This window comes from Melospiza melodia, chromosome 13, assembly GCF_035770615.1.
Source record: "Melospiza melodia melodia isolate bMelMel2 chromosome 13, bMelMel2.pri, whole genome shotgun sequence".
Lineage (NCBI taxonomy): Eukaryota > Metazoa > Chordata > Aves > Passeriformes > Passerellidae > Melospiza > Melospiza melodia.
Window position 1 is genome coordinate 6780799 of NC_086206.1, and position 109948 is coordinate 6890746.

Here is a 109948-nt window from a genome sequence, read left to right on the forward strand (position 1 = left end):
ATGAAATGCTGGAGACAGATGAATGTTTCACTGCATGTGGTTTTATGGTAACATAATCCATATCCCATATTTCCTTTATTTTTCAGCAAATCCTATTCAAAAGCATCAAGAAAATAAATTAACATTATGATTTCTATTGTAATTGAAGTGCAGCCTCACAGAGTCACTGAGATGCCACTGTGTTCAGGGCTGTGTGCACAGGTCAGGAGGGGCTCAGAGTCTTGAGTGTGCCACAAGAAACTGAGGAAAAGATCATGTTCATAGGGAGCTCATGGTGATTAGGAGAAAAAGTGCTGCTGGTGGCTCACTGTCTGTGTGGACAGTGCAGGACATCTCCAAGGCAGCTCTGTGCAGGTGAGATTTGAAGGAACAGTACTGAGGAACTTTATCCTGACACTGCTTTGAAAGCAAAAATGAGGCATGTTCAGTGCTGAGTCCTAACCAAGACAGGGACTGTCCCAAGAGAAGGGAAATCCATGTGGATCACTCACCTGCCAGTTACGGGGGACTGAGAAGTGAGGATCTGGGAAAGCAGTAAACCTCCTTCTTGCTGAAAAAGTCCTGAAATGAGGAGATGCAGCTTCCAGGAGATGCTTTAAATTCCTCCCCAGGCACTACTGTATGAACATCAGCCAAATCAAGCTGACCTCCCTGCCTGCTTCCTGCTCACTGGGCACCCCCACTGTGGGTATTCTTCCTCCCCTGCTCTTCAGGACAAACCCAGGTCCAGGCTGGGCTGCAATGTGTGCTTTGATGCACATCACACTCTGGAGCCCTTCCCCTTCCCACGAGCACAGTCTGTGGCAGAGGGGCAGGGGGACCAAGCTGATCCTCAGCCCTGTAAGGGTTATTGACAGCATCTGCCTGGCAGTGCCATGGGGAAGCCACGGCCCCTGCTGGAGCACAGGGAATCAGAAACACACTCTGGCCTTCCAGCAGCCAGCACACACCAGGCAGGGCTGAGGGAAGGGGAGCAAACATCTGCCAGCTGGGCTGAGCTACAGACAAAATCTGAATTCCTCAATTCACAATATGTAGTAACATCAAATGCAGTACTCCTTATGTTCCCTGAAGAAAAACATCTATTATAGGGCCTATGCTTCAAGCTACTAAATATTTTATGTACTTTCCATTCAATAAAAAGAATTATTCAGTCATGAACAGAACCTGTTTTATAATTTCTGGATTCTGCCAATGGAGGCAGGAACCTTCAGCTAAGTTCTAACTTCCAGGCTTACTTTGTAAGCATTAAATCAAGCTATACATGTCAGCCTCAACACTGCTGTGTGCCTACTGCAAAAAAATGACAGATCTTTAACATCCCTTGGGCTGCCAAACATTAATTATGTTCTGTTGTGATAATGTTCACTAATCCTTTCATAATAACATAGCAAAGCTGACCAAAAAAAAAAAAAAAAAGCCCATTAAAGAGGACTATAAATGGATTTTTATGGGAAATATTTACTACTGAAGCTCTTACCTGGGGAGATCAAAGAGACTTTGGAGGAAAGCACATACAAGAATTTTGTTTTTTGGGACCTTCTCAAGTCATGATATCTGAATTTTGTCTGTCTGATAGCACAAACTGCACAAACTGAAGGGATTCTCCCCAAAGCAGGAATGACCTACCAACACTCTGCTTCCATGGAAATAATGGTCCTCTACTGAGGACCATCTATGTCACTCTACTGTCTCTGTTTAGATTAGTTGAAAAGAGTCAGGATATCTATTAAAGGAATTTTCACTTTCAAAGACCTTAACTGTACAGCTCTCTCCATTGATATTTTAAGTGGATCAGAACATTTCACTCTTAGAGAATCTGCCTGTCAGCAGAAAGCTCATCAGCTCAGGTTTTGTAAAAATAAACTGCAGATGCCAAGTTGCCCAGAACTTCCATGAGCCTGGGCTTTGCTGGTGTATGAGGAAAAATCAACCAACACAGACAGTAACAAGATGTAAACACAGCTCTCTCCCATTAAATATAGGATATACTTTATCAAACTGTATCCTTTCCCACAACTTGGAAGGGTTTGGTGTCCACTTCCAAACTACTAGTTGCAAACCCAAAATTGTGTATAAACAAACTGGAACATCTCATTTGAAAAGCATCCAGCTATTGACTGAGGCTGTCAGGGGATGTAAGTGACCATGTAACACAAACCTGAGCTGGCCTCTTGTTCTGTGGCCACTTAACATCTAATGCTGACTTTTTATTTTGTTGTTTCTCAGTTGCAATGGGACTTTTAATGAAAATCATGAACCTGGTATAAGGTTATTGCTCAGGTAAAATCAAGTGTCAGGATTAGCCTGCTGATCTCCATGTCCAGCAGAGCTGTGTGACATTTGGCACAGGGACTGGGGAGCAGAGCAGGGCAGCTCCCACAGGCTGGTACAAGCTCTGAGCTCTCTAAGACATGCTGTACATCTGTCCCACTCATCAGCTGCTCCATTTGTTCCTTAGCACAGTGACTGTACCCTAGAATTTGCACATTGTTGAGAATCCTGCCCAGCTTCAACAGCCTTGCTACTAAAGAGTAAGGTAATAATAAGGTAGTGGTATGAACAGTGAGGCTAAAGCACCTGTGCCTTCATGCTTCAGTTCTAACTTCCAGGCTTACTTTGTAAGCATTAAATCAAGCTATACATGTCAGCCTCAACACTGCTGTGTGCCTACTGCAAAAAAATGGCAGATCTTTAGCATCCCTTGGGCTGCCAAACATTAATTATGTTCTGTTGTGATAATGTTCACTAATCCTTTCATAATAACATAGCAAAGCTGACCAAAAAAAAAAAAAAAAAGCCCATTAAAGAGGACTATAAATGGATTTTTATGGGAAATATTTACTACTGAAGCTCTTACTGAAGCAGGTTGGGTGACAGTACCAGGGAAAAATCTCCATCAGAGGATACTGAAGTTCACAGAACTGCTATCCATGCCCTTGGTCAGTGGGCAGTCATCTCCCCAAGTCCTGTCACCCCAGGCCCTTGCCCAAAGTCTCCTTCCAGCTCTCTTGGAGCCCTTCAGGTACTGGAAAACCTCAATAGGGTCATCCCAGAGAGATTCTGGGTATTGGTGCACGTGTTTTAACCTCTTCTAGAATCTCCTGTGAATTGGAATCTTTGACCTGCTGCATTGACTCTCCTGCAGGGTGGTAGATGGTGTTTTTGCAAGTTCTTCACTTGTGCTGAGGAAGGGAAAGGAGTACTGGAACAGAAGAGTGGATCCTATTTAAATTCATTCTTTTTATTCTACACCTGTGACATAGCAGCCTGCTGTGGACAGCGACTGGACTTACTAAAACCAGTGATCTCCTTCATCATTCAACCACCTCTCTCTAGATCACAGTATCCAGTATCCCCTTTGGTTAAATGGTTCATTTTATTTAGGGCAGGAACAACTCACACCTCATGTGTGTATAAGGGCCAGTGCTGTGGGTCCTGGTGTTAATGTGTGATCATCCTGCTGGCAGCCCTGATCTGCTGAGAGATCGTGACTTAGAGGGAGACTAAAACTCTTCTTTTAGTTCAGAGATTCCTCTAATCAGGCCAGTTTTAGAAACTGCTATTCAAATTCATCCACATACATATATATACAAGATATAACACAAGATATATTACAGACTGCTTATCTAGATCTTGTTTTATGTAAGGAACAAAATTAAGGTGGAAAAAACACCCAAACTCTTCTTTATGTGCTATGTCTTCTTATCAGGAAACAGCCAGACTGAAGTAATTCCCCAGCTTCCTAGATTGCACAATCCCACTTTGCACAACAAGAGAGTGTTGCAAGAACCGGGTTGTTCTTGGTGCTGGCTTTTGTAGACGCTCTTCCCTGAACTTCTCATTAACCTTCTGAACCTCATGCCTACTGGATGGACCCCAGCCAGCATCCTCCACTATCAAAGGACTCTCTGAAAGGAGAGTTTACACCTCAGGTTCCAAACTGATTTACTGAGGCACACTAACAACACAGAAGAGGAAGGCAAACAGTGGATTTGCCTTTTCAAAAACAGCAGTTGATTAAAAAAATAAAGTACCAATAATGTGAGAATCATACTGTCCTGAAACCTTCAGACATTTTGGCACATAACTCTGTCTCTCTCGCACAATTGCATTCCCTTTTTCACTGCTTCCCTCCTCCTGTTCCAGAGCTCCCCCCTGAAGCCATTGGGGGGTGAGAGCAGAGTGGGTTGTGAAGTGTCCTGAGATAATCCACTTTGACAGGGAACTGCACTGATTAAAAGTTATTGCTTCGGAACAGCAAAGCTCCCACTGCTGTCCACGCAAAAGTTGCTGCTTTCTATTTAAACCTTAACCGTCAGATCTAATCAAGAGAAAATAAGGACCTTTTTATGAATTCCATGAGAAAAATTCCCCTCAGGTGTAGGTTGCACGGTTTGATCAGCACCAGTATCATGTTTTAGTGTTTCATATTAATCCAGCCGACTCCGAGCCAAGAATTTAACTTTCAAACTTGCCTGACAGCCAGGCAAAAACATTTTGGCAATTTGTTATTATTTCAGCTAAATTTGAAATATGCAAATTAAGATTTATGGCGAATGAGGGCTTAAAACTATGCATTTATCTCCACGTGGAAAAGGTATTGTGCAGCTGCAAGGTGCCAAAAAATACCAGAGCTGGGCAGAGAACAAGCGAATTACAACTCCCAGAAGGCACTGGAGAGTTGTACATCAGCATTTGGTGTCCTGATGACAGGAAACAAACTATTTCACAGTCTGAGATTTTCTGGAAGATATGGAGTTGACCCAGCCCTCAGACTAAGTATCTCATGTCACCGTTTCCAACTGAAAACTCTTAAAGTGTCAGGTAAATCTGGGGTTTTCAACAAGGCTGAACTAAAAGAAGAATTATTGTTTCATGGAATGTAAGTATCCTGTTAAAAACTCAGTGATGGGAACAAACTGATTAAGTACAGATAACATTTTTATTCCTTTCTTTTCTCCCATCCTCTCCCTCATTTCTCCATGCATAAGCAATTAAGAACATTCCCATGTGCCAATTCAGCTCTGCTGCAATCCCAGTAAGGCAAAGAGACAAAGACACTGCCAATTCCCTGCCTCCTCTTCCTAGGCTAGTCCAGAGGAGCACAAACCATGCAAGTCAGATCCAGAGGTGCTCTGGAGAGATGCATTTGTTGCTGTGTGGTCTAATTCCCTGCTCCATATTCTGTGGAACTGAAGACAATAGGATGACACATGGACTGGAGATAGATCCATGCATATTTTCCTTCACAAGTCAGGGTTTCCAATGAAAAGCATTGGAAAACTGAAATGCATTCCCAAAGTTCAGCTCAGCCTGAGCCTTGGGGTCCAATTTTCATCTTAATCAGAAATATTTCCCTTAGGTTAAAAGATTCATAACCACACAGCATCAGCACACACAGGCCAGACTTAAGCCACATCTGGCAACAAGGGCTTGAACATCAAGAATGTTCAGTGACCAGCACAGATCTTTTCTCAGTCTGTCCTCATACATGCAAACCAGAATTTCCAGATTCTGGAAGCTGATTTTCCTCACTGCCCTAGTTTACTGGAAGAAAAAAGCAGCCTTCATTATGCACCTTATTCCCTATTTTTACCTAACTCCTAGAAATACCTCATAGAATTCGAAAAATTGTGAGGAACTCATTCAAGCAAGGCTTGAACTTGGTTGACATAAATACATAATTCTTCCTTGGAGAACAAAAGTGGTTTAATCCAAGGGATCTGGTGCCCAGGGCGTGTGGGGCTGGGTCTCCCGAGCCCTGCCCTGGCAGTGGCAGCCGGTGCCTGCTGTGGCTGGGGAGAGGGAGCTCTCCAGTGCCCCAGAGGGAAATGCAGCGAGAACAGGGCAGGGCCCAGCCCATGTGTGTTCTTAGACAGCCACCTAGTGAGTTTAGCGAGAAATGAACAGCTCCAAGGAAATGCTGTGCATTCTAACAGAGGCTGGAATTACTCTACAAATACAGTGCTAAAACACTGCCAAAACTTTGCCATGAGTGCAGAGGGGCTTTGCCTCAGTCAGGGCGGTAGCAGAGCAGAAAGGTGCTCCAGTTACTGAGCAGTGAGACAAGATTTATCATCTCTCTGTGATTCTTGAAGGTAATGTTGGGGGGAGTATTGAAATAGAAGGGCACCCCCACCACGGGAATGATGAAGCATCTGACTCCAAGGCTGATGGAATGCTGAACACTCACTTTATAAGAACTATACTTTGTTACAATAATACTATATTACATTAAAGAGAAATACTCTACTCTACTCTACTCTACTCTACTCTACTCATCATACTTGCTTACTAACTTCTAACTAACTGAAGAACTCGTGATCATCTGCAAACCAGACAGGTGACACAGCTTGGACCTGACAGGCTAATTAACATAAACAATGTCCACCAGAATCCAATTCAGTACTGGCTTCAGGTAAACAACCTTCCCAACACATTCCACTGGTGCAAAACACCAGGAGCAAGCAGAGATAAAAATGGTTTTCCCTTCTGTGCTTCTCCAGGAAAAAATCCTGAGAGAGAGAATTATGTCTCTCTCTGTTCAGAAAACGTGAATGCCACAGGGGAGAGTTCAAGCACTGAAAAACATGCCTAATATTTAAGTGAATTTCAGAATTTTGTTCAGAACAAGTATATGTGTGTGGTTTTATTTATAGGCATGTGTGTGTGTATGTGTATATATATATATATATACACACACCTCACCTTTTTCTTATATACTCATTGCTAAATCAAAACATTTCTATTGACTGAAAACAGGACATGATGGACATCATGCAATTTTTTAAAAAGGGCAAAGTCTGGAGGGATAGAGAGATTCATAGAATCGTTAATGTTGGAAAAGACCTCTAAGAACACCAAATCCTTCTGTCAGCTCAGCACACCACCATGTTCACCATTAAACCATGTCATCAAGTGCTGGATCCACAAGCTTTTTAACCCTTCCAGGGATGGTGACATCAGCAGTGTCCCTGGGGATTGGCACAGAGAGCCTGCTTCATTGCTAGTGTGTGTTGGGCCACTTCTGCTAAGCCAAATTTGTCTGTTGGTGTGAAATTAGCAGGAAGTCTTTCAAGAAAGAAAAGAGAACCTGTGAACCCAGTTCACCTCAAAACGAGCGCTTGTATTTGTTCGCTCTGTGTGCTGAATTGCAGCTCCATGAAAAAAAAAAGTGTTGGGGGGGAGCCATCAGTCATAAGGATCTACAGAAAAAACAGTCAGGTATGATTTTTGGAGTTTGCTTTTGGAAATTACCCCAGGGAGTTGTCTGATAAAGCTACACACTTACTGTCTCATGCTCTGGGCATTCACAGAGCCACAACATGCAAATTTATCCCTGTGCTAGAAGGACACAGAATGGGTGGAATTATAATGAAGCAGCCAGAGCCAGCACCTCATCAGTCCAGTGGTTACCTATTAACCACTGCTCGCTAAATTGCCTCTTGCTATGAAGTTCCCAGATGGTCTCTAGTTATAAATGGGATCACTGAAAGGAAACTTTAAAAAAAATAATCTGAAACAAAAAATTTAGATACTAGTGGAAAACCTTGTCAAAATTGTGGTTCTCCAAAGTTCCATCCAGTTTCAGGATGCCATAGATTGGGCGCAAGGGGGTGAGTAGGTGACAGAAAAGACAAACCCTGATGATGATACTCTGTTTGGGAGGCTGTAGAATTTCTACTTAGATATTTATTGCCTCCCAAAACTCTACCAAAACAGAGAACTGCCTGGGCTGCAGATCATGTCAGTCCTGGTCCACTGCTGCAGACTTGGCCATACAGTTTCTTTGTTCTTATGGACTTGAAGTGTTTGTAATCCCCCAAGCCTAACAATGTAATAACATATTAAAAATAGCTATGAATGTGTTTTGAATTCCTCTTAGAAACATCAGCTCTACATGCCTAATTAAATATCCTTGACACACACAAAAAATAATTGCAAGGAAAAGAAACCTCTCTCATGAGGGCCAGATGATTTTAATTAGGTCTCGCTCAAAACCTTCCTCAGCTCACATGGCTCAGCTCTCAGAAAACACTCAGTCACACTGAGGTGCCATGCTGTGCTCCCCTCCTTTCCCTTTCACACTGCTTGCTGCTCCTGTGTCCCACTTTCTCCCTCTTCCGTAAGAATTTGCTGTCCTGCAGCCCTCAGAGCTCTGGTTCTGAGTACCCCAGGCATGTGGGGCTGTGATTTACTGATTTCTTACTTTCCATACCCCAGAGAGCTGCTCTGCACATATGGTGTGATTCTGTAGGAGCTGCACATATGCACAGATGTTCCACACCAAATCTGTGGAGGAGCAGAAACAGTACTTATTTATTCATTCCAGAGGAGAGTTACAGCCCCTTTATCATAACACCCACAGCCAGCAACAGGTCTGCTCTTAGCCCAGCAAGTGGGATGTGAACTCAGATCTCTCTGCCTTCCTTGGAGGGCAAGAGGGGCTAAATCCTGGTGGCAGCTCAGCAGAGCCCGAGGGCATTCCCAGACGAAAGGTGCCTCCACCCCAGCTGCAGAGATCCTGACAAATTCAGGCTGCTGCCTCCTCAAACCTCCTTCTTCCTCTCCTCTGTACCCAGGGAAGGATTTGCTGCCATGGTGTTCTGTGACAGTGCCCAGACAAGAGACAGGCACTTTGCAGTGTCTCACTTACAGCTCAGATATTTAAGGTGCTGGCACCAAAGAATTGGGGCATCTCTAAAGCACAGTCCTCCACTACCCCAGTTCCTAGCCATAGATATTAATAGTTTACAGTAAATTACTCCTTGAGAATTTAAATTATGTGGACATGCAGTTTGCTCTAAGGAGTTATTTACAAATACTAGAATTATTTAATCCACTTCAGCACAACAGATATTGGTTGTCATAGTTAGCAAAGTCCTGCAGTTCTTTCTTGTGGGATTTCTCCTTTCTTGACCCTGAGCATTTTTAAGCCTGGGCTCTTGATTTGATATTTTTTATGTGTGTGCTATGGATTTAAACATCATTAAGTGTCACAAGCCTCAATCTGGCCCTGAATGGCTTGAGTTCACTGCAATGTTTTATGTGACATCTCAAGGGGTCATTCTAGATCTTGCGAAGACTTTTGAATGATTTTTTGTTTGTTGGTTGGTTTCTAAATGCCAGATCAGGGAGTCTGGAAAATTGTAACTTACAATATTAAGTTCCAGCTGTTGGACAGACTTACAGCCCATAAACCTTCTGAAAGGTCTCCTTCTGAAAGTGTCATCCTTCTGCACCTGAGGTCACCCACAAGTGTCCCCCAAATGGTCACTGTTTCCCAGCACTTCCTTGCTGCTGGAATTCAGCACTTGCAGGTGCTGCCTGTGACATTTGGGCCTGAACTTCTGCCAGTCACTTCCACAGCCTCTGAGGTTTCCAGCTCGGTGCTGGGTGTTCTCTTCCCCTACTCTGGGTTTTTTTGCTTATTTTTTATCTTGTTTCTGATACTGCAAGGAATTTTATCCAGCAATATGCATCCACCTATTGTTAAAATACACACAAGGTTCTTTAAATGGACAGTCTCCACAGCCTTCATGATTCCTCCTGCTCAGTACGCATATTCACACAGAACTTATTAGCAAAATTCACAAGACTTTCTCTTTCTTTATGAGAAAAGCAATGACATTAGATTAAGAGTGGTATTAAATTTGTCCAAAGAGGCAGAGTTGCTCAGTGCTGCTGTATTAAGGCAGTGTCATACAAGTGATCACAGCTATCAAAGTTCTCAGACCTGCAGCAGTTCCTCTGGCTCTGAAGCCATGGCTGCACTGAAATTCCTGTCTGCACAGATCATTCTTGCTGTTATTCACCTGAAGCACGAGTAAAATTCATGCCAGTCAGACCATGAAGAAGATATTGCTTCTTAGGAATGTATAAAATATATTTCCAATATATTTCCTCTGTGTTAAATGTGCAAATACGTTTTTCTCTCAGGTATGTATGACACTAATTTCTACACTGTGTATTTAAAATCTTTTCAGTAATGATCCCTAGAAAAGTCTTCTCGAGTACCTAACCCCTGGAGTAGTGTGTCTGTGTGCTCCCAATATGTATCTAGAGGTCTCTGAGAGTGTGGGAGCCCTGTTCCTGACAGACCCCTGCCCTGGTGGAACATCTCTCTGTGAAGCCTGATTCAGAGCTTGTTGTTTTTCTTCCTCCATGATCTTCTGTTCTCACACAACTTTGTCACCACAATCACCTCATGGAATGCCCCTTAATGGCCATAACACATTACAGAATTACAAGAATGTAAGACAATTTGTAAGATTTTGCAAAATCAAAGCTTGTGGAAACAACGGTGATAGGTTCAGGCATAGCTGCAGTTTTGTTCTAGGTCTTCTGTTAATTTGACAATTTGTTCAATACCATTGCTCCTCTGTATGAAGTGAAAGATCTTGTCAGGGAGGGAAAGGATCCAAGGAACTGAAAGCCAATCAGCTTTGTGTACCCTTGGAAAAATAGCAGACTTCTCATATGAACAACCATTAAGCTGTATCCATTTTTCTGTGGTTTGAAAATAAGGCAGGACTTGATTGAATATCTTTGTGATTATGGGTTTAACCTTTAATGATTCAGAGCAAACATATCTCTCCAGGGTCCTCTAATTTATAAAGAGATGTTCCATCATCTCCTGTGAACAACCCCTGTAGAGTGAAATTTGGTATCCCCCAAAGCCTCTAGAAAATACCCTGAGCAGACTGGCAAAACTACAGCCATGAACTCTCCTGAATAGGACAGTTTGGTGGACTTTGTTGCTTCCCAGATTTTAACTACAGAACATTCCTTTATAAGTCTTCATTGACCTTTCATAACCCCGAGTTTGGATTATATTATTGTTTCTATCCCTGATGAACTAACTGCAGGTTTATTCTTTAATTTTAAGGGCAGGCAAGAACATGGGAATACAACTGAAGCTGCTGGGAACTTGAAGCATGGAAATACTAGAAATTCACCTCTGATGTCAGAATGAAGGCATTTTACAGGAATCACATTGCACATTGACAGAACACTCTAAGCCAAGCCTAAAAAATTAAACATTTACTGGCAAGTCTTTTACTATGCTTTAATTTTTTCAAATCTGACATACTGACAGCCTGTGGCAGAGTAACCAATGGTAGCAGGAAAGCATATGGCTTTTTTTGTTTGTGTTGTCCTGTGAACACGAGATACACAAGAACACAAATAAAATTAAGATTTGCCTGAGTTTTTTGACAAATTCACTCGAGCTGGACCAACCACACCAATGCAGCATGTGCTGGGAAGAGGTGATCTGCAAGCAGGACATGCCTGAGGGGCAAAGCCATATCAAAAACACAAGAAACAAACCCTTACATTTGCTGGATGACTTGCTAGAAAAAAACCTGATTTGTTCCATTTTCATGAAAATAACCTCTGAGACATGAAGCTGTCACAGTTTTCATAAACAGGAGGAAGGATGACCCACCTGAGAAGCTCAGATAGAGCTGCTTTTTCCTCCCACTGCCTGCAGGAGTGGTGTGCTTGCACTGATAAAATGCAGTGCTCAGAGGACAGAGCCAATGAACCCCATTACTGAGCCTGCAGATGGCATTTCTCTCTGAAAGCACTAGAGATGTACACACAGCAGCTGCATTGCTATGAGAAGCAGGATCCTTGTCTCCTTCCATGAGCAAAGTCTCCATAAACACAGTTCAAATGCTTCCTGCAGGTGATAAAACTCAACAAGGAACCCCTTAACTCCTTCATATTATAGTGTAGTTGTGAGCTGCTTTCACCAGCAGCATCTTCTCTGAGTTAATAAAACCTGAAGCAAGTTTATAAGTGTTATCACCTCCAAAAGGTGTTTAATGAAAGTGCTTTTTCTAGCCTGTGACCAATCCCAGTAATCCCACTGCTTCCCTGGACCAGGCACTGCACAATGCATAAATGAGCAAGTGCATTTATAATGTTTGCCTCAAGGTTTTCAGCATGTGTGGATCTACTCATGTGCTTAAGAAAAAATACTCCAACAAGGAAAAGAATGAATGCATATTTAAAATTACCCTTCTGGAATTAGCTCAGCCTATTTGTAAGAATTCTTGCAACTTAGCACATGCTTCATCTTCAGCTCAGAGTGTTAGCCAAATAATAATCAGCACTCAGCAAGAATTAGAAAGCCAGTTTGTCACAGTGAGGTCATGGGGAAGATTATTCCTGCTTTATGACTCCATTTTTAATAAATATTCCATAGCCTGTCATGGAAAGGATGTAGAACATATTTATACTTCCAACCTCCCTTTTCACATAAAATTTATCAACTTTACTGTCTGGTAAATTCAATAGAAGCCTATTCCCTTTTGTTCCTTTTTACATGCCTCTTGCTCAGGAGAATCAATAATCTACATCAGAGTGCAACAAAGATCTTGTCTGCCTTTGAAAGTTAATGTGGCACAAATCTAGATTAGGAAAGGTATTTAGATATTTCCTTTTCAGGTAGAATATAACTGCATAAATCTTCTTCTCAGAGTAAAGTCAAACATCTGATGCACTCACCTCATATTTAGGCTGCTTATTACCATCAGTTTAGGTATAAAGATTCAATTTCACAACATCATCTTACTCCTGTCCAAGTATTTACTGCCAGATAAGCGTGGGCTTTGGAAATCAGCCTACATGGCAGTGTAATGCCTTTGTCCTCCTCCTTCAGAAACACTTGAAGGAAAATCCAGTGCATTTCTCAGAACAGAAACATTCTCTTCTCCAAAAAAGGCAACAGGAAACGTGAGCTGTGTCTCACTACGTGACAATGAGACATTTGAGTCTTCACAGCAAGCAACCAGTGTAACCCTGGCTCCAACAGGACCATCCCACACCCAGATGGTCAGAGTGCAGCAGAATTTAGACAAAATTTCTCTATGTCCTCAGATTCCCTAAGGAAATCTGTCAAAGTAGCTGGTTGTGGTATTTTTACACAGACCAGGGGCTCCTCACACCAGGCATACCCTGGAGAATATTTGGAGAACAGTACGTGCCAATGCCAGTCTTCTGCCTGGTGTTGCCAGTTTTGGAAGACAGGTTGGAAAAAAGCTCGAGGTTCCTGTCTTTTTTACTCTGTACATATTAGCAGACTGTGGTGATGACACAGTTTAAAAAATAAAATAACAAAATAGATCAGACTAAGGAATGTGTTATAATTCAAGACCCAGACCAATGAAATGTTATAAAAAGGAAGAAAACATATCAGCTAAGATTTCAACAGAATGGTGTCTTAGATAGGCTTAGAGCATGGAATTGACCAGAAAACAGGAAAAGCATTTATTTACAAGGCATGAAGACACACGTCATACCTGTGTCCTCTAAATATATAATGAATATTTAAATGCACGTTGTTGAAACAAATTGAGTACGGACAGTTATTTCTTTTAACAAAACATACGGAAACGATCATGAAGGAGTTACTCATTTCAGAAAAAGCTTCAAGGGACTTCCCATGGTACTACAACAAAATAATTGCTTAGAGAGGAAAAAGAAAGGAGAAAAAACTCAAACACAGCAATTTTTTTTCTAGTAAGAAAGTTTCTAAACCTATTTTTTTGCTCCCATAATTCTTATGCAAACATCTTCACTGAAGTCTGTAAAGTCTTCTTGCATGAAGAAGCTTTCTTAAGTTAGTGAAAAATGATAATAAAAAAGCTAGTAACATAATTTAAGCTTCACAAAGAATTTTTTTTTTTTTGAGATGGTAAATGAGAGGCTTGAGAAACAGACCTGAGAGAAATAACTTGCATATGAATTTTTTTCCACACCAGCACAGCAGTTGCTGCAAGGGTTGTGTGGCATATCACAAGTGAGCTGATTCAATGTCTGCCCAACATGTACATAGATATAACAATGTTTCATAAAGCCTTTTTATTTGTTCAATTAATATCCACTCTGCTACTTTTATCCAAGAAGGATAAAAATATTTAATGATATTGACTGTCACTGTTCTAGGCCATATTAATAAAAACAAATGAGTAGAGGGATGGTTCACTACACAGAATTCATTATAACTGCTGTACAGAGGGAGAGAACCATCCAGAAACTGTGATAAGGTTGTCCAGCAGCACCAGGTGTATGTAACTCCAGGCAATCCAACTCCAGCACATTGTGAGGACACAAAAAAGTCAAATAACTTATTTAAAGTAGCTGCAGAGATTGCAAGCCCAAAACTTCCCCTTCACAGAAATGTTGTAAACCCTTTCATGGTCCCTGTCCTAAGAGACCAGATGACACAGATATGCCCAAGTAAAAATGCTTGAACTGACACCTGGTGCTGTTTGAGCAATGTACAGATTGCTAAAAACAACTGTAAATGACAGAAATAAAACAAATAAGAGCCACAGATAAGACCTAATCATATTTATTATCAAGAGAGAGGCTTCAGACACCAATCACGCAAACTGGATTCCTTCCAAACAGTGCCTGAGAAAGCTTAAAAAAACCCCAAACAACCAAAACCTAAATGACCAAACTAAGACATAAAGGATCATTCTGTCTCATTTGTGTAGCCTGCAGTTCACAAGAACAACAAGTAAAGATCATGTTTCAAACCTTAGGTCATTTTCAATGGCACACAACTCGCAGGGGTCCATCCAATTGCTTAGAAAAAAAAATAATCCTAGTTAGATAAAAACCTCACGTCTTGTTATACATGTCAACAGCCATGAGTCCACTTTGGTCAACAGTAAATGTGGACCAACAAAGAATTAACACAGTTAGGGTCACTGAATGAATGTAAAAATCCATCTTGCCCAGTGAGAACTGCACAAAAAAGTTACATTTTTTCATCAGTTCTGGGTACTATGCTGTGGTTCATGTGATGACTTTTGTCAACACTAGACAAAATATTAATTTGTGTAGATATGTCTAATTAAGCAAGTTCACATTTCAAGAATTTTTTGATTGCAAGAGGAACGGTAAACTAAAATCTGCATCAATTAAAATGTGTTTTATACTGAGCTTAATCTTCTTGCACTCTCTTTTTCCTGCATGATGTTCTCCATCTCTTGAAGTGGCTATTACAGAACTTACCTGTCTCTGAGAAAGTGTTAGATGCCAAACTAAGCAGCATGTCTGGAACACAGCAATCATTTTATCCAGCCTCCTCAAGTGCTTTGCCATCCTTAGAGCCATTCTTCCAGCTTTCCACAGCTTTGCTTCAGTCTGCAGTTCTGCTAAGGACTGTCCTCACCATTATGCCAAATTCCAGTTCTCTGCACAATATTATCACAAACACAATATTAGCACTTAAAACTCAATTGCAAGAAATAGATAAATCCCACACTAGAGATGGATAAATACTATATGGGCTTCAGTGAGCTCCTAGGATCATAACTTTATGAATAAACAGCTCTTTTCAGTAACTGCACAGCCTGTTTCTGTCCATCCCTTAAATCAAATGAACATTAGAATGGTTTCTCTATTCCTTAAGAATATGGATTTATTTGTTTCCATTAAAAAAAAATATTCCCAACTTCAAGTTGGTCACAGTGCCAACAATCACCTGAATGCAAACAGCTGAGCCTCAGGCCAGATCTGGGAAATGTGTCTCAAATAATCAGTTTATAAGTGTTTTCAGACAACAAGGATTGTTGAAATACTTTTGATAATTTTAGATAGGCATTAAAATAGTGTTACTATAACAAAAAACCTGCTTATTTTTCTGAAATTAAACACCAAGGACTGAGAAAACCACCTCAAAACATGAGTAAGACAGTTTTCAGAGAGTTTTTAAGAGAACAGTTGTGACATTTCCATTCAAAGCAAAAATCAACTTCAAACAAAAAAAAATTATAACTTTTATTTCAGTCTGCATTTTTAAAGAAATTTTCAACCTTTACCCTGAAACACAAAGAATTCCCATTGAACAGGTCTCCTTTCTAAAAATTTAGAGTTAAGCACTTACTGTAGCGGTTATTCCACTCTATTAAAATGAGTAGTGACAGGTGAAGTTGGTAATCATGTTTGCACTTCAAACCACAGAACAAACTTCATGTTTTTGTTTAATTCAAGCAGTTACTCTTAGTGCACTCATGAGCAGACACCAAACTTGTAAATGTTTGATTCTGTGAAGCAAATAACAGCAAAATAAGCCTGACCACAAATTTAATTAGGATGGTGAAATGGCTCCAAAGGAAGAAAAGTGGTCTGCTGTGACAAACCACAGACCAGGGGAATCCACAGGAGAATTTAACTCAGTGCAAATCACCCAGCTGAAAAGGGCAAAGCTGAGGATGTCTTCAAGGAATGCACAGCTAACAGCTACAGAAAGTTGTTGCTTCATTTTTCAAGTGAATATGAGTTTGTTTAACTGCTGCATAAAGAAAAAAAATATATGATCCAGCTGCAGTTTTATGGTTCTTCTCCAGGGCAGGATGGTACATTTGTAGAATCCAATGAAAATGGTAGTTTTCCTTTGCCTACAGAAAGAACGTGGTTGGTTTGCTTGTCTGATGTTTGGTGGTTTCTGTAATTTTCTTTTTCCTTCCTCCCCTATTCCCTTTCTTTTAAGTGGAGAGATCAAATTTAGCTGGATGTTTTATTGGAACTCATAGGGCTTGGCTCAAACGCCAGCCGCTGGCTCTCGCTCATTACTGAAATGGCTCATTATTCACTCAGTCTGATTCTATTCAAATCCTGGCAAGTTAATGTTCCACTTTACAGTTTATCACCTGCTATCAGAGCGCTGGTGCCTCCTTAAAGCTCCAGGGTCTCCTTCAGTCCCAGGGGACAGTGCAGCACCTCCTCTCTCACTTCCTCTGTGCTGCCTTTAATTCTCCATACACAGAAACACAACCCACCTCTGCAATTACAGCTTTCAACTTCAACTTGTTTTTAGTTTTCTTTTACATGCTTTGGAACCTTTTTTTTTACTCATATCACAAGGTATTTGGAGTGGTAAGTCCTGTGATTCCACTCACCACGATTTGTTGTATACCTGTGTGCTTCATCCCTCCTGTTTATGATGAGGTGAGCAACATAAAATTTTATCTTATAAAACAAATCCAGTCAAAGAGTCAGGTCTGTCAAGAAGGGGCTTTACTGACTTGCAGAGACCTGGCAATACATGCTGAGTGTAAAATATTTCACAGGAAACGGCTAAAAGTTCTTTTGCATGGTAGTTGTCCTTGTTCTGGGTTTTCTGACATGTAACTAAATTTCATCTTACCAGCATTATTTTAATAATCTGTGCTGTTGTTCTTTTGCACAATATATTTCTTAAATTCCCTCTGCATTATCTGCAGGAAGGTGAACACACACAATGTTCCTACAAAAACCTTTGCTGAGATCTCTACTGTCCCCAAAGCTTTAGTGCCACCAATGTTACTCTGGTAAGTAAGTGTGCACTTGTTTCCTTGGAACACCATTCCCAACCTCATCCCAGGATAGCACAGCATAACCCTCTCCACCAAGGAAAAGCTAGGGCCCCTGCCAGGGAGCTTTGCTTTAGGGCACTGAAGCATATTTTCTCCATCAAACCTGTCAAATTGTGTTCTTTATACTCCAGCTTGGTTTTTTTCATTTCCTGGGCTTTAAAAACACCCAAGTAGATTTCCAAGCTGCTCTGCAATTGTTTCAGATCTAAATGGGGTGAAAAAGCAATCCATGCTCCTATGGAACAGTGCTAATACAGTATTGGAAAATCCCTCCCAGCCCATGGAGTCCCAGCTGTGCCCGATGCCCACCTTGTCCCCAGCCCAGAGCCCTGAGTGCCACCTCCAGCCCTTCCCGGGACACCTGCAGGGCTGGGCACTGCAAAGCTCCCTGGGCAGCCCCTACCAAGGCCTGAGCAGCCTTTCCATGGGCAAATTCCTGCTGCTGCCCACCCTGAGCCCAGCCTGAGGCCGTTCCCTCTGCTCCTGTCCCTGTTCCTGGGAGCACAGCCCGGCCCCCCGGCTGTCCCCTCCTGGCAGGGAGTTGTGCAGAGCCACAAGGGCCCCCTGAGCCTCCTTTGCTCCAGGCTCAGCCCCTGCCCAGCTCCCTCAGGCCCTGATGGGGCTCCAGCCAGGATGGCATCCTAGTGCTATACAAAGAGCAGGGTATAGACCTGCCAAAGGTGCCTTTATCACCACATTTTAAACTTCCATAAATACAGAAGGACTCTGCAGGAGGCACTAAAGCCAAGTCAGCAGCCAAAGTGCCAATGCCCTGCGCCCAGCAGCGCGGCCCGGCCCGGCCCCAGGCTCGGTGCCGCGGTTGCCCGGTAACCGCGCCCGGGCCCTCAGCGTCTGTGACGGCGCCGCGGCCTCAGCGCCCGCAGCCGCCCCGATGCTCATTCGCACTTGGCTTTTCGCCACGCGAACTGTTCGCAGAGATTGGTCTCTACGAGTACTATGATTTCGTGGAGAATTGGTCTCTGTGAGCGACTCCGAAACTTACAAAACATTCGTCTTTGTGAGGGACTCCTAAATTCGCAGAACATTGATTTCTGTGAGGGAGTCCTGAACTGCCAAAGCATTGGTCTTTGTGAGGGACTCCTAAATTCACAGAACATTGGTTTCTGTGAGGGAGTCCTGAACTGCCAAAGCATTGGTCTTTAGTTTTCTTTGAAGGTAAAGACTGACTCAAGTTGTACTTTCTGGTTTTGTCACATCTGTGCTCTGAAAGAGAATGCCAAAGGGAAATACAGGATGGGATAATGCCAGTCTTCAGTGCGGTGGCATGTACAGCTGAGGGGATGAACAATACATGGTCTGCTGATGGTGCTTTTTTCTCACCAAAGAAATGCAACATTTCCTAAATATACTAGTCTATACATTTTTTTCCTATAGTATGTATTTAAACTACTTATAGGTGAATGAGTTCTGTTCAAGTTTCAGTGAGTTGTTATGATCTGGTTAATAAAATTATTAAGGAGATGCCCCTGGATTAAGGTGCAAAACGAGACCATGTGCCAAAGTCAATAGTTTGGACTTTATGGAACAGTAAATGTGAGGAAGAGAGAGGGAGAAAGAAATAGAAAAAGAAGGGGGGAGGGAGGGGGCTGGGAAGGAGGGAATAAAGAGTGACAGAGACAGATTTAGTAGAAAATATCACCATTCCATGGATCCCATCCCATCCCATTCAGTCCTTTTCTGGTCTCTGTGGTGAGGTCTCACAAAATGTGAGACTCCAATGGATTAATGCAGATTTGGGCAAGGTGGGACTGCCCAGGTACCTCCCTGGGGTGGGGCAACTTTGGGTCTGTCTCTTACTACTCTCAAATAATATAAAATCTTTAGCACCAGTATGTCCTTTGAGTCTGCCATGAATTGGGTTGTGGATTTTCAGCTCTGTTGTGTTTCTCTGCATGCCATGCAGTCATCTGGTGCAAGGCCTCAGGAATGGCTCTGGGGGCACTCTGGAGGTCTTTGCTGGGTTATGACACCCCCTCAGCTGCCCCTCATGGGAATGTCCCCTGGATGTGGCCTTCTGGGGCTGGGGGGTTTTAGAGCTGAGCCAGTTTGTCTGAGGGAGGATGGGTGTCCACTGCCCCTTACCAGAGGTTGTGCCTCACCCCCAAAATGTCCTCCTTCCCCCTCTGTTGATGGGAAGTTTGTGTGCCAACCTGGCCTCAGCAGACGAGTCTGTGGCTATGACTTCCCCAGCCTGAAGGCAGAGAGAGCTGATTTTCAGGACAGCTGCTGGATTTGACTTTAGTGGGGATATATTTTTCTCCCTCAGCCTTGTTCACTTCTCTCCAGACCTGAGCTAACAGGACAATAGTGTCAGCTTTATTTTGTCTCAAGTTCCCTTAGGCAGCTTAACTCCCAGTGCCAAGTTCCAGTCAGGAGGCATTTTCAGGGGAGGGTGCATTTGGGGGGTCTCAGCTTCTTTATTCAACTTTGTCACAATGGGCAAAAAGTCCTTTACTTAAGCCATTACCCATAACATTCTAGTCTCTCACAAGTCCTGTGAGGAGCAGCTGAGAGAGCAGAGGTCATTTAGCCTAAAGACGAGAAAGTCCATTCAAGCTGTTTTTAAATAATATTTAAGCTACAGTTTTGTTTCTTCTAAGCATTATTTAATGTTCAGCATTTTAGCTCCAGGTTTCAGTACAATCAATCTTTAAACTGCCAAGGTACCCATATAGTTGCAATAAAGTCCAACTTGAGGCCTAACAACACTAGCTACTTCTGCCTAATGAGCATTTAGCTGCTTTCAAATCATATAAAACCTTTAGCACCAGTACATCCCTTGAGTCTGCCATGAATTGGGTTCTGGATTTTCAGAGTACCCTTGTTGTTCCTTCCAGTTCTGTTGAGGCATCGTCGATAATCTGTGACATCATCCTTTCAAAATGGCGTATGGATTCCGGGGAAGGATACCAAAGCCTCCTTTTATATTCAGGGACAAAATGAACCCCGATATTGTGAGTAGGCACTGGGGCTGTGTTAAGGCTGGAAACTGCCCTGCTCTCCCTGCTCTCCCTGCCCCTGCTGTCCAGCAGTGCTCTGAAGCTGCAGAGCCCCTCCCCAGCCCTTTGTGCCGTGCTCCTGTTGCTGGGGCTGTCCTGGTGCAGTAGGGAACATTTTGGGATGTGTCAGGGACAGCCCAGCGCCCTGCCTGGCTGTGCCAGCAGAGCCAAGGGAAACCAATGTACAGCTGAAGCCCTCAGCATGGGCTTCTTTCCTTCCCCTTTGCCACAGCCATTCCTTCTGTCAGGCTGGGCACTCACCTGTGCTGCTCTGACCATCCTGCCCTTGGGCACCCGGGCACGTGAGGGGGAAAGCTCAGACTCTGCCCAAAGCCTTGAGAGCCACGGCTGGTCCCAGCTGGAAGAGCTCCCAAGGCAGCTGTTCCCTCCCAGCTCCTGGGTGGGCACAGATGCAGCCCTGCAGGCAGCACTGGATGGAGCCAGGGCCACAAAGGTCCCTTGCTGTCTGCAGCTCACTTGGCTGAAGATGCCCCACTGCTGAGGCTCTGCCAAGGAGATCCCTCTGTTTTCTTCTGTCCAGGGCTCTGTCAGCCCACACAGAGGAAACCAATGCTAATTGACAGAGAGAGCTAAAACTTGGACACATTCCTGTGCACCTCACTCTTGGTACAGCTTTTCTTGCTTGCTTCCCTTGGACTCAGCCAGCAGTGTTATCTGCTGGCTGTGAGTTTTGAGTGTTGTGCAGGGATGGAGTTTGGGCAGTTCTGAGAGCTCCTCCCCACTCTCTGAAAGGTCACTGCCTCAATCCAGGGAAAAGTAAGAGGAAACAAATGCCCAAAGAGCAGAAATCCCTAACCATGTCCCATCAAATCACAGAGAGACTCATGGGACAGAGCCATGTGGCTGGAGTATGTGTATTGCACTCTGTATTATTAATTTATTGGTGCTAAGTATTTCAGCAGGAAACTTCCAGGGCTTGCAGAACTGTGCTAGTGGCTGTAATCACAAATTATTCATCAGTGCCACTTGTTCAAGGAAAGCCTTTCTGAACAAGTACATCTCTGACGTTCTTGCTGGGTTTTGTTGGGGTTTTTTTTTTGGTTTTTTTTTTTTTTTTTTTTTTTGCCTTTCAGCCACATCGCTCAAATTACGAGAGGGATCAGATAATAAAGATGAGGAAGGACTTCGGCATTACCTGGCGTTATCTGCCTGGTCTTATGAAACTTCTGGAAAAGGATGATGCTATTCCAAAGGTAGCCTTTTCCTGCTCTTTTCCTTTAACATGAAGTTTGAAGAGGGTTTCACATGAAGTTTGAAGAGGGTGTGTACTTGTGACAGGCTCGCCTCCACCAAAATACCTCAGTGTCCAGGTCCTGTTGTCATTGCAAACTGCTGGCAGTGGTGGACTGGGAGTCCTGATCTGCACTAAGCCAACACAACTGACCTCTGCTGAAGCTGCTGGGTTGTGCTGGAGTGTAGCTGCCATTGCTAAAACCATGGGGGGAAGGCTGGGGACACAAAGACACAAAATTGCCATTGGCCATTCTGCTGAAGGAGCCACCTCTTGCTTTGGTGTGGTCACCATCAAATGCTTGGGGGTCACAGGATTCTCTCCACAGTGGCAGCGTTGGCCTTTGAAGGGCAAGGATCTGCAGGAATCACTTCAAATTTAGCAAAACAATTTTCATTACTGCTTTGGGTTGGAACAATGTGTTGGACCCTGATGAGGTGTTAGATTTTTCAGGCTGCCAGATGTACAGGGGACTCACCTCCCCTTCCCTCTTATCCTCCTTCCTTTTTGGTCAGGTAAGGTTGTCAACCCCATCCCTGTCCCAACTCACAGCAACACCCAACAAACCAACCTGAACAAATCCAAACTACAAACAACACATAGAACCAACAAATTCCATTCTTTCACTTAAAAACCTTTTGGCTTCAGTCAAATATCACCTCATCTCTCACACCTCCTCTAGTACTGTTCTTACTGATTCCTAAGTTCTAGATCAAAACAGGTATTTGCAGTTGTGTGGGCCTCGGTTTCTCTGTCTCAGAGTAAAGGATACCCCAAAATTGAATCTGATGTAAATTAGTGGGTTTTACTTACTCCATGAGTGCTCAGTCAGTGCTCCAGTGGGCACAGGGCTGTGCTTAAGGAAAGTGCTGCCTGGCATTCTGGAGAAGGAAAGTTGGAGAAATAAAAAGAGCAACTTAGCTTGAGCCTGCCCTAAGCAGATCAAGCAGTTCTTGATCAGCTCAGAGCAGAGGTGGGCGAGCCACTGTTTGCCCAGTGTGTCCTGGGCAGACATGCTCCCCAAGAGTCTTCACTGGGGATCAGTGTAAGGGATCCTTCATGAACCTTCCTCCCAGCAGCTGAACCTCGCCCTGCTCTCTCTCGCCTCTGCAGCCACCTCCCCCAAAACGGAACGTGTTGGCGGTTTCCCCACGAGAGCTGGTATTTCACAACTTCGTCGCTCATGGGGTCTTTGAAATGGTGCTGTCTCTCATTAATCAGGACAAGGTAAGTGCTGGCACCTGGAGCTTTAACACTGTGCTGGAAGAGGAGAGTGCTGTCCTTCCCCGAGTGTGCAGCAAAGCAAGTTATCTGCTGCAGCACCTCCAGAAGAAAATGTCTCAGCACCTTTGCTCTGCAAGATTGTGGAAATTTTCCTGTGCTGGGAGCTGTCCCCTGATTTTGGCCATGCAATGATGGCATCTATCCCAAAAGAGTTTCCTGCCCTTGAAAGCTGGATTGATAGGAATGTTGAGGCCTCTACAGTTCCTACCTGCTCTCGAGCTTTGCCTTGAGTCTATACCACATCCTGTATCTCCTTGGTTAATCTTGGCTCCTGGTAGGAATCTCTGCCTCTCTCAGACTGTTTGGCTCCCTTTGTGCAGCTCACAGTCAACTCAGGGGCTGAGTCTTCTCCACTTTATGCTGGAATCCCTTCTCATTAATGGCACTGGCACTGCAGCAAACGTGTTCTGAAAGAGCCCTGCGATCAGACGGATGGAGCAGAAGCAGTGGGAGCCTTTAGGTGCCACTTCAGGCTCCTGCTAATTTTCATTCAGCTCTGCTCAGCTTTTCCAAAAGCAACACGGTGCTCTGCTTTCCCTTTGGAGAACCACAGCACATCCAACGCTCCTGGACATTTCCACCTTCAGTTGTGATTGTTTTGCAGTTTCCCAAGAGAGTTGAGAGGGAAAAAGTTGAAAAATGTCTCCAGTTGTGTTCCAGTGTAAAGGGGAAAATGAAGACCATTGGGATTTCAGTCAGGGAAACATTTCTCAAATGAGCCTTGTGCCAAGAGTGGGCTGGTGGGAAAAGACAAAAATCATCTGGTTTAGACTTTTTGAGAGCATTTTGGTGTTCAGGTGTTGATGATACCTGTGTGCTAGAAAATGCATATTTGCTGTGTCTGTGAATCCCAGAGGGCAGAACCTGGCCTGCTGGCTGCAGGCAGGAATGCCCAGCAGCCCAGCTTGCCTGCACAGGCAGCAGGAAGCCCTGGAGAGCCAAGATTGGCTTTTCATACTGGACCCACACTGTCAGTCAGTGCTGGTCATGTTTCTCCAGGCAGAAAATGCCTTTGAAGCCCACAGTCAATAGGCACAGCCTGTGTGTGTTTCCATCACTTTTGGCAAGCTGATTGCTCTCCTGGTTTTATGATTCTTTCTTGCTGCTTTACTGCTCATTTAAATTCTCTTTGCCATCTCCTTGTTTTAGGGATTGTCTTGTTGTGTTCCTTCTTTTGCTTTTCAGGTTTACTTTTATTCCCAGGAAGGCCACAATGGTTTGGTCTCCTCTCTTGCTGCTCTGCCTGCAAGACTCTATCCCCAGAATGTCCCTACCCAAACCAGATCTGCTAGAAGGGAATTTTTTCCTTCCCCCAGGACAATTTGATGTTTTGCTTTCAGGTAGCACATTCCCCCCGGAACACAACTGCATGGCTGTGTGCAGGCAGAAGCCAGCAGGTTTTCTGGCCTTGTGGAATATGCAGATGACTTGGTTCAGGTGCTCTGTCTCCATCCTGCTGGTGCTGACCTGCTTGGCCCTTCCTTCCCACCAGGCACTGCCCAACTGCCCCAGGCCACAATGCTGGAGGCAGACAGGAGGGATTCAGGCTCACCCTTGTGAATGATGTGCCTGTGCCTGCACAGCTGAAAGTGCTTTGGGAAAGGGGCCAAGGAGGAATGTCACCAGGGCACGGACAGGGCTCCTCTCGTCCTGTTTCCACAAGTGGCAAAGTCATCATTTCCTGTCTTTGCTGCAGATTGCTCGGATGGTGAAGGTCTCCATGGAGAGCAGCCTTTATTTCCAGCTGGCATGCCCCAGTGATGTGTACCACATCGTGCCACCGGGCGCCTCTGCCCCTGTGCGCATCCGCTTCACCCCCGACGAGAACAAGGTGAGGCTGGAGGGGCCAAAGCACACAATGATCTCCACAGCCATTGTTTTCCCTGCACTCTGGCTCCAGCCCATTGCATGCTGTGAGCTGGGCTCCAGGCCTGGGCAGGCAGCCTGCAGCAGCCAGTCACACCTTGGCACTGCTGGCAGGCTCTGCTTCCCCTCCCTGCACATGCCTGAGCATTGCCAAGGGAAGCTGCACAGGGAACAGGATGAAAATGACAGAGAGGTGTTGACAGATGTTCGGCCATCTCTAGGTACAGTGGAAGGGGTTTCATTATTATGGAAAACACTTGAGGGACAAAGAGGTCAGAGAGCTTTCTTCCTTCCTGACTGCCAACAGCCTCCCTGCCTCGCCCTGGGCTGGAGCAAAGATGGTGCTTTTTCACCCCTCTGTTCTCCAGCCTTGCAGCTGTGCTGTCCCAGAGCACAAGTGAGCCTGGCACAGCTGCAGGGCCAGGGCAGAGGACGTGCTGTGCCCGTGAGCCCGGCCTGGCACAGGCACACTGGGCTCTGGGTGCCCTTGGTCAGCAGCAGGTTGCTGAGCTGCAGGGGACTTGGACACCTGCCTGAAGGAGCTGGTGTAGGGCAGGTACAACACCTGCAGGCAGAGCTGTGGGCCCAGAGCCCGTGGCAGTGACTCTGTCTTCATGCCTGGCACTGTGCTTGCTCTGTCAGCGGGCACCCATTCCGTGCCAAAGGTGCTTCTGCATGGAGGTTTGAACAGCAGTGCTGAAGCCCTGGCAAGTCTGATCTCAGTGCTGGCATCTGGAGGCTTGTTCATACAGAAGGGTTTAGGACATGGCATGGAAGGGAGGAAGCCTTGCAGGCAAACAAAGAGAGGCTCTTTCCAACAGCATCCTGCAAGCTCTTAGCACTGTTCTTCTCCTGACCTGGCTGGAGAGGCAAAGTTAGAGGGGAGTTCTGAGCCAACTGATGTTTCTGCACCAGGCCAGAGGTGCAGGATCTCTTTGAGTGCAGCAGTTTTCTCATCTTCCTTTTGCTGCTTAGAGTCAGTTTAACACTTTGTCCTATTCTCAGACAGTGGGAATATAGAAACTTGAAGAGGAATGTCCTGTGTTCCCTAGTTCCATGTTCCTTAGAAGGAACTTAGGAATTACTTAACATCATTAAAATTTGTCAATGAAAATTATGGTGGCCTAGGGCAGTTCTCCGTATGACCCAAGTGACACAAGAGCTTAATGCCACTGGGATAGGTTTTGCAAAGTGCACTGGTGCCTTTAAAACGTGACTTAGTAGTAGAACTCAGTGTTCATTTTAGGGTGGAATAGGTAAATTGATGCCATAGATGAGTTACAGGAAATGGTTTTTCTTCTGTCATGGGGATGGCACAAAATGCCCTGTGCTGAGTCAGTTTCTTTTCCTGCAGAATTATTCCCATGAGATCACCTGCATCACTGCAAAGGAGAAGATAGTTGTGCCAATTCGGGCCGTTTTTGCCCGAGCTATCTTGGACTTCCCTGCCCAGGTGGAGTTCTCAGAGTGTCCGGTCAAGTACACAACCCAGAAGATTCTGCTGGTTCGCAATGTCGGTAACCGGACAGCTCATTACCAGCTCAGCACCCAGAGGTGAGGCAGCTCATCTGTCCTTGTGCAAAGGATATCTGTCACCTTTGGGTGATGGCAGAGTTGGGAAAGAGCAGCAAAAGGAACCAGAGCATCAGAGCTGCAGCCCTGGCTGGAAGTGAGCAGGCAAGCCCTGAAGTCACCCCCACGAGTGTTATTCCCATCCTGCCATCAGAGGGCAGGAATATGTAACATGGGGCAGCAGTGGGAATGGAATGGAATGGAATGTAGTGCTGAAATGTGGCCATGGATTCCCTTAACTGACAGCTTCTCTGTTCTGGTGGAATTTCTGGCAAAAGAATAAGAAAATCCTGTGCCTTGTCCCCAGCAGGCACTGATCCCCCGAGCCCTAGCAGGGACCTGCAGCAGTGCTGGCATCAGCCCCGGGGCAGATGCAGGAGCACGTGCACCAATCTGGCTCTGGGGCTGCTGGGGCCTTGTCTTTCCTCCCCTCCCTCCAAAGTCTCACGTCCAGCACATGAACATTGCTGGCCCAAGGCTTCTCCATCAGCCAGTGATGTTCTCACCAGGGGCAATGGGAACAGCTCAGCCCATCATTGCAGCAAGAGGTCCTTCATGAGCTGAACCTGAAGCAAGTGACATGAAAAAAGCTCAGCTTGCCAGATGTTCTCTTTATTTTTGTGTGTGATGCATTCATCACCAAACTGCCCAGAACACACTTTTAAGTGACAGATTGACCACCAGCAAAGCACCAAGGCCAGCAAAGCACCAAGGCCAGGAACTTTTGTTTCCTCAGCGGGGCTGTAGAAGAGCACAAAGCCCAGCAGCTGCTGGGCAGGAGCACATTTCCCCTGAGCTGTCCCTGAGCATCAAAGCACGGAGTCTTGTGCTTGTCAGGCAAGAGCTCTTTACCTGGTGACCAATCCTGATTGCTCCTGTTAAATCCAAAGTGCACCAACACATTTGCATTAACATTTCCAACACGTTGAACAGAGTTTCTCTGCTGGGCCAAGCAAACATTACCAGCCTGCATGACAAGCCACAGCCCCAGACTGCATTGCTGGTAAACACACAGAAACCCCCTGTTCTGCTTCCCTGATGTGCTCTGGGCGCTTCATTTAGCTGGGATGGGATCCTTCAGACTGTAAATGGCATCGTCCTTTTGGCTTTCCATGTCACTCTATTGCTCTAATCTGCATTTGCACTCTTTCAGAGCTTTGACTGCTCCTTTTCTTAGAGCAGCTTTGATTGAAATGCTGATAAAATGTGCCCATTTTAGGCTAAATCAGGATGTTTTCAAGGCAAAATAAACCAAAGAACCACACTGCAAATTCAACTGTAACTATTCCTTGGTCTTGAAGGAAAAGTTCCTTCTCCCTGTCTGATTCCTAGGCTGTAATATCCCAGGACAGGTAGTGCCCTAACATTTGCATCTCCTGAGAGGAGGTTTATAGGCAGCAGGAAAAGAGAAATTCCTGAGGCAGTCAGTGCATGCAGATAGCTCTGAACCCTCTCTGTGCTCTTCACAAACCATTCTCTGATGGGATTGCTGGCAGTGGGACCCTTGAGCCTCATTGCAGAGAGCTGGATGCAGAGTATGGGGGAGATGAGGCCATTTTACCCCCAGGATCTTGTGAGGTCTGGATCTCCTCAGCAGTGGCTCAGTGGCTGTTTCTGACCCTGTCTGTTCTGCCTTCTGCTGCCTGTGCATGGTTTGCTCCTGCTTGCCCAAGGGAGCTGCAGTGCAGAAGGAATCTCATGGCCAGGTGTGCCCCCAGCCCTGACCCCTCTCTTTGTCTCGCAGACCTTTCTCTGTGGTGCCGACCTCGGGAATTCTGGGTGCCGGTGACACCATGCGGGTGACAGTGAGATTTCACGCGCTGACCAACGGGGACCATTTTGGGTCCCTGGCAGTGTGCTCCAACCCAGGTGAGTGCTGGGCCCTGCATGGGCACAGGACAGTTCTCCACCATGGCTCCCTGTTGTCCCTCCCCTGCATTCCCTCTAGAGGTGCCTCCCCTGTTCAGCTTTACCCCAAAGAAAACTGAAAACTCCTTGGTGTTCAGGGGCTTGAGAAAGTGGATTTCCTCTAACGGGCAAAGATTTTTGACTCCTGTTTTGCTGGGAGTTGCTGAGTGGAGGAAGGAGGATGCCTGATGCTCCACTACCATGTGGCTATGCCTGGTGAAGTTTTATTTTATTCCTGGGCAGTGCTGTATGTGATGTCTCCATCAGACTCTCTCCAATGCAATGGATTTCTTGCACACCTCTATCCCATATGCTGCTTCTCCACTGGCTTGTCACACATCCTTTTTCTATGGGGCCCTTACACATATATGTAGTTTCTGTCTAGTAACACTTTCAGACCCTCAAGTTCCTGTTTGGTGACAAATCAAGACAAATTTTTCCCTGTGCCTATTTCCCAGGCTGTTCATGTTGTTACAAACCTCTCACATCTATCTCCCATTTGATTTCTAGACTGAGGAATCCCGTTTCAGTCTTGATGTAGAAGCTGCTCTGTACTTACTATTCTTTCCTTTGTCCCTTTTTTATTTGATTTACAATGGTTCAGCTTGGTTTTTGAGATCAGAACAATGTAAAATATTTCAAGACTGATGTGGCTGTGGGTTTGGACAGGGAGATGATATGATTTTCATGGTGTTCATTTTAGAGTGGTTTGTCATATTGCAGAGCCAGGCTGGTTGTGTTTCCTGACCTGTGTCCCCTCCTGCTGTGGGCTGTCACTTCACTTGTTCCTCTGGGCCTCCTTTTGCTGCCCACCTGCCTCCAGGCATATTTGCTGGTCAGCAACAAGGGATCCAAGGGATCAGGAGAGACAGGAGTCTCGTGGGATGCCCGGGGAGACCCTGGGCAAGGCAGGACTGAACAGGGCTCCTCAGCCCTGTCACCTGAAGGACTTGGATGCAGAAATCCCAGTGATCTGGGTGGGTCACCAGAGCACACTGACCAATCTCACTGTCCATACTGTCACCTTGGGGCCAAATCTCTACAAACACACTCAGAAATAAGGGCTTTAAGGAGCTGCCCAGGACATCCTCACACTCTACACACAGAGCTGTCAGGATGTGACAAATGGACTGATCCAAAGAACTGCTCATTCAGATAAAAACTGGGACACCTTTTTCTGTGTCCTGTGGTTTGTTCTGTTCCTTGTGCTTCCATCAGCCAGTGAGCTGAGAAAAGACTCCTCTTTGCTTTGTTCCAGATGAAGAAAGTATCCAGGTAAAGCTCCATGCAGATGCTGTAGAACTCGATATTGTGTTGAGCACAAATTCCGTGGATGCTGGCAAGACTTTCATCACCAAGTCATATCAGACAACCGTGGTCATCAAAAACAAGAGTAACATCACAGCACACTTCCAGTGGAAGGCTCTTCCTTCTGATGAAGATGACAACGAAGAGAAGAGGAGGTTGGTTTGGAAGATACATTTCAGTGAGATATATGGCCCAAGACTGAAACTAACATGTGGCCTCAGGGGGGTGTTGATGCTTTTGAATGGTTTGGGCCAAGTAAACCATCCCTGGCACTAGGGTGTGTGTCCCTGGGCTTCAGGAGCTCAGCACTCAGCATTCCAGTTCCATTTATACTCCAACCAGAAATGGCATTTTGGGAAGGAAAGGTTGATTGCAATGAATGATTTCCTCAGGTTCTAATTGGGCTCTTGTCTCTCTAATCTTCTTCCTACATGACCTGGCGACATTCCTAAATATTTCCTGAGTTGCCAGCCCCTCTTTCCAAAGGTGATACACCCTCTTTTTTTCCTTTAGTTCCTTCAAAAGCTCCTTTCCCATCCAGGCTGGTTGTCTTCACCCTCAGCTTGCCCTGTCAGTGTGTCATTCAGCACACAGGAACAGTCTGTTCCTGTGCCTTCAAGACTTCTTTCTTGAAGTATGTCCATGCTTCCTTTGTTTTAAGATCTGTTTCCCAAGGTATTCTCCAAATCAGTCTCTTGAACAGGCTGAATCTGCCCTCCAGAAGTCCAGAGTGGAAGTTTTGTTGATGCCTGTCCTTGTTTCACCAAATATTGAGGACTCTATTATTTCACAGTCATTGTACCCCAGACAGTGGTGAGCAGATGAAGTTCATTTAGTTATTAGGGAATCTCCTGGGCATATCCAGTACCTGAACCTCAGGGAGCCAGCAGACTGGCTGGATCCAGAAGACACCCAGGGCCATCAGTTCCCCTTAGAAGGGAGTCACCTACTACCACTACCCTTCTTTTTTTTTCTTTTCTTCCTAATACTCGAGGCTGTGATCTGCTGACAGACAAAGTGCAACTGAGAGACTCTCCGGACAGAATTTTTTTCTTTAGTGTCATCTGTCAGACCTTCTGGATCCAGGGCCTCATACCTATTCTGTGAGGACACCTGGGTAGGTGGTGGGGGTCAGGAAGGAATTTTATTACCTCCCCAGGAGAGATTAATTTCTATTCCCCACTGTCTTTTAGGTCTCTTCCTTTTGCCTCATCACAGGAAAGGCAGGGCTCCTCTGACTCCTGCTGAGTTTTTCTCAGGGTTAGAAGAGTGTAGCTCCACCAGTTTATTTCTGTTTTGCTCTCCCAAATTCTCCTCAGCTTTTCATTTCTTTCTTCAGCTCTGCCACCGGACAGAGCAGATCATTCACCTGCTGACACCACACACAGATGTCTTTTGCACTAACCTCTGATATTAACCCAGGTTCAGACCCTCCCTGCAGCCAGGGGCCTGGACAGCTGCATCCTTCCTGGGTGTTTGAGTTAGTACACTCTTGCTGGCAGCAGCAGCAGCAATGGCTTTTCATCGTTTGTAAAACATTGCTGGGAAAAAAAAAAAGGCAGAAAGAAGAAATGAAAAAAAAAAGGCAAGCACCTCACAACCAGCCAAAAGACACAAGGAGGATGGCTGGCTGCACCCTTTTTGCTCAGCCTGATTGTGCCAACTGCCATGCAAAAACTGAAAAACTGTGCAAACTGCCGTGCCCAAATTGCCGTGGCAAGCCCGTTTACTGCGGGCCAGGTCGCTCACACTCCCCAGAGCCATTTTGCATCACCTACAAAGGACCAAGAGATCGAACCTTGCCCACTTGAATGGCTGGTGAGATGGTCATTTAGTGCCCTGGGCTTCTTGATTTTCCTCTGTTCTCTCTCTACTTCACAGTGTTTGACTTCCATATAAGCTCTGTGTGTATAGAGAAAAACCCTTTACCTTCTCCAGCTACCTCCCTGGACTATTTATTTCCATTTTTTCCCACTTGCCTGCTTCAGCCTGAACTCCACGTGATCCATTTTTCCCTCAGAAGCAACTAAGTTTTCCCAGAGTAAACTTACACCTGGTTTTGGTTTTGTGGATTTTTGTCCAATTACATCTGTTTTCATGCTCGTTTGTGTCCTAGACTGTCACCAGGACGTTTTGTTCTTCTTACTTCCAGTCTTCAGGATGGTTTTAGCTCCAATGCCACTGTCCTGCTGTCAGAGAAGCTTTTGAGATCTCAGAGCAGAGAGGACGTTTTTAGAAGAGGAGATAGTGTAGGATCCTTTCCCTCTCAGGATATTTGCTACCATGCACTGGGATGGGACCCAAAAAGCTTTGGATCATGAAACTCCAGGAGTTTGCTGTCTCCCTCCTGCAAAACAAAGTCCCTTCCCCTCTCAGAGCCTCTGTTTTCATGCATATAAAACCTGCAATGTCACTGAAGGGATGCAGTGCCTGAATTCATCAATTTCCTTGGGAAGTGCTCTGGGATGCTCTTGGGAAAGGCAGAGTAGGGAACAGGGCAGGTTCAAAATGGAAGAAACAAAGAGTGATGCTGGTAACACGTAGCTGCAACCCAGCTTCATCTCCCCTTCCCAGGGAAGTGCTGCAGTGGGTGCTCTGTGACCTTTATCTGCATCCCCCGAGCAGCTCAGTGGGAGGAAAAGCCAGCTGAGGTGGTCGGTGGATTCTGCCTCAGTTTTGGCAGAGGCTTTGAGCCAGGAGGTTTCTCTGGAGGGATGCTGGCTTTGGAAACCTCTCCTGAGCTTGCAAGTGTGGGCTGAAACTCCCTGCTGTGCCAATGAACAGCAAGTTATCCTCTGATCCATGTGGGACCCTCGTGGCTTGGGCTCAGCCTTTGCTGGGGAGCTGCTGCTGCTCGTCCCCAAGTGCTTTGCTCTCCTGCACTCCCACTTCTCTCTGCAAATATGTGGCTCATGAAACCATCTGCTGGCCTTGTCTCTCCCTGTGGCTGCAGGCAGAGTCTTTTCCTGCACCCCTCAGATGAGGACTGGCTGGAAAACTTCATGGAGGAGAAAGAAGTAGAGAAGGAGCAGGGCTTTTGTGAAGATCACACTACCCTCCTGAGAAGCAGGATCCAGGAGATCAAGGCACAGGCGCAAAAAGACCCCCTGCTCTTCTCCAATGACTTTTTTTTCATTGAGCCAATGGTAAGTGACAGCTGAGAACCTCATTTTCTTCCTCCTCCTCTTCCTCTTCCTCCTCCCAAGCGCCCTTTCCCCGGCTGCAGTCACTGGGCAGATCCTCAGCTGGCCCCATGTGCTGGCAGGGAGCACATGGAGTTTCTGGAGCGGCCGCAGAGCTCCCTGCTGAAAGCATTTCTGCCCTGCAGGCTCCGGGCAGGGCTGGGAGCCTGACAAAGCCCAGCTCTGCTGCCAGGCTGGAGCTCAAGGCCCTGCCTGCGTGTCCTTGCAGTGTCACAGGGAGCAGTTCCTGTAGGCAGGGGCTCCCCCCACACGTGGGGCTCAGCAGAGGCTGTTGGAGCACTGCCAGCTCACACACTGACCTGAAGCTTGCAAAGGTTCCCTGGCAAAAGGAGGCCAAATTCAGCCCAAGGTTAATGACAGAAATGCCAATCCCCTCCTGTAACCATGCCTTGCACTATTTCTGAGTGTCCCTTTCAGTGTCATCTGTGAGCCTGGACACAAGGGTGGAAGGCTGAAATGGGCCTTTGGACTTCTCCTGCACACAGGGACAGAAAACCTTTTCCTTTTCTGGTGATGCAAGCAAACTGCCACGTGCTCCCATCAACCAGAGCCCTGATTCTGAGTACTGGCATTGGGAGAGATGATGAATGCCTGGTGCCTGCACAGAGCAAAATCCCTTCTCATCTTGGGGTGAAGCCCAGAATAATCCCAACCTCTGCTTTCTTTCAAAACAGCTTAACTAATATCTGTATTTCAAGGAAGGGAATCATGTTCTCTTCTTGGTTACTCCTATGGCCCATCTAAGGCCAAGAGCCACCAGTGCACAGTGGAAGTTACATCCCATGGAGCTGACAGCAGCATTGTGTCAGAGCAGCAGGAATATTGTGGAGAGTGGGAGCTGATCAGCTGAGCATTGAGAGCTTCCAGCACTGTGTTGAGCTGGGTTGGGAGGCTTTCCTTGGCTCCTTGTGTTGTTCACTCATCACTGATGCTCTCAATCAAGGCTTGCAGGCCTGTGGTTGGAAACAAGAAATGTGAAGTTTGAAGAGCAATGTTTTGCTGTCTCTTTCTGTTGTAGGAGGGAAAAATTGGGCCCCATTGTTCGGCAAAAATCAAGGTGACCTTCGAACCCATGGAAGCATTGGAGTATGGAAGTGTGGCTTACTGCAGCATCTCAGGTGCAGCTCCTCTGCCCTGCTTCTCTCCCTCTCAGTGAAGCCATGGTGCCAGCCTGAGCCCACTGGGCTCCCATGGAACTGCTGGGAAGAGTCCCTGGTCAGCAGGGCAGTGCTGGCACATCCCCACTGGCCCTGCAGCTTCCATGGAGTCTCCTGTGCAAGGCCAGGGCTCAGAATGCTGTGTCTGCCTGACTGATCCCAGAACAGCCCAGGCAGTGCAGGGAGAGGTTTCATGCCATGGCTTTGCCAGCATTTCCTCAAAGGCCAGAGAACTCCAGAGCAGAACAGCTTTAGTGAACAAGCACTCAGCCCCTGCAGGCCCCTGGCCTCCAGGATGGGTCCATTTGCCATGGATCCATCATCAGGTGGTAGGAGCTGAGTTAGAAACGGGCTCCCTGAGCCTGGACCACCTCCCAGTGCCCAGACAGCAGCAGAGCAGAGGTGGCTGAGCCCCACTGAGCCCAGGCTGTTTGTAGAAGGAGCACCCTTGGCCAGCCCCTGCTTCTCTCCCTGTGTGGGAGTTGTCACCTTGCAGCTCTCACTCTGTGGAAACAGAACACAGTGCTGAGTGGCAGAAGGGGAGCACTGGGGCAACAAAGGCCTGTGCTCCTGGGCCAGGTGGTTTGGTAATTGCCAAACTCTTCATGAGCTTTGTGCCTTCACTGAAGGGATTTCAGAGCTCCTCTAGGTGTATGGGAAGGAAACCACAGAATCACAGTATGTTAAGGGTGGAGTGGACCTTAAAGATCATCTAGTCCCAAGGCCCCTGCCATGGGCAGGGACACCTCCCCCTGGACCAGGTAGCTCAAAGCATGACTGCATCCAGCTCAGAGTCAGGGACAAGCACTGAGGCAGCCTGGAAAATCCAGTGGAACAGAGGGAATGATTGTACTGAACTGGACATCTCTCCCCAGGCCGTGAGATGAGGCTGCCCCTGCTCCTCAGAGGGGAAGGCCAAGGACCCTTGGTTGAACTCAGCTCTCCTACGCTGAACCTTGGCAAGATTTTTATCCACACCTGCTATGCCCATGAGGTGAGCAGCAGGGCTTGGGATGGATCCTGACAGCTCCTGAGGCAGCAGCAAGCCTGGTGCAGCTGTGGAATTCCTGCCAACCTGGGCAGTTGTGAGCAGGGAATATTTGTTGTACTGCTCAAATCTGAGGGGTCACAAAGGTGTGTCTGTTGTTCCTGAAGCCCCAGTCCCTGCTTTTGGGCAGCCTTCCTTAGGGATCAGCTGGGAGGTTTCCTGCAAAACAACCCCTTGGCACATGAACCAACACTGCCTCAAAAAGCTGCATGTTCAGAGGCTTTTGTGGCAGTGCCAGACACAAGGCCCCTTTGGACTGGGCTCTGCAGAAGCAGCTGCAACAAACTGGCTGCCTTGGGCTTCAGCCCACTGCAAACAGCTTCCAGTCAAGTGTCCCTGCCTATTCCTGGAAGTCACAGGAAAGCCATCCAGCCTCCTGGCTCAGTGCTGCCCCTTGCAAAGAGTTTGGGAGTTCTTTCCCTTGCTGACCAGTCCCTCACCACACTTCAGCCTTGGTGCATCTCTGGCTCTAGAAGGAGAAAAGTGTTCCTGGGAATAAAGCAAAGAATTTTTCTATCTATTTTCCTTGCCCCCAGTAGTGTCAAGTTTGCAAAAAAATCATGAGAGCAACTGAAAGAGGTAGAAAAGGAGGCCCTGCGTCATGCCAGACACTTTCAAAAGTGTGGCTGGGGAAGGGAAAGACATGCTGAGTTTTCTTACCAAAAGATGGTGCTGTCTGTACATTTTGATGCTGATGCCTCATTCTCAATGTATTGTTTTCATGGTCTGGGAAAAGGTGAATGAGTAGATGGTGCTGTTGGAGCTGTGCTCACTGGGGCAGCAGCAGCTCTGGGCTGATTCACTATGCAGCTGCAATGACCCCACTCAGGGCTCTCAGGGCCAGCTCTCAATGAGCTTGGTGCTGCTGAGCAGAGGGGCACTGCTCTGTGTCCATGGGATAAGCCAGGGTGACTGCAGTTCTGTGGAGTTGCCACTGCTCTGTATGAAAACCCAAAGGCAGAACTTGTCCTGTTGTATATTTTGACTTCTGCCATTCAACACCACAAAGCATCTTCTGCCTTTTCTGGGTGTTCATTGCATCATTAGACAATAACTCACAAGAAGGGAAGATTCCACATGTATTTCCATTTTGCTTTCTTGCTTCTGCAGGTGGAACTGATTAACCAAGGAGCTCTTGATGCTCCTTTCACCTATATCCCTTCAACCACAGAGGTGGACTTCCATTTCAAGATTAAGCCCGAGCGGGGCATCATTCCAGCAGGTGGGACCCAGACTGTTCGGGTCTCCTTCCATACCAACGTGTTGGGGTGGTTTGAGGAAGAATTTCAATTCAGTATCACTGAATCTCCTACACCTGTGATCCTGACCATCAGGTAAGGACCCTGGGAGCTGGGTGGGCACATCTGTAGCTGTCTCTGGGACATCCCCCACCTACCTCATTCTGGGGTCGAGCAGAGAAAAAAAGTGTTGCCTGAGGTGTGAATCTCTGCTGTGATCCTGGCATTGCCTTAGTGTGAGGCTGCCTGCTGCCCTGTGTGGTGCCCAGGAGCTGCAATGACTCCTCCCTGCGGGGATCTCCCTTTGCCTTGGGCCATGGCAGGCAGTGGGATGGATCAGCTTTGGGCAGCAGCTGCTCTGGGATGTCCCACCTGAACACCCAGCAAGGCCCCCAGGGTTTTGGAGATGGGCCAGCCTGGGTCATTCTGCAGCAGCAGCAGTGTTTGTAAAAACTCCTGTGAATAATCCCTGCCAGATGGGCAGCAGCAGCCTCAGCTCCCCTCTCCCAGCCATGCTGTGGGGACAAGCTGTGCTCCCAGCTCCTGTGCACAGAGGGCTCTGGTGCCTCCTTTGCACAGCCAGCAAAGGGCTGATGTGGGAGTCAGGAACTGTGCAGCAGGAACTGTGCCAAGGACTGGGGCACCATCCCGTGGGCTGGTGCCATGGCAAGAGACAATCCTGGCCCAGCCACAGGGAGAAGGGCTGATCATAGGGGAGGCAGAGCTCAGTGCTCAGCACCACAGCAGCACGAGGGCTTGTCCCTGCCAGCCTGAGCCATGTGCTGCTGGGATAATGGAGTGGAAGCAGGAGAGCTGATGCTGGCTGCTCTGCAGCTTTGGAGCTGGGCTGCTGCTCTTGGGAGGCACTGGCTCAAGGCAGTCAAGAAATGAAAACAACCTGAATTTGATTATACCAGTAAGATAAGGGAGATGGACAAAAAGGAACAAGGAAGTTACTACTTAGCAAGAGAAGTGGTGAGTACGTCTGCCCATAGTGGAGAAACAATGATGCTGGCTTTGTTTTTGGAGGAAAAGTGCTGCTTTTTTAGTTTGGAAATCAAGAGGGAACCTTTCACCATCAAATAATTGATTTTCCTCTGTCCCTCCCCCAAACTGGTCATGGGATGTTTCTGCATAAGCAGCTTTCTCCTTGAGCAAGGGCAGGTGTCTCTTGTTGAGATGTGCAGAGCAGAGCCAGGGGCAGTCCTGTGAGTACAACACAAGGCACAGTTCACTGGTTCTTGATTTTGAACCAAAAGGCAGAGTGGGCATTGATTGGCATCAATACATGAAATCAACTGGTGAATGTTGTGCAGCTTCAAGTGCTGATTTCAGAGGGTGTTGGTGGCTTTTGGAGTGTGTCTGCTGAGTTCAAGGACAGGTGAGGTGGTGTGCTAGATTCAGGCCAGCCTTGTTTGGTTGTTGCAGCTAGTGCTCTTGGCTGTGCCAGCTGTGCACTGCTGACAAGCTGGTCCTTTCCTCTAGGATTCATCTGTGCCCTGGGTAGAACTGTTGCTGCTCTTTTCAGAGGATGTTTGGGGCTCCCCTGCATTCATGTCTCAGAACTCTGTCTGTAATGATTGTGTGGGTCAAACTCTCCTGGGAAAGCTTCTCTATGGGAACAGCAGTTCCAGCTAAGAAGTAGCAAAGCAGGGAACCTGTGGCTGGAAAGGCTGCTTAAAGAAGTTTGTGGGGACACCTTGATGTCCATCCCATTGCAGCTGGGGAAACTGAGGCACAGAGCCAAGTTGGGGTGTGTGTTCAGGGTCCTTCATGGGACCACCAGCATCCAGGGGGCTTCTCCTGCCTGCCCATCAGGGGCTGTTGGCTGCTGCCACTTGGCTTGAGCTGCCTCCTGTGCCCAGGGCCCTGTGCTGAGCACACGGGGCTGTGTTGGTTGGGAACCCAGGGTGCCCTGAGCCCAGGTTTTGTGTCCCCAAGCCACGACAGCCGGACCTTTGCAATGCCTTTAACCGAGCCATTTCCTGCTCTGTCCTCGCCATCCAGGGGCACCGTCACTGGACCGGATTTATACTTCGATGTCCCTGACCTCGACTTCGGGGACGTCTCCTTTGGTGAGTGTTCCCTGGGCTGGGACACAGTGTCAGGGATCTGTGCCTTCCAACATAAAAGCACCCCTCATTCATGATCTGCCACAGCAGCCCTTCAGGCTGTGAACTGCAGGGCTGCTGCTGCCTCAGGGGGCATTTTGCCATTGTGAGATCGAATACAATCACAGAATAGAAAGTCAGTATTTTCTGGTGTGTCTGTCCTGCTTTAAAAGACAGATGTCTGTCAAGAAAGGTGGGAATCTTCTTAAATGGAAAGATGACGCCCCTCCCTCCAAATTATTATACCCTTGAAATTACAGGGCTCCCAGGCAAAGCTATGGGAAAAGGAGTAACAGTTCTTTCCTAGACTATATCAGGACAGCACAGACAAGAAGGCAAGAACAGACGTTTCCCAGCCGCCAAGTCCCGTTTTCCCCCTTTGGTGTAGTTGTGATCACGGCAAGAGGAGCTGTGGGCTCTGGCAGGGCAGGGAAAGAAGGAGGGAGGGAAGGACGGAAATGCTCCTTTTGCAAACTCCCAAAGGGCAGGGGGATGTGGGCAGTGCCGAGCAGCAGCAGCAGCAGCAGCAGCGGGGCAGGCAGGCAGGGTCGATGCCCGCGCTGAGCTGCAGCCAGGGCAGTCCCGGGGCCAAGCACAAACCTCCCGCAGCAGCACCGGCCGAGCTGCGACCCCCGAGCGGGAGGAAGGGAAGCTCCGCTCCCTGCCCAACCTCAGCTCCGACTGCACAGCCTCAACTCCCAAAATAACCCGAACGAAAAGCCCAGCCCAGGGCCAAAACCCCCCAAAACCCCTATCCCCCTTCCCAGACCAAGGGCAACATTCACTACCAAGCCTAAACCCAGAACAATGAAATTCATGATCTTTTGAAGGAAACTCATTGCCTTTCCTGAGCTCCTTCTTCCCCAGCCTGCATCACCAACAAGGCGCTTGTCAAGTTGCCTTTTGAAGAAATGAAACAAGAAAGGCAACAGATAGAAATATGGTTCTGAAACACGAGATTCATCCTGCTGAATCCAATTTCATTCCTAAGGTCTCTTCAGTTGAAGGCAGCTGTTGTATCTTTGCTTCTTTTCAGCTATTGACTGTTGTCTGCATGTGCTGACCTCAGTCTCATTTGAGGTTTTGACATCTGGGTTTGTCCTTTTTGTGCCTCTCTTGCCTCCCTGCTGGAGTCCCTGCTGGAGCTGGCAGAGATTACTGTTGATGGGCACAGAGAAGCTCTGGGCTGCACCTGCAGTTGTTTTTACTCCCCATCTGTGTTCCAGTGACTCTTGGTGAGCAGGCCTGGGGAGAATTCTCCTCCCCACAGAGGTGGCCAGCCCGGCCAGATGTGCACTGCAGATCAGGCTGTGGCTGCTCTCCGGGCTCTGCAGGACATCCCCACCATGAGTGGCTGTATCTCTGCAAATCTCAGAGCTAAAGTGGGGATCCCCTTGCAGGCACAATCACAGTGAGCAGCATGGCTGTGATGTCCCTGTTTCTGGGTGAGGTGGGACCTGGTTCCTAATTGCTGATCTCAAAGCAAGGCTGGGGTTTGCCCCCACTTGAGTGGGCTCTGAGCTGTCACGTGCTCAGTCTGTTTGGCCCAAACCAAGAGATGCTTTAAGGGTCCTGCAGAGAGAAACTGCATTAAGTGCATCACGTTCTAGTTCCTGATTCCATCCTCACTTTCTTTTGCTGTAGCTTCTTCTCAATGACAACTCACTGTTTATGTATCTTGAAAATGGTGAGAGTGTTGGCAGACTTACCAGGGAATTTTACAGCTTGAATTCTCAGAGTAAATGCTTGGTCTGGGTGCACACTCATCACTGAGAGAACTGGTGCTGGTTTGGGGCAGGTGAGGGAGCTCCTCCCCATCACAAAGAGAGAAGCTTGCAGTGTTCAGCAGGGTTAGGAGTGGGTATTTTCAAGGCTGCAGTCTGCAGTCAGTGTCAAAGGGAACTAAGTGACAGTTAATTCCTCATGCAGCTTCTTGGTGAGCTGTAGTTCAGATAATAAAGAGCTCAACTCCAATCACACTTTCATCCTGCCAGGATATTCCCACCAGGAGTCATGCCATGATGAGTGCCTAAATGGATATTTGTGTCCTTTCCTAGGCTTTCCCTGCACCAAGAGCATTTGCCTCACTAACAACTCCGTGGTGCCCGTGACGTTCAAGCTCCGCATGTCGGAGGATGGCATGCAGCCGGCTGTGAGCAGCTTTGATCAAATACACAAAGAAGGTGACCCATCCTGGGACAAGGGAATTAAATTCTGTATGGAGCCAAGGGAGTTCACAATGAATCCCAGCCAAGGGACCATCATCCCCCAGGGACACCAGCATATTAAGGTATGGGAAGAATCCAGCCACAGACGCTTCAGCACCAGGGCTGAAGCTTCACTGCAGTGTGGGAGGGCTTTAGCTCTGGTGCCAGCTTTGAGCATCCTGGGAGTGAGAGATCTGCACTGCTGGGAGGCCTCTGCTAGCTGGGTTACCTGGGATGTTCCTCAGGGAGCACTGTTTTGTTTCCAAAATCATACACTGAGATCAATACCATATAGTCAAGTCCTGAAGCCATTCTTGTGTTTTTGAGAGCAATTTCTTTGATTGCAAGTGGGCAGAGCAAGGATGAGGGCAGAAGGTGTCTATTAGGGAGATGTCATTGTATAAAGCAGTTAGCTTTTCTTCTTGGTCTCATTTCTCCTCTCCTGGGGAACAGAATGATTTGTGTTCACTGCAGGGATCTCCAGTGGAGACAAAACACTCTGCAGCCCTGAACTGCCCAGCACCTGCTGGGCCACTCTTTGCCCTCAGCCTCCTGCTGTAAAGCTGAACTCACTGTGTTCAAGTCAGATTTCCTCTGCATTTATGTCATTGTAGTCAGATGAGAAATTGGCCCCTTAATTTGAATACAGTGGTGTGTAGAGCTTTAGTCTAATGTTTTAATGAAGCTGACCTATGCTGTGATAGCAAGTGTATTTAACAAATCTGGTATTGCCAGAAGGCTTTTGCTACTCTGAGACTGTGCTCTACACATGGACCAGCAGAAGAATTAAGACCAAATCCTCCCTCAAGAATTGGAGGATATCACATGTGAGTAATGAGCTTTTGTAAGGAAGAATTTACTTTTCTTTTTTCCACCAGGTGACCCTCTGTTCCAACACTGTGACGAGATTCAAACGGAGATTGCTGGTGGACCTGAAGGGTATTGCTAAGGAAGTGGCAACGGTGTTCATCATAGCCAGGTACCTTCCCCTTCCCCCAGGCACTGCCTTGCACAGGCTTTGCTGGCTGCAGCTCCCAAGGAGAAGTGCTGGTTAATGCCCTCATGTTGTGCCAGCTGGACATGAGAACAGCAGTGCTTGGACAGCAGCCTGTGGTGAAAAGCACCTCTGCTCACAGCCCAGCATGGTCCTGGGCCCTTTTCTAAAGGGACCAGGAATGATATCATTTATTGGCCTGGGTGTTGGTGCTTGAGGTGGAACAAATTTCCTGAGGGCCCCCTCTCCTTCTTCCTGCAAGAGATGGAGTTGTGCTGGTTGCAGCCACCCTGCATTGGTTTGGGACACACCAGGCGGCCTGCTGAGAGTCAGGCTCTGGTTCTGTTCATGAGGGCACGTGACAGGGGAAAGTGGCTCCCAGCAAGAGTGGTAAGGGCAGGGTCTTACGAGGGGAAAGCAGCCCTTGATGTGGCAGGTCAGCTCCAGTTTTTCTCCTTCCCTGTGCTTCCCATTTTGAGCTTTAGTGTTCTCAGACTTAAACCAAAAGTCGTTCTTGCTGCCGCAGAATTTCACCCTGCTGTGCTGCTGTGGGTGTCAGTTTAATGCCAAGAGGGAGGCAGTTCCCTGGTGCTGTTCCCTCTCCCAGGCAGAGGCAGTCAGTGCCTGGGCTGCCATTTTGTCAAGCAAATGGAGCTGGGGCCAGTCAGTGCCCGGAGCTGTGGAGTGAAGGAGCACGGGAGCTGCAGGGCCTGGGAGGGGGTGGGTGATCAGCCCCTCTGTGGGGCAGCTGGTGTCTCGTGCCCTCCAAGGCTGGGGCCAACAGCTGAGTTCTCAGGCAGGGCAACAGCACCATTGGAGAGAAGAGAGTCATTTTTACTGAGACACTAGAGTTGTGTGTTCCTTGAGCCTTAGTGAGCACTGGTCCTTGTTGGGAAGGCTCCCCCAGAGCTCATGGATCACCGGGACTGTTCCAGGAGTCCTTGCAAGCCTTCTTGGGTAAAGGAGGGGCTGAGGCAGCTGTGGGGCAAAGTGCTCTGCCTGGGGCACTTGGCAGCCTCTGGGTGCTGCCTCTCAGGGTTTGCCCCTCCTTGACAAGACATGTTGGATGGGAAGAGGTAGAAGGCAATTTATCACTGTAGGGCTGTTAAAGGCCCATTTGACAGTGACCAATGTGTTCTGCTCCATTTCACAATCTTTGGGGGTAAATGTTCTTCATTCTCTCAGTATCTCTGATTCCCTTGGGGTCATCTCTTTGCCCAGATGTGTTGTTCCTGAGCTGAATGTGTTCCCTATAATCCTGCCGTACCATGAGTGCCTCCTGAAGGTGCCATATGAGAGGAAGCTCTTTGTTACGAATTCCACCAGCCTTCCTGGCTGCTACGGGCTTATTCCCCAGGTTTGGCATCACATCCACCTGCTCCTGTCAAATATTATTGGGGAGATTATTAGGGGAAAAAAGGGTTTGGATAAGACCTTGCTGGTTTCTATTCAGTCTTAAAGATCTGCTAAGAACAGGATCCTACCTGAATGTAAACTTTAGGATGCAGTTTAACCTCCCAAGGAAACAGTTCATGTTCTAGTCTTCAGGGTGCTTTCTTGTGGGAGATCTTAGAGGGTTGTGAAAAGCTGCTGCATCCACAGACACCAGTGGCTGTGCTGGCAGCCTCCTTGCAGGATCCCCTGGGAGTGCTAAGCCTACAATTCTTGCAGCTTGTTTGTGCCTTTTACCTTTGTCCTGAGGAGTTTTAAACATGTGTGTACGTCGCTGTTGCGGTGGATGTTAAGGAGTCTAAAGTTTCTTCAGAGGTCCCTCTGAAGTTGCATTTCACTCTGTCCCTTCCAGAAACGCGAGGAGGACTCTCCTGTGCTCTACAGCAGCCCCAAGCCCTGTGGGATTGTCCAGCCTTTCAGCACTGCAGAGATCCCAGTTGTAATCGAAGTGCAGACAGTGGGCGAGCATCGCACCAACATTCTCGTCGGCGTGTTCGGGGATGCGAGACACCCACGGGTGAGTGCAAGGGGAGCTGTGAGCCTGTGTGCAGCTGCTCCTGCAATGGTGCACAGGGGACAGGGATTCTGCCAGGGAAAACAGCCACAGGCTGCTGTGGAGAAGGACAGGAGGGATGGGTGGCACAAACAGCCCGTGCCTCATAGGTGGTGATCTCAATGTCTGACACAGAAGGTAGTTCATCTAAGCTGGAATTGAGGGGAGTTTTAGTTAATTAATCTTTAAAATGCTGTTAAATTTGGAAACATCTGTTTTAAAATGTCTTGTCCATCTCTCTGAGCACAAAAGAAGATGTCAGAAGACTTCTGGGAACCTTGAGCTTTCTGTAAAAGAAAGGAAACCTGGCATTTGAAGAGTGGTTGCAAGGATTTAAACTGATATTAAAACATAATGAAATGATGATGCCAACTTCCCTGAATGGCACCAAACATCTGAACCTGGGCCATTGTGGCACTGCATGTAAATCAGTGAACAGGAAGGACAGGCAATGCAGGCTGTGCCAGGGAGCCTGAAGTTTGACAAAACAGTTGCTTTCAACTTTCAGGCTGCTTACCTTAAAGAGGAGGGTTTCTCCCCACCAGAATAACCAGTTGTTTAACTGTCAGCCTGGTCTTAACTAGAGATTTCTTGCAAAGCTTTTACCTTTGGGCCAATAATTTGTAGTTTGAAAGGTTCTCTTACCTTAATCCTTTTAAATTTGGAGGTGAACCTGTATTTTTCTTTTTCTTTTCCCACAAAATCCCAGCATTTCAGCTGGAGTGTGGTAGCTGTCCCTAAAGCAATAACTTGAGCAGGGTTGAGCTGTTTAAGCTTTTTTAGGTTTCCCTGTTGTGGTTTGTTTTGGGTGGTTTTTTAATCTTTCTTGCCTGCTTCCTGGAACAGGGAGTAGAATTACGGAGCACTGGATGGCTGGATGAAATCTACCCAAGTCCAACTCTGTTAGAGTTTGGCAGGATCCCAGCTCTACAACCCGCTTCACAAAGCTTTACCATCTTCAGTGAATGTCTCGTCCCTGTAGCCTTCAGCGTAGACATTGTAAGTATCTGTGGGGCTGTTTTCCAGGGAAATGGACTGGTCAGTAGCAGCCATGACTTGGTTTTTAAATGCAAGATTTCCATATTGCCCTGTGTGAGAGGAGGCAAGATACTCCAATATTCCCTCTGAGCGAGGCAAGAGGAACCTGGCTCTGGAGTGGTTTTAGCTGGGGCACCCCTCAGTGAAGTCAGGTGCAGAGAGGTTGGAGCAGAAATTTATCTGGGTTGACAAGTTCTCCCTTAATTTTATCTTTTGTCTTTAGCTGTGTGTGTCACATTTTGGAGCTCCGAGATCAAGAGAAACCTGTGGTCCTTTGCTCCCCAGAGCATGGGTTTCACTGTGGTTTCCCTGTCCCATCTGCATTTGCTTTGTGCCAAACTGCTGTTAATAGTAGAGAGCAGGGTGTGAGGTCTGTCCTCAGACTGCTGGTGGGGAGGCAATTTTCACACCTGCTGGGGGTCAAGCCATCTGGGCTGTCCACACAAAGACAAGTGTGGGAGTTGTGCACCCCCAGCCTGTGATCTCTGTGCTATTGAAGAGCATCTTTGGGGAGCAGCTGCAGAGAAAGGCTGTTTAATGTGTGGGGGCTGCAGAGGGCAGAAGGAGCTGGGGCTGCTCCCCTGGCAGGGGGAGCAGGGCTGGTGCAGCCAGGAAGGGCTTGTAGGCTGGGCCTGGGGCTGGCTGGGATGTCTGCTGGAGGGGGAGATCTGTGAGGGGCTTGAGGCTTGTTCTTCTTCATGCTGGGTGTGTTGAACTTGTGGAGCTGGATAAAACCTGATGCTATGGACTTGTTTGGTCTGTGGATAAAGCATCAGGCCATGTGGGAGGGGTGTGAATTTTCCTCTTGCTGCTTTCCCAGCTGTTTGGGAGATAAATGTCATTCTGAAGCGAGGGTTTTTTTCCAGGGCAGCTTTTCCTGACTCCACAATGGAGTTCTGCTTTCAGCCTCTGCAGGGAGCAGTGCACCTTGGCTGGGTGCTCATGGTGTGTAAAGGTTGGGTTTCACATGCTCCTGCCAGGGCCAGACCTGCAGAGCTGTGTCTGTACAGCTGTGCTGGTGCAAGGCCTTTCCCCCTCCTTTGGGCACCTTCCAGCTCCCTTGCTCAGTCCATGAAGTCCATGAGAAAGCAGATGACAAGAGTTCTTGGGAAGAGTGGGCCATGCCCACAGAGCACATGTTGTCCAGTTTTCTTTCTGCTTCCTGCTTTCCTGCTCTGCTCTAAGCATTTAGAGGTGACTTTTCCAAAGCAGAGGGCCCTGGGGCACCTCTCTACAGCTGATGATTGGTGGGGAGTGAGGGCTTCAGTCCTTCAGGGGGTGTTGAGAAGCACTGATGGCCCCTTGGGAAAGAATCGTTTGGCATTGGGGTTTTGCGTACCTGGTTTTGCAGAGATATATTCTTCAGGCTCTCAGCAGTGTCCTCCAGCCATGTGGTTTCTGCAGTGGGATTTGAGCAGTCCTGACTTCCTCTGGCCTTGAGCCTTTGTGAGTGGCCAGGAGAAAGAAAGCAGCTTTCCTTGGCCCACACTGCAGAGAAAGACTGGGGAGGGAACACTCTCCCGAGGATAAGCATCCCTTGGGTTGGGCAAGACGGGGTTAATTGGGTGAGTCCCTAAAAGGAGGGGAAAATACAGGTTGTATGAACTCTGCTGTTGCCCAGTACTGTAGCTTAACTTCAGGGAGATTAAGCCTTCAGGATTTGTATCCTCCCCTCTTTAGTCTTTCCTTTTCTTATATCCCACAAGACACCAGGGTGTATGGTTTCCATCCTAAATGCATCTTATGCTTGTCTTACAGCTTTCCAAATCCTACTGCTTTGTTGTTGAACCCAGTGAAGGAGTGATCCCTGCTAGGGGTGAGGTTCCTGTGACTGTCACAGCAACCCTGGATGACACTGTGGGTTTTGAGGACTCTGTCCAGCTGTTCATTAGGAACCGCCTTTGGAACACCGTCTATCTCCAGGCTTTCGGCATTGGCACCACAATTGTCATAGATGAACCATTCGCCCCAGAGCTCAACTTGGGATACCAATTCAGGTAGGAGATCTCTCCACTCCCACCTCTCCTCCTGTCTCAACAAGGAGCAGTTTTTCTGTAGTCCTTCAGGCAAGATCTTCTTCAGTGTTCAAAGCCCTGACTGCTTCCCTAAAGGCAGAGATTCCTTTACAAACATGTGATGGGCAGTTGAGAGTTGTTAGACACCCTCAAAAGCCACTGAAAGGGAAACCAGTTGCTAAATTGCCACAAATTGTCTTTAGTTCCAATACATTGATGTCCTGGCTTGATCAAGTAATGATCTCACAGGCTGCCCAGGACAAAAGGTTCCTGAAATGGTGCCCAGATGAGGCAGTCCCTCCATGTGGCTGAGGGACCAAGGGAAGGAAGATCCTTTCTCCTGTCCTTGCCCTTTCCCAGTGGCACCTCCCAGGCAAGCAGGGGCCCTGGGAGCAAAGAGACAGGAGGGTGACAACCCCCACCAGGAAGGCAGGAGCCCACAGAGCAGTTCCAGAGGCAGAGCTGCCAGCAGAGTTTGCCAAGTTCACTTCCAAACAGTTTCTAATTGCAAAATGAAGTTTCTACAAATGGCTCCCAGTGCAGAGCCAAGGCTGATATGAATGAGAGAGGCTCTGCTCCCCTGGTTTCCTCTCCTGGAGCAGGCAGATGATTTTTGCCAGCTTGCTGGGATCCTCCAGAAACTGCCTCTGAGGCAGCTTTTAGGAATGTCTGCAATCCTGCCCCCACACACAAGGTCCCCAAGGGCAGCATCTCAAAGATTCAGTTTCAGTTTTGGGCACAGATTAACACAAAATACAGCAACAGTATGAATCACCCCAGAACAAACATTTTGGGGGAAAACACCATGTCCTGTTATCCTCACCTGGAAACGTTACAAATTGTTATAAACATATTTCTCTTTGCAATAATGACATCAAAAGGGCAGCTTATCACACACTACTTCTGGTCCACATTAAGAACTGGAGATGAAGATAGTCTCCAAGCAATTAACACCTCAGGTTGCTCACTGGGAGCAATCTGATGACCAGGGAAATAGCTACTCCCATACTATTTTCCATCCTGCCTTCTATTCCAGCCTGGTGCCCTGTATTCGTCAGTTCAAAGTAACAAACAAGGGCCGCCGTTACCATCAGCTCTTCTGGAGTGCAGAATGCTACAGCCCACCTGAGGAGGAGGCCCAGAGTGTCTCAACCCTCAGTAGCCCCGAGGATGATTCCCAGAAGCCCAAACGTACCAAGCCTGCGTTTGGGGTGAAGTCACCAGCGATGGGCCTGGCGCGAGGCCAGTCGGAGGACATGGTGCTGCGGGGCTTCTCCCGCATCCCACAGGTGAGATCCCCTCCTCTGGGCTTGTTCCACCGTCTGTTGTAGTGTGTTTTGTTGGTATGTTCTGTTTCTCCCCTACTTTGTTATGATGGTTCTGCCCTCCCAGTTTTCCCCGCCTCAGTTTCTGTCTATTATATGGTTGCTACGGTTTTCCCTAAGTTATATAATTTCCCCTCCCTCAATTTCCAAATATGTATAGTTTTCTCTCCTCCCTGGGCCCAGTCAATCACTCCCCACCCCTCCCAGTTTTCCAGAATGTTCCCCTTAGTGGGAGACGTGATTGGCTGTGGTCCCGGGGCCCCTCCTATACAATGTATCCATTGGTTCTCTCTTCAAGTCTGTTATGTTCAGTTCATCCCCTAACCTCTCCTGATTGGTCTTCTGTAAACCCCTCCCTTGGTTCCCACCTCCCTTTATAACCTCATGCTCTGTCGCTTTTCCTTGTCACTCCCTGCTGGTTGCCCCGGGCATGAAACCTGTTTGGACCCCAGGAAGTGTCCGGCTCTCATTTGCTTTGTCCTGCTTCGCAGCTCTCCCCCGAGACCTCGTCCCGCAGGCACAGCCCGAGGCCTCCGCCGCCGAGGGGTGCCTGAAGCTGTCAGCCCTGGGGCCCTGCCACTGGGACTGACACCACCCGCTGCAGTGGGGCTGTTGGCCGCCCTCTCTACTAGCCAGGTCAAAAGGTCTCAGGCCGCGGTCCAGAGCTGCAACCATCCCTTGATGTTTGCCTGGGGAGATGAGCAGGGGCCTTCACAAAGCTGATTTAAGGCTACACGTTTCTGTGGCAGCACCAGTTGCTTTCCTTGCTGGCCACCATCAGACCAGCTGAGAATTTATTGTGATCCCACAGCTACCAAAACCCAGTGCTGATCCCAAAGCAGGGGTGGAAGGAAATATTGTTCTTTTGGGGCAAGCAGTGTTGCATGCTGAGACAGCAAAGAAGGGCAGAGAAATAAGTTCCACTTAGACTAGGAGCCCAAAAAGAAAGTGAATTAAACAAGTGTCAAGTGGTTTGTCTGGGGTGAGCACAGAGTAAAACAAAAGCCATGTCAAGGGAGAGGGTTTCTCACAAGTACCTTTTGTGGTTATTGGGGTGCAGTGTCACAGACAATTGAGCACAGGAGAATAGGGGGCAGTGACTGTAACTGTGGCAGGAATAGGGCCCGTGGTGAGTGCAGAGCCAATGCAGGGCATTTGCAGGGAGCCCTGCACCCACTGGTGACAAGTGACTCTTGCTTGCAGGAGGTGCAGGATTATGTGTTCTGTGATACTGTCATTGGGACAGACCCCAAGAAGGAGAGGATAATAGAAACAATCATCACCTGTGAGTTTATTCACCCCTCTATAGAAGTATCAGCCAGAGAATTCTCTTTCTATGTGGAGAAGGTAAGTCTGGATTGCATGCTGGCATTTAACAGCATGGCTGAGGGGGGTGTGCGCTTGTGTTGAAGCCCCTCTTTACCCTTCCTGAGGCACTTTGTAAAGTGAGTGAAGATGCTTTTAGAGATGAGACTGGTGTTTGACTTCCCCAAAGTAAAAGTGCAGTTCCAGCTGCAGTGCCAAGGAGATGGTGGCCACTTCCAGAGAAATGCCAGTTTCTGTGCTCACTGTAAAGGGAGGCTTTTGAGGACCCTCCAAGGCACGGTGATGTCTGTACACTGATGCTGTAGGGAAGCTGGGAAATCTGGAGATTCCTGTGAATTCCTCAGGCTGACAAGGAAAAACCCAACATTTCCTGCGTCTCTTTGCCTTCTCTGCTGTTGGCATGGATGCTTGATGGTACAGCTGTATGGTACAGCTCTGTGCATTTCCCTAAGCCTCCTCTGCTTCAAAGGATCCCCAGGCATCCTGCAACTGCAGTGATGATAACACTGAGGCAGAGCAGGTGCCCTTTAGTCTCTGGATCCCAACTCCAGCATCATCTTTCTGCCTCCTGCCAGTTGTGTGAAAAAGAGAAGACGGTTAATGATTTGGTTTCTGGAGTTTCAGGCCTTTCCTCTGGTTCCCAGGCTTCCAGTGAAGTACAGAATCCCTGGAACAGGCAGTTCAGATGTAATTTAGAAGCTTTTCAGGTCTCTCTGATTCTGCCTGGGTTCTGCTCGATGCCACGCACACAAACTGATTTATTGCATTCTATGGCACAGCACCTGTTTGGTACCAGTACGTGCAGAAGTCGTTTCCCAAAGTCTCTGGTTTCTCTAAACCATGCAGGAAGCCCAGCACAATGCACAGACAGGAAGGAAGAGCCCAGGCTGCTCAGAGCTTTGTGACCACAGACACCTTGTGCCTGTAGCAGGGGCTGCAGGACACGTGGTGCAAAGTGCTTTTGGAGGCTGCTAGAGCCAGGAAGGTTGTGAGAAATGACTGCCAGTGAGTGAAGATTCTCTAGTGCTGTTCTGCCCAGTAGAGAGACAAAACTGGAGACGAATGGCCTGGATTCACTTTCTGCTTTAGATCTTGTTCAAGCAGCCACCTCCTCTCGGGGGCCTATTCCCTCATGTGTACTTGGGAGTGTTTCCCTGTCCTCCAGAGGATGCTGAGGTTTCTAAACATGAAAAGCATCTGCTGTCAGGAAAAACCTCCTGGAAGGGTAGAAACAAATAGAAATTGCAGATAGAAATGAATGCACTCCTGAGGCTGAAAAATGTGAGCTGCAGCAGAAGCAGAAGGAGATCTGTGTCTAGTTGATGCTGTTTTTCCCTGTCTCCTGTTTCTATAGAAACCCAGTGATGTCCTGAGGCTGCAGTACCAGCCTTTGTCTTTAAAAAACACCTGCCTGCTGCCACTGGACCTCATGCTGGACTTGGAGCAGCCGTTCCAGGTCTGTGATGAGGAGCAGCAGCCCCTCCCAGGTGGCCAGGTGAGCAGCCCTGGACTCCTCCAGTGGGGTCTGGAGAGGAGGGATGTGGTGGTACCTTTCTCTTGGGGGCTCCTTGAGTCTAGAAGTTTATTCTGTATCATCAGCAGTGGGCTGGCCTGAGCTGCATCAGCAAAGCTGCTGAAAGAATCAAAATCTTACCTGAATTGAGAAGATCCATCCTGGCTTTAAGGCACAGGGAGAAGGGAGCAGGCAGCTGGGTCTGGGCAAGGCATGCAGTAAAGGTGTCTCCTGGAAAGCATGCCAGCTCTCCAGCAGCCACCCCTTTGGATTGGGGCTGAGCACAGCAACGGGAGCCTGAGGGATCCTGGACTGAACTGTGGTGCCTGCAGTCAGACCCCTGCTGTAGAGAGATTGTCCTGGTTTAGGACAAATTAGGGGAAATCTCCAAAAGGGAGCCCCCAAAAAAAAACAAACCTCCAACCACCCCTCCCCCAATACCGGGTTCAGGAAGGAATTTGTCGGAGGAGCAAAGTGGAAAACAAAACCTATTTATTGACAAGTAACAAAAGAACACTTCCCAACACAAGAAAAGAAAAGAAGCCAGGCAGTGTTGTGGAGGGCACTGAGCTTCTCTCGCAGACTCCGGGGGTCCTGGACGTCTCAGGTCAGGTCCGGAGCCGGTCCAGTATCTTCAGGGGAGGGTAAGAAAGAGGGAACGAAAGAAAAGGAAAAAACAGCGCAGAAAGCAGCAAAAAAGCAGCTCTCAGCTAGGGGCCGAGGCAGGAGCAAGCAAGCAAGCAGCGGCAAGCCAAGCCAAGCAGCCAAAAGCCAAGGTGCCCGGTCACACTCACTCCTCCCTCCCCGCCCCGCCGCGGCAAGACGGCCAGGGGGGGGAGGAAGAGAGAAAAGGCACAGCTGCCAGACACAACACACGATATTGGGATAAAGGCTGTCACCCCACGACACTCCACCCCTTATCCCATATCGTGAACATACAATAAAAACTTTCATTTCACTTACTCACACCTTTGACACTTACACATTCCTCTCATCTTACTTGCTCAGACCTTTGACACTTACAGTTTTCTTCTGTCTTCAACAAAACAATGACATTCATATATGAGTCTCATCCCACAATCAGGTCTCCCTGAGGTGCACACCGTGTTGTTCCATCTTTCTGCGTTATCCACCATGTATAACCTGGTCCTTGAGCAAAGACAATTCCATGGATGGGTTTGTCTGTACTCGAGGCAGGGTTGATCCATACTGTCTTTCCCAACAAACCTCTGACATGGGCCACTGGGGCTTTATCCCCATCTACTATATTAAGGAGCTCAGACTGAGCAGGACCCACTCGGTTGGTGGAACCTCGAGTGTTAACTAACCAGGTAGCCTTTGCCAAATGCTGCTCCCAGTTTTTTAAAGACCCCCCACCCAATGCTTTTAAGGTGGTTTTTAACAATCCATTGTACCTTTCCACTTTCCCTGCAGCTGGTGCATGATAGGGGATATGATATACCCACTCGATGCCATGTTCCCTAGCCCAAGTATTAATAAGATTGTTTTTAAAATGAGTTCCATTATCCAACTCAATTCTCTCGGTAGTACCGTGCCTCCAAAGGACCTGCTTTTCAAGGCCCAAGATAGTGTTACGGGCTGTGGCATGAGACACAGGGTAGGTTTCCAACCATCCCGTGGTGGCTTCTACCATGGTCAGTACATAGCGCTTGCCTTGGCGGGTTTGAGGCAGTGTGATCTGATCTAATCAATCTGCCAGGCCTCCCCGTATTTGTACTTAGATCACCGCCCCCCATACCAGAGGGGCTTCACTCGCTTGGCCTGCTTAATGGCAGCGCACGTCTCACAGTCACGAATAACCTGAGAGATACTGTCCATGGTTAGATCCACCCCTCGGTCTCGTGCCCACTTACAGGTGGCATCTCTACCCTGGTGGCCTGAGGCATCATGGGCCCATCGTGCTAAGAATAACTCTCCCTTATGCTCCCAGTTGAGATCTATCTTTAACTCCCCTATCTTTGCAGCCTGATGTACTTGCTGGTTGTTTTGCTGCTCTTCATTAGCTCTACTTCTGGGGACATGGGCATCTACATGGCGAACCTTCACAGGTAACTTCTCTAATCGAGTAGTGATATATTCCCACTCTTCTGCAGCCCAAATTGGTTTTCCTCTGCACTGCCAGTTCGCCTCTTTCCATCTCTTCAGCCATCCCCATAGAGCGTTGGCTACCATCCAAGAATCGGTATACAAATAGAGCCTTGGCCACTTCTCTCTCTCCGCAATACCTAGGGCCAGTTGAATAGCTTTGATTTCAGCAAATGGGATTCACCCTCTCCTTCAGTAGCTTCTGCAACCCGTCGAGTGGGACTCCATACAGCTGCTTTCCACCTCCGTTTCATCCCTATGACGCGACAAGAACCATCGGTGAATAGAGCGTAACGTGTTTCTTCTACTGGCAACTGATTGTATGGTGGAGCTTCCTCAACCCGGGTCGCTGGCTCTTGTTCCTCATCTGCGACACTAAAGCTTTCACCTTCGGGCCAATTTGTAATTATTTCCAGAATCCCAGGGCGATTTAACTTCCCAATTCGAGCGCGCTGCGTAATGAGGGCAATCCACTTACTCCAAGTAGCACTGGTGCCATGGTGGGTAGAGGGAACGTTTCCTCTGAACATCCATCCCAGCACCGGTAGTCGGGGTGCCAGAAGGAGTTGTGCCTCTGTACCAATCACCTCCGAGGCGGCTTGGACTCCTTCATAGGCGGCCAAGATTTCCTTTTCTGTTGGAGTATAGTTATCTTCAGACCTCCTGTAGCTCCGACTCCAAAATCCCAATGGTCGGCCTCGGGTCTCGCGAGGCAGCTTTTGCCAAAGGCTCCAGGACAGACCATGGCTCCCAGCTGCAGAGTAGAGCACGTTCTTCACATCTGGTTCCGTCCTGACTGGACCAAGGGCTACAGCATGAGCAATCTCCTGCTTGATCTGGACAAAAGCTTGCTGCTGCTCAGGGCCCCAATGGAAGTCATTCTTCTTGCGGGTAGCCAGATAAAGGGGTCTCAATCTGACTATATTCAGGGATGTGCATCCTCCAGAAACCTATAGCACCTAAGAAAGCTTGTGTTTCCTTCTTATCAGTTGGTGGGGACATAGCAGTGATTTTGTTAATAACATCCGCAGGAATCTGACGCCGTCCGTCTTGCCACTTCACCCCCAAAAACTGAATTTCTCGGGCAGGTCCCTTGACTTTGCTCTTCTTAATGGCAAATCCGGCTTTCAGGAGAATATGAATGATCTTCTCTCCTTTCTTGAACACTTCTATTGCCGTGTTCCCCCAAACAATGATATCATCAATATATTGTAAATGTTCTGCAGCCTCACCCTCTTCTAGTGCAGCCTGGATCAGATGGTAGTGCATCCAGACAGATGGTAAGGACTGTGTTTCCACCCCTGGGGCAGTCGGTTCCAGGTATACTGCACTCTCCTCCATGTAAAAGCAAACTGAGGCCTGCATTCTGCTGCCAGAGGGATGGAGAAGAACGCGTTAGCAATATCGATGGTCGCGTACCACTTTGCTGCCTTGGACTCCAGCTTGTACTGCAGTTCCAGTATGTCCGGTACAGCCGCACTCAGTGGTGGAGTCACTTCATTCAAGGCACGATAGTCCACAGTCAGTCTCCATTCTCCGTCAGATTTTCGCACAGGCCAGATAGGGCTGTTGAAGGGTGAGTGGGTTTTACTGACCACCCCTTGGCTCTCCAGCTCTTGGATCATTTTGTGGATGGGGATCATGGCATCTCGATTCGTCCGGTACTGCCTGCGGTGCACTGTTGAGGTGGCAATTGGCACTTGTTGCTCCTCTACCTTCAAGAGTCCTACTGCAGATGGGTTCTCTGATAGTCCAGACAAGGTATTCAATTGTTTAATACCCTCTATCTCCACTGCAGCTATTCCAAAAGCCCACCTGAATCCCTTAGGATCTTTGTAATAGCCATTCCGGAGGAAGTCTATGCCCAAAATACACGGAGCCTCTGGACCAGTCACAATCGGATGTTCCTGCCACTCCTTCCCAGTCAAGCTCACCTCAGCTTCCAACAAAGTCAACTGTTGTGATCCCCCCGTCACTCCAGCAATGGAAACAGGTTCTGTCCCCACGTGTTCCGATGGCATTAAGGTACACTGTGATCCAGTGTCAACCAATGCTTCATAGTCTTGTGACTCTGATGTGCCAGGCCATCTGATCCACACATTCCAAAAAACCCGGTTTTCCCGTGCCTCTTCCTGGCTGGAGGCAGGGCCCCTCTAAGCCAGATTGTCCTTCTTTCCTTGGGCGTATGCCTTAGAAGTTCCTTCAAGGGGATCGGACATGTCATTGTCATCATCATACTTAACATCTCGGCTACGAGCAACCGGAGCTGCTCTCTTTTTGATGATACTTCCTCTTTCCTTCAAATCACGCACCCGTTGTGCCAAAGCAGCGGTGGGTTTTCCATCCCATCTCCTCATGTCTTCTCCAGACTCACGCAGAAAGACCCATAACTCAGCCCGTGGGATGTACCTTCTCTCCCCATCAAAGGAGCGCCAGCGTTGGATACCAGGGCCTCTAATTTGTACAGCCGAGATTTGAATAAGGTCCTCCTTAATCTCTTCCCGGAGTTTCTTATGATTCTCCTCTATTTTGTCCTCTAGTTTCTGCAGTCGGGTTTCCACTGCTGCAATTCTGGCATGAGTTGGGCCATGCACAGCATCTGCATACGCTTGAAGCTTCTTCGCCATATCGAGCACAGTCTCATATGTATCATCCCGCTTCATTATTGCTAGGGCAGAAGCGTATTCTGGTGGCCCAAGTTGCACAAGTTTCCTCCACATTACAGGTGTGCATGGTACCAGGTCCGGATTCCTAGTTGTTGTATCATCTGAGAAAATGAGCTCTGCCACCGCCATCTCTCTCAGGCGTTGGATCGCCTGTTCTATGGTCTTCCACCGTGTCTGCTGTATATAGAGATCATCCGTACAGAGGTATCGTTCTGCTACGCTTCTTAGGACCCGTTCCCAGAGGCTGTGAGGGTTAGCCCCCCTCATCATACCTTGATCGATGACAGGATCATGTGACAGGGATCCCAAATGCCTTGCTTCAGTACCATCCAAAATCGTAACCTCCCCTGCAGCATCCCAAAGGCGGACTAACCAACTAATTATAGATTCGTCAGGTTGTCGTCTGTAATCCTTTCTTAGGCCTCTGAGGTCCTTCAGAGAAAAGGAGTCAATATTAGCTCCAGAATCTGTGCCCCTTGGTGTGGCCTCTGATTTTGGTGAGGGTCCTTCTCCTGCATCATCATCATCATCCTCCACCTTTCGATCCGTCTTGCCTTTACACTTTCCACCTCTCGTATTAGCTGCAACAGCCATGGGTTGAGGCCTATTGTCTGATTCAGCTGCTAGCCTGGAGCCTGGGATGTTAGCTGCAGCCTGGGTCACTGGGATAGTAACTAACTTATCTCCCTGTTCCCTTTCTGCTATCTGCTGCTCCACAGTATCTAGCAGAGTACGGTAAACAAACGCCAAGGCCCAGCTCACTGCAGTAACCCTTTCCTCCTTAGTATTACCATGGCACTTCTCCCTCAAATACTTTGCCACCTCGACTGGGTTCTGAATTTGATCAGATGGAAAGTCCCAGTCTATAGGATCAGAAAATTCCTTTGAAGTCTGGCCCATATCCTCCCATTTCCCACTCCAGTCAAGATTTTTCCTGCTTTGTTTTACTCCTGAATCAGGAGTCTCTCTAACCCCTCTAGAAATCTCAGCTTTCATTTTATATACACTCCAGACAGTATAGAAAAGGCTTAATAAATTAAATGCCAGAAAGATGGTTTCTTTTAAACTCAGGGGAAATTCAATATTTTCTAATAGAGATGTCAACAATTTGGAGGAGAAGAAGGAAGACAAAAGCTGAAAAGCACCTTCCCCTTCTTCTCCTCAAACAAACTGAGTACACAGCCATAACAACAATCCATACATTCCTGAAACAAAGTCCGGCATTTTTATAAACCTGCGACAAATCATCACACATAAGACCAGCCCAATGACTATTCTGGTTAGTGCCCCCAGCTTACAAGAACTACTTATTAGGGACAACACCAGAGCTATTTCTGGATAAGGAAATAACCCAAGGGACCACAAAGGTATTAAAACTTCAAAAACCCCTAGGGACCAGAAATACCAGCAAGCTTCCACCCCAAATGACATTATGAATTACCAATATGCCCACAAAACAACCAAAACCAAAATATTATTGTTATAGGTTTTTTTTCCACTGTCTTTGGCCTCCGTTTCCCGGCCAATGCACCAAAAAATATTCTGTCCTGGTTTAGGACAAATTAGGGGAGATCTCCAAAAGGGAGCCCCCCAAACAAAACAAACCTCCAACCACCCCTCCCGCAACACCGGGTTCGGGAAGGAATTTGTCGGAGGAGCAAAGTGGAAAACAAAACCTATTTATTGACAAGTAACAAAAGAACACTCCCCAACACAAGAAAAGAAAAGAAACCAGGCAGTGTTGTGGAGGGCACTGAGCTTCTCTCGCAGACTCCGGGGGTCCTGGACGTCTCAGGTCAGGTCCGGAGCCGGTCCAGTATCTTCAGGGGAGGGTAAGAAAGAGGGAACGAAAGAAAAGAAAAAAACAGTGCAGAAAGCAGCAAAAAAGCAGCTATCAGCTAGGGGCCGAGGCAGGAGCAAGCAAGCAAGCAAGCAAGCAGCAGCAAGCCAAGCCAAGCAGCCAAAAGCCAAGGTGCCCGGACACACTCACTCCTCCCTCCCCGCCCCGCCACAGCAAGACAGCCGGGCTGGGGGGGAAGAGAGAAAAGGCACAGCTGCCAGACACAACACACGATATTGGGATAAAGGCTGTCACCCCACGACAGAGATGAACCATGAACTGAGGAGCCCATGCTGGGCTCACTTGGAGCATTTACTGTTTGCTGCTGTCAGACCTTGGGACATCATCCCACAGGTGATTAATTACTGCTCATCTCCTTGCAGCCTGTGAGAGTGGATGTAGGGGAGACCTGCCATCTCTACATCATGTTTGATCCAGCTTATGAACTGGATTTTAAGAGCTGGAAAACAGAGAAGGTTCTGAAGATAGACATGGTCAGGGGCCATCCTTTTGTGGAGCGTATCAGCCTTCAGGGAGAAGTGCACTTCCCAAATCTCGAAATGCAGCCCAGCTCCCTGGAGTTTGGCTGCATCAGGATTGGCACTGAAGAAGTGCGTTTCCTGGAGATAACCAACTGCAGCCCACTGCCCGTCCAGTACCACTGGTCATTCCAGTCCGACAGCGAGGTGACCAGGTTTAGGTATGTGCACCTTTGCCCTCTTCTTGAAGCTCTTCTTGCTGGTGTCCTGTTTGTACTTGGCAAAGAACAAAGCTGTTTGCCTGGGGTCTGACAAATGACACTGAGCAGCTGTGCTCAGGCTGGATGCTCAGGGAATAGTTTTCCACCAGTTTGATGCTGCATAGCCCCCAGAGTGGTTTCCCGTGGGAAGGAAAGCTGGGGTGAAAGCTGCTTTCTCAGACCTCTGTGGCCTGAGGCCATGTCCACCTTGATGAAGGCTCCTAGTCCCAGCTTCCACAGTGCTGCTGGAGGCCTTTCTGGCCCCTCTGCTTTGGGATGGGTCCTCTCTGCAGGAGCTGCTCTCTGCTCCTTGCCTTCCTCCCTTGCATTGTGCTGGAGGATGCCCAGAAGGTCCCAAGACCAGAGAAAGAGCCACTTAGCAGCAGGGCTGATGCTGAGCATCTTGTTACCTTCCCTTTCCTTCTTTGCTGAGACAACTCCTTTAGTGCCAGGATGATTTCTTTCCCAGGGGTCGGCTTTCAGTGGACACCTTGGAGTCTTCACTTCCATTTTTTGTGACACTTATTACTCATTTTGACTTTTCCACCCTGCAACATGTCCCTTATGTGTTCTGAATTGCTTGACAGCAGGGCTTGTTCATCACATCATTTCCTATCCCTGCCTTCCAGAGAGTTTCTATTTTAGAGTGAAAAATGTCATTGTCTGGGCGCCATGGTCCTGGGAAGTTGCCTCAAACCATTCATTAAAACTAAAGACAGTGGAGTACATTATTAGGATCTCTTGGGGGTTATGATGAGAGAGCCAGAAATGAAACCCAGCCTTAGGTAACAAGCTACAGAGCTGAAGACAGTGATTCTTTGGGGAGCAGGTCATTACAGGCCCTTGTCTGGGAATGGAGCATCCAGGTGGTGTTTGACTGTGGGGAGCACTTGCAGCTCAGCAGGGTGACAGGCAGGCACGGTTTGACTGTGTCCCTCATGTGGCATTAGAAACACAAGCAGAGTTACCCTGAGCACCTGCTTCAATTAAAAGTGGGGAATATGACCTGAGTCACCTGGGAGGGTTGGAAAATGTCAACCAACCCCCCACCAGTGTCAGGGAAGCATTCCTGATAAATCCCTGGTGGAGCTGCAGAGTTTCTGGCATTGGGCACTGGGAGGGCTGTGCTGGCTCGTCAGTGGCTGGCTCTGCCCCTCAGTGCCTCAGATCTCACCTTTTTGCTTGCCTTCTCTGTCTTTTCCACTCCCACTGTGCTTTTTGCATCCCCAAAAGATGTTAATCCCTGTCTTCTGCAGTTCCTCAATGGAAGCATTTGCAGCTGCTGCAGCACCTCAGTGTCATCCCTGGGCTGCCTTTAGAACAGGCCTGCTCCAGCCTGGATTGGGAAGGGCTGGATCAAACCATTTCTCAGTTCAACATTCCAGCAGCCACCCAGGGGCTGCATCCTGACCGTGAGCTGCTTGTGCAGCTGTTCCTCCCTCCCCTGCAGATCCCTGTTCATAGTTATATTATTTTCCAGAGATGAGCTTTACCCACCTAAATTCAAACCCCAACCACCAAAGGGGAAGGCAACCTATTTGGATCACCCCGTAACTCGATGGAGACACTTCAGGATGAGATGTGTGGAGACAGCCACAATGCTGAGCACAATGCAGGATTTTAACCAGTCTTTAAGAGACAAGGTAGATTTTCTTGTACATCTACTGCTTGTGTTGCCTCCCCAGCCTGCCACCACCAAGTCACGCTCGTGCTGACCTCCCTTTTTGCTGCCCTGCTGTCCTGTGCCCTGACAGTGGGCTGGGCAGCAGGACCAGTGGCTGGACATGGGCTCTGTGGGAGGGAGAAATAGGAGAGTTTTCCTTGGAGAAGCTCACTCAGATCCTACAGACCTGTGTTGTGTGTGGGAATTTTTGCCTTCACAATGTAAGATGAGGCTTTTATCTGCATCATCATGGTAAGGCCTCCAGCTTCCTTGCCAGAGCCAGCTGGGATGATCCTGATCTCCATGGAGCCTCTTCCCAAGGCAGCCAGACTCCTGTTTGCAGGGCTCTGCTTTCACCCAGAGCTGCTATTGCACTGCTGGCCCTGAAGCTGTCTTACAAAGGGAGACTTTGCAAAGTGGCTATCTCTTCCTCCTAGCATAGAAAATGGCTTGTTTTTCAGGTGCAAGCAGAACAAATTCCTGAATACCCTCGCCTCCTAGTGGGGTTTGAGGGAGTCAGTTGCTCCGTGGACACACCGCAGACTTCCCTCGAAGCGGAGGAGGTAAGAGGGAATCTGTCTCACTTGCACACTGTCAGTGTGGCAAGCAGGGCTGCAGCTCCCAGTGCCACTGGGGGCCCTCAGCATTGGCCACAGAGGGGCCTCCCATCCCTGCAGGCCCATCACAAAGTGCTGCTGGAGCAGCTGCTTGTTGGAGAGGCTGTGCAGGACACCTTGTAGGGCTGCCCAAGGACACTTTGCAGCACCTATGGAGGGCACTGCTCTCCCTGGAACTCCTCAGGTGGTCCATAGGAAATTTTTGCAGGAGCTTTTGCTGTAGCACGTTGAGAAAGCAGCATTTAAATCAGAGAGAGGGGAAGGGCCGCAGGAGTCAGATGAGCTGGGCTGGAGTCCTTTGCTCAGCTCCAAGAGCTCTCACTCTGAGTCTCCTCCTTTTCTAAAAGCAGTAAGAAATGCTTCTTAAAGGCAAGTTGTGCATCAGAGAGAATTTCTAGTGGCAGGAGACATCCCAGTTCACTTTCCTGTAATGTACTAATTAATGCATTGATCTGTGAGTATGGGAGAAGATTTTCCCCATGGTCCCTCCACTGGTCAGTGGCATGGATGAAGGATGAGATGAGGGTGATTCTGGCAGTGTTTGGGGAATAGGCCCCTCCAGGTACAGCTGCACTTCGCTCCAAGATGCTCTTCTGCATCCATTGCTATGCTCAACAGCTCAGTCTCTCCTGTCTTCCATGCAGGCTTTCAGTATCCTGCCAGTGTCAGGTGTGCTGCAGCCAGGAGAGAGCCAGCAGGTCTCCTTCACCTTCTGTGGCCACCTCAACACCATCTCCGATGTCACGGCGCTGTGCCACGTGGAGGGAGGCCCCACCTACGAGGTGCTGGTGACTGGGGAGATCTCACATCTCAGCTACCTCGTGAGGCCCCAGGAGATCAACTGTGGCTTACAGGTACCACACACATCCCTGGCACAGCTCCTTGCCTTGGCACCACGGCCAGCAGGTTCCTGCCCACCTCGCTCCAGGGCTCCCTGCCCTTCCCAGCCCCTTTGTTGGCTCTGGGGCTTGGAAGTCCAACCTTTGAGGGACACATCTGGCATCCAAGCTGCTTTAAAATGGCCATCTCCAACCCTCTCCACAATGCTGGGAATGCCTCTTTTTCAGGGTACCTAACACTGCCTCCTGGGGCAGGCAGGGGCCCAGTGGGGATGCTCTGAGGGGTGTGTCCCTGAGACATCCCTCTGCTGGTCCACTCCTAAAGCCTGACCTCCAAGGAGATGCTCTTGTCTAAAGCTCTTGCTTAATCCACACAATGATCAAGGAAAGAAGTTGGGCTTCCAGTCACTACAGTTGGAGAGACTGTCCCAGAATAATCCCCACTTCACTCTCTTCCAGTCAAAAGCCCACAGATATTCCCAGCTGCTGGCTCTGTCTGTGTTGCCCTGGGTGGCTCCCTTGTTGCATCCATGATGCTTGCCAATACTTGCATGCAGGTGTCTTTTCTTCTGGAATGCCTCAGTGCTGTCTCTGTTTCTCCTGGCTGTTGGTGACCCCTCAGAGGGCAGAGGAGGGCCTGTGGCCCCTGGTTCATTCATTGCTGGCCCTCACGTGGTTGTCACCACAGCTCTGTGTGCTGCCAGAGCTCCCTGGTGCTGTGCAGGTGCCCTGTGCCTGGGGGTTCCCCGGTTCCCAAGTGCCCCTATCACCTCCCTGGTCCCTGCTCCCATGATGTGTCTGCTTTCAAACCCAGGAGGGAGAAAGGAGATTCTCAGCAGCAGGCCTGGGTCTGTAACTTCCCTCTCCCGTGCCTTCTCTTCAGATGTTTAATGAAGTTCGTCACAGCAATGTCACCCTGGTGAATGGTGGCAAGATTGAACTCAACTGGGTGCTAAACCCTAGCCCTGCAGATAAGCATCTGCCTGGTGTGTTTCTGGTCAACCCCACCACTGTAAGTAGCACAAGTGACTGAGCCCAGCCCTGTGTCAGGTGGCCCAGGAGAGTGTGAAAGGAAAAAAGAAAGGGGGGAGGTGGGGAAGGGGGAACAAAGTCAGAGGGGAAAAGCCCAAACCCAGCCATGAGAGAGACAGGGCTGAAAGCAATTTCTGCTGGGGCCAGAGAAGGTCAAACAAGTGCTCTCCTGACAGACTCCCCCACGGCCTTGCCTGGTGGGTGGCTCTGCTGTCAGAGGCGACACCGGCGGGAGGCACAGGTGTGTGGGTCACTGTCCTGTCCTGCTGTAAGGGGAGCAGAGGAGAATTCTTTTTGATAGATTTCTCAGATGAAAATAAGGCACAAACGCAGCAAGTGTTGTATCTGAAAACTGTTTGTTGATAAAGAAAGGGCATGGTCCCGACCAGAGGGGGGACAGAAAAGAGAGAAAATGAGAAATGGAGAGAGCAACAGAGGACAGGGACAGAGTGTCACTGCTAGAGCCCTGAGGCGCTGTGTCGGGTCCTGCTCAGCAGATGGAGTGTGTGCAGTTGTCCTAGTCCTGGTCATTTGTAACTTTTCACACATTCAACAGATTTCCATTCCTTCATTGGTTAAATGTTAATATTGCAACAACTCTTCACCAACATTGCTAACACAACACAACATTCTCATTAAAAGAGCTGTAAACTTTAGCAAAACTTCTTTTACAAAAGTCATCATTATAAAACACATAGTATTTACTCTAACAATTGTGAAAGCTAATACTGTAATATATTTATCATGAAGGTGATGTGGTCTGATGGTTTCTACTAGATGAGAACCTGTCCCCCGAGCCATCCCCCCATCAAACACTCTGATGCATTCCCTCTCTCTTCTCCCATCTCTGCAGGGTTCCCTTGCACCTGGCAAGAAGCAAGTGCTGAAATTCTCTTACATGCCAGGATTACCAGGAGCCTTCAGCCGGACTTACCAGCTTAAAGTGGGTGACCTGGAACCAGAAAATATTTGTCTGAAAGGAGAAGCATCCTTTCCCATGATCAGTCTGGACCTGCCCTGGAACATCAGAGGTGGGCACTGCCTGTCTGCCCCCAGGAAGGGCCCCTCTGGTTTTGTTCCCTACCGTGTGCCCATAGGGCAGCTCATGCCAACACCACCGAGCCTGGAGGGTTGCAGGACTCCCAGATCAAGTCAAGCCCCCTGGTTGAATCCTGAGTCCTGAGCAGAGGATCCCATGTGGGCTTTGTCCCAGGAACCAACCTGCAGAGCCTGCCAGCTCATCTGGCAGGGTCCTGAAGGACAATGGCTAGAGAGAAAGGCTTGGGAAAGCTGTAAGAGAGGCTGGCAGGGCTTCTGGCAGGGTTGGATCTGTGTGACATTGCAGGGGATGAGATTCAGGGAGGAGCAGCAGCATCCACTTTTCCATGGATGTCTTGAGGGATTTCTTTCTGGAAGAAACCAGTGTTGGGAGGCGGGGACTTCCCAGCTTAAATGGGACTGGCACTTTGCTCACCCTTCTCTTTGTGGATGCTTTCTTCCTTCAGGAAATGAAAAATATGAGAAGACACTGAAACGGCTCATAAAACGCCGGCAAATATTTGATCCCAGCTATAAATCAGCTGTTCTGAAGAAGCCCCAGAGCCCAAAGACTGAGACCTTGAAGACTCGGGACCTGCAGCCCAGCGTGATTGCCTCTGGCACTGTAGTAAGAACAGCTGCAGCCCCATTTGGCACAGGCCACCCTCTCCATGTCACCTGAGCCCCTTGCAGCCCACAGCAGCTTCCTGGTGCCCTGATGACACCTGGGACCTCCCTGCCCACTGACAACCTTGTGTCACCTCAGCATTGCCCCTAGGGCTGCCACGCTGGTCATGGTCTCTTCTGGGGCTGCAGCAGCTTCCTGGCTGGCCCAGGGAGAGATGCTGAAGGCCATGCTCCAGGGATGGAGTTGATGATGCTTTGAAGGAGATGCAGGTCATTGCTGGGGAGTTCATTGTTCCCAACCCTAGCCCTGCCAGATTTACAGACCTTAACAGCAGCTGCCTGGTTGTGCCCTGGGGCTGTGCTGGAGGTGCTCATCTCCACGAGGCACCAGCTTGGTGCCAGTTCCCTTTCAAGACAGCTTCTGTCCAAGCTGCCTTGGTACAGGCTGGGGGCAGGCAAGTGTCTGGAGCTCTGGAGGGTTCCTGGCTTGTCTGTCTGCCTGGCCAGATCAGCTTTGCTAACAGTGTCTGGGCAGGCAAAGATGCCGGAGTTACTTCCCTGGAGATGAGGTCCTGGCTAAGAGAGCAGGAGGTGTCACAGGCACTGAGCAGCCAGACAGGAGGACCCCACACCCCCTCCCAACAAGAGTGGGCTGGGATCCTTTCTCAGGTGCAAGCTGGGCTTTGGGAGGGACCTTTGCTAACCAGCCACTGTCTTCCCTTTCTTCAGTCAGACACTCAGCTGCAGATAGAGATGATGAGGATGCTGATAGAGAAACCTTTTGTAGAACTGCAGCAAATTCTTCCATCCCATCCCCTGAAGAGCAGGTTCCCTGACAAGGAGCTGTGCCAGAGTCTTGTCAAGTGAGTAGGGACTCCCATCCCCATCTCCAGGTGCCCCTGGGTGGGAACACCCAGCCATGTCCCCTTCTCCTGAGAGCTCCCTGTGTCTGCAGAGCTGGGAACAGCCTGGACTCCAGATGGGCTCTGGTCCTGGTGGCTGTGACACGCTGCATGTGAGCAGCGGAGTGTCCTCCCTTCCCCAGCACCACGCTGAGCTTTGCACTGCTCAGCTCCCCACAGGTGTGGGGTTCTGTCCCTAGAGCTGGGGGACCCAGTGCAGACCTTCTAGCCCTTCCAGACAGCATAGATTCTTTCCCTGCTGCCTAGCTCTGAGAGAGACAACTCCCAGCTGAGGTCTTGCTTCCAACTAACAGCTGTGCAGCTGTGACACTGAACAAAAGGAGAAGGGAACTGCACGTGCCAGCAAACCTTTTAAAACCCAACATCAGATGGTTTGGATCCTGGTGGGGTGGCAGGGCTTATCTAGGTGACTTGGCCTGTCCCTTTGCACCATCATGATGCAGCACAAGCACGGGAGGCTTCAATTCAGGAAGGAGATGCTCTGCAGAGCAGCTCATGTGGTCTGGTTGCAGAGCAATGAAGATTTCCTGTGCAGGCAAACCTTATTCCTAGACTCCAAAGCAATTTCAGGCTCAGGCTGTACACCAGGCTAGGCAGTTCCACTGAGAGCAGTGGAGGCCCAGTGGACTCACCTAGACTGGCTTTTCATGGCAGATGAGCTGTGGCCAGTGTCCATTTTAAACTAATTTTGTTTTCAGGTACCATTAGTAGCTGATCAAACCTAGGACCTGCACTTCTCCTGACTTCCCAAAGTCATTGCCAGGTGGTCAGGCCATGGGTTTCATGGGCTTGAGCTGAGTTTTTACAGCAGTGAATAGAGAAATAGCCACTTTATTTGTATCCTCCATCCACTTGGATGTGTAGCCAGGCTGTGGTTTAAGGACTGTCCTTATTCCTTGCAGAGTTGAGCTGCTCGAGTATGTCCTGGACATGGGCCCTGTCCTTAAGGGTTACACTGAGTCACACTCTCTGAAGATCACCAACCCTGGGCAGATCCATGTGTCCTTCCAGGTCGATGTATCTGTCCTGCAGGACACAGGTAAGCAGTGCTGGAGACCCTTCCTGTGCCCTTGAAGGAGGTGTCAGATTAGCTTAAGCCCCTGAACCTGGGGAGGTTTCTGAGCTTTTTCTTCTCAGTGCCCCTGCTGGGAGCTGTAGAGACAGAACTCTCGTGGCCAGCCATGCCCAGGGACCTGGCCTGCCTGTGGCTGCCCTAACGCTTCAGTGCAGGGGCCAATGGTGACCATCACCCTGGTCACCTCTCAGCATCTTCCACCCTTGGCTCCCACAAGCAGCAAGTTTCTTTGGACACTCTGTGGGCTTGTTTTGCCAACCAGCGGGGTCTGCTGTATTTTGGAAGTGCTTTGTTTGGAGTTCACACAGGTTCACAGCACCTGTACTCAGCCTTTACTGAGGAAGCAGCCTGTGAGATCCTCTGGCGGATCAAAAGAGGTTTCCAAAAGAGGCCTTGAGGCAAGGCTGCCCTTCCATCACACAGTGGCTCACTGTGTCTGAAGGGTGTTCAGGTGCACTCTTAAGATTTTGTCCAGGTCACAGCACAGCCTGGGGCTTTTGCCACACCTCTCAGCCAGGACACCTGTAAGGCCTAAATGCTTGTACACATTTTGTGTTTTGTGTGTATCTCAGCTGCTTTGTGTTCATCTGTTCAAGGTTTCAGCGTGGGCCTGGACCAGATGATTTGCCTGCCCCCCAACAACAGCGTGGACTTCGACGTGCGCTTTGAAAGTGCCCACAAGCCGTATGGTGACGTGGAAGTGGTGCTGCCCATAGAGGTACCACAGCTCTTGGGGCAGGCAGCAGGCTGGGCACAGCAGCAGATGTCACCTGCACGCTCTGCTGAATTCTCTGTCCTTCTCCAGGTGACAGAAGGCCCTATGTACAGCATCCGCATCCGTGCCACTGTGTTGGAACTGTCACTCACCCTCTCCAAGAACAGACTGCAGTTCTCTGACATCCTTGTTGGGGACTGCCAGGTTGAGACCATCCGACTCTTCAACTGGTTCCGAGTACCCTGCAAATGGTTCATTGCTTCCAACAAGCCTGCTCTGAGGGTAAAGCACAGGCGACATTGAACACAGAACTTGGTTGGGTTTTCTTTGTGACTCTTGCCCTTTCTGCTCTGTGGCTGCTTGAGCACTTGGGTCTACAGTGTGTTTGTGGAAACTTCTGAGGGTCTAGATCAAGGCTGGTTTGCCTCAACCTGTTCCATTAGCTGATGCTTTGCTTTGCTGCCATCTTCACCCATTCCTCCTCCTCCTCTGAGGACAGTAGTTCCCTATCTGCCTTCCCTGTCTACAGGGCTTCCCTCCAGCTCTGGGCTTTGGGGCCACACTTGGTTTGGCTGTGGGTGCTCTCAGCACCATGTCAGTGTCTCAGAACATGAGGAGACCTCACATTATTGATTTCTGTGCCCAGAACAATCAGCACGAGCCCTGTCCCTTTGACGTGACGCCCTCCAAAGGAACCCTTGATCCAGGAAAGTGGCAGAACTTGCATATCCAGTTTACACCTGAGGAGGAGGTGAGATTGGCAGGTGTCAGCCCAGGAGGCCTGTCAGGGCTATCTGGAAATGAGGGCCTGGTGCAGAGAGTGTGGTAGGAGCTCTGCCTTCACAGGGAGCCTTCTGCAAACCCCGTACTCAGCGTGGCTCAGTTCACCCCACAGAGCACTCCCGTGAGATGTGCTTTGAAATGCCCACAGGGAGCTTGCAGAGAGAGCACCAGGGCTCTGAGGCTGCCTCTTGGCACATGGGGGGGATGTGCCCAACTCCCCTCAGCCTGCCCCTTGCCCGGCTGTATTTGCAGCTGTGACACTCAGTGCAGAGCAGCTGCCCACTCACAGAGGATAATCCTGGAATGGCCCATCCTGCTGCAGGACTGACAGACCAAACAGCCACCACCCACCTTCCTGGGCACGGCAGGACAGTCACCTGTAGTGGGGTGCTGCCAGCAGTCCCTGGGGCTCTGGCCTGCCTGCACATTCCTGTGCAGCTGGGGATTCAGCTCAAAGGACAAAGCATTCCCAAAAGTGGTTTGCCTGTGGCTGCTGGGTCTTGGAAAGTGGCAGTGTGTGCCAGCATGGACACAAGTGCTTGTGTGCCCACACACACTCCCAGGGATCTTTTAATTGCTCAAGAAATGTAACCATCTTGTGTCTGGCTTGGACCAGAGCCAAACACTAAGCAGAGAAGATGACCCTTATTTCTGGCCAGCAGGAGCTCATTTGCCTCTCTCCTGGAGCTGGTGTTTGCCTGATGCAGCAGTGCCAGGACTGTGTCTGGACACTGAAACCCTGAGGGCCTTTCCCATGAGCACTTCACTCCTGCATGACTAGGTGAAAATGTCTGACAGGCCATTGTACAGCCATCTGATACCCAGTTACAGTGCACACCAGCATTCATCCCAGTTACTCAGACCCAGACTACTACAGATGCTCTAGTCCCTAGCATAAGTAAATATCTGGTTTCCATTCACCTTGGAGGGACTGATAACACCAAGCATTGCTGTATTTGGGGTCCTGTCATCTGAGACTTCATGGATGAGTTTTCTGTGCTTTCCTCTTTTCAGAGGTCTTACAAGAATGAGCTGGAGCTTAACATTCATGGCAGAAGCAATCACTTAAAACTGAATCTCTCAGGACAAGGTCTTGAGCCACGGTTGGAGTTCAGGCCCCCAGCACTAAAGATGGGATGGATGCTGGTGGACAGCGATGGGGTGGAGGCCACAGTGGTGGTGAAGAACCCATGCAACTTCCCCATTGAGTTTTACTCCCTGGATTTTGATGAGCAGTACCTTGAGGAGGAGAAGGTGAGAAGTCTGGGCCCCATGTACACGCTGCCCAAGCTTCACAGCACTCCAGCATTCCCAGGCTTGTGCCAGGGAGATGGAGGCAATCCCCAGGGCAAAGCCAGCTCTGCTGACATGCTGTGGGAGGACCTAAACTAAATAGTTTGTGTTGTTGGGAGGAAGGGAGGAGACAGAAAATGGGTTTGTTGAGTCTGTGTGATGAAAGGCAAGAAAAGGAATCTTGTGTATGCCTTCTCTTCCCTCCACACACAGATCCTGCGGATGGCAGTGGGGTCTGAGTACCAAAAGAGCTTTTTTCTGCCTCCACGTGCCGTGGGTGAGACACTGCCTCCAGAGGTGCTGCAGAATCATGGAGCACAGTGGAGGCCAAAGGCTCAAGAGGCAGAGCCCAAGGCCGGGGCTGAGGCTGAGGCCAAGGCCATGGGCAAGGCAGCAGCAGGTCAGAAAAACAGTAAGGGTTTGGTGGTGTCTGTTTTGCCTGTGGTCACAGCAGGGACTCCAGCCCATACACCCTGAACTCTCTGTCACCTTGCTCTCCAGGGAAAGCCCGTGCTTTTAGCAGCTGCCTGTTCCCCAGCTTGGTGGAGGAACTCTTGGCTGAAGGGCTGTGGCATCCTCTTCCAATTCTGAGTGCAGCCAAAGCACGCTGCTATCTGCCTGCCATAGACTGGGGAAATAATCAGGATATTTCCTTGTGTCCCTTAGCCACAAAGACTAGGGCTGGATGAGTTCCTCAGCCAATAGGACCAGGTCTAATATCACTGGCTCTTTTATATTTGCACCTTCCTAGCAGCAAAAGAACAATCTCATCTTGCTTTCACCGAGTCTCCTTTCCTGGGATCTGAGGGGATGGGGAGGATGGTGAGGATCAAAGTAGGCAGGAGGCTGACTTTTCCCCCTGGTTTTGCACTGCAGCACGTCACAGAGCTGTCCCATTCTGTCCCGAGTCCATGGTGAAAGAGGCTGGGAATCCTGTCTGTCGGGCTGTCCTGCACCACCTGGGCATTGACCCGGACTCAGGGAGTTGCGAGGCGCAGCCCCACCAAGGAGGGATGGTTGTCATCATCCATGGGCCGCCCCGGGCAGGTACGTGAGCTGCAGCCCAGGGCTGCAGGGAGAGGGGCAAGCAGGAGGAACACATCCTGGTGGGCCACGGTGCTTAAGGCAAGTCCTCAGCTGAACGGGAGGTGGAGATGATCCACTTGGCTCTAGCATTCAGAGTTTGTATGCACGCTGCAGCTGCCTCCCTCATGGCCTCCCCTGGAGGGACACTTGCTTTCCCACTGTCATTTTAACTTTGAAATTTGTTGGAGGTTTTCCAGGGCCTGTCCCTGCAATGCCTCCTGTGCCAGTGTCACCAAGCAGTCCTCCTCTCTCTCTCAGGAAAGACAGAGATAGCAGCAGGCCTGTGTCAGTATTACGACGCTGCTTACGTGTCCATCGACACCGTGGTGAAAGAGGCCATGGCCAAGGACAGGAGCCCAGCGGGGCTCCGTGCCCGGGAGCTCTGCACCCAGGCTGCCCTGGAGCTGGAAGGCAAAGACGAAGGTGATGCTGGTAAGGAGAAATGCTGGTAAGGACCCAGAGCCAGTGCTTGAGAAACCCACCACCACCGTCCACTTCTGCTTACTCAGAGCAGCAGTTTTTCAGTCCTTGGGTTTCTCATAGGGAACATGGGTGAAGTGCATCACTGGCTTGCCAAAAAAAATGAAATAAATTTTAAGGGCTCAGAAAAAGGTTCTTTTATAGCCCTGTGAAGGTTTGACACTGGCATAAGGCCAAATGCCCCCATGAAAATACACTTTCTCTGGTGTCTGCTGTGAGATTTTGACCAGGAATAAACAAAGCAGGCTCTCACTTGAAAAAAAGAAAAGTTTATTAACTAAACTACAAAAACAATTACTAAACTACACACAAAAGAAAAAGAAAACACAAGGAAAATGAAAACCTCACAAAAACACTCTCCTCCTCCTCCCCCCTAAATTCCCAATACAATACATCTTCCAAAATCACCAGTTCTGGGTCCAGCACCACCCTTTAGAATGCTCAACTTTCAGTTCCTCAAGAGGAGAGGGAGTCCTTCCATGTGTCGTGGTGGCCTTTTCCGTCCTTGTTCCAGTGCTCTCACCACCGAACAGGGATCAGGACTGCTTCCAGGGTTGTCTTTTTAAGGATGCTTTGTCCAATTCCAGGAAAGCACAGTATCACACCTTTGGGACATCTGTCCCCCCCATATTTTATATACCCCCTGGGGCCGAGGGGTACCCACACTGAATCTTCTTTGGCTCTGGGACATTTCTCCCCCTGGACTCAGTCTCTGTATCACACGGAGACATGGACATCTCTGTCCATGGCTACACAAAAGAGTCCAGCATAAAATGCCACTCCCTCTTCTCCATTCTTCCAACATCTCTCACTCTCTCTCTCTCTGGTCCAGACCTTCATCACTCATCTAGGAAGGGTTAATGTTCTGTAAGGTTTTCATTGTCCAAGAAGGGTTAAAAACTCCTCCAAGCGGCTGGACTCCTGGCTGCACCCCCCCCATCTCCTCAGCCGGGCTGCCTGCTGCCAGCACATGTTTACTAAATTTCAAGGTAACGGCCACAAACACAGGCTGCACTCTCTCTGTCTGTCTCCAAGGGGGGGGAACAGGCTGCACATTGCTTCCAGGCATTTCTTTACTTCTTCCTTCCACCCTTGGGGGGCCAGGCCTACCTCTCCCAGGCCGGGCCGCATGGCTTTTCCGCTCCCCCCGCCCAGCCAGCAACTGGGCCGGGGGAGAGACCCAACTCCTTCCCGCCGGAAATCCAAAGAGGAACTGCCAGGGGGAGAGCCCTGCTTTTACCCTGTATTCTCAGAGGTGGATCCAATGCCCAGTGGTTGGGCCAGATGGCAATATTCAAATCTGAGCACTCATTGGCCCTATCTACAGTATCCCAGAAATCCTGTTTCCGGGTCAAACCATGACAAGCCCTCTTTGCTGCCTTTCTTGGCACATGTTCGTTTTTCTAGGGGTACCAACTGCCCAGGAAGTTTGATAAAAGTCTCCAGTCTCACATGGAGAACAGCCCGACGAGCTGTGTAACCCAGCAGTGGGCGTAGGTAAATCTCTGGAGAAAAGAGCTCATCTAGGGCTGGTAAAGCATGCCTGTCTCTTTCCCAACTATTTTATATTTCCTCAAAGCTGAATTGAGCCTTCTTCTTATGGGCAGCAGGCAGAACTGCTGCCCACCTGAACAAGGAAAAAGCCTTCTGAAGTGGCTCATTGAGCACAGGAGGACTGACTATGCGTGTAACCTCGCAAACGAGAGGAAGGGAAGGACAGCCTCCCAGAGGAGTTTCCAATGAGAGACATGCTCCAGATGAGCTCTTTTCTCCAGAGAGTTACCTGTGGCCACTGTCAGGTTACACAGCTCGTTGGGCTGTTCTCCATGTGAGACTGGAGACTTTTGTGAAACTTCCTGGGCAGTTGGTGCCCTGAGCTCTGCAGGGTGAGGCCAGACCTGGCTCAGTGCAGGGGGAAGTTTTGCAGTGCTCAGTTTTGAACCTGGCTGGGTTGGGAGCTGGTGGAAGGAAGAAGAGTCTGGGTCCCAGCTGGGCTTTTCCCACAAGGAGGATTTAGCTTCAGTGGAGATGGGTGATGCAAGTGTGGCAGGGCTGCAGGTCTCCACATGGGAATGCAGGATGGGTGCAGTGTATGGAAACAATGCTCCTGGAGGACAAATCTCTGGCTTGATCTGCAGGGGAACTGCTGTGTGAACAGCATCACCTGCATGCACAGTTGTTAGGAGGGACATAGTGCTGGCTTTAAAATCAAGTATGGGATGGTGTGCTTTACCATGCTGGTAAGAGAAGCAGGCAAGGAGCTGCTTCTGGGAAACAGTGCTGCCAGTGCCCAGCAGACTGGGGAAAAGAGCCATGTTCCTTCCCAAGGCTGTGCCCATTGCAGTCAAAGGTGCCTGCTTGCTTTACAAAGCCCCCCCTGAACCATCTGTTCCCTGTACAGATAAAAAATCTCAGACCAAGAATAAACGAGCCTCTGGGGAAAAAATCAAGAATGTCAAAGAAAAGACCCCTCCATCACAAAAGAAGGAGTCAGCCAGCAGACTTGGTAAACACGACATCAAGGTAAACATGATCTGCCCTGGTTGATGCCTGGGACCTTTGCATTGTCTTTGAGATGGGCAGGGGCCGCTTGCATTGTAGGCTCTGTGGGTCTGTGTGCCATGACTTGGGCTGGGAATGTGCTCTGGCAGACAGCTCCACTGGCTCTCAGTGGTTTGCTGGCAAAGTGCAGTCCTGGCTAGTGTGGCTGCAGGCAGTGAGCAAAGTGCTGGGAGGCTGCACTGGGGCTTGCAAGCTTGGGTCTCTGCTGGCCAAGGGATGGGCCCTCCAGAACCGTCCCCTGGAGCCCCCAGCCTGCACTGCAGGGTTGTTCTAGTCTCCATTAGTGAGGAACCTCAGCTCCAAGTCCAGCAGTGGGAGTTGTTCAGGGCTTTCCACCATGGTTTCTTTTCCTTACAATGGTTCCCATTGCAGTTCACAGTTTCCACTGCTCCTGCGCCCCAGCAGCTGAACATCGTCAGCAGTCGTGGGGAAGAGCTGAACTGCTTGAGCTGTGTGCTGCCCGAGGAGCTGCTGGTGGACATCCTCAGTGAGAGGCTGCAGGTGTGTGGGGTGGGGCAAAAGGAGACATTCCTGCTCTGGAGAGAAGGCACTGAGGTACGACTCAGAGAGGAGGAGGAGGAGGAGCAGCAGCTCTGCACATGCTGCTCGAGGATCCGGACTGTGTGCAGGGAACCCTGGGGGAAGCTGCAGCTGCCCTTAGTTGGCAGAGCCTAAGGACAGGTCCCAGCTGCTCTTAGCTACTGCACTTGGAACAAGGATAGCTGGTGCCCTGGGACATCTGGGATCACTGTCCAGCTGTGAGGCCCCTGCGTGCAATGGCTGACTTACTCTTCCCTTTATTCACAGCGTAAAGACTGCTCCAAGGGAGTGATCTTTGATGGCTTGGAGAGCCTCTTTGCAAGCAGCCTGGAATCTTCCCTACTCTGCGTACTCAAAGCTGTCAAGAATCGTTGTCATATCTTCATGGTAAACCTGCATGAGGATTATGATTCTTGGAAAGCCAGGGAGGAAGCTGAAAGAAAAAGGAAGGAAGCTGAAACCGAGAAGGAAGGTGAAATATCTCCATCCCTCTCAAATCTTTTCTCTCAAGCCCTCACCCTTATTTCTGTGTATCTGGCTTTGCAGCAGAGCTTGTAAGAAATGTTTTTATTAATCTTTCTGCCTTCTGCCTCAGTGTAACCAGCACTCATCTCAGAGTTGCAGGAGATCTGAGGTTTTAAGACTCAGCCTAATCTCTAACATTAAAGCTTGGGCACAAGTGCCAGCTGCTGTAGCTGAGTGACAAACAACTGTCCTCAGCCTTGGTGCACTTAAGCCAGGCAAAGCACAGGACCTCACTTCCCGGCCATAGCTTGGGAGATTGAATTCTGGAGCAGGGATATGAGCTCCCCAATATCTCCCGGGATGATAGGCTGCATCAGGAAAAGCTGTGAATCCTTGCAGCTGCCCCAGAGCACCCAGCTCTGCTTGCAGTCACTCATGGTTTCTCCTCTGGTTTGTGCTAAAGATCTGCAATGGGAAAAAGCTCTGCAGAGGAAAGCAGAACATATCTTGCAAATAGATGAGGATGAGTATTATGCTCTCCCTAAGGAGAAGAAAGCAGAAGTGGATAAAATAATCCTGGAAAGGAAGCGCATACGGAGGAAAAAGTGAGTAAGCCTTCCATGGGTTACTGCTCTTCCATGGGTTATCGTCCCTGGAGGGCTTCCCTGCTCCAAGGACTCTGAGCTCAGAGGTGCTGCAGAGCAAAGGCCAGAAGCAGCACAGGGATGGCCACTCTGAGCTCCCTGGCTCCCAAGAGAGGAAGGACCTTCTTCTGTTGAGACAGAAGATCTTCTCTATTTGAGTGGTGAGCCCTCCTGCCTTAGATGCTGCCTGCAGGGAGCTGGGCTCTGGGCTTGCCTTGGCACTGCCTCTAGAGGTGTCTTTAGGTCCATGGTGTTGAGTTGCACCTTCTTCATCATGTCCCTTCACCAAAACAGTGGGATTGTGGTATGGGCAGGTGTGGGGCACAGAGCAAACCTTGCTTTGGGTCCTGGTCCTGCCACAGCATTGCCAGTCCTTGCAATGCTGATCTGCCAGGGTTCTCCTTATGGTGGGACAGCACGCATGAAAGCTCATGTCCTTTAGGCTCCCCTTCAGCTGCAGCAGTAGGCAAGCCCAGGAGAAGCTCTGCTCCAGCAAGGCAGCCCAGCTCAGGACACATAGGCAAAGTGTGGAGGTGGGAGCTGGTTAAAGCAAGGCTGTGCATCAGGACTTCCTTCAGCCCAGGCTGAATTTGGTTTCATGGTGAGGAGACAGATGAGGCTGCTTCAGATGGTTTTCATGGCAGACAGCACTGGTTTGCTTGGTCACAGCTGGGTTCCAGCAGGAAATCTGGCTGACAAGAGCCTGTCTTGCAGGAGAGGAGTTCCTGCAGCCTTTGCTTTCTGACTAAAAGGATTATTGTCATTAAGGAGCAGGCTGTACCCTGAGGGGTGCTGAATGAGCTGAGTAAGAATTGTAGGAGAGATAAGCAGATGTTAGCCATCTGTGCTCTGCTTTAAACTGGGAAATTAAGAGACAAAGAGCATTTTCAGGCATCAGCACAGAGAGCTGGTGGATCAGCCTTTGGCAGGGGCTGGAGGGGTCTGGCTGTGCCTTAAGAGGGAGCTTGCACAGCCAAGACCTTATGATGGCATGGTTCAGGTTTGGCTGGTCCTGGAAGTCCCTTTCCACCAATGCCCTCACTTGGGATGTTCCCAGACTCTGTGGGTTGAGGAAAATTTATGGAAATGGTCTCGCCTGGCCTCAGGGTCAAGGAATGAAGTGCAGGGCAGCCAGGACTGGTGAGCTCAAGTTTCTGGTGGTGACTCTCAGCGATGCTTTCTGTTTTGTTTGCTGAAGGGAGCTGAAGCGGCTGGCTCAAAAGCGTGAGGAGGAGGCAAAAGCCTTAGAGGAGGAAGAGAGGCGGAAGGAGGAAGAGAGGCGGAAGGAGGAAGAGAGGCGGAAGAAGGACAAGAAGGGTGTCTCTGTGGGGAAGCAACCTCTGAAACCAGATAAGGGAAAAACCAAACCCCCAGAGAAGGGGGAAACCAAATCACCAGAGAAAAAAACTATGCCTCCAGAGAAGGAAACCAAAATCCCAGAGAAGGAAACCAAACCCTCAGAGAAGAAGGAAATCAAAGCCCCAGAAAAGAAGGAGGAAACCAAAATCCCGGAGAAGGAAACCAAACCCTCAGAGAAGAAGGAAATCAAAGCCCCAGAAAAGAAGGAGGAAACCAAAGCCCCAGAAAAGGAGGAAACCAAAATCCCGGAGAAGGAAACCAAAATCCCAGAAAAGAAGAAAACCAAAATCCCAGAAAAGAAGAAAACCAAAGCCCCAAAGAAGGAAGCCAAAATCTCAGAAAAGACAGAAAGTAAAGCCCCAGAGAAGATGGAAACCAAAATCCCAGAAAAGAAGGAAACCAAACCCCCAGAGAAGAAGGAAACCAAAATCCTAGAGATTAAGAGAACCAAAATCCCAGAGAAGTGGAAATACAAAGCCCCAAAGTTGTGCAAAATCATAATCCCAGGAAAGGAGGAACCCAAAGCCCCAAAGAAGGGGGGAACTGAAATCCCAGAGGACCCAGCTGAGATGGAGAACTTGATCCTGAGGTTTCAGATTTATGATTCATCGCAGCAGAATGTTGCACAGGTTTTCTCCTGCTGGGACAGGGTTCAGGGTACCGTGCAGTTACCTGTGATCCAAAAGGGAAAGTCTCCAGCTGAAAACAAAGGTCAGAAGACCAATAAGCCTCAGGAGAAGGTGGAGAAGAAGCCTGAACAAAAAAGTGGAGACCAAAGAAGTCTTCAGTCATCTCAGCTGGGGACGCGAAGCGAAGCTGCCGAAGGAGCAGTCGGAGACGAGCACATTGGGGTGCCGTGCCTGGACATTGAGGTCTCAGATCCAAAGGCCATGATTGGGCAGATCCTGAGGGATGGGAAGCTGCCAAAGGAAGACCAGGTAAAACCCTGCAAAGCTCAGATCTTGAGCTTGCTGTGGTCTTGGGCCCTGGAGCATTGTATTCCCCCAGGTGATAATGGCACAGAGCCACGTCCAGGTCCCTGATGGTATTCCACAAAGACTATCATGTGTGTGGATGGGGAGGTTGTCACCATCCCTCAGATGGGCAGGAAGTGGGAGTGCTCTGTGTACAAGTATCCCATCTGTTCAGAGTTTCCCATCCCGGAAATCATAAACCCTCCCAGGACATGGCCAATTGTTTTCTTCAGCTGAGTCACTCTCCCAGTCCTGCTTGTAGCTCTTGTGTCTGCTCTGGAGCCTGCTCACCCCACTGGGCATAACAAAGCACTCGTATTTCATGTAAATTAAAAACCCCATTGCCAAAACCTCAGTGCCTTCAAAGAAGGAGTTGTGAGGATGAAGGTGGCAGAAGTATAAACAGGATTTTCTCTTCTGTTTTAGCTGCTGAAACATCTGGGACTGCATCCTGATGGCCCCCCCCTTCCCCCTGCTGCTGTGCTCTCCATAGTCGAGTACCCGGAGGAGAGGCTGGGCTCTGCAGAGCGTGTGGAGCCCTTCAGCATTGTGGCACCAGAAGGTGCTGCTATAGAAGAGGATCTGGTGGGTGCTCCAGTGGTGCTGGCACTGAAGGTGCCACGGCAGGGACCAGGCTAGACGGGGACAGGCGGGACAGGTTGAATGGAAAGGGAGCATTGTGGAGAGGCAGTGAAGATGTGATGGGGTCCCATATCTGCAGGTCTCCTTTCTGTCAGGGATGGGACAAAAGAGACAGTTCTGCTGGAGACAGAGCAGTTCTGTAAGACAAGAGGGGGAAAAAGCACTTAAAACCATGAACTTCCTTTGAGGAGAGGGTCCTGAGTGAGTAGGGGTGTCCTAGGCAAAACAAACACCAATAAGGGAGACCAAGTCCATGGGCAGGTGGACTTATTTATTTTTTTCTCTTCCATTGGTGAACAAACCCCCCTTTTGCTTTCCAGGATGGGGATGTCTCAAGGCTCACTTCTGTCTCCCTCTTCTCTCTCCCCTTAGCCCAAGGCCCCAGATGTGAAGGGCAGTTCTTCCAAGGGCCATCCAAAGACAGGTAAAGCAACCAGCAGAGACAGCTCTGCAAAGGAGAAGCATATCTCCACACAGAGAGCAGAAAGTCCCCGGGATTCCTCTGCAACAGGATCCAAAAGTACAGTGGGAAGTGCCTCAGTCCCCACAGAATTCCTCAGGTGAGCTGCACGGGAGGAGGCGATGCCTCTGCTTCTTGGTCCTCTTGCCAAACAAGGTGCATCGTCCCCAGCTCCACAGTGACCCCGTGCCAGTGCTGGGGGATGGCGAGTGCACCCTCCTTGTTCTGTTGGCTCCTCGGCAATGTCTGAAGCCTCCTCTTAAATTGCCAGGCTGAAACGGTACCGGTGGATAGTGCCTGCCCACGGTGAGGTGGAACTGAAGGTCAACTTCTCCGCCAAAAAGCCAGGGAGGTTTGAGCAGACACTGAGGTTTGAGCTCGTGCAGTCAAAGCGCCTGTACGAGCTGCCCTGCTGTGGCACCGGCCTGTACCCCAGCATCTGCCAGAACCCACGGTAAGGCTGGGCCCCGGCAGCCTCCCACAGCACAGCTGCCCCTGAACTCACAGCCAGGCTGCCCCTTGGGGCTTCTGGCCTGGGCAGGTGGTGCTGCCTGAGGCTGCCCAGCCCCTCTTCCTGTGCTGGGAGCTGGGAAGGCAGATGGTACCTCAGCCACCAGGAAGGGTTATGGCTTTCTGACTGCATTTCCTGCTTGGAGCATCTCATAGCTCCTCCTTCCCCACTTTCTCTGCCCAGGGTGGTGTTTCCACAGTGCAGGAAAACCATGAAGGAAGACGAAGTCATCTTCAAGGAATACGTTGAGAGCACAAAGCAATTCCACTTTGGACCGCTGCTGTGTGGGAAATCAAGAGAGTGGTATGTGCTCCCTGCCGGGCCTTGTACTTTTCTGGACATGCCTGGAGAGACATGCTGTCCTGGTGGCACAATCCCAACAGAGTCCTGGGTTTGAAGCACCAAAGACACGTGGGTTTGAAGACACATGGGTTTGAAGGACCACAGATGTGTGAACTTGAGCAGATAAGAGGCAAATGAGCCTTGGAGGAGCTGCTCTGCCTACCCAGTGGGTGCCTTGGTGGCTGCCTTGGTGGCCAGAGCCAAAGGTGACTTGGGGGGCAACTTTTGTGTCCCCCCCCACATGTCAGCTTCAACCCATAGGAAATGAACTTTATGGTGGTTTCTGAAGTGCTTTGAGCTCTGCAGGTAGCCTGATCTAGCAAATATTCTGTAGATGGTTTTGTAAACCTTTCATTAATCTCTAATTATTAATAAGATTTTATGGCTGACCTGCCAATAGGTGTCGAGGGGAACACACAGCAGGAATTACATTTTCCTGCAATGACATTGCGTGCTCACTGCTGGATAAAATCTGCATAAACACACTGTCATTGAAGCTATTGTGTACTAATACTTTTACTGTCACTTAAAAAAAAAAAATTTAACATTAAGTTCTTATTTCCATGGGAGCTCTGGAGGGCTAGGTCTCTTTTGACAGCCCAAGGAAATGAAACTGAAATACATACAATCTTTGACCAGGTTGATGGATGGTCTGGGATCTCTGTTTGTCTCTTTAACCCTTTCCCTCCAAAGTAATTTCCACGCCTTAAAGAAAGGTCGTTTGTTATCTTTTTGCATTTCTCTTAGGAATTGATGCTTTATGTTTCTTTCTCAGACTCTGAGCTAACCCATGAAATCCAAAGTACTTTCATGACTTTTATGAAAGAGATTAGCTGAACTCCTTTTCCAAAGGCCTTTCCTTATACCCTGCAGGGAAGGCATCCCAAGAAAGAGGGGGGAAAAACCCATGTGTCTGGTGTGCTGTTATTTTTCTAGGCACCCTTGAATTAACGTTGTGTTAAAAACTCTTGAAGTGGCCTGAGCATGATCAGGCTTCTGGGCTGGAGGCACCAAGTCCAGGGGAAGGCATCAGAGTAAGGCAGGGATGAGCACACGCCCATGCCCCTGACTGGGATCCATTTCCCTCACTTGTCTGTTAGAGCAGGGTCCCCAGGCACCATTTCCTCGGGGGCACACGGTGCTCTCCTCAGTGTGTGGCAAAGGCAACAGTCTCCTCTGCAGCCTTTTCCCCTTTTGTGGACAGGTACAAGACCCAGAACGGTCCCAGAAACACGGAGAAGCTAACCATCCTCAACATCTCCCCCATGGTCATAGAGGTCCAGTTCTCTTTTGAGAGAGATCGGAAAACAAGGACCTTCGTTGTGAACCCTCGCCGCATGACCTTGAAACCAAAGGAGAAGCAGGTAGGAGAAGGGCAGGTAGAGCAGGCACTGTAGAAGTGCCCAGGGGCTGCTCCTCCTGCTCACACTCAGAGCTCCTTTAATTTCTTCCTGTGGGGCCGTGTCCAGGAGCTGACCATTTGGGCATACCCCACTTCTCTTGGCTTCCTGGAAGACAAGCTCGTCTGCAGCATTGAGAAGAACCCAGAGCCAGTGGTCTTCAGCCTGTGCTGCTATGGGGTGCATGTGAAGCTGGAGATCAGCCCCCCAGAGCTCTCTTTTGACAAGCTGCTTCTGCACAGGTCAGTGATCCCACAAGCACTCCAAGACTTGTGACAAAGAGAAAACGTTTGACTCTGGTTTCTGGGGCATGGATGGAGCTGCTCCAAGTTGCATTCAGTGGCCAGGCTGGTGTGACCATCCAGCAGCTGATGCCAAGTGCCTTCCCTTCATCTCTCTGCAGGACTGACAGCAGGACCTTGGTCCTGAAAAACAACAGCCTGCTGCCCATGGCCTGGCAGCTCAATGGGCTGGATTACCTTGCTGAGAACTTCTCCTTGTCACAAGATAATGGCATCCTTGATCCCTCCTCAGAGTTGGAAGTGACAGTGCATTTCAAGGCTGAGCAGATTGGCATAATTGAGAAGATCCTTCGACTAGAGGTGAGAGGAACTGTGCTCTGCCTGGCAGAGCAGGGCACAGTGAGCAGCCGTGTGCTCCTAGGGACAGAGTCACGAAGAGCTGCACCTGCCAGACACGAGGGTGCTGTGATCCCAACTTCTGCCTCTGCACAGCATTTGTATGAACATGCAGTGCATCCACATCTCCCAGATAAGCAGACACTGCATCCTGAGCCTGTAGCACAACCACCCTGTCCCTGTGAATGGCTGAAGGCTGTTGTCTGGTTGTACAGACTGTAGCATGATCTCTACGTTCCTCCTGGGCTTTGTCTGAAGCCCTTGCATAGTGCAACAAACTCTCCCCCTGGGATTTTGTTCCCCATGGTTTAGGGGCTGCATTTCAGACAGGGTGCTAGATGATTGGAGAGGGTTATCAATGCCACCTGCTCTGAGACACCTCACACTTTTTGTGGTTGTTCTTACACCCCTGTGCCTCTCAAGGAGGCTTTAGCAGCAGCATTCCCTGCTGCAGGAGTGCAGAGTTGGGCTGATAGGGTTTTTTACTGCAGCAGAATCTCACTGGGGCAGCCCCTGAGAGGAACAGCTTAGCAAAGCTTGGGAGCCCACCAATGCTTGTGAAGCCAGGGAGGACATAGGGGAAGCAGCCAGCAGAGACAAGGACTTTTCAAAAGAATAATCTGAACAGTGTTTGTTTCTTGCTGCCTCAGGTTTCAGATATAGAAAATGTCCTGGGAGTTGTCCACACTGAAAACATCGAAATCTCTGCAGAGGTCTATGAAGTTTCTCTGACCATTGACTTCATACCTGAAGGTCAGTGGATGCCTCCCAAACAAAGCAGTCCAGGTGCACTGCATTACCTTGGGAGGTGGGCAGCCAAAGCACTGGGATAGGATGGGATGGGATGGGATGGGATGGGATGGGATGGGATGGGATGGGATGGGATGGGATGGGATGGGATGGGATGGGATGGGATGGAATACAAGGATGGCATGGATACATAAAGCATGTACCCTGCAACCTGCATGAAATAAAGCATTGTCAGGGCTCTGACAGCCTTAAGTCTCTCCCCTCTGAACTTTGAAGTGTGCAGCTTCATGTGCAGATTGGATTTTGGGGCTTTGAAACAACAGTGACATGAACAGGCAGTTGGCAATGCCCACGGGCGTGGCACAGCAAATAAAGTAATTGGGTTTGTGCTTGGGAGCGAGGAAATGAAAGGCAAGCTCTTTAGCTACTAAGCCTGCAGATATTTTAAGTGTGAAGAGAAAGGGCAGCTGGAAAACACTTTCAGGAACAGAAACTTGCTGGAAGGGGGTTTGCACCAAGACCTCCATGTAGCTTGTGGCCTGTTGTATTCTGCAGCAGCTCACAAATACCGTGTTTGACCTCACTCTGTGGGTTTTCTGCAGGTCCAGAAGGAAACTTGGAATTTGGAACCATTAATGTCATGGATAACGTGAAGAAAATCCTATGTCTAAAGAACAAAGGAGTATACAACATTGAGTACAGGTGAGTCCTGCTGCCTGGTAGTGAGCATTTCCTTGGGTTCCCAGGCCTGCGTGCTCTGTCAATGGCTCGAACCATTTCCATGCTGGCTACCTCATGGTAAATACAAAACCTGGACTCTCTAATCTCCATTATTCTACCAGAGAATCCAGCCACAAACCAGCAGTTCTTCACAGCTCAGCAGGAACCCAAAGGAGAGCCCCAGAAATTTCAGCCACTGGAATGCTGAGATTCATTGCCTTTCTTTGATGGTCACCTCCTTTCCCTTTCTGAGACTCTGTAAGGAAGGGAATGAAAAATGTTGGTGTCAAGGTTTCTTGCAGTAACCTCATGATTGTCTGCACTCTCTGTCAAGATCCAAGATTCCCTGAGCAGAGCTGGACTCTCCCTTTTTTTTTCCTGGTCCTACGCAAAGTCCTGGCTGTGCTGGTGGCACCTGTACTTTTAACTGAGAGATCTCCATTCCTTCCCTTTCTCCCCAGGTTCATGCTGAAGGGTGCAGGTCCCAGGATGCGAGACGCGGCATCCCACTTCACTGTTGCGCCTCAGTCGGGCGTGCTGATTGCCTCCCAGCCTGCTGTGAATGTTGAGATGCTCTTCCACCCCACCAGTGAAATGCTCCTCAAGAACAGACCCATCCTGTACTGCCAGGTGAGCTGCCTGGGCCAGGCTGTGTTATCACACGGTGCTTTGGGAGTGTAACAGGATAGATGTCTAATGGAAGGAGGCCTTTAACTGGAGAATCCTCTCTCCTACATGCACAAAGTCTTTCAACACCATTTGGGAGGCTTCCTAAGTGGAGCTGAGAATGTGACTCTGGAGGAGGTGCTTAAACAGGGAGGGGTAAACTGGAGGCTGGGGAGGGAGCCTGGGGACTGGGGTAGAGGCTGGCCTCTTTGCATTGTTTACCTGCCCTTCCTGTGGACACAGGTGACAGATGCCAGATTAGGTCGAGGAGGCCCGGTTGTGGCTGACATCCCACTGAAGGTGTCGGCCAAAGCCGTGTACAGCAAGTACAGCATTGAGCCTGCCTCACCCATCAACTTTGGAGCCATGATCAAGGGCACCAAGAAGAGCCAGATTGTGGTGCTGGAGAACAAAGGCATGCTCCACTTCAAATTCTGCATCCGCCAACCACCCGAGGATGCATCTGCATCAGAAAGGAAAAGGTACGAGCAGCCCTGACCACCCTTCCTGTCTGAGGAGGCACCACCCCACGGCTGGGATGTGGCAGGCAGCCAGGGGACCTGGGCTGTTGTGCATTTGCATGCCTGGCTTGAGGAGAGGCAGCAAAAAAAGGCCTGGGTATCCACATGTGTCGTATGAAGCTGGTGATAGAGCTGCTGAGTCCAGCAGGTGCTCTCAATGGGTGCTGCTGGCTGCTCTCTGGGAGCCAGCAGGAGCACGAGGCTTTCCTCTGTGAGCAGGAAGGCCAGCTTTGGCCTCAGAGAAAGGCAGGGGAGCTCAGATGACAGATACCTCTGCTTTCTCCTCTCAGCTCAAAGGAAGGGGAATCTGCTCCATTGGCTGCTAGGCTCTCAACAGCAAGGAAATCAAGCTCCTTCACACAGGTGGGTGACTCCTGCTGCCCAGCAGTGCTGCTGCAGGGGATGTGACAAGATGCTGCTGTGCCCAGGCTGGGGCTCACTGCAACACCAGTATCTGCTCAGTCCCACTGACAGTCCTGTAGTCTGGCTCTGACCTGGAGTTGTGGGGTCAACAGAGGGGAGCAGGTCCTGTGTTTGGTAGCTGCAAGCCAGCATAGGTCTGTGAACACCTCAGAAGCAAAAACATCCTCCACTGAATTCCCAGTCCACAGAGCTCAGACAACATTGCTTTTTCTTCTTTGCAGTCCCCTACCTCTCTCCCATCATTTCTCAGAGGTATTTCTGCTCTCCTCTGTTACCTCTGGAGATTGAAGGAGCACAGCTACCACCTTAATTCTTTACACTTAAATTCCTTTCTCTCTGCCCCCTGGGACAGATTTGTAGCTCTTCTTGGCTTGTTGCTCCCAGCCTGGGGCTGCCATTGGGCCATGAAGTCATCCTTCCCTGCCCTGGGACTGGCTGCTTGGGCCCAGCTGGAGGCCAAGGCAGAACATACTCTTTGGTGGGGTGCTCAAGGCACAGCTATCAGCCATCAACCTCTCCTGGAACTTTTTCTGCAGAGTCACCTCAATCTTGGCATGTTCACGGTGTCCCCCTGCTCCGGCTCCATCGGTCCGTGGGGCCAGCAGAAGATCACAGTGGACTGCTTCGCAGGGCAGGAGGGGAAATGTGAGGAGCAGCTCTACATTGACATCCCGGGCAGAGACCCCAAGGAGAATCCCCTGGGCATTCCCTTCACCCTGATTGCCGAGTCCTGCCTCCCAGGTACCTGCTGGCCACAGTGCCCTTGGTCACACCTGCTGCTGAGCAGCACCTCAGTGCCACAGTGCCGGATTATTCCAACCAGCTCCCGGCACCGAGGGCACGGGTGGGCTGCCCCCAGAAAGCTGCCCAATCCGGGCTGCAGCTGCAGGGCACGGCCGCTCTGCGGCTGCTGTGGACTGCAGACTGTGCCAGGGTAGGGACAAGGATCAGGGAGAGGCCCTCTGTATGGTTCCCAAAGAAGTTGACTCCCGGAGGTTCAGTGACAGAAAGGGCAAACTCAAATGCGTACATCAGATGATAAGGGGGAGGAGGTCTCAGGGGAGGATACAATCTTAGACCAATAGGGAGAAATTTGGGTTGGAGCACAAGGTGGGGAATACAGTGTTTAAACCAATAAAGGGCTGCAGGGGAGGAGAATAATTTAAACAAATCAGTGGGGTTTCAAAGGATGCAAGATTGATAGGGAAGTGTCTAGAGAAAGAGGCAGGCTTGGGGAGGGATAGACATTCAATAGGAGGAGGAAGAGGGAACAGAGGGGCAGATCTTTGGAGAGATGGGCAGCCAGGGCAAACCCAATAACACAGGGCAGAAAGGAACAATCCATCAAGAATAAAATATGCTATGACAGTACAAATTAAGAAAGATCACAAAACTGACTGCTAGAAATGCATTACAATTAAAAAACACAATGCTACACCTCAACTTGCTGCTTGGATAGAGAGGCATGCTAGCCCTGGTGTCCCAGCTTAAAATCCTCAGAGGTTCCAGCCCTCTTCAAGTCCACCAGTGGACTCATCCCTCCCAGGCTGAGAGGGATACATGGAAGGATAAAAGGAAAGCAATGCCCTCTAAGACTGAGGTGGACTGAGCTCCATCCTCACAGCCAGTTCCCCCAGCCAAGGCTGGGTTTAGCAGTCACCCGGGCAGAAAGGGCTTATCAAGCCTTCTGAGAGGCCAGCAGGGTCCAGATAAACTCATCAGGGAGGCTTCTCCATGCTCATGCCTCTGGTGTGTCCCCAGGACTTGCTGAGGATGTGCTGTTAATCTTCGAGGAGTACCCGATCTGCAGCAGCACCAACCTCGACCGCAAGATGCAGTCGGTGAAAGGCACGGGCCTGTTCGTCAGAGATGAGAACAGGTTCATCTTCAACAAGGTTCTGGTTGGCCAAGAGGCAGAAGCTCATTTCAGTATCTACAGTGCAAGCAGCCTGCCGTGTGATGTGGTCCTCTCTATCAAACCCCTGCCTGGAGAGGTAAGAGCAGGAGGCCAAGGTGGTGGTTGCCCTCTAAGGGCCGGGTGAGAGCCTCTTTTGTTCTCCAGGTGCATTGCTTCCTGTGGCCCAGACTAGTCTTGATCAGTGCAGGTCAAACTGCAGGGGAGAGCAGCAGAGCCAGGGAACAGTTGTGTGGAATTCTGCATGTCTCGGGCAAGGTTTTGGCTCACACCTCTGGGTCTTCAGAGGGAGAAGTGAATCCTTCTGAACCTCTCCTGGAAGCACACGCAGAGAGGGGCTCTTATGAGCTGACATGCCAGGGCTCAAAGCAGAGCATTTCCTCAGCTCCCTGGCTTTTCCTTCTCTTTGAAGGCCAGTTCTGGGTTAGTTGCAGGATCTTCCATGCAGTGCCCATCTCCCATATAGGCTGGGGAAGCTTCCTGCACTCCAAACACACAATGCTTTAGCACAAGGTCAGCATTCCCTGGGAGGACGGGAGCCTGCCCAGGGAAGGAGGAAGGAAGACACAATGTCTGGGGCTGTTCTCAGTAATGCATTTATGTATAAAACTGTGTCATCTTGAAAGGTGTTTTCTCCTAACACTGCTCTCTGGATTCCCCCAAGGAACAAATCCCTATCAACAACGTTTTCAAGTTGGATCCAGTCAAGATGTCCATTCCTGGCTCATCCTATGCTGTTGCTACAGTGACCTTCACCCCGCCAGATGATCAGAACTACAACTGCACCTTCAAGGCTTCCCTTGTCATCCCCAAAGGGTAACTGACCCTGTGAAATATTCGGGAGGCCTCACTGATAGCTGCCTCTCCCCTGGAAAGCCACAGACCTCTTGTTAGCTCTAATGCTTTCCGTAGCCTCAGGCAGAGTACTTGGCTTGAGATGATCTGGGAGGCAGTAACTCTTAGATAGAGCAGAAAAATGAGGCTGATGGTTTAGCCTGTAGGAGGAACTAAGAAGACAGGCAAATATTAGGTAGCCAACTGGAAGTTACTGAGATGTGCTGCAGCTGAGCTGGGGGTTCCAAGGACAAAGTTTCTGTACCAGCAAGTCAACAGTCACAGTTTCCTTTTGTTTCTGTAAAATTAGGTGATCCTCTGTGATTCCCTGGCATTCATTAAGCTGTTTTATGTGAGTGATTGGAGCTGGTATGAAAGAGGAGTCTGGTTCCTCTGCTCTGGGACCTGTGTACTGGGGCTTTGGCTGCTCTTCCTCAACCCTTTAGTGGCTGAATTGGAACAAGAGAAGTCTAATTGCTAATAAGCAATTGCTTTTTTACTGTTCGTGGAAATGATCTTTACTGATGGTGATGATGATGTGTTTTTGCCTTCTTGCTTTTGTACTGCCTTCATGCTGTGCTTTTGCTTGTTGCATAAGTTCATCTCAGTGCAGCCAGGGGATTTGCCATATCTCATCTGGTGCCTCATTATTTATCTGCTGTACTGCATGATTCAATTAAATGAAATTATTTTTAACTGTTATTGTGGAAGGCTCTGGCTCTTTGGAGCAGATTCCTCTTGTGAATGGCCCTGAATGGATTGGGAAGAGGCTGGTGGGGGGCCGTGTTGTGGGGTACAGGAGCACCAGGCAGGGAAAACGCTGTGGCCGTTGCTGCTTTGCCTGCCTAGTGAGAAATGCGTTAGTGCCAGCTGAAATTGTTTCTGTGCCTCTCGTGCAGCCCTGTGAAAATTAAACCCCAAACCGTGACCTTCACCATCAGTGGGCAGGCGCACGAGGCGCAGCTGACGGTCGTGTGCCCCAGCGCTCGCAGCAAGAGGGGAGCGGCCGTGCTGCGCTTCAAGAGGCGCCGCGTGGGGACATCCCAGAAGCTGCCCCTGGTCGTCCGCAACGATGGCATCATACCTCTCAAGGTGGGGAGGACCTGCTCAAGGAATGGTCTGGTGTGGGAACGAGCGCTTGTGGCACAGGGGAAGGGTCCCAGAAAACACGGCAGACCTGGGAAGAGGTGTCAGAAATTCTTTTGAAGCAAGTGACTGACATCTGTTCTCCAAGAAGGGAATTCTTGGAAATTTTCCATCCAGTCTTTCTTCTTTAAGTTGAACACAAGAAAGGTGGTGGAGTATTTTCCCCCCGTCTCTCAGGTCACCTTTTGTTCTCATGGACATGTGTGGTTTTCCAGTTCCATTACATTGTATTTGATCCCAGTTTGCTACATTTGAAGTAGGCTTAGATGTGGTTTAATTACATTCTGCTCATTACTTTCTGTCCTGTTTGTTTATGTTCTACCCAGATGCCTCTGAACGCCCTTTTTTCTTGTCTGGTTTGACTTCACTTTTGTGCTAAGTGCTGTTAGTAGTGGGAGAGGTGCTGGGCTGCCATGTGGGACCAGCAGCACTGTGGTGTCAGTCCCTGTGCCACCCTGTACTCACACCAGCATCATTGTGCTCTGGTTTCCCTTTTCTCAGTTTATGTTATGCCTGGAGCACGAGTACGGAGCGTTCTTCTTGAAGGGCAGGGCCTCCACACTCGAGATATTCCGCACTGAAGATGAGGACTCCATCATAAATGGTAAATTCATTACCCATGAAATGTGATCATGCAAAGAGGGAAAACTCAGACTGCTCTTGGCTTCTCCAAGCAGCAGCCAGATGTTAGGCACAGTTTTGTTCCTTGGGCTCTCTGTCCCCCAAGCTTTTCTTGGGGCCTTTTTGCAGGGTTTCCTCCTAGCAAGTTGTAGGAAGTTCTTCTGTTCTAGACGTGAGGCGTTGAGTTGTGGGGGACTGTCACTACCACAGTGGACCCTCTGAGGTATTTGCTGCATGTAGGAAGGTACCAACCAGAACAGACACAGCCCTTGAGCACACAGCCAGCAGAAGCCAAAAGCACTCTTTGGCTCAGCTTTGCATATGGCTGGAGCTGGCTGGAAGCAGATGGAATGAGGGCTGGGCATCAGCCTGAGGTTAAGCTGCTTAAGTGGTGATGTGTCTGGAGGTGGCATAGGCACAAGGTGTCTTGTGAACATAGGAAGAAGGTGTGGAACTACTGGGGGTAGAACCTGTGCTTAGAAGGCAGCTGGCTTCAACCTCTTATTCCTCATATCTCCCATGGAAATATTTCCTCTGTACAGCTGTATCACTTTACTCTGATTTCCATTGCTGTGCAGGGAGCAAGCCCACAAAGCCTTTCTTCCGTCTGCGTCACGGGGAATCAGCAGAGTTTGATGTCATTTTCAAACCCACCCTGGCTCAACGTCTGGAAGGGGAGATTCGTCTGTTGTTGGCGGACGCCTGCTCTAACAAGATCCTAGTAGAGCTGGTGGGTGAAGGCCACAGAGACAGATTCTACTTCAGAGGACTAAAGGAAGACACAGAGGAAAGGGATGCTAAGAGCAGCCTGAATAAAGATATCATTGATGGTAAGAGAGGAGAGGCTGCCAAGGTGGAGCAAGGAGGAGGACAATGTCTGATCATGTGTGTCCTCCCTCTAGCCAGGCCTGGGCTGTCACCCACGGGACTTGGTGACCTGTGGGCGTGGCAGCCATGCACGCAGAGCAGTGTGTGCTGTGCTGCACATTGCTGGCTTAAGGATGTGTCAGGGTGTTTCCCTGGAAGTGTGGGATGGGGAACTCCCTCCAGAGGGAGGAAGGCTTGGAGCAAGGAAGCACTGAACGTGCAGGTGTCTGTGCACGTGAGGGGGTGTGTGGAGCTCCCTGCATGCTGAGATCCCTTGCTCTCCTCCTTTACAGCTATCAGAGTGAATCACATGGACTTTGGGCACTGTCCTGTCGGGAAGTGCTGCCACAGGACCTTCTCCATCAGGAACCGCACCCAGCACCAGTTCCTGCGCTTTGAATGGGAGGCAGACGGCCCATTCCACATCTCCCCCAAGGTGAGCGTGGACTGCTCTGCCTTTCCCCACTGCTCAGGCCCTGCCCTGGTGTTCCCAGGAGCAGGCAGGGCAGGGAGTCCTCACATGCCACTGATAGCCTGTCCCAGTGCCATGTAGGAGATGCAGTCCCTGGCTTGGCTGGGCCAAGGCTGCCAGCCTTGCAGCAAAGGCTTCATGTTATGGCAGGTGGCACCTTCTGTTCACACTTTTGTCTATCAAACTTTGCATAAATCTGCTCTGAGGTGCAGATTCCTGGCACAGCTGCTCACCACATCAGTTCCTTTTGCTGGCAGTCCTGCCCTTGGCAGTGCTTCCAGTTTGGTCTTGACTCCCTGATTCCCCCTAGGTGGGACACCTCCGTCCTCGCCGTTCCAAGAAGTTCAGAGTGTCCTTCAAATCAAATGTCCCAGTCACCTACAGGAGGCACCTTGTGAAATGTAAGGTGACCAAGATCGAGTTTCAGCTGCCACCAAGGAAGGTTCCGGACTGGGATGACCGAAACTGCATTGTCACGTGGAAGAGTACCCCCACGAAAGACCCAGGAGACAAATTCTATAAAATGCAGAAGGTAAGAAGCAAAATGGCAAAAAAAGCCAACCCAGCTTTTACAAAAAGAACCACCATAACACCATCACTGCTGGCTGTGCAGCTCCTGCTTCCTCTGACGTCAGACAGCTGTGAGGTTCACCAGCAGTGCAGTCCAGGGGAGAGGTGGATGCACAGTGACTGGATGCACTCACACAAGAGGGGAAGCCTTTGGACAAGAGACCTTTAGCCACACAAACTATCAGTCTGTGCCACAAGCACAAGTGTTGCAGCCCATGTTGAATGGGGGACAATGTTTTATGATTTTATCCCATTTTATGGTGTTAGAAATGTCTTCATCTCATTTGGTGCCTTTTCACCAACAAGGAGTTAAGTCTGCTGCACTCTGTATCTTCTTTTGAAGCAGAGAGAAATCCATTTCTCCTGCATATGCTGGTGAAGTCCAAGTTTTGTCTGCATGGATACCAGAGAATTTGGTTGTAGTCTCTGTATTGTGTGGGATATCTCATCATGGAGTAGCTCAGGCACTGTGTGACAGTATGGAGGAGTCCAGAGAAGGATCATCTCCAGAGACTCCAGGTTTTATTTTCATTATTGCCACGCAAACTCATCTTGGGTGAAGGTTCATTCTGAGTTTCTGGACCATTTTAAGGCTTCTAAACCATCCTCTTTTCTATCAGAACATCTGCAGTTGGAGACTTTCCTAGTGAGATCTCTCACATCCCAAAATGCCCATCCCCAGCTCCCAGCAGTGTGGCTGTTGCTCCACACAAGAAATCTGGAAAGCACTTTCTCCTAAGATAAGGAAAAGGTGCTTTCTAGAACTCTTCAGTCTTGGGGTTCTTCATTTACAGAGCTCCAGCAGGAGAACTTAACCCTAATTTTGAGACCTGCTGGATTTTTAGGGGACAGGAAAAGAGTCAGTCCCTCTACAAGGTTGAAGTACAGGGACTGGAACACAGCTATAGTCTCCGTGGGGATATTAACAGCTGTGGTAGTGACTGCTTGGATCAGTGGGTAGAAACAACTACTGTAGCAGAGCAGTCCCAATTTTGTCATCTTTCCAGGGAAGTAAAAGTGAATGGTCCTTTCTGGTCCCACTATGAGGCTGACCCTGGAGGCCAGAAGATTCCCTTCCAGGCCTGACCTTCTGGGCTCTGCTCAGTGACTCCTCCCTCCTGTGTTTGCAGATGGTTGAGCCAGTCCCAGAAACGGATCACATTGAGGTGGAGGGTAGCAGCCAGGAGGCCGAGGTGTGCTTCAGTGCTTCTGTGGCCTACACCCAGCTGAAGACGAACACCATCGTGGTTCAGTTCAAGGACACCTTGCCCTTCCAGACAAGGACAGCCACGTGAGTGCTGGAGGCCAGGCACAGCTCCTCCTGGGAGCAGGAGCTGCCTTTGCCCAGGGCTGGCCCAGTGCCTGCTTGCCAGAACTCTGCCCCAGCCCCAACCAGCACAGGTCCCTTTTTGTGCACACAAGGCCAAGCAGGAGATGGTGTCAGGAGAGCCTCAGTGCTGCCAGACCTTTCTGCTGAGAGCAGCCGTGGGTTTGCTCTCACTGCATGTCACCTGTCCTCATCTGCTCAGGAATAAGTTTGCAGTCAAACCAAGACCTAAAGTCCAGAGGAAGCCCCTTAGCTTCCATGTCCTGGGCACCATGTTGGCCCTTTCCTCTTAAAGATCCAGACTTGGAAATACTGTTTAGGGCCACCCAGGACAGCAGTCTGAGCAGCAGGGTTGCCTGGGGAAGAAGGTGCTCCTCAGCAGAAAGTGATACCAGGAGTTCCTCAGACAATGTTACTGTACTAATTGCTTTATATTTATTGGACATTTTTTTTTATTCCTCCTTCTTGCTTTTCAGTTTCAGAATTCACAACACAGGGAAGGTACCTCTGGAATACTACTGGGAGGAACCTACAGCTAGTAAACCAGTGAAGAAGGGATACTCAGTCGCTCTGATGCGTAAGGGCATTTCACCCCAAAACATGAATTGCTTTTTCATCCTTGTCCACACGTCCACTTTCATCAGCATCTTCCCAGCCGCAGCTGGAGAGTTTTCTCCTTGTCCCTCTCTGCCTTTCAGCCTTTTCTCTTCTTGCTCTGCCCCTTCTGCTCTGCAAAGGAGCTGAGCCAGGCTCTGGGGAGAGCCACATGCTGAGTCAGGACTGAGAAGGGGGACATCAGGTCATCTCTTTGAGAAGTCTGAGACTGGGGAAAGCAGTGGTGTAACGAGTGACCTGCCCCTGGAGCCACTATCTGTGTGCAGTTCCTCACTCCAGGGCAAATGCAAAGTCACTGTCTAAAAGCAACTCTCCTGCTTTGGCACAGGAATGTGTGCTGCAGGCAGAGACCCTGCTCCCAGACACTATTTTCTGCTAGAATAAAGGACTCGGCCAGAGATGCTCCAAGTGCATCCCAGCTCTCTTCCACCTACGTGCAGCAGGAGGCGGAGTTGCTGGGAACACAGGTCTTTGAAAGCTGTTCTCTTATTCCCTTGCAGGTCGGTTCCTCTCCTCTAAAATTGTAAAGCATCGCAGAAAGCTGCTGCGTCGTTACTGGCGGCGGCTGGCCCGTCCTCCTAAAGTGCGGCGGCGGCGGCTGCGGCAGCTGCGGTGGCCTCTCACAAATGAGGACTTTGCCCAGTGGTGGTGCCAGCTTGTTCGGTTGGATCCCGACCTATTGCTGGGTCCTGGGGAGGAGCAGGATTCCAAGCAGAAGCAGGATTCCAAGCAGCAGCAGCAGCAGGATTCCAAGCAGCAGCAGCAGCAGGATTCCAAGCAGCAGCAGCAGGATTCCAAGCAGCAGCAGCAGGATTCCAAGCAGCAGCAGCAGCAGCAGGATTCCAAGCAGCAGCAGCAGGATTCCAAGCAGCAGCAGCAGGATTCCAAGCAGCAGCAGCAGCAGGATTCCAAGCAGCAGCAGGGTTCCAAGCAGCAGCAGCAGCAGGGTTCCAAGCAGCAGCAGCAGCAGGATTCCAAGCAGCAGCAGCAGCAGGATTCCAAGCAGCAGCAGCAGCAGGGTTCCAAGCAGCCCCAGCAGGGTTCCAAGCAGCAGCAGCAGGATTCCAAGCAGCAGCAGCAAGGTTCCAAGCAGCAGCAGCAAGATTCCAAGCAGCAGCAGCAGGATTCCAAGCAGCAGCAGCAGCAAGGTTCCAAGCAGCCCCAGCAGGGTTCCAAGCAGCAGCAGCAGGATTCCAAGCAGCAGCAGCAGGGTTCCAAGCAGCAGCAGCAGGGTTCCAAGCAGCAGCAGCAGGATTCCAAGCAGCAGCAGCAGGATTCCAAGCAGCAGCAGCAGGATTCCAAGCAGCAGCAACCTTCTAAGCAGCAGCAGCTTTCTGAGAAGGAGCAGCTGGATTCCAAGCAGAAGAAGAGTTCCAAGAAGCAGAGCCGCTCCAAGGAACAGCAGCAGCCTGAGGAGCAGCAGCCTGAGCAGCAGCAGCCTGAGCAGCAGCAGCCCGAGGAGCAGCAGCCCGAGGAGCAGCAGCCCGAGCAGCCAGCCCCTTCCAAGAAAAAGAAAAAGACAAAGCATGTCTCTCTGCAGCATAGCAGTTCCTCCATGGAAATCTTCCCAGATCTGACCGATGAAACACCAGCAGCACTGTTCTCCATCGACCCCTACCGCGGCACCCTCGCTCCTGGCCAGATGCAGACCTTCCACGTGCGCTTCTCCCCGAAGGCTGTGGGCAGGTTTAAGACCATCATGGTGTGCAGGTGGGAAACGTCTCCACCAACTCACGCTACCGATGGGTGTCACTGAATCACAGGGTGGGACAGAGTGGAAGGGACCACAGTAGGTCATCTGGTCCCACTTCCCTGCTCAGGTGGGGTCGTCGCTGAGCACAGGGTTGTGTCCAGAGGGCTCTGGAATAATTCCAGTGAGGGACACTCCACACTCTCTCTGGGCAAGCTGTCACCTACACAGGAAAGAAGTTCTTCCTTAAGTTCAGATGGAATTTCCTGTTCAGGTTCTGCCATTGCCTCTTGTCCTATTGCTGGGCAGCACCAAGCACAGCCTGGTTCATCCCCCCTAACACCCTCCCTTCAGTTCCTCTGACTGGGATGGGGAGGTGGACATGGAGTCAGGCAGCCCCAGAGAGGCAGCAGAAACACCCACAGGAGCACAGAAAGATCTGTGGAAGGCCAGATCATCTGGCCTTGGAAGGGAGGCACTGGGAAAAGACACCATATGAAACATCACACTCCCGGAAGGTTGCAAAATGTGGAATGAGAGATCTGGGCACCAGCCAGTCCCTAGCTCTGGTTCCTTTGGGGACAAGCAAGGCCTGCTTCTCTACATGGAACCCTGTGTGCTGTAGGTGGTTCCCAGGCACTGAACAGGTCATTGTCCTGCCCTTGCAGCTCTGTACAGTGAGTGCAGTTATTTAATGTGCTGCTCACTGCTTGCACAGAGAGAGGATGCAACACTGTGTGCTTTGCAAGGAGGCAGAAAAGCAGGTGGCTGGAAATGTTCCTCTGGCTAACACCAGTCCCCTTCTTCGTAGGATTCCTAAGCTGAGGCCAAGTCAGAAGAAGGTGCGGCTGATTTTGAGAGGCAGGGCCCGGGACAAGAAGAAGATGAGGTTTGGTAAACCCAAACGCTCGGCGTTACGGCAGGCCGAGGAGAGCCCGAAGCCCAAGAAGAGGGTGCACTGGAAACTGCCCCCTGAGTGAGAGCGTTTGTGTCAGCTGGAGCCTCCACAGGAGCCAGCAGCACCGTGCCTTCTGCTGCTGGTGGTCTCCCACCCTTCACCAGAGACCTCCGCAGCTACCCTTCCAGTGAACACCTCTAGCTTATCTTTTAGTTACCTAAGTTAATTCACTAACTGTTGTTTAATTGTTGATTAAACAACTGGCAATAAACCGTTAGTTGTCAGCTTGTCTTGGTTGGAAAGACAGGTGTCTGCAGGACCTCTCTGGAACGGAGAATGTGACCCCCTTCCCTCCAAATTATTGTAACTGAAATTAAGGAGCTTTCAGGCAAAGATATGGGAAAACGAGTAGCAGTTCTTCACTAGCATGTAAGGCAAACAAAAACAACACTGGCAGCAACAACAAACAGAACCAGATACCCAACCACAGCCTTCCCTCAGCTGCAGGCACTTCCCCTTTGCTGTAGTTCTGGTCACAGCTGGGCAGGGAAGGGAGGCAGCTAATGAATAAAGCTGAAGAAATTTTAATTAAGCTACACCAAGGAATAGGCTGGAGAGCTCAAGCACTGTGTGATCAATTCAGAAGAACTTATTGCTGTGAGGGAGTCTATAAAGGAATCAAACAGAGACTGAACAATGCTCAATTTGTTAAAAGGTAAATAAGAAAGTGATGAGAAAACACCCTGGTGAGGGAAGAGCCCTAGCCCTTAGACCCTTTCAAAATATGCAAATAAATTACACTGAGTTCCCCAGAATACAGAGGTGGAAATACCTTCTTGTAATAGTTGATCACCTCACCCACGGGGTAGAAGCCTTTCCTACCTCAACTGCAACTGCCTCCAAAGTGGCTAAGATGCTATTAGAACAAACCATTCCCAGATATGGGATAGTGAAAGAATAGATTCAGATAAGGGAACACACTTGAGAAATTTTACATTCTATATGTGTTGAATTAGACATAAATTGGAGATTTCATACCCTGTGGCACCCTCAAGGCTCTGGATGTGTGCAGAGAATGAATGCTATCCTTAAGAACCATATTACCAAATTAATGCTTGAAAGCAGATTAGCATTATTAGAGATCAGAACTGCTCCAAGAAAGGGCAGAGGAGTTTCTCCCAATGAAATGTTACTTGGGTTACCTTATCTGGGAAGGGAGGAGGGGTTGCCAATGGCTGAAACTAATGACTCAGCTCTCAGAAATTATTTGCAGGCAATTGTACTCTCTCTCATGGATCTTAGAAGAAAAGAGTTGTTACCCCAAACATCACCTCTAGACTTTCACATACACCAGGTAAAACCAGGAGATTGGGTTCTAATAAACTTGGAATGATGATGCCTTAACAGCAGCATGGGAAGGTCCCTTTCAGGTACTTTTAACAACTGAAACAATTACCAGGACTGCAGAAAAGCTCTTATGCCTCTCAAGTCAAAGGGCCAGTGGAAGCTCCTCCCCAAACTTGGACAGTGGTACAAGGAAGTGACCCTTAAAAGTTAATCTTCAAAAGATGATTTAATGGTGAACAGTCAAGGGCAACTGACCTCTGTATTTGCCACCTGAGAGCCTTTTGCTCCTCTGTGGGCTGCAACCCCTTGGGCGTTGAGCAGTGGGAATATAAGGCAAACCAGACTTTGACAAAAGAGGAATAGGAGATTATGTTCTAAGCCTGTGCAAATTGCTGGATGGAGTGTCATGGCTTCTATGCTTCACCTCTACCTCCCTGCAGTGTGCTGTTCTAGTGCACAGAGCTCAGGAAGCAGGTATGGATACCGAGGAAGGGAACCTTTGGTGCTACAGTCACCATCTGAGGTTTGCGTCATCCCAGCAAGCACGGATGGAACTGCTGATGGCAGACACTGCACACAAGCGTATCTACATCCTGCTTTGCTTGAGTTGGAAGAGTGTTGTGGTGTGCTGTAATGTCCCATTTTGGCCTTCCAGGTCACTTCCCCAGGTGTGCCTATACCTCTCTCCCTTCCCCCTTGCCCCCATGCTGAGTGAGTCCTGTCAATCAGGCTGAACATTCCAGCAAGGCGTCGTGTGGTTGGTCAAGTTCAAAGGATGCCCCTATGCCCAGAGGTCATTGGCCTGTCTGGGTGTCATCTTCCCCTGAGACCCTGCCCCTCTCACCTGGTTGGTGCTCACCTGTACCTCCCCTCCCCCTGTCCCTGAGCTTAAAAAGGTGATCAGACCATGCGGCCGACATTCTGTTGGAGCAGTTGCTCATGTTCAGACCTCTGTAACCATGGAATAAACCTCTGGACATTAAACCCTCCAGCAGAATCCTCTCCTTTTTCTCTTCACCATCGCCTGAAGCTATTCTTCCTGAGGTAAACGGGGTTCCTAACAAGCCTGGACTTGTTCAGTGCCCAGCTGCAACCACCAGCAAGCCAAGGTATCTCTGGGGTGATACACCGCAGTTGCTGCCTTTGGCCCAGCAGCGAGGGTCAGACTGGCCCAGGCACAATCTAACTGGTAATATTGGGAGCATTATTCCAATAGAGGAGGACTACAGACAGCAACCAGAACTGACAAATCAGGAACTTTTAAATAGATTGAATTTAACACCGACCTCAGAAAAGACTGATTAATCTTATTTATAACTGCTTCACAAAAGGAGCCAGTTAGTGCTGACCAGACAGGGTAATTAAATCAAGGGGTTCAGCAATAAAAGGATAATAAAAGGAAAGGGTGGATTGTGAGAGATGAGGTGAGATTTTGCTGAAGCCAAAAGGTTGTTAGGTTAAAGAATGAAAGGTGGTGTTTGGATTGTTTGAATTCGTTCTGGTTGGTTCAGTGTTGGTGCTGGAACAATCTGACCTTCCCTTTGTGCATGTGCTTATTTATTATATTAAGAAGAAATAGCCACTGGTGTCCCTCTGAGGGAATGAGGGAAGATGACCCTTTACTACATGGGCCAGAGAAGTCAGCACTTGGGTTTCTCTGCAGAAAAAGACAAATCCTCTCTGCACCTCTTGGCAGCTCCAGCTGCTTGTCCACAGTGAATTTAATCTTAGTTTTACATGAGATGTGGTCATGTGTACTCTGGAGAACTGAAAACTGCTGCAGGATTGAGGAGGGGCCAGGACATGTCTACTGTGGTACATAGTGTTGGTCACACATCCCACCTCAGGCTGCTGCCACTGGAACCCCTCAGCCTCTGACTGGGACTGCTGGTCATGAGCTTCCCAGGAGCTTGGTTTAACCCTTTCTCAGAAATGGCTTTTCCTTTAAATACTGCAGTTGGAAATCAGAGAAAGATCTGTATGGGGCCTGCATCCTGCTAAGGGGTGTCCTCATGCTATGGAAACACTTCAGCAGGACAGAGGGGTTTGCTTATTAACTCCGGGACAGAAGCAGCAGTTTTTAGCCTGGATGTGTCAGCCGAGGAATCAGGAACTGCCGCACGATGGCATTGTCTGCTGCAGAGAGAGGCAGAGGCTCTTCCAGCTCAGAAATCTTCGCAGGAGCCTTCCCTGCGGACAGAGCACGGTGTGAGCTCCTCGCACTCGTGTTCAGGATAAGGTTACGCTGCCACTAGACTGGACTAACCCTCTCAAAATGGCTTTTTCCTGATGGAGGAATCTCTCTGTTCCCAGCTCCTGGCTGAGGTGTTTGAGCACAACAACCAGAGCCTGGCAGGGTCCTGCTCTTGCGCTGCAGTGTTGCATGAGGGGTGTCACCTTACACTGAGGGAAACTGTGAGCAGCTCTTTGAGAATTAGCCAGGAACGAAATTAAGTCAGCTGAGACAAACAGTTATTGGTAATGAAAAAAGCAAAGACTTACTCTACTAAGGATGGCTAGAAAAGACAGAGCAAGAGGAAGAAAAATGGGAAAGGAGTTGGTGGGGGGAGAGACAGAGGCCTGGCTTGGGGATGGGGAGGGCTGGACACAGGTGGCTCAGGGACACAGGTGGCTCAGGGACACCGAGATGAAGCAGGCAGGGCATTGGTCAGGGATGCAGTGAGACAGGACAGATGTGAGGGTGAGCAAGGTCCAGCAAGGGCCTCAGCAGGCCAGAGTCAAAGCAGAAACAAGACATAAAAGGCCCCCAGACTCAAAAAGCAAGTTTGGAAAAAACCCCATGGCTTGCGTTGCAGTTATTTTTATGGCCCTGTCTCCTCCCAAAGCCTGCCTGCTGACAGGAGACCACTGGCCCAGTCCAATGGTCTTTAGCCATGGATTGCAGAGTGTCTCTGGGGTACAGTGCCTTCGGGGCTCCCCTGCTGACAGCCTGTCCCCTGTGACACATGAACTGGCTGCCAGGAAAAGCCTCCCCAGAGACAAGGCTTTCCTCCTTGGTGCCTCCTGGACAGGGCACATGTATAACCCATTCCCCATATGCCTCTGACAACCAGGGTTGAGACAAGTCACAAGTAAATTGGCTCCTCAGACAGGATAATATGCTGTCACTGGTTTTGACACCAATGTGTCTGTGCCACAGTTTCCCAATTAAAGGCCTCAATTTTCTCTTGCTTTAATGATTTAAGGTTACCTCCTCCCTTTTAACTTCACTTATTCCCTGTCTGATGTTGCTTGCCAGCACCAGGAGATGTGATCATCACTGTACCTGTCCATGAGAATCTTTGATAGAATTCTTGGCAGCTCCCTCTAAATCCCGCCAAGCCTTGGTTCTGTGTTTATCTGAGGAGGGCTGAGGTGCCCTGGTTCACATCTCCCTGCTCATCCAGGGAGCTGTCTGATGGTTGTGCTGTTCAGTTGTTTCTGTAGAGCTTTTGAAGTCTGCTGGAGGCCTCAGCCTCCATAGCCCTGAAGCTGGAGCATGACTGGAAGATGTGTATTCTGTGTCCCTGATGCTTTTTGCTCGTGGTTCCTCAGCCCACTGAACACTTAAAAGATTTCTTTCCTGTCCTAAAGGAATGTTTTATTTGGATAGGGCACACACTTTCAAAAGTAGCTCACAAACCTCTTTGAACAGCTTCACATAAATTTCTTTTTGATGTGCTTTCTTTCCATGAGCCAATACCAGATTCTTTTCTTTAGGTGTGTTTGTAGGGCACTGTCTTTTGTCTCCCTTTCTTCATGTTCCTACCCACGCTTCTCTCTCAAAATAGAGAAGGTTCAACACCCCTGCCACCACCACCTTGTTAAAATAAAAGAAATAACCCGCAATGTTGACTTTCTGGAGCAGTGTTCAGCTTTTTCTAGGTTATAATTAAGTTTCTATTTTAACTTGATTAACCCAACAGTAAATTTAACTTTTCTAAACTGAAGAAATTAAAAGCTTGAATTAAAGATCTGAAAGTAGTATAAGCCTCTTCCATCTTCTTCCTATGGGAGTGACTTCAAGGTGATTAGAGATCCAGCCTCTTAGTGCAGAAATTCCTTTTCGGACTACACATGCTTTACAGTCCCACTGATTTCAAGGTCTCTGGGGAAACTTGGGTGACATTCAGCAAAAATAATTCTGATGCTGCAGCTCAACCGAGATAGTGTTGGTATTTGGATCTGATTCAGTAACATAATCCCCCTTCTTCAGCTGAGATTCCAGATACTAGTCAGCATCTCCATGTTTAAAGAGAGGTGCTGGCTCATTACCTGCCATGAAAGGACATTACTTAATTCATGATTGAAATATGAAGCCAGAAAGTTTCTATATATTTTTCTTATGTGGGGAAAAAAATCTCTTTTTGCAGTGCAAAATACCAATACCCCTAGAAACCTTTTTTCTTTGTCCTACTTCACATCCCTTGTTACTTCTTCCTAACTTTTATTTTTGGCTGTAGATATAAACTGCATTTTGAGTTATTTCCTCAAGGACTAAGGCAAGTGCCAGCACTTGAACTGTGATTTTACATAGACACTCCTTCTGCGTTCCAAACTCTTGCCTAAAATGGTTTCCAACTTTTAATTTAAATCATCTGATAAATTGACCAGCTAGACTCTATATATAGCTAGACTTTATATTACCTCAGAGTAAGGGGAAATCAAACTGCATGCTCAGGAAGTAGTTGTGGCCCTTCCATTTTGCCCTGAAAGAAAAAAGATTTATCCAAAGTGCCCAAGTTTTCTTGCAGGTTTTCTTACACTGGATAAAAAAGATTAGGCAAATGATAGTTTACATGGTTACCCAAGAATGTTATGTCATACAGGGAGATAGCAGGTGTGATCTAAACTCCCACAGAAGAGGATAATTTCATGAGGACTTAAAAGCCCTCTACTGGTGTCTCAAAAAGACAGAAACTCTTGAAACACACAGAGATCACAATCAGGCAGTGCCAGGACATTGTGGCAGTAAGCAGTCCTCATTTTCACCCCTTAATTGGGACTTCAAAGTCTTACGTGGCCAAGTTCTGCCATTCATCTTTAAATACCTTCTCTGATCACTTGTTTATGATAGTTCACAATTTAGCAATATTCTAACCCATCTGCACAATTTCTAGAGAGAGGAGAATAAGAATGCTGCCCCTATACAACAAGATGGGTTTGCCACAATGAAAGAAGTGTGAGAATGCTCTATGGGCTCTCACCTCCTGACCTTTTCTCCTCAGAATTTCCAAACAAACTGACAAATCCTGGAGTTTATTGGACCAGATCTGATTTCTCAAAAGATTGTAGCACTGAAGAATCATTTTTCTTGGTTGCAGCATGAAAGGTTTGCTATGCAGCTTTTACATTAATTTTGTCTCCAGAAATCACCTTTATCTAACATTTAGCTGATTATTGGTGAAAAGCACATCTGAAATTATTCTAATTCTTCTTCAAAGTCCCTAAATTACGTTCAGGTGTTAGAAACATAAATTACTTTTTGGTAGTATTGCTTTGTTAAGTCTAGGGCTTGACAGGCTTCAATGGTCTCAGAGCTGGGGGAGGTTAGCAAAGCTTGGGAAGAAGGATGTGATTCTGATAGCAGGCACAGAGAATGCAGAATTTGCAGGCCACAAGGACACTTTGCAAAACTCCCAAGATAAGGAGGAAACTAACAAAGTCAACTCAGCAACCATGCTAAAATCATCTCCAACTGCGTAGAAGGCAATTCAGCCAGAGGAATATTGCAACCACCACTTCACAGCCACTGACCCAAGAAACCCAGTGTCTGAAAAGAGAAAGACTGAGCATGGGACTAATTAGCATGGGAAGCCAAAGAGCCATTTAACCAATCAAAGGCAGAATACCAGTTAATAAGAGAACCAGGTAGCTTTTAGCCAGTGAATGCTGATACCTTTGTTTACTAAAATAGTGTGATGGTCAGAGAGCCAGCCTCTTGTGGCATACCCCCCAGCTCCCTACATTGCACAAACTACAGCAGAAAATAGAAATACCTTGCCTTGGTGTGTGAATTGGCACCGTGCAGTGGGCAGCGAGCCCACACTGGGGCTTCTCTCACTGGGGTGAGAGAAGAAACAGAATGACACAGTCAGTCCTCTTGTGTAGTCACACTGCTGTCAGCAAATGGTCCAATTTCAGACCACAATGCCTTTTTTCCATTATCTTCCAGCACAGTGAACTACAGCTACAGATGGAATAAGTACATAGAATCACAGCATCATAGAATGGTTTGGGTTGGAAGGGGCTTTGAAGGTTACCTTATTCCAACCCCCTGCCATGGGCAGAGACATCTTCCACTATCCCAGGGTGCTCCAAGCCCTGTCCAACCTGACCTTGGAAACTTCCAGGGTGGGGCAGCCACAGCTTCTCTGGGCAACCCGTGCCAGGGCCTCACACTCACAGTAAGGGATTTATTCCTAATATTAATTCTAAATCTGCTCTCTGTCAGTTTGAAGCCATTTCCCCTTGTCACTGCAGGCTCCTGCAATCAGTCTCTCCATCTTCATTGGAGCTCCTCCAGATACTGGAGAGATCCACTTGGAGATCCCTGAAGCTTCTCTTCTCCAGACTGAATAATCCTAATTCTCTCAGCCTTCACAAAGTCATAAAACTGCAACACTTATCCTAGTGTTATTATAAATACCTCATACCGTGCCATTATCAATAGTATAAGCATACCCAAAGAACTTTACTAGCCTGCTTAACTATAAAATAAGGAACCACCACTCTAGGTGAATGAAGCATTAGGATTTTTCAGGCCCATTTCCTAATTTATGAGTTTACTTATTTAAATCAGTATAAAAAGAAGACAGATGTTTTGGTTTTGCTGTGGGTTAACTCTGACAGGCAGATGAACTCCACACACTTTCTCATCTCTCCTCTGCAGTGGGGTAGGGCAGAGAGTTGGAAGGACAACACTGAGAAAACTCATGGGTTCAGATAGAGACAGATTAGTAAGTGAGGCAAAGCTTTATGTGCAAGCAAAGGAAGCTAATGAATTTATTGTCTGCTTCCTAGGCAGATGTCTGGCCACTTCCAGGAAAGTGAGGCCTCAGCCATAACTCCAAATGTCCCCTTTCCTCCTTCTTTCCCCCAGCAGTGCTTGCTCAGCAAGATGCCATGTGGAAGAGGATTCACCTTCCGTCTGCTGGGCTGCCCCAGCTGTGTCCCAGCTCCCTGTGCACCTCCTCGCTGCTGGGCTGGTGGGAGAAGCAGAAAAGGCCTTGGCACTGTGTAAACACTGCTCAGCAATAACAAAAATCACTGGTGTGTTATCAGCACCGTTGAGGTTGTAAATCCAAAACACGGCATCACACCAGCCACTGAGGAGAAAAATAACTCCATTGCAATAAAACAGAATAAAGGTTCTGAACCTTGCCTGCAAACTCAAATGGATTTATTCAGTGAAAATCCCTGTTTCTACCAGCCCAAGTGAGGTGCAACCTAGAAGCTATGTAATGAACAGTTCCATTAGCATCTTAAGAGGGCTCAGAGGAAACCAATCTCCTAATAAGCTGGTGTTTCTGTTTGGTTTTATGGGTATTTCTTTTTCCTCCATAGGGAGAATAGAAAAAACACAGGGAGAGTAGAAGAGAATACAGCAGCATGCTCAGCTGGTTTATTAAATCAATGAGTTAGAAAGCAGTAAGTAGCTATGGAACTGAGAAAAAGAGAATATTAATAGACCATGATAAAACACTCCACAGAAAACACAGTTATGCTAAAGAGTATCCTTTTCATTTCTGCAAAAGGCCCATCACAGAGGGCATAACCAGGGTGGTACAGAAAGCTGCATCAAGAGCTTGTGGGGGGAAAGAGTTCTTTGTGTTGTAATGCCTATGGAAATTCTGTGCAGTGTCAGAGCTCTTGCAAGAGCTTTAAACTGGTACAATGCCTTCAGGTTTATATCCAAGCTAGGAGCATCCCTGCTCCCAGAGCAGCAACCTTAAGTCACTGCTCTTGGACTACAGCTTCAGAAACAGGCAAAACAGACCTCAGCTTAGAAAACCTAAAAGCTCATTTTGGGTGCCTTGAGCAGATTCAGGACCCCCTGTATTATACATGTAAATACTTAACACAAAAAAAACCAGGAGCCTCAAAAAGGCAAACCAGCTTGGTAATTTGTAGAAAGCGACTTTGATCAAAAATAAAATGTGTTAATAGTCTGAAGATGACATTCACATTGTTCCTGGTGATCATGAGCACTGTACTGCAACAGTGGATAACAATTGGATGCAGCCAGTAGGATAACTGGATATGCTTTTCAAACTTATTCTTAGTATTCATTGAATTCTCATCCTTCTGTATACTTCAGCTCTGCTATAAACTTCAGAGACGTTTTCTTCACAAGGTTCTAACAAGTTACTCTGCATCCATAATTACTGAGACCAAATGGAGTCCAAATGCCAAGTGGGATTACTCTTTCTCAAAGCTTGGAGTCACACAGAATGAAGCAGTACTTAAATCATCATGTGCATCCCACACACACAACAGTCCAGTAACTGACCATGTGCAATCATTTTTTACTTTTGCTACAAATTACCTAAAAGAATAAGCTACAAATAATATCTTGAACCTGTTTAAATTCAGGGATGGCATTGCAATACCCTAAAAAATTCTAAAAGGTACCTAGTGCTGTTGCAGTAATACACAAAACCTGTTAGTGTGTATTACCAGCGTTATTCATATTAGGTAAAAATGGCTCAACTCAGCTTTACAAAGCAGGAAACAAGTTATGGAGAGTTGAAATGATGGAGTTGGGACAGTGTAGCCAGTCTGCTTTTTGTGAGAGATGCTCTAAAGCAGTGGCAGTAGTAATGTACTCATCTCCTGTAACTTTGCTCTTTGTGATCTATTATCCACCTCTGCAAATTTTTCTGACCTTTTTTCCCTACATTTCCTCAGTTGAGTACCAAAAGAAAATACAGAACTTCAATATTACTACCAAAATAATGCTTGTTTTTCAAAATAAAAAAATATGCAGAGCTCTTAGAAAACACAAGAGAAGTGTTGGGATGTATAAACAGTACAAGATATTGAACAGTATTTTTACATTATCCTACATCAGCCAAATAAATGGTTAGTAGGGCTTGAGGAACAAGGACATAAATGAAGTTTTCTTAAAAGGGCTTATTTTGGTCTCTATGTGGTAACTGTCCTCACCATGATGTAAATACTTCACAATCTATTTAAATTTTCTTAAGTTGTATTATTTCATGATCAGCTATGATTTATTTAATTTCTGTTGTACTTATCACTGAATTATCTGAGCACAATCTCTGAACAAGACAAATGGTAAAGTAGCAAAGGGCTGCAATAACTGAGCAGCCAAGAGGAATAAATCATACATTGGCTTTGCCAAATCCTCTATGAGTGCTTTGATTTCTTTTCCTCCTTGGTTTAAAATGCAACATGTTTTCATTACTTCTGATGATGCCAAGGAGCTCTAAACTGCATCTGCTGAAGGGAACTGTACAGTTCCTTTTAGTGCCTATGATCAGAGAATTGCTTCATTGCTGCTATGATTCATATAGAGCTTCACCAGCAAGAGAAAGCCCATGGCTAAAATAAAATAAAATAACACAATTAGCTTAATGTAAATCAACCTTGGGAAATGGAGGCCTCTCATTTTTAAAAAGCCCAAACAAATAAATCTAGCATCCTGTACTCTTGGAGATTTCTTTGGAAATATCTTTGTTAATACATTCTGCACAGGGATACAAGTAGGAAAAGACACTGAATCAATTTTCCTATTGATAAGAGATGTTGTGGACTACAGGGCATCACAACAGCTTAAACAGGTGTTGTGCACATGTTTTCAAAACATAATTGCTTTCAGATTTCTTTTCAGCAAGAGACAGAATTCAGTGACAATAGACTGCAAAAAAACTAATGTTTTGGAGCTCAATGTATTCAAAACTGCCTTGATAATGCATTGAGGCAGCCAGAACATACATCACTAGGATTTTCTAATTTAATTTATAACTACTAGAAAAATAAATAATTCAGCCTAACAAAAATGTTTATAATATGTTATTCTAAAGACAAAACATGACTTATGTTCCAGAGAAAATTACTGAAATAAAAATTGCATTCTAACTGAGGATTTGTTTTTGCCATTTATGGGTTACTTCTCCTTTGAGCAAAGTGATTAGCCCTAATTCAGGTCTTCTTGTTCCTGTTAAGAATGGAAACTGATACAAAGACATCAAGTCCTTCTTGAACACAAACCTCATTGTTCTCCTAAAAGAAAGTGGTGTCAAGTACATCAGGAGTATCTATTGGGGAATATTTCTTTTGCACAATGGTCCAAGGATTGTTTGGTTTGCTTTAGTTTGGTTTGGTTTCCTCTCCACACAGCATCAAACCTTGCATTTAACTCATCTACTTCAGTTTTTTGATCAACCTTCCACTGGGTCTGTGTTTCCAGTAGCAGCTTCAAATTCTTCCTCTAACTTCTGTCAGAAGTATGGCAATACTGCAGTCAGATTTATCCTGAATGGCTGCTCCACACCATGAAATTCAGGCCTGAACCCTCAAAACAATCTGATGTAGTCATATATAGGTTCCTTTGCTGAACAAAGGAACTTTATGTTCTGAAAGTAAAATATCTGAATCAGGAGGAAATGTTGACTGTGACTGCCAGCATTTATCCACAAGTACACTGCTCCATTTACCTTCCTTTCCTTTTAAACATCACTTTCTCAAAGAAGAGATATCCCCAGCTTGACCAGCAGGTACAGAGGGTGATGAAAGAACTCTTAATTCCCTTCTGCTCAGGTTCTCACAGCATGTTTATTAATATTGTCACTGCTTGTCTATATTCATCAAATCAAGTTCTGTGTTTTCACTTTTGCAGGTCCAATCTACCAGCTGCTGAAGTCAGTGGAAAGCCACCACTGGAATGCTTTTACTGAAGGCTTAAGTGATATGAATGGCCATCCTGCAGACTGTTTTTGAGGGGTTAAATTTACAGTCAACTGTCAGAATAAATCCTGCTTTTACATCAGTGTATGCTTCTGTACTGCATCATCAAATATTCTTAAAGAGGTGCTCAGGAATTAAATCAAACTAATGGAATCATGATTATGCAAAAATATCTGCTATACCTTACTTTGGTTGCCACACCTGACCTGTGCAATGACAGGTCCTACCATATATCATGTTTCTATGAAATGGCCATCCTTCAACATTTTGACCTGCAAACAGTACCCAGTTAAGGTATTTAGGATAAATTACTTTTGGTTCAAGACCAAGGGGTAATAGAGATAGCTTTAAATCATTATGGGGAGGTTTAATTAGAAGACTCACAAACCGTTGCAAAACAAATGCAGTTTGAAGGCCCAAATTCACCTCCTTGGCTGTTGCAGACTGCTGGAGTGATGTGAGTAAGCTGTCTCCAAGTCTCTTCATCATTCTGCATGTCACTTAGTTGCCATATGTTATCTGTTTTACTTTCCCCAGTCACTCTCTGCTTCACCATTCATTTGAGTTAGAACTGTAGCAAGATGCCAGCAGAGTGAATCATTTGGAGACAAGTGCATGTTATTCTTTATTCAGCTGCTGCCTGCCTGCTCATGCATTCAAATGGCCAGATCTAAAGCAACAGAACCTTGTATTGCCCATTACAGCACTGAATTAGCCAAGAGCAGGGAGCAGGGAAGGGATATTCATGGTATTACCAGGGAGCAAGGGAGGAAAAAAGGTTCCTGATCTTTAAAAGAGCTGGATCTCTCCACACACTGATACATAGAAGGAAGTGAATGGCATTGCTTTAATATGTCACACATAAAATTCTTGATGGTGTGAATGAGCTGGTTTTCAGTCTTTGTCAAAACAATATCTTAAGGACAACTTAAGTGGTGTTTGAGGCACCAGACTTCACTTTTGATAAAATCTGCTTGAACTTCTTGAGGTAATGGACCTAGTGAAACTTCCCCGAGGCTAGTACTACTTCTCCTTTGCTCCTAACATGTATTTATTTATTGCTTCATATATGGCAGGCTTAGATGACATTCTCAGAAATGGCCTTTTAAAAATATGTGATCTAAAAGTTTTCACAGACTACAGAGAAAAAAAACCCCCAAAATTGCAAAGGAACATGAAAATTCTCTTCATTCCTCCACTGTCTCACTTTACTGTTAATGAAAATTAACAGTACATTATGGGTTATAGCTAAGATTTTTCCAACATTTTTTGCTTCCTTCAAATACTTGAACACTGAATACATGACCCAGGATGAAATAAATGCACATTTATTATTATTTATTATTTATTATTTATATATTATTTATTATTATTTATTATTATTTATTATTTATGCACATTTATGCATAAATTAAGGAATATTGATGAACTCAGACCACTACAACTCGATAGCCTAAAGAGAGGGTGATCATAATCCCCAACAGATGACAGAGAGGTCCTGAAGCTTCTTAGGAACTCAATTGCTGCAGGTGGGGGTGGTTTGATGGGAGAACTGTGCCCACAGGGAGGTCTGCAGGACCACTTGCTATACACACAGCATGATGCTGCAATGAATTCTGGAACTCCATAAATACATGCATCATTTTAGGCTGATTTACTCAAACCATGGGGCCATACACAAATTGGTACAGGGATCCAATACTGAACTCAACACTCAGACACTCCATCAACATCCATGGAACCACAGCTAGTGACCCCCAAAATCCATGCTCAGCTGGCCCAGGGGAGGCTGCAGGCACTGACCCTCATTAACACAGAGTTAATGGCTGATGTCTGAGCTCTTCAGGGACCCAAACCAGGACAGTCCTGGGGGGCTGTGGTGGGTGGGTACCTTGCAGGACACCCTGTGCTCATATTAAAGGATTTAGCTTCTTGTTGTTGTATTGTTGTTATTACATTCTTAAAGAGTCCATACCTTCTCTCAACATCCCTTGTGGCTGCATGTTCTCCATCACATCGGGGTCACCAGTTGTTGCTATCTTGTTGTTATTACCATATTTCTAGAGTCTCATACTGTTGTTATAATATTCTTAAAGTCCATACCTTCTAGCTGGTTTTCTACCATGCAGTTCTTCTCTGTAGCACAGTTCCTCATGACTTCCACAGGGGCTCCTCCAGAGCTCTTGCCCCACCCCTTTTATCCCAGCTATCTTTACGAGCCACAGCTGCTGCCCAGCTAAGGACTTCACAGCTGTGACTCATTTAGAATAGCTAGGACCCACTTATCCAATACGTAGGACTCTCACTACAGCTTCCCACAAGAACCAGCAAAGACCAGCACTGATCACTGATCTGGTGTATAAAGGCTTAAAAGTGCTCTACAGCAGAGTCTCAAGGTTGTGTTTCTTGCTGCAAAGGTGTGTGTCAGTCATGAGACAGCTGCCTGCATGCATGGTTCTTCTGACCAAGAGTGCTCACTGAGCTGGGCCTGAGAAGAGCTGAGAAGGTGTGACTCTGCACACTGGGCTCCATAGTGAGGATCAAGACCCGGGCATCTCAAGTGGGGATTTAATCCACCATGCCATGAGCTCTGGGGCACAGAGGGTGGCTGGTCCAATCAGACAGCGTGGCCTCACGCTCAGCTCAGCGGGCTTCAGGCTCTGTGCTGGCCTAAGGTGACAGTGGGGCTGTTCAGCCTGGAGAAGGAGCGACTCACTCAGGGCTGATCTTATCCCTCTCTTCAACTACCTGGAAGGAGGGTGGAGCCAGGTGGGGATCGGGCTCTTCTCCCAGGTAACAAG

General features: G+C 48.5%; 1 pseudogene; it reads left to right on the plus strand.

Moving 5' to 3' along the window:
- Positions 1-20287: 20287 nt before the first annotated feature.
- Positions 20288-95139, plus strand: LOC134424506 (hydrocephalus-inducing protein homolog; annotated as a pseudogene).
- The last annotated feature ends 14809 nt before the right edge of the window (positions 95140-109948 follow it).